Here is a 132,213-nt window from a genome sequence, read left to right as displayed (position 1 = left end):
CATCTGGGTATGCACCCCCCACCCCCGCACAGGTCCTGGGTACAGTCCACTGCCCTTGGGGAAGCCCCACCCCTCCCGAGACACGGGGACATTCTCTTCTCTCCATCCCTCCTCCTCCCAGCTGTGTAGAGGAAAGAGAGGGACTCGGTGGAACAGGAATGCATTCCGGCCAGGCTGAGAATCTCTAGAGTGTGCCAGGCTCAGAATCAATGCCAGGGACCAAAGGTGTGTGGGTGGCGAGTAACTGTGGCAGGGAGTGTTTGGGTGCTTGACTTGGGGTGGGGGGGAGCGGCACTTTTCTGGCCGAGTTTTGTGGGAACCCTCCCCCCAGCAGGTAGGGCAGCCCCTCCTGCAGTGCCAGACATGGACAGCTATAAATAATGGGGGACGGGGAGGGAGCCAGGCACCGGTAACGCCACAGTGTGGGAGAGTCCCACCCCTGGCATGTCACTGTGGCAGGAAGAGAAGGATTACATGGAGCTCGTTCAGTTTCTCCGCTGGGCACCCGCAGAGGGAGTTACCAAGTCATGGCAGCTCACGTTGCCTAGCTTTTCCCATCAGCAAAAGACGAGTGCAGAGCTAAGTGAGCTGTAGCGGCTGGCCCGGTGGGTCTCCCCGCAGAGGGTGGCAGGACACCCTAGCCTCCCTCACAGAGGTGTGCCTCACAGAGCAGGCGGGGAGAAGGGTAAATCCAGGTGTCCATTGGCGAAGGTTGGGCTCGTCCTGCAATGCCAGGCCAGGGTGCCCTCCTCGGAGCCCCATTGCAATCCTTATGCCTCTCATAGAAGATGTAAGGGGTAGACCCTACAGGTAACAAGCTGGTTTTGCACACAGCCTCCAGGTCTCACCGAACCAGACACTCCCCAAGGTTAGGGAACACACCCGGTTCCCCTTCACATGGCCACCCCACGCTCAGCCCAGCCCGACGCACTGGAGGTGCTCAGCAAACATTTTTTTTTTGAAGATTTTATTTATTTATTTGAGAGAGAGAATGAGAAAGAGAGAGCACATGAGAGGGGGGAGGGTCAGAAGGAGAAGCAGACTCCCTGCTGAGCAGGAAGCCCGATGCGGGACTCGATTCTGAGACTCCAGGATCATGACCTGAGCCGAAGGCAGTCGCTTAACCAACTGAGCCACCCAGGCGCCCCCAGCAAACATTTTTTTAATTGAACTGGCAGACATAAGGCATTTCCCTCCACTCCTTCCCCAGATCTTGGTGTGAGGCTCTCCCTAGCCCCATGCCAAGTGTCTGAGTCCCATCCACCTGCTTCTGTCCCTGGGTCCATGTTCAGAAGGCGGATCCCTTGTCCCCTGTAGCCTGGGCACCCTCTGAAGACAGAGCTTATGACTCTTCATCCTTTGCACTTTGCTCCATTCTTCTCCCACCAGTCCTAGCCCTGAGAGCACTCGGCACCTAGCAGCCCCTGTGCCCTGCCCCTGTCTCCCTGTACCCCTCCGGGAGAGAAAGAAAGTTATAATGTCCTCGCCTTTGCAGGTTTTCTATCCCATGCATGTTCAGCACAAAAAGTGGGGAGCAATAATTGGAGCATGAATCACCCTATTCACTGGGCAGAAGCTGGGAGCACAGAGCCAGATCGGCCAGGATGGGCAAGGGCAGATGGACCATGTGCCAGCCCCAGCGCCTCCGCACAAAGCCCTGCCTCAGGGAGGAACCAACGGAAGAGTTTTCCTGCCTCCACCCAAAGTCAGCAGAATCTTGCCCCCGCCTCAATTCTGGGTCCCAGCTTTGATCTCGGCTGGAATCTCAGGATTGCAGAGCCATAGAGGAGCCCGGCCCCTCTGCGGACTGGGGAGCTGGGTACAGCACCCCACCCTCCTGTGGCATGTGTGCCGGAGCTTCCTTATGCCTCTGGGAGGGCCACCCCACCTCTCCGGGACCGTCAAACCCCACAACTGAAAACAGACCTGGGTAGGAACGCAAATGTCCACAAGCAAAGCAACCACTGTGCCTTGGCTGGGGTGGTTTCTGGAGGTGGTATCCTATTGCTGTGACTTGGGTCATGGTGGTAAGTGGGGCCTTGGAGCTGATTTTTCTGGTGCAAGGGCTTCACACAAACTGGGCTGTAGCATAGGTAGAAAAGCTTGTGGGCCTACTCTGGGCTATGTCTTGGGCCTCAGGTAGCCCCTTGCACTGTTGGGACCCCGGACGCAGCCTAGCCTTGCCGTGCAGTTTTCCCCCATGGTGCTGGGAGGAAGCACGATCAGCAGACGCAGAAGGAAAGGGGCCGTGCGAGCTGGAGTTGTAATTTCCAGCTGGCTGGGGTTGGCAGGAAGGGTGGGGCAAATATGCAGGGGGCCCTGGGGAGCTGCCTTGCCCCCCCCGGCACACACACTGAGCAGGCGATTGGCGCTTGTGGGACAGCTCTGAGCTGCCCTCCGACAGGCCCCTGCAAGTCTGGGGAATGCTCTTCCCTCATTTGAAGGGTGTTTTGCCAATGGCATACCAAAGCCTTTGAAAATCCGCCGGGGTTGACTGAAACTACGGGCTGGAAATCAACAAATACTTGAATTAGTCAGAGGGACTTAAAAAAGGATACACAGCAAAACCCTCTGTGCTTGGCTTTCTCAGAGAGGGTGGTTTTATTTTTTTAACAAACACTTATAGAGCCCTCACCACATGCAAGGCACTGTCCTACAAACTTCGCACTGTGCACCTAAAATGGTGAAGAAGCAAAGAAGGGCTTTTACCGTTTTCTTGGCATTTGCTTTTGTCCTCACACGTGGGTATGAGTGTGCCTGGAACTCTGCGAACTTGCAGCACTTTCTCTACAAAGGAGAAGCAGGGACCCAACTCATTTATCCCAGGTTTCTATCCTGATGGGGTCAGAGGTTAGGGATGCAAGGAGCCCCTCTTGCATCCCTAACCTGCCGTGTTCTTTTTTTTTTTTTTTTAAGATTTTATTTATTTATTTGACAGAGAGAGACACAGCGAGAGAGGGAACACAAGCAGGGGGAGTGGGAGAGGGAGAAGCAGACTCCCTGCCAAGCAGGGAGCCCGATACGGGGCTCGATCCCAGGATCCTGGGATCATGACCAGAGCCGAAGGCAGACGCTTAACGACTGAGCCACTCAGGCGCCCCTGCCGTGTTCTTTTCCTCCCTGCTCCTTCCTCCTCCCTTCACCGCAGCCACAACTAGGGAAGGGAAGGAGAGGCAGAGGCCGGGGCTGTCCTCTCCGATGGAGCCTCTGCTTGGTGCACTGCTCCTCGTCCTGCCCTAGGGTAAGGCACAGGGACAGAGACTTGTTTCCATTTGCCCCCCGCCCAACAGCCCCCCGCCAGTACTGCGTGAGATGTAATCACGTGGGGTGAGCCGGTACAGACAATGGTGTGGGGGAGGTGGGGAGAAGAAGATCCAGGGCCATCTCAGGAAACACACTGGAAGCTGGGACAGTCCTGGAGGCACATGGACATCTTCCCAGCCCAGGCACACCCTCCGCGTGCTCCCCAATCCTGTCCTCACACCGCATAGGCACAGAAACTGCTGGCCTCGCTCATTGTCCACTGGGACCGACGGTCACTGTCGAGGGCCTGTGAAAACAGGTTAGGCTTTTCCAAGAGAGACACAATGTCCAAGGAAACATTTGAGAAAATACTTGTACCAATCATTTCATCATTTCTTCATTCAACATAAGTGTTTTGAGCAGTCAGGGGAGGTGCCATGCACTGGGCTGCCACCGTGGGAGTGCGGTAGTAAACAGGACAGGCCCGTGGGGGGAGACTCAGGGTCTGAGGACAGGGCTAGGTCTCTCCGATCTCCTTGCCAGGCCCTATCACCCACCTGGGGACAGCAGGTGGTCATGCAAGGGCTGGGTGGAGACTAGCCTCTGAGCCGAAGTCAGTACCAAGGCCCTTTCCCCCCAGGGTATCTGCCCCTGCCAGGCCTGGTCCCTTCAGGCTGTGGGTGTTGGTGCCAAATGGGAAGAGGAATGGGTGACGGAAACCCCTTTCCTCCTGCCCCTCTCCCATCCCTCCTCCTGCCGATGGAAGGAGTGAGAATCACACACTGTTCACCTATGTCTAGACCACATCGTGCTCTCAGCTGGCTGTCTACTCCAATCTATATCCACTGGAGCTGTTTTCAAGGGCTCGCATTGTCCCTCATCCCACCCAGTCCCTGGATTCCCATGGCCGTTCAGCCTCAACTCCCCTGTCCAGCCAGATGGATCCATTCACACCCCTACCCCCGGGCCCACCTCTCCCTGCCTTTCATGCTAAGAGGGGCAGTTGCACTGAGTGTTTCCTCTGTCTCTCCATCTGTCTCTGTCTCTGTGTGTGTGTCTCTCTCTCTCTGTCTTGGCTTCTCTGCCACAAAACATGAGGCAGAGACCCAGAGGCTTCTCAGGCAGTCTGTTCCAACTGGGGGTCTGACAATGGCTAGATGGGGTGCCTCCCTGACCCTGGACTGTCTGTGATCCCAAACCACTCGGTACATGGGATGGGTCATGCTCAGGATGTGTTCTGTGGTACGATAGAAGACAGTAACAATAGGCACACTTAGACAGCACTGGCTGAGTGCCAGGCACGGGTCTGGATATAGTAACTCATTTAATCCTTACAACGTCATGAGGTGGGCCGGTTATTATCCTTATTTTACAAATGAGGAAATCGAGGCCCAGAGAACAGAAGTAGCTGGTAAGTGATGGAGCTGCGATATGAACACAGACAAGTGTGACTCCAAAAGCCCTTGTCTTCACCATTGTTGATGCTCAGGTTGTTGGTCCGTGACCCTGATTTGACCTGACGAGGACCTCAGCAGCGGCCCTGGTCTCCGGCCAGCCTGTGAGGGCAGCAAACATGGAGGGCCTCAGATGCCACTCATCAGTCAGCATGTGTCAGCATCTTGCAGCAGCCCTAGTGGGGAGGAGGCTCCATCCGTGAGTGGGGATAGAGGGGTGGTCCTACGGGAGACCCTTTCCCCCTCGGGATTGCCAGGACCCGAGGTGGGGTAGCTGGGACTCTGGGGCAAGACTCCAGAGGATTGTGGTCATCCTATACAATGTCCCTGGGGCGGAAGTTTGGGGATCGCCTACTACCACTCCTCTCCCTACGTCCCTGACACCAGACAGAGGGCAAAGGCCCAAATGCCTCTTCAGTAGTCTATCCCAGATGGCCGAGATGTGTCTGACAACCACTTCTCCCAGCGCCACATGTGTGGCCCCGTGTCTTGGTTCGGCCTCCAGCCTTTCTTTCTATTGCTCATCTTTCCCACCCTTGAAACTCTCTACACCAAGACACCCAGATAGGGTCCCCCAGAACCTTGCTCTGGTTGAACAGAGGCCATGAAGTAGAATGGATAAGAAGGGGTGACTCAGCCTGAGGATTATTTGGCATTTTTTATTCTTTGGGAAGAATGGGTTACCAAGTGGTCTCATAGGGATTAGACCAACTCCTTGAGTGAGGCCACCCTACTCAGAAAAGAAATGAACCCCATCTCACTCAGATATGTGGCCTCATTTCTTTTGATGACCTTGGGCCTGATTTCCTCTCACTCTTTTTTGAAATAAATGGCTATTGGAGCCTCACTGTGTGCCTGAAATTGTGCTAAGATTGAACATGTGTTGTCTTATTTACTACTCACATTACCATAGGCAGTAACGCTATTATTATCCCTGTTTTCTGAACCTCAGAAAGGAATCGTGTCTTGTCTAAGGTCATCGGCTAGTAAGTGGCAAACCTGAGATTAGTCCCCAGGTCTGGCTGTTCCTAGTGCCTGTGTTCTCAACCAGCACCCAAGTGGTGACACCCAGGGGACCCCGAGGAGCCCAGCACCCCTGTGATGTCCATCAGCAGCCCACACACCAAAGCCTCCTCAAATTACCATACCACCTAAATGAGAAAGGTGTGCTACCCTACATACCAGCTCTGAGCCAGCCCTGCCGTGCCATTGCCTCTTCCCAAGCAAATCACAGTCCCTAAACCCCAAGCCCTGCTCATGCAGAAATTCTGGAGGCACCCCTAGGGCTATCAACCCCATGATGCCCCCGCAAGGTGGGACTTCCTGACTCTGGATCTATGAGGCCTGGTGTTCTCCACTCAACCATCAGCCTTCCCAGACAGGGTATGTGTCAAGGAGTGAACAAAAGCTTCATTCACAATGACCCCACCCCCACCCCGCCCCCACCATGCCCTACTTCCCTCCTCAGCGACCCAGGAGCCCCAACCGGTTTGAGTCTGCCTCAAGGGCCTGTCCCACCCATCGACCTCCTCACCCTCCAGACCTCCCCGGAAAGGGCAGTCTCACCATTCAGGGCCAGGGAGACACTCGGTGGCAATTGATACCTCCCAGCCTTCTAGAATGTCATGACCTATCCCACCTCTCAGGCAGTCCCTAGCTGCCAGCTGACCTGGGCATCCCGGAGGGCTGGGGCCCCTCACTCTGGCGCCAGCCGTGGCCTCCTACAGGTTGGCACACTGCCCTCAGCAGAGAACAATAACGTGTTATGGTCTGCAAGACCTCAGACATAACATGGCTCCATTGTTCTGAGTCTGGAAAATGATCTCACATTAACCCTGAGAATTGAAGTTATCCCCAATCACCTGGTAAAGCGTGGCCTTCCTTTGCTCAAGAACACACAGTAGCTTCCTATTGGCCTTATACTCACCTCCTCATTCCTCTGGATCCCCCTTCCTCACCATCCTTACTACCATCTGGGGTGGGCACAGGTCCATGCCCTAATCCCCACAACCTGGATAATGTTATGTTACCTGGCAAAGGGAAATTAAGGCTGTAGAAAAAATTAAGGTTGTTAATCAGCTACCCTCAAAATTGGGAAATTACCCTAGATTATCCAGGTGGGTCCAACATAATCCCAAGGTTCCTTAAATGTGGAGGAGGGAGGCAGAGGGGAGGTCAGAGTGACATCAAGCCAGAAGACCACGATGGCCATCTTTGAAGAAGGAGGATGGGACCTGCAAGCCAAGGCAGGTGGGTGGCCTCTAGAAGCTGCAAAAGACAAGGAAATGGATTCTCCTCTAGAGCCTCCAGAAGAAAGGAAGCCCTGCCCACATCTTGATTTTAGCCCAGTGATACCTCTTCCCGACTCTGACCTCCAGAGCTGTGAGATAATAACTTTGTGTTATTTCCACCACTAAGTTTCTGATCATTTGTTATAGCAACAACAGGAAACACACTGTCTCTATCTAGATTCCGCTTTGGCCAAGGAACCTACTCTTTATCCTCCACACCACACCCAGGTAACCCTCTCCCAACCTCAAGACCTCACCCCTGCCTCCTCCACCTAGTCCTGCCTACCCTTCCCTCCCAGTTCCTCTCCTCACAGCCCCCCTGTAAAAGCTGCCCATGGCAGAGGACCACCCTAGGTCTCATTTTCTTGCCCATTCCCCATGTTGTGCCACCAGGCACTGGACTAGGTCCATGGAACAGCAGTGAACAGGCTGTGTTCACCATCCATTATGGTTCCTCTGCTGGATGCATGTTTTTCTACCCTGGGGACTATATGCATTCTGGGTTTTTGTTCACTGCTCTCAGTTGGAGAGTTCACTCCAGATGGGTCCCTGAGTCCATCTTCCTCAGTACTGACCTTTCCCTCCTGACCCCTCCACATTGCCTTGCCCCAAGGTTCAGCAGGAGCGGTGCCTGGCACAAACTTGACAGTAGCAGGTGCTTACTCATTGGCAGAGGGTAGAAAGAACCTGGGCTGGAATTAGACCCATCCATTGGTTACTATTTGATGAGGGTGAACCATCAAGTTCATGTCTGCTCTTGGGCTGGGCCCAGCCTGCTTGGTAAAGACCATCCAAATTGCCAGGCTTCATCCTAGTTGTCTTGAGGGGATTGGTCTTGGCAGCTCAGTGGCCTCATTTCCTGGTCACCTGAATTTGCTCATTCCTGCTTTTATCCATCTCGGGTTCTCCCCCTATCATCTGCCACCAACTATAGGTCTTCACGCTGGTGTCGCCAAGAAAGGCAAGATGGCAATTCGTAGGAAAGAGTCTCTGACAGTTGGTGAAGAATGTGTTCTGGAATATGACACCACAGCTGGTGTCTCGCTGAGGACCTTGGCCTCATGGACAAATGCTGACATTTCCCAGGGGTCCAGTTCCTTATGAGGGAGGCAGTGGAAATGACCCCACCCTTGCCCAGACAGTCCCCAGAGGGCTTACTCCAAACAGAATGGGCTTTATTCATCTTCTCAAAGCCCCGTAGTCTTCTTGGTTGGCCGAAAACAGAGAGTACCCTTTCTTTGTATTGGGATCTTGACCGAGGTTCTACTCTTTGAAAAGAATGGGGCATGATATGAAAATAGCTCTGGGCTTCTCAGGAATTCTGCCCTCCCTGTCACCTTGCACCCTCACGAGGATTCCCACAGCCTGTGTCCTCTCCACATTGCTCCAGGGAAATAAGCATGGTTGGCTCATGGCTCTTCCACTGGTGAAGGACAGCCCCAGATGGAAGTGGAAGGATCTGAGTAAAGTGATGTTTGGCTTTACTCCCTGAGGAAACCTGTGCAGCATGGCTATCCTAACACCCAAACACAGGGTTCAGATTGCCAAACTGGGCCCCACCTCGTGAGTCAGTTGGGCCTCCAGCACCATCAATTACCTGCCTCAGTGTGGTATGGGGATTCAAGTTGGGCCTCAGGCTGAGCAACAGGTTGGCCATGTTCTTCATTCTGACAAGCTCAGCTCCAGGCTGTGGTTGTTTTCCGTGGACCAGAGTCTCGAGATGTCTGAGGCAGGGTCTCCATCCGAAAATCTCCTGAGGGAAGGAGCACCTTCTGTCAGGTTCCACAGAGTCTCACTCTCCCTGCTCTCATTCATTCCATTCCTAGCAACCAGAGTTGGCCTCAACTGGCCTGCTAAGCATGTCCCTTCAGGCTGGGCCCTGGGAACACTGGCATGAACCTCACCTCAGCTGCCTCTGAGAACATGGTGGTCATGTCCCTCCCACCTTGCCTCATTGGAGAGTCACACTGTACTTGCTAGGAGGAACCCGAAGGGTTACCCTTCCCTGGCTCTACTGGAGGCCAGTGAGGGGACCACTCTCCCCTGCCCCAGGGCCCATTTTCAGACAGTTCCCATTAGAAGAAAACCCTTCCTCACTGCGAGTTGAAGTCGCCTCCCCACAACATATGCTTCTTGGTCGTGGTTCTGCTCAACGGAGAGACACAGAATAGGCTCAAATTTCTCTTTCCTTCTGGCAAATGTTTCCACATTTGGGGACATTTCTGAGTTGCTACCCCCTCTCTGATTTGGAGGACACTGACTTCCAAGGAGAAAAATGTGGTTCTATCCCAAGCTGTTTACACTGTGGCAGCTTGCCCAGCCCTGCGCTTCTCATAGCCCTCGGGAGCTGGCTCCACCCTGGCAGCCAACCCAGAGCTGCGCTGGGATAGCTGGCCTCCCCAGCTGGTGCCTGTTTGCCCCTCTCTAACGTGTACACACCTCCTCCAATATTTCCCCATCTACAGCCATTCAGGTGCCATGCCAGGATTTTGCCCATATGTACAAACCACCTAGACTGTTATTTTCTTTAATATTTTTGCTTTAGATAAGCTTGCAAGTTTACCCAATATATTTATTTTATAAAGCAACTTTTTAACTATTGAATGACATCTTTTCTAATACACATCAAAATAACGTCAGGACTATAAAACAGGTGATGACAGAGCCTGGGATGGTTATGTGTGCCAGCAGGCCTGGCCTCTGTGCTTTGGGAAGCAGCCTCTCATGTGTCTGCAGGGAGGGAACCAGGTTCCAGGGTCCCTCCTGCTCATCTCAGCCCCATCTTCAAGCCTCTGCCCCAGACTCCTTGCTAACGTGCCTCCAGGTTCCTCCTTCTGGGGTTCTCTAAAATAGGACTAGACCGTTGCCTCTGTTTCCTGGCTCCCTGCATCCATTCTCCACTACAAGGCCAAGCCTTGCTCTCTGCTCTCAGGCCTCCTCTCCCACCAGGCAAGGAGGAGACCCCTCTGTGGCACTTAGGACAGGGCAGGGGCAGGAGGCAATACCTGGGCTGCATTATGTCCTCAGAATGTCCAGCTGCAAACCCTGGGCCAATAGGTACACCTGACCCAGAGTCAGGGAGGTGGCAAGTCCATTTCTGTAACTATACCATCGAGTGTCTGGAAACCACAAATGAGCACTTAGAAAGCCAAATTACAGTCCTTATAGGGCGAGAGGGTGAGTGTAGCAAGCAGCAGCTTCTGACAGGGCAGTCAAAACCACTGGGGCTGTGGCCGATTCAGCCCAGGTGTGTTTAGGGGAAGAGAGGGGTGGCTTTGGCACCTGACCCTGCCCCCCTGTGATAGGCAGTGCCTACCTAGAGGTGCCGAGAGCCACTGTCACTGACCTCAGGCAGGACTCAGGAGATATTCCTGAAGAGCTTCTCCTTTGGAGACATTTGCCCCCTCCCCAGCACACCAGGCTCATGACCATGGCCACACTGGCCACCCCCTAAGGACGACCTTGACCATGTGGCATTCAGGCCCTGCATGGCCTTGAGCATATCTGGCAGTCCTGCCCAGTTCACAGTATTGGCTCCAGGCTCACCGTTTGCTCTCCCACACCTTATCATTGGCTCCACACAGAGTCCCCAGCTTCATGGAACACCTCTTCCAATACTAGTGTCTCAGACCTGGCTCCTGAAGACAGAGCCAAGCCTTGCGGCAGAAACAAGAGGGAAACTGAAATTTCCTCTGCCCCATCTCCAGCACACATACACCGTCCAGGTAGGAGAGTGTGGGGGCCATTTCTGGTTCATGCCCTAAGTGCATTTCATAGTCTCTCTGGCCCTAAGTTTTCTTATTTCTATAAAGTGGGGGTACTAATAGAGTTGTTGATGAAGATTTAACAAGGAAATATCCTTAAAGAAGGTAGCCCATGCTCTGGCACCCAGTAACTTTCAATAGACAGTAGCTTTTTTCATTATTCCTACCTCTAATAGTTCCCGTCTCTCTGATGGGCTCAGCACCATCACTTTGCCTGCTTCATCATCCTGTCCTTTGACACCCACAGCTTGGCCTACGTGCCTAGGTCTGCCCCAGTTGGTGTCCCAAGTGTGGGTCCTTATACCGGGTCACCAGGGCCCCTGCACTGGACCCTTCTTTAGCGGGCCCTGCTTTGGTCCCTTCCAGCTGTCCTTTCCCCACAGAACTAGGAGTCTCTAGGGTCACTGGGACAAGCTCATCTGCAGCCACTCTCCTCTTCTAGGCAATCCAAACCCCAGAATTGCCCACCCACTACCCAGCCCACACCAGGCCTGTGCGGGTCTCTTCCCCAGGTCCATCTTCTGGAGCTCAGACTGCCTTGCTGGTGGCACTCCTCCAGTCTGTCTGCAGCTGTGGCTGGAGCTTGGAAGTGTAGGCCACGGTTCACATGAGGTCTTTGTGGTGAGGACAGAGCCAAGAGTAGAAAGAGAAGGGCAGGCTGTGAGCAGGGATCTGGGGGCCCTCTCCGTGCTGCCACATTCAGACCTGGAACTCTGAGGAGCCCAAGAAGACTCCATTTGAGCCTGGCCTGATGGTCTGTCTGTTGGGGACCCAAAGCCTGGATGTCTCAGCAGGAACAAGATCACCTCCTATACACTTCTGTACTACCAGCCTTTGGCTCAGTGTGTAGAGGGGATGGGGCTACCTGGGGTGCTTGGGGCTCTCAAGAGATCAGACGGTGAGTGTATTCTCCTTGGTACTTCAAGTCTATGAGCCGAGGATGGGGATGCAGAGAAGAAGCTACTGGGGTCTCCCCCCGCAACAGCAGATGCAAGGCTGAGGGTCCAAATATCCAGACCCTTTCTCAGAGAGGGTTGTTAATCAGTTGTTCTCATTGTTTTTTCTTAGGCATTTCATAGTATTCTTCCCATTTTCCCTGCCATTTTCTGAAGATGCCTTTCTGAGAGTATTGGACCCCCCCCCCCCCCCCCACACACACACATCTGGAAATAAGTTGCTAACTGGGATGTGTGAGTTTGGGCATGAATGCATAAATTAAAAACATGCTTATCTATATCAAGTCAAGTGGACCTGATTTTTCCACCTGCTAGCTGTGTGACCATGGGCAAGTTCCTTGACCTCTCTAATCCTCACGTTCCTCATCTATTAGATCTCTAAATAAACTCTAAGAACATTGCCAACTCTAAGACTCTGGTGCGTACCCTCTTTGCTCTTCCTTCCCCCTTATTCTGCAGTCACACCAGGACAATCATCTCCTGCTCAAAGTGTCCTTCGCATTCCTGCCCCTAAAGCCTGACTTCATCCAGGAAGCCACCACTGCTCTCGTCACGTGAGAAGAGATCTCAGCAGCTGTAAGAGAACCTTCTCATTCAACACACAAGGAAGCTGAGGGCAAAGTGAGGCAATGACTTGGAGACAGAGCCAGATGTCCTTTCACCTCTTCACTTCTGGGGTCCACAACACCCTGGGCCACCATTAGAGCTTGCACAAGTTATTATTTCTGTGAGCATCTGTGCCTCCCTTAGATCATAAGACCTCTGAGGGCCAGAACCATATTCCCACCCTCCCTGCCCTGCACCAGCCCTCCTGCACAATCCCTGTGCCAGAGGGGGCCTCAATGTTTTAGTCAGGGTTCCCTAAAGAGACAGAAGTAACAGGAGATAGGTAGATAGATGGATGGATGGATGGATAGATAGATAGGTGATAAATAGATAGATAGATACAGATATTCATTATAGGGAATTGGCTCACATGATTGGGAGGCTGAGAAGTTCCAAGAGCTGTAGTTAGTAAGCTAGAAACCTAGGTGAGCTAGTGGTGTTGTTCCAGTGGGTATTCGAAGGTCTGAGAACCAGGAGAGCTGATGTGCAAATTCTAGTCTGAGGGACAAGACCAATGTCCCAGCTCAAATTGTCAAGTCAGCAAAGTTTCTTCTAACTCAGCATTTTTGTTCTATTTGGGTACTTAATGGATTGGATGAGGCCCACGCACATTGGGGAGGACCATCTGCTTTACTCAGTCTACAGATTCAAATGTTCATCTCATCTAGAAACACGCTCACAGACACACCTGGAATAATGTTTGACCAAACATCTGGCACCCCATAGCCCCGTCAAGCTAACAGATAAAATTAACCATCACACTCAATAAATGCCTGTTTAGTTCAACAAAGAGAAACTCCATTTTCATCTCTGCCAAAACCCATTGTTCCATTGGAAGCCTCCTTTTATTCTTATCTCTGACCAGTGTTGTGCTGGGGCAATTTCAGCTGGCTGACAACAGCCAACTGTTAGATTTTTAAGAATTTTGTGAGCTGCTTATCACACACAGCCATAATTTGACTTAAATCATCTAAGCTTACAATTAGATAAATTATATTTTTAAAAAAAAGTAAGAAATGCTTAAAAGTCATAACTTCCTAGTTAGGTTACTATTATTAAGCTCTTGCGATGACTTACGTCTCTTGAATCGGTATGGTGGAAAAGCTATGCAATGATTGTACACTCTGTAATCAGCAGCATCATATTGGTGACTTGCAATCACCATTATGGGAATATTTTTTTTTAAAGATTTTATTTATTTGACAGAGAGAGACACAGTGAGAGAGGGAACACAAGCAGGGGGAGTGGGAGAGGGAGAAGCTGGCTTCCCGCTGAGCGGGGAGCCTGATGCGGGGCTTGATCCCAGGACCCTGGAACCATGACCTGAGCCGAAGGCAGATGCTTAACGACTGAGCCACTCAGGTGCCCCACCATTATGGGAATATTTACACCAAAGGAATCACCAAACACTACAAATCAGAGCTTCATTCATTGTGGTTTTCTTTGTAATTTTAAAACTTGAGAAATAATTGACATATAACATTATACTCGTTTCTCGTGTACAACATAATGACTCAATATGTGAACATAATTTGAAGTGATGTATTGTTCTGTTTATTGTCTAAAGCTATAATGTCTATCACAATTGCCACTAGCCCCATGTGGTCACCGAGCACTTGAAATGTGGCTAGTCCAATTTAGATACATCGTAAACATTAAACGCACACTGGATTGGAAAAGATTTAGCATGGGAAAAGAATGTAAAATATATCATTCACAATTCTGACATTGATTCCATGTCAAAACGATAATATTTTGTATATGTTGGGTTAAGTATAATGTATCATGAGAATAAATTTTAGCTGTTTTTTTAGTGGGGCTACTAGAAAATTTTAAATTATATATATATGGCTTGCATTGCCATATATATATAATTTGGACAGCCCAGGCCTTGATTTAATTAAGTATTGGAGAAGACGTTGCACATTAAACTTAAAAGCATGTCATTTCTATAGCCGTTACATGGCGAACAGCAAAAAAAAAAACCCTGACAGAATAACCTTCCAGTATTCAAGAACTATAATCTGATTCGCTAAAATCATCACTCACATCTCTGAGATTGAGTGAAGTTCCAACATCCATCTTCATTGCTTTACTTTCATCTTAATCGTTAGGATGAGAATACAGACCAGTGTCCCTGTGGGAGCTCCACTTTGTATTAGTTGCAACCACAGGCTACCATGGATCCAGAGCTTCACAAATCAACTGAAAGCATTTGGTGAGCTCAGCTGGCTTTCTAGAGTTTACCATAAAGAGTATTTTATTATTACTTGTAAAGTGTGTACTATTTATTTTATGTATCAGTAAAACTTGTAATAAACCTAGGTACAGGGGCACCTGGCTGGTTCAGTCAGTAGAACAGACAACTCTTGATCTTGGGATTGTGAGTTCGGGCCCCATGTTGAGTGTAGAGATTACTTAAAAAAAATAAAATCTAGGGGTGCCTGGGTGGCTCAGTCGGTTAAGGGGCTGCCTTCTGCTCAGGTCATGATCCCAGGGTCCTGGGATGGAGCCCCGCATCGGGCTCCCTGCTCAGCGGAGAGCCTGCTTCTCCCTCTCCCTGTGCCTGCCGCTCTGCCTACTTGTGCTTTCTCTCTACCTCTCTGTCAAATAAATAAATAAAATCTTTTTAAAAAATAAATTAAAAAAATAAAATCTAACCCCCCCCAAAAAACCTATGTATATACATATGTGTGTCATATATGTTTGTATGTATAACTATGTATACACGTTTTTTAGAGAGTTGGCAAAGCTTTTATCAGCACACGGCTGTCTCCAACCTTCTGGCCGCCCCCTGCCCACCGCCCCCCACCCCGGGCCCTGCCCTCTGCAGCTCGGCCTGACTGTCCCTCCCTGTGCTTCATTTCCAAATCTGCAAACCTCAGAGGTGTGGACTAGAGGGGCTGCCCCACTTTTTTCCATGCAGGATGCCTTTTTTTTCAATCTGTTCTCCTCTCACCCGTCCTGGTTGGCCTCCCAGTTCCAGGACACCAGCTCTGAATGGCCAGTCACAGTGCCACGGAGATGCTGTTGCCGGGCCGGACACTTAGGGGAGCCCTGCCTGCCCGCTCTTGCCCTGGGACTCTCGAGGTGGGAAGTCATCTTGAGCGGTGACTACTGGCGCTCCTGCTCCATGGGGATGTCAGGTGGCCATTCCCAGCCCCATCAGAGATGGGTCGGAAGTGAGGCAGAGGGGTAGCTGAGCCGGAGGGAGGGGCATGGTGCAGGGGCTTGGTGTTCAGAGTGCTGGGACATGGCTCTGTAAGTTTCTGGTACCACCATCATCAAAAAGAGTGAGTTCAGCTCGTGGCAGTTCTGTCCTAGACGCTCCCTGCACAAGAAAACATCACTCCTCCCTGGCTCTGCCCGCCCGGGAGCCCAGGGAGGAAACAGACACATCAGACGAGACTACTAAAAGGCAGTGGGCACTTGGGGGTAAGACTAGCAATCCTGTTTAGAGTAAATCACCAATAGTAACACATACATGTCAGGGGTGAGGCATGGCTTCAGGAGGAGATTCCGGGGGTTTGGTTCAAGGAGATGTACAGGAGCCAAAGCTCCATTATGGTGAGGAGACACTGAGCCGGAAGCCAGGGGCTCTGAATATCTGGGTTAGTTCCCTGAAGGAGGCAGAGTTCAGACACATGGGCTCAAATACCAGAGTCTGGGGTATGAGGAGAAGACAGGAGGAGACAGGCACTCTTGCTGCCGGGAAATCAAATTAGGATCAGAGTGCCCAGGGAAGCCCTAAACATTACCCTTGGTTTCCTAGGTTGTTACCATTGTCTCAATAGTAGTAGTGAGAATAATAACAATAATAGCAGCTAACATTCATTGTGGGGCTGGCATTTTATGTCTCAACTACAACGGTGCCCGGAGGTAATTCTTCTTCCCCTCTTTGCAGAAGAGGAGACAGACGGAGAGAGGCTAATGAACTTGCCGTAGGGTGCGGCGCTGCCTGATGGCACCTGGGACCAGAGCCCCATCCCTGCAACCACACACAGCCTCGCCTCTGCAGCGTCGGGCCGGCATCATCGCGAACGCTCATGCTGGGTTCCTATAGGCTTCCCCTCCGTTGCTCCTTCTGATGATTTTCTTTCTTTTTTTTTTTTTTTTTTTAAGATTTTACTTATTTATTTGACAGAGAGATAGAGAGACAGCACAAGTAGGCAGAGTGGCAGGCAGAGGGAGAGGGAGAAGCAGGCTTCCCGCTGAGCGGGGAGCCCGATGCGGGGCTCGATCCCAGGACCCTGGGATCATGACCTGAGCCGAAAGCAGCCGCTTAGCCGACTGAGCCACCCAGGCGCCCCCCTTCTGATGATTTTCTAACTGTTGTGTAGTTGACAGAGTGATCTCATCCTCCTTGTTGAGATGAGGACACAGAGATCACAGAGAGGTGGCAGCTTGAAACAGTTTTCCCTAGTCCTGCGCAAACAGAGAGTAAGAGCGGTGCAGTGCGGTTTTCACGGGGGGCTAACTTTACTTAAATCTAAAGGATTGAACTTCATTCTGAGAGGCATCCTTCCCGCTGTTAAATTGCCCTTTTCCTTTATGAAATGATGACGGTAGGGGATGGTAATTGTTCCTTCTTTTTCTTTTTTTTTATGTCCCATTTTGGCAAAATGAAAGGCTGGCAGCCGTAGCATCTGATTGGAAATCCTAACGGATTGTGGGCTCTCTGGGTCCCGCCCTCCGGGCCTGGAACGTGCAGGCATGCTCAGGGCTCTCTCACGGCACCCCTCTTCCAGGCCAGGCCATTTACGCAGGGGCCCCGTTGCTGCTGACAGAGTGTGAAGGATACCCAAAGGGTGGTGCCCAACCTGCCTCCCACCGAGCTTGGAAGCACCCTCCGTTATCCCAGACTGTGGAAGAAGGGGTCTAGAGAGAGCAATGCGCCAGGGCTGACCTGCCTGCTGAGGACCTACAGAGGGAACACTCTGGGCTTTCTGGCTTCAGAGAGCATGGTATCCCCACCAACCCTCTTTTTCAAATCTGTCTCAGCCTCAATGGGGCCCCTTTCCCTGCTGCTCCACCTGTTTGCTTGGGGAAGAAGATCCAGCAGGGATCTTCTCATCACCCACCCTTGTCCCATCCGTTCCTTGTCCTATCCGTCCTAAAGGCCATGATTCATTCACCTTGTCTTTCTTTTGAGGATTTTCTATGGCAGCCTGGAGGCCCCTCTCTCCTGATTTGGCTAGATTCCAAGACAGAGAGCCATTCAAACAAACAAACAAAAATCAGGACCACGTGAGGGGAGCTAGTTCCTAGAGGATAAATGTTTTCTGTTTCTTATAAATGGAAATAATCCTTGGGTCACTTGTGCTTCTGAATTACCTGTTTCATGGCTCGTTCTTCATTTCTGGATGGCTCTTTCCCCTCCTCCACTAGCACTGGCAAGAGAAGTGACGGTATTCCAGTCTAGTGTGGAGGGACAAGAAATAGCTAAGGCAGGGGAAGGGAGAAACTTCTATTACAAAGATAATTTTCTTCCCTCGAGCCATGCTGGGATAAGCCCCCAGCTGACGGAGGGAGCACTGGAGAACTGGGCCAGCAAGGATGGGCTGCAGGACCTGGGAATCTCCAGCCCTGAGAAGGGTAGCTGGGGAGGGAGCCAGACAAGAAACAGTGTTTATTGTTGGGCAGGACAGGGAGCCGAGGTCCAGCATAACTGCAGGAGGGTGGTCAGACGCGAAGCAGAACTTTTCTAAGGCCAAGTTGTGAGACACGAGGACTCCAGAGCCTCCTCAGAGTGCTCAAGAAAAGTGGAGATGCCTCTGCCAGGGGTGTTTGCAGAGGTGATGGCTGTCTTCAGCGGGCTGGACTGGCCACCGTACCATTGTCTGGAGAAAGGACAGTGCCCAGAAGAGCCCACTCGCATGACCGCAGCCACCTCCTTCATGCTTCTCCAGATTCTTCTTGCTGGTCTGGGACTTCATTTTGATACTTCTGCTCCCAGGGCCCAGCCAGCTTCTCAGGATAAACTGTCCACCCATCTGCTTCAGCCCCTTTCCTTCAAAGGCGCCCCTCCCCACACGCTGGGTCCATCCCAGGCCACCTCCACCACCTTCTTGAGGCTTCTTCCTTGTCCCCTCCTGCTCCTACTCCAGAGCCAACACCACCCAGCTTCCCTGGCCACCTCTGGCACAGGATACCAGGGCTTCAAGGGGTGGCTTGATCTATGTGCTGTTTTGAAACGCCCCCCCCCCCCGCCCACCATTGAGGGGATCTGCTTCTGTGACTGGCAGGTGACATTGGGGCCACAGCCTCTGTGGGCAGCCTACAGTGGGGAAATCTGAGACAGGTTACAGGGCTATTGTAGGCGTAAAAGGAACCCAGCTCAGCGCCCAGGACACAGAGCCATCAGGCTTCAGATGATGGAATATGATGGAAGTTCCAACAAATCATGGGCAGGGAGCCCGCAGGCCATCAGGGAAGGGCGGGAACACACAGCAGCTGGGTGGACAGAGGCAGATGGTTCCCACAATGGGAGGCAGGGCGGGGATACGGAAAGAGTGTGGGCTTTGGAGAGACAGACCTCATGGAATCCTGGCTCCACGTACTGGCTCTGTGGCCCCAGCTGTACCAGGTGTCTGTCTCAGGAATAATAACGCCCACCTCAGAGAGGTGACGCAGGTGGCATGCCCAGCTCAGGGAGATTCTGGCTCACAGCAGATGCTCCATTAGCATCAGTCTCCCAGCCCTCTCCTCGGACCCCCATCAAGTATAGGAAAGTGCCGAGGGGGTGAGGCATCACGGATGGAGAGAAGGAGTGAGTAGTGATCAAGGCCAGGAGGCCTCAGCCCCCTTGGCAGGCACCCCAGGTACCATGTGGGACCTTTTTTGTTCTCCTTGCCCTCCAGAGATGTCCTGAAGGTGCCAGCTTGACCCACGGCAGTCCCTGGCCGTCCCCCAGCTGGGCCGATGCTGTCTGGCTTGGCCTGCTGCAGGGTCCCCACCAGGGGGTGTCCCCAGGGCCTGCTCCCATCAGTGGCCACAGCGTGGCGTCAGAGTCCCATGGGGGATGCGGAGGGGTAGTTAGTCCACCAGCTTGTGCTCCTCCCCCTGTATCCTTCCTGAGTGGTCCGTAGAACCAGAAGTTTCCTGAGTGCACGGATGGTACCTTCGCTTTCTCCCTCTGCATCCACTCCGCAGCGCATTACTTGGCTGTGAGGGGAGGAAGGTGGCTTGGTGGCACAGACCCAGAGGCAGGACGTGGGGCCCGTCACAATGCTCTTATCCACCTGCCCCTCACCCTCTGTCGGTGCCCCCGTGCCCCCTGCCACCCTGTCCCTCAGCACGTGGTCCTTTCACCTGACTCAAGTTTAGGCTATTAGGCGTAAGTGTCCTCAGTGCCAACCCCCCACGTCCCTTTCAGAGCTTGTCCTGCCGTCTTAATGCCTTGGCCCCGTCCCTACTCCTTCATTCCAAGACCTTGCTACATTGACTGGAGTGTGGGTCTCTTTCTTCACTGATTACATTCTCAGTTCTGAATCCTCACTAGAATCCCTTCCCTGACTTTTGAAAGGATCCCCGTGAGTGCCTGGGCCCCACCCTGGTAGACCGCCTTAACTGGTTTGGAGTACTGGCTCAGACCTCAGTATTTTTTTAAAGTTCCCAGGTTATTTTTGAGCCTGTGTGAAGAACCAATGCTCTCGGCAACCATGATCAAATGACCACCTAGACTCATGTGACTTCATGGCCACCGTACCTGTGACTCATTGTCATCATTCTCTCTCCTCGGAGCCCTCTCTTATCCCCCAAGTCATCCATCAGCTCCTGCCCGGTCTGTAGTCCACAGCCAGCTGAGCCCCCTCACTCTGGCACCTGCCAAGCTCATAACTCAGGTCTCTACCGTGGACCTCAATGTGGGGCTCTATCTCCCACAGGAAGCGCCACTCAGCCTCCAGTACCTTGATGTACTGCTCTAGAAAACAGACTCCAAACCCAGGATAACCCTGCCCACCCGGGAAACCCCTCTGAGCCCTAGGACACAAAGGGGTGTGGGAGAGTTCTTCACTTCCTCCCCAAATCTGGGTGAGATACCAGCAGCATCTAGAGAAGCAGCCTCCATCCCTCCATTTGAGAACCTAGCATTCTTCTAAGCCTCTCAACTGGAATGTTCCTTCTGCTATCCCACCTCAGCTCTTACTGCTGCAAAGGTAGCAAAGGCAGCAGGTTTATGTGGATCCTTTGCTGAGGAAATGACAGTGTCTCTACCCAGTTCTGAGAACACACAACACACACACACACACACACACACACAACAGTCTTGGCATTGTTGACCAAGGAAGCAAACTTGCTGCTGAGTCTTGAACTGCTCGCCCTCCTCCACCCACATGGTGGTGTTGGCTTCCAGGTTGAGAGCAGTGGGAGGCTCTAGCTCATGGCCACCTCCTGGGTGGCAGAGGTTTGAGCCTGGCCCTGTGACCTTGGCCTAAGCCCCAGCCACTACTCTGAAGTTCTGTCTCCCAAACCAGCCCATTCATCCCTTTCTCCAATCCCTCTACCTCCAATTTTGTAAGCTCCTCAGGCCCCCAAGGACTTCCTGGCTGAGGTTTGCTGGCTCATGCTGGTCACTGGGTGATCTATCTGTCTGTCTTCCTTATATCCCTCCTCACTCCAGGGCAGACAGCTATCTGGGCCAGTGACTGAAACTCACAGCCTGCCTTGACCCTCAACTCACTTCACCCTACTCCAGCCTCAGGCTCCAAGAACTCGTTCCCTATCTTAGCATCCCAGCAGGCCCAGAGTGTGGGGTCCCCATCAACTCCACCCTTCCTGGGTGACTCCCCAAAAGCCCAGGCCTCTGAGCAGTGAGGAAAGGGTTGAATAAACACAGACACCTGCCTGCCACACCCCCAGCTTCCCTCCAGAAAGATCCAGTTCTTAGGTGGAGGCCAGGGTCCCTGTCAGGAGCAGGACCATTTCTGCCAACAGACACAGGCAATTCTTTCGCTGAAAGCCATAAGCCACACTCCACACACAGCCTTCCCGTGTTCCTCCTTTCTGCTCTCCCTCCTCTTCTCCCTCCCTCCTCGCAAACTCGGCCCCATGCTTCATGTGTGCTCTGGAAGCTGCTTTTCTGGCCCTACGGAGAAGATGCACCTAAAACATGGGCCGTACAGGCAGTCCGCAGCATGTCTGGTGTGTGTGCCTGGGTGGTGCTTCCGTGGGTGCTGAACGGGGTACGTGCACGCAGCTTGACTACTCAGAGACCAAGCCGTCAGATCGTGCTGTTTATTGAGGATGCGATGGGAGGGCCTCTAAGGGGAAAGGAGATGTAGAGGGGCCTCCTCTTCTCTGCTTCTGGGTACAGGAGAGTGAAGAGAGACCTGAGCGGTGAGATGGGGCCAGGGTGGGGTGGGGACTGGCCTCTCTGGGTCGTTGTCCTTCGGCCCTCGCGGCATAGGCAGTTGCTGGGACAGAGGCCCCAGGGTGAGGGGTGGGCCTCCGTCTGAGACCCAGGGAGCCGGACAGAGTAGTTAGTGACTGGGCTGAAGGCCGGGAGCCTGGAGCTGAGCGCATGGCCCGGCTGGGGGACCTCAGCCAAGGAGGTGAATGCCAGGCGCGTGCCAGGAGGAATTTCACCAAGTTGGGCCATCCACACCTGTCCAGGCTCGGGAAGACACGGGCTGGGAGAAGTGGGGTGGCGGGCGCGGGGAGGGGGCTGACCGCGGGCCGGGGGAGAGAGCGTGCAGGAGCCAGCTAGGGACGCAGGGGTGGCGGGAGGGCAGGGGGGTGGGCAGCCCTCTCTACCTGCTGGCTTTCTTGGCGGGGGCGCTCTGGCTGGAGCCCCTCGCCAGGGTATCCCTGTAGTCGCTGCTGCTGCCCCTGCCCCGGCCGTCCCCGCCGCGGACGCTGCACACGCCAGAGACGCAGCTGCTGCTGCTGGCCACGTAGCCGCCGCTCACGGAGCTGGGCCGGAGGCCGTAGCCGCCGCTGCCGCTGCTGCTGCTGATGATGGCTGCGGGGGACAGCGGGGCGGCACCCTCAGGGGCGGGGCCAGGCGGGGCGCCTCCCCCCGGGGCACAGGGTCTCTTGGGGCCGCCCGGCGGCCCCGCCCTTCCCCTGGGGAAAATAGCCCAAAGACCGCGTCCCCCATGTCCTCGCCCCTGCCCTGCCCAGCTTAGCCCCAGTCTGGCTGATTCTTCATTCTCAGAAGCCCGACACTTTGGTCCAGGTACCAAACACCCACCTGTCATTCTGGATACACAACCCCCCATTCTCTTAGCCTTTTTGCTAAACTTCCTTTTCAACCTCTCCCTCTCCCTAGCTGTCCTGCAAATGGCATCTTTTGGGGTTCTGGTTTAATTCTTAGTCCCGCTGAGAAATCCAGAGATCCAACACTGTCAGCTTAACCTCCGAGGTCCCCATTCACTGATTCCCTCCGCCGCCTCTAATTCCCCAGGCCAGGGCTGGTCACGACTTGCAGCCCTGGGGCCCCAGGCCTCATGCACACTCATCCTCTGTTTCCCCTTCCAGCTTTCCCAGTGGCCACCTCCGGGGAGCAGGGAGACAGAGTGATACAGAGGAAGCGGCTCTGCATTCGGAATCAGGAGACCTGATTGCTGGCCATGCCTCTGCTATCTGGCTGTGTGATCTCAAAGTCTTTTGCTCTCTGGCCCTTAGTTTGCTCAGCTACACACACAGGGTGCGAGCGTCTAAGGCCCTTTCCTGTCTGCAAATTCTACATTTTAGGTCCCAGCATACAAGTACTTACAGATGCTGACTGGGGAGGGAAATTCTCCTGACATCCTGTAAGGGAGAGAAACAAAATAAGAGCAAGCACTCATCTAACCCACAATCTATTAACCTCAAAGCTAGTGTCCCTACCGGCCTGATGTGGATTTCTGAACCCAACGGCACCTGTGGACATTTCCTGGGCTTTTTGGCACAAGCAGAGCTTGAGAAGCCGTGGTTGCTGCCCTTGAATCTTTGGGGGTAAGCAGGCAACAACCTAAATCAAACAGTAGTGGCACGAGGTACACGTGCAGGGTGGCATGCACACGTCCCAAGGTCAGCCCTGGGCACTGAGTCTTTCCCATCTGCTGAGAACACTGGGGAAGCTGGAATGGTTGCCCTGGGACATCTCTGACAAGCTCATCTTGTACCTGGACAGGTAAGGAAGATGGAACAAGAAGGCCTAACAGTAATGGGGTGGTGGTGTTTTTTTGTTTTGTTTTGTTTTGTTTTTGGTTGGGGTGGGGGTGGGATAGTATGCAGAGGAATACCCAGGAAAATTGTAAGGATGAAATGAGCTAATCCCCGAGGCACAGTACCTGGCATGAGTGAGGGCTCACGCCAGGGTAGGTATTATTACTTACTGTTATTATTCCCATCATCACCACCCCTTCACTTCCAAGGAGTCATCTGTTCTAAATGAGTGTGTGCTAAGCTTTCTCTTTTGTCCTTCTCAAACCCCTGGGGCTCTCGTGCCAGAGCACCCCCCACCTGCACTCCTCGCTCTCCAGCAGCTTGCGGTAGGTGGCAATCTCCATGTCCAGGGCCAGCTTCAGACTCATGAGCTCCTGGTACTCGCGCAGCATCCGGGCCAGCTCCTCCTTGGCCTGGTGCAGGGCTGCCTCCAGCTCATCCAGCTTGGCCCGGGCGTCCTTCAGGGCATTGTCACCCCGCTGCTCAGCATCGGCGATGGCCGTCTCCAGGTTGGAAGCCTAAACAGGGAATCAGAGAAGCTAGAAAACTGGAAGGGGTGAATAGAGTCATCCACATCCAAATCCCACTAGTGCTTGGAACTCCTGGATGGAGATGCCCACTTCTACCTTTCCCACCTCCCGCTCCTCTTCTAGGCCGGAGCCCCTTCTGGGGGCAGCAAGTCCTTCCTAGCTCTATCTCCACTTGCTTGTATTTAGGCATTGTGGTGATGAAAAATAGTGCACCCTGCCCTCCTGTCCTCATGCCTTCCTGTGATCATGGCCAGTTCAGTACCACGTCACTTCATTACAAAGACATTTACTTGGCCACCCATGTGCCAAGGATACAGAATGAGGAGGAGTAAGATTGGCTTTCTGCTCTTGAGCTGTTTAAAGTCTGGGAAGAGAGATCCTTGGAATGTGGTGTTGTGGGTACAATGAGAGCGGCCGCCCAGGGGCATAGGACCACAGACGAGGGGCGCAGGGAAGGACATTCCCCAGAACCAACTACTCTTTCCCAAGTGCTTACTGTATGCCTAGCACTACCCTCAGCCCTGCCATGCCTTTTGCATACCTTAGCTCATGCAGTCCCTACACCCCCTAGCGCAGAGAGGACAACTAACTTGCCCCATGTCACAGAGTCACTAAGTGCTAAAGCCCCTGGGAAGGTGGAGAGAGCACTGGACTTGGAGTCAGAGTGGGTTCGGCTCACAGCTCTGCCATTCGCCAGCTTGCAACCCATTTAACCTCTCGGAGCCTCCGTGTCCTCATCTGTAACGATGGGTAGCGCTTGCCTCAGAATCTTTGAGATGATTCAGTGTGATAAAATGACAGGAGCTGTTGCTGCTGTTATTCTATAACCTCATCCTGTCTCCCCACATACTCAAGCTGAGACTGCAACCTAGAGTCCCAGCAGGGGACTGAGCAAGGCCTTAATGAATAGTTAAATAGTTACAGGAGGCACTTTAATGGGTGCTCTTTGAGCCCACTTATCAGTCATTTCATCAACAAATGTTTATTAAGCTGCTACTATGTGCCAGGCACTGTACTACATGCTGGGAAAGCAATGGGGAACAGAGCAGCCAGCTCCCTGCCTTCCTCCAGTTCTGTAGAAGAAGGGACAGGCTGGTGTGGGGTAATCATCAAAGTGTGACAAGGACAAGAGAAGCACAGATGCCAGGAGGGCATGTGATTAGGGCCGAGGGCACAGGGGCGTGTGGTCCGAGCCCATCCTGGGGAATGAGAGAGATGGCTTCCTGCAGGAAGGACTTCAAAGCAGAGGTTCTTGGGGTGAGTGGGAGATGAGATGCCCCAAGGATGTCTGCTCTAAGTATTTGAGGCAGTGACCTCATTGGTCCCTTTCCTCTCATGGGCAGAGATTTGAGAGGCTGATATCCTTGGCCAACTCATTCCCCCTCCAATTATGCCCTCCTGCCCCAGGCCATGGGCAACCTCTCCCCTCACCTGCTTCTTCACATTCTCAATCTCTGAGCGGATTCTCTGGATGAGCCGGGTGAGCTCCGAGATCTCGTTCTTGGTGTTTTTGAGGTCATCCCCGTGCCGGCCCGCTGCCAGCTGCAGCTCCTGGAACTGGGGACCCCAAAGCACAGTGCCATGGTGAGCATGATGAGTGTGTCATAGGACTACATGATGTCTCGGGATTGCTGAAGTCATGGGGGAAGCTCATGGTGGACACTTAACTGGACATGGCCTCTGTTCTGGGAATGATCAGGCCCAGCCTTCATGCGTGGTGGGATTGCCCTCCCCGGTCCTGCTTCAGCCCAGCTCACCTTGGTCTGGTACAGTGCCTCGGCCTCTGCCTTGCTTTTCAGGGCGATCTCCTCATACTGGGCACGGACCTCATCAATGATGCTGTCCAAGTTCAGGTCCCGGTTGTTGTCCATGGACAGGATGACAGACATATCGCTGATGTGGGACTGGATCTGAGCGATCTCCTACATGGGAAACAGGGCTGGTCTCAGGACTTGACTATCAGAGGCTAACACCCTGCCCCCACCCAACCCCTAAGCAAGATTAGCAAATCCAGGTGATGCTAACTTAGAGGCTCTGGACCAAAGCTGTTGCTCCCTGGGCAAAATGAGTCCCCTCTAGGCCCCAGATAGATTCCTGCCACCATGAAGCCAGGACCTGGACCATTTCCTTTCCAACCAGAGGGTGGAGATTGGGAGCCTCTCAGGCTGAAATGGGAGATGAATGGCTAGCCAGGGGGTCTCCCTGAGAGCAAAGAGCTTCTCCCAGCCCCCAGAACAGAGTTTTACCCACTGGCTGCCCACAGAGCGGTGGGTGGAGACACAGACTTACAGCTTCATAGAGACACTTGAAGAACTTGATCTCCTGGTCCATGGAGTCCACTTTGGCCTGCAGCTCCACCTTATTGGCATAAGCCGCATCCACATCCTGAAAGATGCCCCCCCCCCCGCCAGCATCCTTTGGTCACTGCCAGTGCAGCCAAGAAGGAAACACCCACGCCAGCCTGGGTGCCTTGCACACCGAAATAGCTGCACTTTTCTCTCTGAGAGGCTCATGGGAAAGGAGAGGACGGAGCAAAAGGCCCAGCCCTGCCCCATCCTGAGACCCCACTCCCTCAGCAGGGATGGGGTACCCCATCTAAGGAAGGAAGCCCCATCCAGGCTGCTGTCAGTCATCCCTCCGATGTCTGAGTCAGGCCCTGTGGATGCAGGGGGGCCCCTGTGTGTCGTGCTCTGCTGTTCCTCACGGTGGACATGAAACACTCAGGAAGGCCATCATCTCTCTGCCTTTTCATTCCCTTTCTGGTTAGTCGATTGTGGTTTTCCTCAGCCTTTATGTCATTAGTTTGGAATCAGCTCTCTGACAGCAGAGCACACTGGTAGGCTCAGCTCTCCCTGGTCCCAGGCCAGCCCTGGACTCAAGGCCTGTCTTCCCCCTCACCTTCTTGAGCAGCACAAACTCGTTCTCTGCAGCTGTGCGTCTGTTGATTTCTTCCTCATACCTGCAAGAATGCCAGGGCTCGGTCGGTGAATACATCTCACGTAGAACCCTCTCACTGAGAACACTCTTTCACTCAAGGAAGACTCTAAGCAAGAGGCAGGGTTCCATTTGAGGGACAGATGCTTGTGGGCCACAGAGTACTGGGCTGGTGGGGCCACCAGGCAAGGAAGGCTTCCTAGGGGACATGGTAACTAAGTTTAAAAAAAAAGGTGATTATTGAAGATCCGGCTACAAAAATGAGGTAGGAGCATGTGGAGTGAATGTTCTATGGGAAATCTCAGAGGAAGCAAGAAGCAAGCTCCTCCTTGAGAATTTGAATAAAGCCTTACAAATGAATGGGAGTGTTTCCTTAGTTACTCCTCCTGGCCATTCTGGGAGGTGGATGGATTTAAGCCCCCTTTTACCAATGAGGACCCAGAAGCTCCAGGAGATTATGAATAGCTTACCCAAGGTTTCCTTCATCCAGCCAGAGATAGTCTTTGACCACTGGCCAGCTAACTGGACATTTGTCCTAAGTGCCAGACCAGAGGCTGGAGGAGCAGGAAGCAAGTTCCAGAGTTGTGTTGGAATAATTCTGCTTGGTACGACAAGGAACACTGCCCCTCATCTCCAAAAACTTTAAGCCGGGGTAGCTGCTGCTCCTGCAGAAGGATCTCAGAGGGAAAGGGGCAGTGGTCCAGCTGCAGGGGGATCCCTTCCCCACTCACCTCTTCTTGTAGTCTTCCACCACGTCCCGCACGCTCCTCAGCTCCGAGTCCAGCCGCACCCTGTCCCCGGACAGCGTCTCCAGCTGCTTCCGCAGGTTGCTGATGTAGCCCTCGAGGATGGGCTCCAGGTTGTTCTTGCAGTTGTTTAGGTCCAGCTGCTGCAGCAGCTCCCACTTGGTCTCCAGCACCTGGTTCTGCTGCTCTAGGAACCGCACCTGGGACCCGAAACACAGAAACTGTTGAGCCCCCACGGAAATAGTCCCACCTGTCATTCACAAGGCTCCGTGCCAAGCGCTCCACCTGCATTTTTCCCTTTATCCCCACACAACAGCTGCACGAGGCAGGCAAGTTGTTAACCCCATTTAATGGGAAGGAAACGGAGCCTCTTTCCAGGGTCCAACAGTTTGATAAGTGAGGGAGCCCAGGAATGAACCCAGACATGTGTCCCCATAACTCATGCATCCAGTCACTCAGAACCCATTATGACCAAACCAGCTCAGGGCAGGGGCGTTCCTAAAAAATACCAGGACAGAGTCAGGCTGGGTCCATCTTTGGAAAGGTTGAGCATTCTGAAGAAAGGAATCTGCTCTTCATTTTATAGCCTATCAAGCTCAGTGAGGCTCAATGGGCCAAGAGCTTCTGGGTATTCTAAATTTCTGCATCAGGCCCCAACTCCACCATTGCTCATGCCCTCCTTCCTCTGCGCTAGTTCTGCTCCTTAGAAGCATCTTCCACAGAGCAAGCATGGCACATGGGACAAGATGGATAGACAGTGCGCCCCATGCCACTGTCGCTTCACTGGGCCAGGAGACTGACCAGAGGGAGTAGGTCCACATACTCCTCTCTCATGTGGTTTGTGGGGGGCACGATTTTTAAAATATGACTTAATCCACATGAGCACAGCCACTGTCTAAATAAGGTTGTGTTCCCTATCGTCATAAGCACAGGACCTCAGAAAACTGGCTGGGATTCAGCAGTGAGATGGGATCAGCCACCAAACTGCTTGCCCCAGCAGATCATCCAGGGTTGGTTGGTTTAACCAATCCTGACTCTTTCATGTATATCCCTAAGACTGAGCCTTAGCCACGGAGCAAACCCTACACCTAGGACACCACAGTTGGCATCTGGACTACACACTGGACAATCGGGATCACTGATAGGATGTATCCACATTCTGGAGGAGTAAAGAGCCACAGGGACAGTGCTGGCCTCTGAGGCAAGCAGGAGATCCTCGGAGCAGGAGTCTAGAGCTGGGGTGTGGGGCAGGGGGACCGGTAGGCTCCGATGGCCACTGACCATTTCAACCATAAGCTTTGTCCTGGGCTGACCCACCCTTGGTGCCTAACTGTCATGTAGCCAACGTAGCCCCCCAAGTCCCCAGGACTGGATCTCACCTTCCTTCCCTCCCACCCTCGCCCCAGATGCCATACCCTGCAAGGCATGTCCCTGCATGCTTTTGCTGACTCATAGAATGGGAGTAATAATTTCTCATCTACCATAAGTCAGGGTCCTATCTGGCCTGGAAGATGCCTTGAGGCCTCCTCCAGACCTTTGGATCCTCCCCTTCTCAACACTCCTCCCCCACCGCTCTGAAGATGAAAACGATAGTAACGATAACCAGCACTTGGGAGCACTTCGTCTGTGTGAGGCACTGTGCCAAGATCTTCACATGCATTTTCTTTCATCAACCTGACACAATCCCTGAGACGTAGGCTATTATCTGCATTACGGAGATAAGGAAACAGAGGTGCAGACAGGATAAATAACCCTCCACACAGCTGCTCCATGACTGGCTTAGCCAAGACATGGCTGGTAAGTGATGGGGCCAGAACGGAAGCCAGGTCTGACTTCAGAGCACTGTGGAGACGTCCTCCCCACTGCACCCTTCTGCCTCTCTCGAGAGTCCTTAGCTGATTGAAAAAAGTGCCCATGGCCGAGCCATCCGGGAATGCACACACGGATGCTCCTGACCCATCCAGTCAAATGACTAGTGCATGAGACCTGCTCACGATGGACGGGAGGAAGACTCTGGGGCAGATTCCCTCTCACTGGCTTTTTCCACACACACAGCCTGCATGGACGCCAGGCTTAGCAATGGCACCAAGCTGACCCTCAAGTAAGAAGCAGGGGTCTTTCCTTCGGAGCTCCCGCCAGTAACCCCCATAAGCCTCTGCCCTTAGAGACAGACCTCCCTTGGTCTTCTCTTGGGAAAGACTGCAGGGAATCGCACATAAGTCACCCCGATGAAAGAAAACACCTGCTTCATCCACATTCAGTGCCTCCTCATATCTAACCTGAATCCCTTCTGCTGTAGCAGAAGCTCATGCTCTGAGAAGAGAAGGTAGACCTACCTTGTCGATGAAGGAGGCGAACTTGTTGTTCAGCGCCTTGATCTGCTCCCGCTCCTGGGCTCTCACTTTCTGGATCTCCGGGTCCAGCTCCACGTTGAGGGGGGCCAGGAGGCTCTCATTGACAGTGACCTGATGGATGCCTCCAGGTGGACACACAGACGGACACACGGGCCCCAGGGCCACACTGCCAAACATGCTGCCAGCAAAGCCACTGGCCCGGCCCCGACCAAACCCATAGCCTCCATTCTTCCCGCTGCTGCTGGCCACGTTGAGGGAGATATTCCGGGTTCCCCCCAGGCTGTAGAGGCTCCGGCTTCCGAAGCCACCGCTGAACCCTTTGCCCCCTGCCCGGTAGGAGGATGAGCTGCCCCCTGAGAACACTGCTGAGCAGCCACTGAAGCCCCCCTTGGTGGCAGCTCCCGACTTGCAGGTGAATTGGCGGCTCATGCTGGTGGTGGAGATAGAACCAGATGCAGGAGGGATGAAGACCAAATCCTACCCGGGCTCTGCAGCTTGCAGTGAGGACTGGCAGGCACCCTTCCTTATATGTGCTTGGCATTGGGGCTCGTGGATGGGCAGCCGAGAGCTTAATTCATGGGTTTGGCTTGCCTGGGAGCAAGAAGTCATTTTCTCCATGCTGAGCTAGAGATCAAGCCCTCCCCACCTCTGAAACAACATGAAACCTTCAAATTGCTGGGCTTGCAAGCTTTGCTCATGTAATTTGGGTTTTATCTAATTAACCTGCTGTTATAGGGTAATTTGCCCCAGGCCCCAGCCTCTCCAGGGGGATGTCACTGGCATCTCACCAACCCTATCCTGATTAATCTTCTCTGGGTTCCTCCTGGGGCCTCAGGGAGCTAGAAGGAGATGAACTTCCCCGGACAGGGCAGGCCACTGGGTAGAGTATCTGGGGGCTCCAACCAGAGGTGTGTCCTCTGGTGGCCTCTTCCCCTAACCCGCTGAGGACAGTGGCTGTGTCTGCTGGGGCATGAGAGGGGTGGAGTGACCCTCTTCCTGGCACGGGACGTGAGCCCATGGAGGGTCATATGCTTCCATCGGTTCTCCAAGAACTGGGATCTATCTCCACACTTCACCTCTCTCAAACTCCCACAGGGCAGGCTGGAGGCTGCGCAAGGCACAATCACTGTCTGGCCCAAGCGCTGGACAGAGTGAAGAAAAGGAGGATGGAATTGGGGCAGGTGGCTGAAAATTCAGGGGGTCAACTCAGAGGAGGCAGGGAGATGGCAGAGAGAGGCTCGCCAGGGCCTGGAGGCTCAAGGGAAGACTCCTGGGGGGGTCCATCTGCTCATTTCTGTCTTTCTTCCGATGTATATCTGTTAGTAAGAGCAGGAGGAGCAAGCTGAGGACAGGAACTGTTTGTTTGTTTGTTTGTTTGTAAACATCTGTTTAGAGTTCAAATGGAGGAGCTGCTGTCCGGATGAGACTGAACTTCTATGCCTCTCTCCAACGCATGCGAGCCAGGGCTGCAGGCTGGCTGGGGACCCCCCGGAGAGCAGGTGTTTCCACAGTGACTCTGTGGGCAGCTCCCAGGAGGTCCCTCTGAAGGCTGTGACATATGTCATCTCAGTGTTCCTTTGTAAGGAAAGTGCATGGTCCTCCAGCTCAGAGACCCCCTAGTTACTCCTCCCGCCCTCCCTCCATCCTTCCTTTTCTCCCTCCAGTAACCTCTACTGAGAGCTTCTGTTGCCAGGCATGTGCCCAGTGTAGGGGACATGGGGGCTTGTGGTCTAATGCTAAAGGCTTTTCCCAGCTCCTGGAACACATCCTAGCCCGATGTCCCCCTCGATGGCTTCACTGGCTGTATGTTTCTGGGACGTACATGGCAGCTCACCAGTCTAGCCTTCGACGTCCCCGCAGCTGCTGCCCCGCCCCGCCCTGTCCCACAGCTGCCGTCCTTGCTGTTCCCTGCCTTAGGCAGGGACATCTCACCCATAGGCCTCATCTCCAAATACCTCCACTAGTTTTGCCGCACTATCCCTACCCAGTCTGAAACACCTCTCCTCCCCAACCCTTCTGATCCAAATCCTCTGCTCTTTCAAAACCCCGCTTCAAACCCTGGTTTAACCTCATCTCCTCCTCTGTGTGCTGGACTCCTCTGTCCATTGAGACCTGTGCTGCCATGTTCCCTAGGACTTGGCACCTGGGTGAGCGCCCCATGTCCCCCAGTCGGCTCCTCCCTCTGTACCTTTCCTCAGGACCCCAAACCAGCCTCTGGACATCCCTCCCCAGGTGTCAGAGGACTGACAGTGCTGGGGGAGGGTGCATCTTCAGGGAGCGCCTGGGCCTGCGTCCACCTAGAATGCCACCAGGTAGGAGCCCAGACCAGGAGCTGGCTGCAGGGGTCTGAAACCCACTCCACCACCCAGCAGCACTTAGCCACTCTAAGCCTCTGTTTCCCCAATGTAAATGGGATAGTAAACTCCTCATGGGGCAGCTGTAACAATTACATGTGCTAACCCATGAGAAGTGCTCGGCATGTGCCTGCTGCTTAGTCAATGTTTAACCGATATTATCAATGACCAGAAGTAGGGAGTAAAGTAGAAGTTAGGAATCAACCTGTCCTCTCCTCTTCTGCTCTCTCTCCTTCTTCCTGTCCTCTGGGAGAGGACATCTGGATCAGCACAGCTCCAAACAGTGTCATCTGCTGTTGGAGGACAAGGAGGGACTGATGTTCCCAGAGATCCCAGGCTTAAGGAGTCTCTCCACTCAGACCATTTCTGATCATGGAAAATTCGCCATTACAAAGAATAATAATAGCCACTGTCTAACAAGTGCCTGCCAAGTGCAAAACTCAGTCAGAAACACTTTTCAAACGTTAGACCTGTTGCGATTGATCCATTTATCAGATATTTACTGAGCACCTACTAGGTGCTGAGGGGGGCAATACAAAGTATCGTGTCCTCAAAGAATTTAGCTTCTGGATCCATCCAAATGCAGGTGTCCCTGGGAAAAGCATCTCATCAAGCTATTAACAAGTCATTAACACCTTAGCGTGGATTAGTTAATCAGGTACTGGCCATCGGGAATGAAACACCCAATGTTGTTGATGAGGATGATGATAGGAGAGGAAGGAGGAGAATTTTGGGCCACCCACAGGAAGGGTGGGCCCAGGTAGGGCTCCCAGGGTGCCTGTGTTTTTGCTGGAGGAAAAAGGGAGGGACGGAAGGAAACCAGGACAGAGCCACAGTTCAGCCAGGTTACGAAGGCCCTGCCCTAGCCTTAAGTCTCTGGGGAGACTCGGGGGTATGAAGAGGCAGAGCCCCCTGCTTTGGGAGGCCCCCGACGCTGGTGGGGGAGACAGGAGACAATTTCCCACTTCCCATGTCCCAGCTTCATCGTCCCCTCACACCCTTCAAGGTACCAGGATCACTCGGTTTTCTAGCTGAGAATTAAATTCTGAGCCAGGCACGGACATCTCTGAGCCTCAGTTTTACTCATCTGTGAAATGATGGGGAAGTGTGTCAGATCAGAGAATCAAACGCTCAAGTTTCCAGGACCCTGTAGCTTTCCTTAGACGCTCAAGGAAAATTTAAATTGCTTGTTCAATAAATTACATTTGTATGGCTCTTGGTTTTATAGCCAAAATGTTTTATTTAATTTACGCAAATAACTTGCAGTTTTTTTGGTGTTTTTTATTTCTACATTTGTGATGATAAGTTGGCCACGCTTGTTGTGATCCCATGGCCCCAGTCAAGACCCATTGGCTCCTTACTCTCAGCCTTCTGGGGTCTGATAAACCTCCAGAGAAGGCCTCAGAGGGAGAGGGGCAAGAAATCTAGTACAATCCAAGAGGATAATTGCTGGATGAGAGAAAAAGAGAAGACACAGAGGAGAGGGGACACTGAATCCACAAGGACTGCCTGGAGGAGGGGTTTGGGTTCTGGTCTGTTAAGGGAAAAAGCCTTGGGTGGACCAGCAATGGGAAACAGGAAAAGCATCCCAGGAAGGGCATTTGTGAGGAAGGACCCTCCAGCTGGAGCAAGCGCTAGTGAAGGGCGACCACGGGTGATGACTCCTAGAGCCCAAGCTGTGTATGTGATAGGGTGAGTAATAGGGAGGCATTGAGGGCTCTTGAGCCAGGCAGAACCTGAGCAATACAGTTTGAGGAAGCAGAATGTAGCTGCTGGTGGGTAGGAGTATCGGGGGTGGGGAGAGGCTGAAGGCACTGAGAGAGGGGCAGGTGGTTCTCTGAGCAAATAATTGTCTCCAAAATTAGAGAGAATGAGCTGAGTTATGTGGATGACATCAGCTCAGATCCTGCCAGCCCTCCTCAGCAGACTGACTCAGGAAGGGAGCATGCTGCCTGTGAACCCCCCCCACAGGTCCCCCTCCTCGTACCCCTGTACCCCCTGCAGTTGCAGGCAGGTGGGGCACTGAGCCCCAAGCCAGCTGGATGGAGTGCAGTCCCTGGGGGACTTGGCCGCAATCAGAGCCACGCATCTGGGGGCAGGACAGCTGTTTAGCAGGTTTGCATCTGGCAAGACTGAAGGTGAGCTCATCCCAGAGGAGTTGGGATATAAAGGATGGAGAAGGGCTGTCCTGCCAGGTACTCAGCTCCACTCCCACCTGCAGTGTGGCTGCCAGAGAGGCTTCCTCCTCACTCAGCTCTGGGGCCAAGAGCATCTCTTTTGAGCTTTTCTGGCCATCTCCTTCCTCCGGTCCCACCCGAAGCTTCTGGTGAAGGGTGTGGATTCGGGAGTCTGAGGATCCCGGTCCAGGTCCTGCCAGGTAACCATGGGCAGGTCTCCCAACTTCCTAAGCCTCTGTTTCCACATCTCTAAAAAGGGGGATGCTCATACCTGCTGCACCTACTCCCAGAGGTGGATGGGAGACACCACGTAAATAATGATGAGGAGGATGATGTTAATTCTACTAATGACAGCTACCGCATGCTGGGAGCTCTGCTGGGCACTGCTCTGAGCACGTCCCATGTATTAACTCATTTAGTCCTCACAACAGCCATGTGACGCAGATACTATTATTACCCCATTTTACAGATGAAGATACTGAGGCACCAGGAAGTTAAGTAACTCACTGGAGGTCACACAGCTCACGAGCAGAGGAGCCAGGGCTCAATCCCAGCAGCCTGGTGGTAATATGCACTCTTAGCCTCTACGCTGTCCTGGCTTGCTCATGTACAGATGTCCGGCGCAGGTGCCTGTCCTTTTCCGGGTGCACAGGACCATCTCTAGCCTCCTCCAAGCTCGGGTTCTGAGTCCCCGCTGTCCCTCCACCATCTGAACCTCAGCATGATGAACGGCGCTCGCCAGGACTGACTTCCTCCCACTCCTCCTCCTGCCCCAGACCCTCCAGCCAGCAGGATCTGACCCCAGGCTCTCCTTCTCAGCCTTCTTTGCTCTTCTGAAGAAAATTAATATAGTGTCTGGACTTCGGTGAGCATGGATGGCGGGTGCCTGCCTATGAGGTGGTTATGGGTTTTTCACACACATCAGGTTTTTCCCTGATGTCGTGCTCTGGACTGTTCTCCCAGCCTCCTGCCCACTAGGGCAGCTTGTCCTATCCTTTAAGACAACCCAAGACACACCTCCTCTAAGAAGCTCCTTCCCGATTTCCATGCCCTCCCTGCCAGGGTGGGCTGCACCTCTCTGCACACGCCTGATTGCCCAGGTGCTGTGTGCATCCCTCCAGAATGATCGAAGAGGTCCCTCTAAGGTCAGGCAATGCCTTTTGCACCTGTGGCCCCAGGCTCCAGGGCTTGCGTCAGCTGACAGATGTGCTCTAGCGCCTGTCAGAGGGCACGTGTGGGTGCGCATCTGTGTGGGGCTTGTCGTGAACATGGACATGAGCACCGTGGGTGTCTGGCCCATGGGGAGGGGCAGGGCTGTCCCAGTGATCTGCGGCTGACATCTACCGTGGTGGGCCAGAGCCCGACTGTACCAGTTGTTACATATTTTGAGTATCTTCTGCAGACATGGGCCTGTGAGCCGGACAGCACGTGTCTGTGTACGTCTACACTGGCTTCTGACGACAATCCACCTAACAATGGGTCCCTATGGGATTAGCTCTCTGTTCCTCTCCATTAGTGACACACAGGTGACTGTCCCATTTTCATCATATTCTTTTTCCTTAAAAAAAATAATTTACTTATTTATTTGAGAGAGAGAGAGAGACCACATGAGTGGGGGGCAGGGGCAGAGGGAGAAGCAGGCTCCCTGCTGAGCAGAGAGCCCGACACCTGGCTTGATCCCAGGATGAATCAATCCCAGCACCCTGGGATCATGACCTGAGCCGAAGGCAGATGCTTAGCCAACTGAGCCACACTTCTTTTTCAATAACAGCCAAGGGGGGAAACATGGTGACTCCCAGCTGGTGACCAATTGAGGCAATCAAATTCATTCATTCATTCAACATCCCCGAAACCATGAAAATAGGAGAGGTTCTGGCTAGTTGGGCCTGAAAGAACATCCCTTCCTGGGGACAGCAGGATGGACAAGGTGACTTCTCAAGGTCACAGAGCATCCATTTCACTGAGAACTTCTCTACCAGGGAACACGGATGAATCAGTGAGAGCCTCACACAATACCAAGTTTGGAAGCTAGGGAGAACATTTGTGAAGGTGAGGAAATGGGAAGGTTCGAGGCCAAGGGAAAGGCACAGGGAGGAGAGGCCGGGAAGACCGGGGGCTCCAGGAGGCAGGGCACACACATTGTGACTGCCTTCTTTCACATTCTTGATTCATTCTTCAATTACGGAGCAAGCGCTCTGGGCCAGAGGAAGATAGAAGCTGACAAATCCCCAGGGCTTGCCCTTGGCCAATCGAACGGAGGGCTAGTTATCTCTGTCTCCCTACTGGGCCCCACTGCTCCCCCATCTTGATTCCAGGTTGCTATTTGCCACATAGTGGGAAAGTCCAGGGGCAAAGTCCAGGGACACGGTTTCTTTGGCCTTTTCCTTGTTACCCATTCCTGCCTGAAATTTTATTTTTTATTTGGGTGAGATTCACATAACATAAAATTAACCATTTTAAAGTGAACAATTCCGTAGCATTTAGTGTATTCACAGTGTGGTGTAATCACCACCTCTACGTCCGTACATTTCATCACCCCAAAAGGAAACGCGGTACCCCCTAGCAGGCACTCCCCCTTCCCCTTACCCCAGTCTCTGCCACTGCCAAGTTTCTATGGATTTACCTATTCTGCACATTTCATATGAATGGAGTCATACAATATGTGACCTTCCGTGTCTGCCTTCCTTCACTTAGCATCACGTTTTCAAGATTCATCCATATTATAGCATGTGTCTGTACTTCATTGCTTTTTATGCCTGAATAATATCCCGTTGCAAAGTATATACTACAATTTTTTTTATCTATTCATTCATTATGGGCATTTAGGCTATGTCTTAGTCCTGCCAGGCTGCTATAACAAATACCACAGACTGGTACCTTATAAACAACAGAAATTTACTTCTCACAATTCTGGAAGCCGGGAAGTCCAAGGTCAAGGCACCGGCATGGTTGCATTGCAGAGGGGGCCCTCTTCCTGGTGCATAGCCAGCAACTTGTCCCTATGTCCTCATATGGTAGAAGGGGTTAGGGAGCTCTGTGGGGTCTCTTTTATTAGAGCACCAGTCCCATTCATGACCTAATAACCTAAGTACTTCCCAAAGACCCCACCTCCAAAAACCACCATCTTTGGGGGTTAGGGTTTCAACATGTGAATCTGGGGGAGACACAAACACTCAGACCATAGCAATCTGTTTCCACCTTTGGTTATTGTGAACAGTGCCACTATGAACATGCATGTACCAGAATTTGTTTAAGCACCTGGTTTCAATTCTTTTGGATATATAGATAAAGGAGTGGAACTGCTCATATACCAGTCCTATGTTTAACTTTATGAGGGACTGCCCGACTGTTTTTCACAATGGCTGAACCATTTTACATTCCCACCAGTCACGTACAAAAGTTCCAATGTCTCCACATCCTTGCCAACACTTTTTACTTTCCATTATTTTTATTACTGCCGTCCTAGTGGGTGTGAAGTGGCACTTCATTATGGTTTGGATTTGCATTCTCCTGATGATGAGTCATGTTGAGCATCCTTGCATGTGCTTTTTTTTTTTTTTAAAGATTTTACCTATTTGCGAGAGAGAGAATGAGAGACAGAGAGCATGAGAGGGAGGAGGGTCAGAGGGAGAAGCAGACTCCCCGCCGAGCAGGGAGCCCGACGTGGGACTCGATCCCGGGACTCCAGGACCATGACCTGAGCCGAAGGCAGTCGCTCAACCAACTGAGCCACCCAAGCGCCCCCTTGCATGTGCTTTTTGACCATTTATATGTTTTCTTTGAAAAAAAGTCCATTAAAGTCCTTTGCTCACGTTTTAATTGGGTTGTTTGTCCTTTTGTTGTTGAATGCTAAGAGTTCTTTGTATGTTCTGGATACTAGACCCTCAGCAGATATATGATTTGCAAATGTTTTCTCTCATTCTACAGGCTTTCTTTTCATTTTCTTGGTAGTGTCCTTTGATGTACAGAAGTTTTTAAATTTTTATGAAGTCCAACTTTCTCTATTTTTTCTTTTGGTGCTTGTGCTTTGGTGTCATATCTAAGAATCCTTTGCCACATCCAGGGTCATGAAGATTTATCCCTTTATTTCTTCTAAGAGCTTTATGGTTTTAGCTCCTATATTTAGGTTTTTGATTGATTTGACATAACTTTTGTATATGATGACAAGTGGGAGTCCAACTTCACTCTTTTGCATGTGGATAGCCAATTGTCCCAGCATGTCCAGGAATGGTGTTGGCATCCTTGTCAAAATAGCCATAAATATATGGTTTTACTTCTCCAAATCTTTTAAACGTATTTGTGCTAGTTAGGAAGATCCTATGAGCACTCTTTCCTGCCTGTCTCTATTAGGTGAAGCTCCCTTAAGTGGAAAACCCAGCAAAGAATAAAGCCAGTCTTTGCCCTCGAGGCCCCCAAGTCTGGCACTGAAAGAATCAGTCACACAGAGAGATTATCTCAATTGCATGTGGAAATGTCATGTTGGACGTGAGTAGTGGACACTGCAAGGTTCTAGAAAACAGGCGCTCAGCCCAGCCTAAAGATTCATGAAGGTTTCCAGGAGGAGTGGGTACCCGGACGGAATGTCAAAGGAGCAATAAGAGTTGTCCAAGTAATGAAAGGTGTGAATGAAAGTCTCCATGCACAAAGACTGTGAGCATAAACATCACCCAGACAGATGACTCAGCCCATAAGTGGACCTTCATTGGAGGTCTACACAGAGCAAATGAACTGGATGCTTACCCTCCCAGACAGTGTGGACACTCCCCCACTCCCCTGGGCAGCTCTCCAATCAAAACTTCCATGCACACCTCTTCCTTCCAGTTTTTTTTTGCCCTGTGTGCTGAAGTCAGATCCACAGAATTGAAGTTGGTGACCACGGTCCTATCTCTATGATTTGCTCTCTTGGGCTTCAAAGGAAACTTCAAATTCAAGAGCACAGTCATCCTTGTGCACTTCTCAGGATCTTAATTAAGCCCCAGATGACAAAGAATCTCTCCATTTCTTAGGCAGATAAACCGCAACCAGAGAGGCTGCCCCTCTGCCCTCCTCAATACCCAGCACAGGACATGTTGCCTCAGTCTCCCCAAATCACATCTACCTAGCCTCTGAGTCCTTCACTGTGCACCCAGGACTGGGCACAGCACCCAAGCCTCATAACCCAATGGTCAGAGGCATACCAGCACTGTGGTCCTGGAGGAGGCAACCTCATGGATGGCTCATGGTTCCTCTAAAGGCTGTTTCAGGTTGTGGATCCCACCCACACCTCCCCTCCCCACAGCCCCTCTTACTGGATCACTGGGAATCTGGTCTTCGGGGAAAGGCAGAGCATCAATGCTGGGAAGGGCCTTAGGGTGGTCCTGGGGTTCATGACCCAGGGAATCAGTCCATGAATGGGCTTTGGGGGGTTTGCAAACCTCTGAAAAGGTAGACATAATTGTGTACCTTTTTCAGGGGGAAAAGGCCCATAGCTCACATCAGTTGGTCTGAGTGTAACAGGTGACAGGTTAGTGGCTGAGCCAGAACAGAATCCCCTTAACTCCCAGGGCACTATTCCCCGTACCCACAGTGACCACAGCAGTGACATCAGAGGGAGGCATTTGGGCAGAAAGCCCACCAGACTCTTGGACTCTTGTGTTTCCCAAGGTTTATTGCATCTTGGCACACCAGAAGAGGACCTCCATAATACATGAAAGGCACAATGAGGCCTATGGAGGAGGCAGCTTGGGGTGAGAGGCCCCGCCCTCGGAAGGCCTGCCCCTGTTACCCTGAAGGCTGGAGGGGCAAACTGCTTAGGACACCCATGCTACTAGATGGATCAGAAAGCCCATCAGAGGGCTGAATTCTGCAGGCCAAAGCTATCAGAACCCCACCCAGCTCCACTAGCCACTTCAGAAAATCTAAGATCTCCCAACCCTCACCAAAATAAGCACCCAAAACTTGTCCCCAAACCTACTGTGATGGTGTGATTTAAGTTCTCTCTCCAGGAATCTATGTGCTCATCTTTCTAGTTATTTGCTTAAACTTCCTCCTCCTCTAGGAGGCCTTCCTTGTTTAGCTTCTGCATTCTGGTCCCTTCTCAGTAATGCTACATGGGTCTTCCTTTCCCTGATTTGTACCAGGACATGGCTTTGCATGTATGTCCATCTCTCCCATCAGCCTTGAAATCACCTCCAGAGCAGCGTGCTCTGACCCGATTCCAGACTCCCTAAAATCTTGCGTACGTGTGTGGGGCGGGGCCCATTATCGTTAGGGGGTGGGCTATTTGGTAAGATTGACACACTGACAAGACACACACTGATATCACCCAAGGGCAATTTATTGAATATACAGCAGAAATCCAGAGTCTTTAACTAGAGCAAAGGAGGAATATTCTTAGGAATATTTACATCAAGAGCCATGACTTCCGGGCTGGGCAGTACCACCAGAGATAGATCAAGCTCCCCTCACTGAACACAGCTCATAGCAACAGGAATTGAGAATCACAAGCACTGCAGGGTACGATCCTAGTGAGAGGACTAAAGATAAATCACATACCCACAGTCCTTGACCAAAAGGCAACATAATCATGCTGCCCTCATCAAAAGAACCGAGTGTTTGAAAAAATTCCCTTTGTTACAGAGGCAGTGATATGCCATGAAAAGAATATAGACCGTGGAGTCAGCCAGACCCGGGCTCCACTCCCGGCCCGGGGAACTCAGTGGGTAACAGGGGGGCAGGTTCTACAGTCTCTCAGAGGCTGGGGCTTCTCCTCTGTCCCAAGGATGCCGATTGCACCCACCTTGCAGACTGGGCAAGCACGAGAGGCAACGCATGCAGGGAGCCTGGCACATGGCTGCCACAGATCATAGGGTAGTAGCTCTTACCAATAATAGAGGAGTGGGTGGGTGACACAAGGTGGCAGGAAACCCCCAGTTCTCTGTCACTTGGCTTTGCAAAGATGGGTACAGCTGGTAGTCTGAGCATATACACTTTTTCTCCTGAATAAAGGGGTCATTCCACAAAGAGCTTTTGGAGGGGACAGGCAAAGCCTGGCTGACCATTCGCCTCTTGGGCACACATCTCCATCCTCACCCCAAAGCTGGGGTTGGGGGCGGGACCTCCCAGACAGCTGCTGATTCAGCCTAAGTGCAGAACATGACTATTCCTCCCCCCCTCCCCGCCCCGGGGAGGACCACAGCTTCCCAGGGCCAAGAAGGTAATTATAGGCTGTGTCCCAAAGCCTCCTGTCAGCTGAAGGCAGTAGGGAAAACAAGAAGCCACAGAGTCCACGCAGGACCTGAGGAGACAGAGAGGCGATGGTGCCAGTCAGAGCTGGACAGTGAGGGGAACCACAGCACGGGTGGCTGAGCGCGCTGCAGACAGTCCCAGGACTCGGTGGGGGAATGGGAGGCAGTAGACATCTCTGGGCTGGGTGGAGGCGGCAAAGGTATCCCTTCTCCCGGGTGCTGAGGGGAGGGGGCCCCCGGGGCTTATCGGGCAGCTTTCCCGGCTGGGGCGCTGGCAGAGGAGCTCTTGCCCTTGAGGTCTTGGGAGTCCTTGAGGTCTCCCCCGCGTGCCCCCTTGGCCCTGGTCTGCCCGGCCCAAGCGCTGCCAGAGCTGCCCACCACGCTGCTGGCCCCGGCGTCGGCACGGGCCGAAGAGTTGGGGCGGTAGTAGCTGCTTCCCCTGCTGCTGCTGATGGCTGAGGAGGCGGGGCCAAGAGCAGAGAGGAAGGGCAGCGAGGGTCAGTCAGAAAAGGAACCATCCCCCCCTGTCCCCGGCAACCCTCAGCAGTCAGGGAATACCACCAAGATGAATGAGTGAATGAGCGCCGTGATGTGCCGGGCTCTGAGTAAGGTGGGGACCACATGACACAGACGTGATCTCTGCCCTCCTGGAGCTTCCTGGACCGTTTGGCCCCCAAATGCACATTTTCAACTCTCTCTCTCTCTCTCTCTCTCTCTCTCGATGACAATGCCCCCGGGAGAGACAGGGAGGAAATGGGGTGGGCATGACTTCAGCACTGTTGCCATGGGACAAAGGGAAGTAGGTTTTCTTTGAAGACAGAGAAGTTTCAAAAGACAGTAACAGAAAGTCCCAGATTGGGGGAGACCATGAGTGGAGGGGGCATCGCCCTACCCTGGGGTCCCCGACTTTCCCATCCAGCCAGAATCCCCACCCGACCCATCTCTCAGGAATACTTACAGATGCTCACGGAGGATGGGTTTTCACCAGACATCCTGTAAGACAGAAAGTTAGAGAGGGATAAAACCTCAGCGAGTGTCTACCCTCAGCTAAACCTTGATGGGCACCTGCTTTACCATGTATATTATTTTAATTCATCCTTAAAACACTGTGTGAGATGGAGATTATAATCCCATTTTACAGGTGAGGAAATAGAGATGCAGAGACGCTAAATGATCTGCCAGGACCACAGCTTATATGTGCTAAAGCCAGTGAGGAAATCTGATCTGTCTGATCTTACTTGTTCTTCTGCCTGTTTCGTGTTTGAGCTCCCCTTGCAGGGAGCAGCAGCTGAGCTCCCCAGTCAAACCACCACCCTGTGCTCATCTCTTTCATCTTCCACTTCCCAAATGTCCCAAGCCCAGCAGAGAGCCACCCACAGCCCCTTCTCCCCAGCATTCCCCTCCACCCCGCACCTGCACTCCTCGCCCTCCAGCAGCTTGCGGTAGGTGGCGATCTCCATGTCCAGGGCCAGCTTCGTGCTCATGAGCTCCTGGTACTCACGCAGCATCCGGGCCAGCTCATCCTTGGCCTGGTGCAGGGCAGCCTCCAGCTCGTCCAGCTTGGCCCAGGCGTCCTTCAGGGCACAGTCGCCCCGCTGCTCGGCATCAGTGATGGCTGTCTCCAGGTTGGCACACTAAAAGCCAAAGAACAGGGAGATCATCAGAACGCAAAATAGTTTTTAGATCTTCTGGGTTAGGTAGCACAACCCCCTCACTTCCCAGATGAAGCCCGAGGTGACAGCGAGTAAGGCTGCAGAGGCAGAGCTAGAGCCAGGCCTCCTCTATTTTCTGTTGCAGATGGATATTCTGTGAGAAGCTGCTGAAGCAGTTGCATTTCATGAATATAGGAAGAAACTCGTGATGTTTGCAAAGTTGTCTAGTCCCTGTGGTTGGAGGCCACCAATGGCTCCAGGTTGAAAGGACACCAGGTCCAGGAGAATCATGCTGAGACCCCAGCCAGGATGCCTCTAGGGATCGGACAGCATGCCAAGGCACCACTCTTGTCGGATTCCTGTCTGCAGGACAGCTCCCAGTGGGGACCCTTGCTACCTGTAAGCACCAAGAGTGAGTGTTTCTGGAACACTCCAGCACTCTGCAGGGAGGGTCTGGCTAAATGCACCCTTTCTCAGCTTGAATAGGGCATGGAGGTTGTAGGGACTCAGGGAGGAGAGTGGGCACTGCTCTTTCATGTTGGTGTTCTATCACTAGTAGAGTTGACTTGGTTCTTTGGGGAGGACACAGGAAGAATTCACCACCCCCTTAATATCATCTCCCCACTGACATGGTGTTTAAGCTCTGCTGCTTTCAGGGAAGACAGGATTCCCTAGCTGAAGTGGACATGGTATCGTGGTACAGGGCAGGGACACCCAGGAGGGCTTCATCTGCTGCTGTCCTCCCTTGGTCACCAGGACGATGCCCCCACCCTGAGGGCAAGAGCTTAATGTGGCCACGGAGGGGCCTGGGACGCATTTCCCCATGCACACCCCCCGCCACGTGTTTTGCGTGTCCAGTGGGAGGAGGAGGCATGGGACCTGCTGTCAGAGGGCACATCTGAAGGGGATGTAGAGCAGGTTTGTTGCACACAGAAAAGGTCTGAGAAAGAGGGGGAAAGAAGGAGGAAAACTGATTTCCATCCTGACTGTTGACAACCAGCTGGAGACCTTGGGCAAGTCACTTCCCTCTCCTTATCTGCCCATCTTCTTTATCTGCAAACTGGGAGTCGGATGAAGTAAGCTCAAGGCACTTCCCAGCTCTTAGCAGAGTGTCAGCTCCGACCACGGGTACAGAGGCAGGTGGGAAAGAGGGACAGTGGATGGCTGAGGGGCTCCCAAACCCAGACTGGGAGATATGCTTTTTACTAAAGGGTGGGCTCCAGTTTCTCCATCACAGAGGATGAAATTGAACTTCACAAAGAACTTGACATTCTTTGTGAGGTTGCTGCCCACCTGCTTTTTTACATTTGCAGTCTCACACCGGATCCTCTGGATAAGCCGGTTCAGCTCTGACATCTCGTTCTTGGTGTGTTTGAGGTCATCACCATGCCGGCCTGTTGTCAGCTGCAGCTCTTGGATCTGGTTTCCCAGAGATAGAAAGTTGGTTATGAGACAGGACTGCAACCCCTGGCCCCGATTCGAAGTAGAGGAAGGGTCCTGAGCAAACAATTCCATGGTTGGGGCCAGCCAGGGGAGATGGCTCCAGAACAGGGTGTGTTGGAGTCGGGGCCTGGGCATCCTTCCAGCTATGTGGTGGTGGTTCCGACCAAGAAGTCCACCCACATCTCTAAGCGGAAACTGTGTGTTGGACCCATCCTTTCTCATTGCCCTGCCTGTAATCTTTCCTGAGCTGGATGAAAGAAAGGTGCAGGTCACATTTATTAAGCACTTCTGAAATGTAAGAGGAGCTCTCCACTCATTAAGCACCTCTTTACAGAGGCCTCTGTTAAAGGCCAGATTCTGCTCCAGGTGCTAAGGATGCAGCAGTGAACAGGATCGGTGAGGTCCCTTCCCTCATGGGACATACATTCTCCCGCGGCCCTTTCTCAGTGACAAGTGGAGGGCCAGGAGGGGCACACTGAAGGCAATGTGTACCCTTGGGGTGGTGGGATTGTTGGCTCAGGGCTTGCAGCTCATATCTTCCCCTCTTCCCTTGCCCAGTCCTCCAGAGAAGAGGGGATGATGTATCCAAGGACAGGGGATGCGGAACCTGAGGTCTTTGCTGTTGATGGGATTTAACAACGTGAGGAGCGCCAGAGCAGGGCAGGTGTGAAGCCCTGGAGAGCACGCAGGTAAAGGGTCTTCTCTAAGCATAACTCCCATTACCCAGAATCCACCTAGACTTCCACTTCCTACTCTTGGAAGTCCAGAAAAGAGCTCATGGCTTCCCCTTCACTCCCTGTCCCACCCTGGGTCTGCCATAACTACTCTCCACCATATTTGTTATTCTCTCTCCTTCTGCCCCATGATGACATGACCTAATCCCTGGAAACACATTTGTTCTACAGCAGAAACACCTCTCTTCTTTATTCCGTCAGAAGATTGCCTGTCCCTCTCTGTTGAATATGCCCATTCGTTTATCTTTGACAATAGTCTCTACTGAGAATTCTTTTTGAATAGAATACCGTTAAAGCATTGGTTATAACCATTCTTTCATTCAGCACATCTACAAAGGTAGCTCTTTCATTCACTGGTGGAGGTGTCCCTTCCCAGGAAAGGAGAGGCTAGTGGAAGACAGAGATCCCCTTGGTGCCCACCTTGCTCTGGTATAGGGCCTCCGCTTCGGCCCTGCTCTTCAGGGCGATCTCATACTGAGCTCGGACCTTGGCAATGATGCTGTCCAGGTCCAGGTCCCGGTTGTTGTCCATGGACAGGATGACAGAGGTTCCACTGGCATGAGTCTGAATCTGGGCTATCTCCTGAGTTGAGAGGTGAGGACAGAGTCAGGGTCCCCTAGCCTCCCTTTGTTGCCTATTCATCTTCTGGGCTGAAGCAGTGGGAAGAAGTGCCTGCTCTAGGTCTGAATGTTGGAGCCTAGGGAGAAGGCTCACAGCAGCAGGATGCACCCCTCATGGGCAGTGGGCAGTGGAGACATTTCCTATAATTCAGAGAGTCAAGAACCTGTGCTTGAGTAGGACCTCATGGGGTCATTTTTTTCTGCCTGAGTGCAAGATCACTATCATAGCCCAGGTGGGATTGTCTCTTTTGTATATGGCTTCTGGGGACCAAGATCCTACACTTCCATGGCCTCCCAGTGCAGAGTTTTGCACCTTTCTATCAAAACATCTTTAATTCTGTTTGTCCTAAATCCCTCTTATTGACATCTCCCCAGAAGAGCCAAGTGAGGCCCTCACTTGGCTGGGGTGGGAGAAAGACAGGAGCATCCTCACCGCATCATACAAACACTTGAGGAACTTGATGTCTTTGTCCAGAGAATCTACTTTGGCCTGGAGCTCCACCTTCACTGTGTAGGCTGCATCTGCATCCTGCCAAAGGCACCCAGAACATTCAGTCAATACAACCTTCATCTCATGAGCTTTCCCTGTCCCTGCTCCCAGAGCCATCTGATTTCCTATTGTTTGCCTGCAAAGGGAAGCATACGGATGAATAAAACTTTTTCTCATACTCAATGACTCTTTGAAAATAGAGAAAGAGGAATATTGCTCTGTTACACTGGAGAAAACAAAGCCCAGGGAGGCAGAATGAGTTTCCCCAAGTCACATAGGAGGGCCAAGCTGCACCAGAGTTTCTCTTTTCCCAGACCAGAATTCCCTCCTGTCTGTCTCTGTCCTTTGCCTGGCTGTGTATCCCGCCTCTTCAGCTTGCTAGAGGCCAGAACAATGACTCCATCCCCACTCAGGCATCAGCCCCTCCCCAGAAGGCCTGGGCTGGAATCCTGAGCAGAGCTGGTTGGGATGGGGATGCAAAAGAGAGCAAAGGCTCTTCACTCCCTTACCGTCTTGAGCACCACAAAATCATTCTCAGCTGCTGTGCGCCGACTAATCTCCATCTCATACCTATGGGCGAAAAGAGAAGATAGCAGGGGCCTCAGTCCCCTGGGCCAAGAACCTCCTGTTCTCACTGGTGGGCAAGTGCTCAGGATGCAGAGTCCCTGCCGGATCTCCTAGAGGTGAGCGCTGCACAGGCTGGGAGTGGCAGGACTATGTCCCTGAGTTATCTCATTAATATTCCACTCGCTGGAGGCTAGGAAAATATCCCAGTGCCTATTAGGTTCCCCAAACTGGCCACTGAACAAGTCACTGGATCAATGAGCGTGGAACTCCTTCCTATCAACCAGGTAGGAAGTTCTCATCAAACAGGGCAGGCTGTTCCCCCACAACCAAGGGAGGGGTGTGAGCCCCTGGCCCTGGTGCTTGCTCTCTCCCCTCCTAAAAAGTGGCACAGAGATTGGGTTTGCCCAGGAGCCTCTGGGAACATGACCCATGACCTTGGTGGGACCTGCTCACCTCTTCTTGTAGTCCTCCACAACGTCCCGCACCATCCTCAGTTCCAAGTCCAGCTGTATACTGTCCCTGGACTGCCTGGCCACCCAGAGAGGGCCCTCATCTTGCCCGGCTAGGGGAACTCAGGATGGGCCATTCTTACCTGAGCTCAGTGTCCCATGGCCTGCTGGGAAAGCCCAGCTCTGGCAGGCCAGTCAGCCTATAGGTGTTGTGTCCTGCTCACCTTCTCTTGTAGTCCTCCACTGCGTCCCGCACGCTCCTCAGCTCCGAGTCCAGCTGCACCCTGTCCCCGGACAGCGTCTCCAGCTGCTTCCGCAGGTTGCTGATGTAGCCCTCGAGGATGGGCTCCAGGTTCTTCCTGCAGTTGTTCAGGTCCAGCTGCTGCAGCAGCTCCCACTTGGTCTCCAACACCTGGTTCTGCTGCTCCAGGAACCGTACCTGGGACCACAATGGAAGTGATCATGTCCATGGACATAGACTATTGACTCTCAGGTTATATAGATTTTTCTAAAGTCATTAGGCTCAGATGTTGACTCTCCACTCATGGAATTCCATGCAAACTAGACCCTTTGCAAGTGCTCATCCCATAGCTTTCTAGACAAAACCAATCCCTGAAAACTCACGGAAGAAGGAAATGCCATAACTTTCTTTCATTGCCTGACTCAGCACCCAGGAGATGTTCCTCCTGATGACTCAGCCAAGTGTTTCTTCTGTACCGTGAGCCCTCCCTTCCCAATGGTGTTGATTCTACCAGCTCTTCATCTTCTTTAAAGGGCTGGAGATTCGTCCAGCTGTCCTCCAGAAACCCAGAACTTCTTTCTCAAGGTGGGGCTACCCTTTACTCAATTTTCCACCCATCTCTGCAAAATCCCCCAAGGAAGCAACACATTCATTTATTCCTTTGTGCTACCCAGCTTACAGGACGTTATGATGGGGGAGTCCTTCCTGAGGCCCAGTTGCCACCGTTCCATCCACAGTGCCCTGTCCACTCCCCGGCAGCAAGGAATTGCTCACATCTCACTGAACTGTCTCATCCTCCTCCCATGAAACCCACCTTATCAATGAAGGAGGCAAACTTGTCATTCAGAGCCCTGATCTGCTCCCGCTCCTGGATGCACACTCTCTGGATCTCCGGGTCCAACTCCATGTTGAGGGGGGCCAGGAGACTCTTGTTGATGGTGACCCGGTAGATGCCCCCGGGTGGGCACATGGATGGGCACACAGGCCCTGAGGCCACACTGCCAAACATGCTGCCAGCAAAGCCAGTGGCCCTCCCCACTCCATACTCAGAGCCCACCCCAAAATTATAACCTCCAGTCCGAACACCACCAGCAGCCATGTTGAGGGAAATACACCGATTCCCTCTAAGACTGTAGAGGCTCCGACTGCCAAAGCCAGCCCCAGGTCCTTTGCCAACTGCACGGTAAGAAGCTGCACTGCCCAGAGCCTGCCTCAGCACCACTGCTGAGTGCCCACTGAAGCCACCCTTGTCACCACCAGGCTTGATGTTCAGTTGGCAATTCATGCTAGGAAAGATGGAGTTAACAGAGTTAGAGAAAGCAGTCAGCAACGGATAGAGAACACTCTGATGAGGCGCCCAGAGTGCTGCCTCCTTTTATCCTGTCGAGCCCAGGACACCGGAAAAGGGCGTCTCTCCACTATCTCCTTTCTTTGTGCTGAAGGGCCAGGAGCCATGGGTAATTTGTAGAACAGAGATCTCCAAGCTCTTTGCGGCAACAAAGCGTTTCTGATAGCCAGCAGAATATGCTGCCCTTGCAGACTGGATTGGTCTAATCGGGCATTTATCTGTGCTCTTAATTAGGGACCTGGAGATTTATCCCCTTCTGAGATCTCCTAGCTTTCTTTTTTTTCAGGGCTGCCTCCTTCTTGTTTATCTATGAGCAAGGAGCAGGGGCAACTGTCTGGCTTTATCCAGAAAGGGCTCATCCAAAAACTCAAGGTTTCCTCCCAAGAGAATCCATCTCCTAGTATCTGGTCTTGTTGAGGAGCCAAAGTGTTCATGCCAGAGAAGAGGAGATTCAGAAAGAACATGAGGGGTGTCTTCAAAGATCTAGATCCAAGCAGAATTTCCAGGCATCACTCTTTGGGTCGCTAAGAACCCCAGCTGTCCAGTGGTGGAAAACACCCCAGGAAATAGTGGAAATGACCCCACAGAGTCTGCATGGTCCTCAGCAGGGGTATTGTCTGGGGCTTTCCATGGGCGAGGACTGGGTAGTGGTGCCTTGAGGTTGCCTTTTCAACAGTGAGAACCTTTTCAGGCAGTGGGCAGTTCCTGCAGCCACGTTTTTGCTCCCAAAGTTGTCCGCCCCATCCTAGGAGCTCAGACATTAGTTCTTCTCTGGGAGAATGTTTCCCCAACCCTTGGGCTCCCTGTGGAAACATTCCATGCCCAGGGACCAAGAAACAGAAGTCCCTGAGTTCCACTCATTGGTTCGGGGTGAGCTGTTCTGCCAGTTTCCAGATCACTTCAGGAAGTCACTCAAGTTGGGGACAGAAGAGAGCAGCCTTTTATTAGCTCAGGTAGTCCTGGCAGGGTGAAATGTTACAAAATAACTTCAAAAACAGGCATCTGGTAGCTACCCTAATGCAGGACACTGACCACTTCCTTTAAGTAAACTGAGCAGCCTCAACCCATTTGGATCAGCTAGAGAGTGGTAGACCAGTGCTCCCACTGCAGGGGAGGAGGGTGGAGATGGTGAGCTGGCCAGCAGGATGGAGCCGGGAATGCTCCTCAGAGGGTCTTCCCTTCACATGGTGTTCTTCTCGCATCCCAGAAGGCAGCAGTGGGAGCTCCTTCTCTAGGAACCCGGTCTCCCCACCTTCCTGGCGGGCCCTAGCCTCAAAGCATGGGAGGGCATAATTTAAATGGTTTCTTGTGGTTTTCTAAGCCAGACTGCAAGTGCTGGGGTGTGCATGTCAACAAACGGTGTAAGTCCCTCGACCAACCTATGGCCCCAGCCCCCAAGGAGGCTGAGGACCAATGAGAGGAATCTACATAAAGAACTGAATCTGGGGCCCATGCTCCAGACTGACAGAAGAGCGTTGTGAAAGAAGGATTTGGAGGTATGATGGGGAAAGCAGGCTAATTTTGATTGGGGGCTTTTAGGAACGTCCGGAAGGCCGGGCTTGTACCCCCTCCCCACCCCAGCACTCGTAGCAAAGGCTGCTTCGGAGCAGCTGCTCCCAGGCAGTGGGGACACTCGTACTACTTGTAGTTAACAGCGACGGTGGCAGCGACAGTACCCACCATAGTGACCGTGAAAGTAATAACAAAAAGGGTTCACATCCGTTGTTCACATTGCATGTGCCAGGCATCATGCTGAGGACTACAAGGATTTCTATTCCAACCCTGATGCTACTAACTTCACTTGACAGGTGAAGAACTGGAGACTTAGGGATGTTAAAGAACTTGCCCGAGGTCACTCAGCCAGTTCATCAGAGCTGGGACTGGAATCTGAGGGTGTCTGGTCTCAAGGTCATGTTCCTAAACAGCATGTTGTGGGATAGGATGACAGCTAGAGTGAAAACACGGGGCTTTCCGTACTGGGGGCTGGGGATTAAGGGGGGCAGTGATGGTGATGGTGGTGTTGTGGTGGTAACTGTGACACAGGAAGAAGAGGATCAGGCAGAGGGGGATTTCCTGACAAGTGTCATCATGGTGGCCACACCCAGGTGCCCCTCCTAGCTGATGCTAGAGGACAGAACTGCAGGGCATTGTCTCTGCCTACCCCGTGGCATCTCCAGCAGTCCCAACCTTCGCTGTGTTGGCTACCTTCTAATCAGTCACCGCACTCCACACCCCAGTCTTTGGGTTCGTTGGACTAATGGGTGTCCCAAGGCCTGAAGAGATCAGTCATTCAACAGCTATAAAATTGAGCGCCTACTGTGTGTACTGCTCTATGCTGGACAGTGACAGAGAAACATCTAAGACACTCTCCTCCCTTAAGAAATTGAAATTGGAGTGGAGACAAAACATAAGCGTGTGAAAGTTGTTTTGTTGTTGTTCGTCTTATTGTAGGTTTCACTCCACATGCTTGCACTGGATCGAGTGACTCAGACAAGCAGTTATTGGAATTCAGATTTTAAAAAATCAGAATAAAATACATGGGAATTTCTGGGGTGGGGTGAGGAACTGGGAGGCGGGCTGGGCTGCACAGGGGCATGAGAGAAAGATGGTGGAGGAGGTTGAGACACCTCCTCCCTGCAGACAGTGCAGAATCATGTGAGGGTAAAGAGGAGAAGAAACTTCACATTTTAGGTTAATGAACAGGGTCTGTGTTGCATGAGATCAGGTCAAGGAGACAGGTATCCCAGGGAGCCCCCAGGGAGCTGAGCCTGTGAGCACCACAATCTCCTGCCCTCTTGGCTAAGGATGCTCCTGGAGGGTAAGAGTGTCACTCTGCAGGGCACACCACGCTGGCGGTAAATTTAGAGCAGGGTCTTGAATAATCCCAAATGGACATAACCAAAGTCATGGGTGCTTGGTTTGAGAATGGATACCGAAGGCCATTTTTCTCTAGTCTATTGGCCTTTTGACTACCCCTCAACACAGTCCAGGGAGGCAGCATTCTGTAGATAAAGATCATTAATAGAGAGACGAAGATACCTGAAGGATCCTTGAGCTAACTTTGGGGTGACAAGACTTGGGGACAAACTACAGCACCTTAGAAATGGGAAGGACTTGAAACTGAATTCTCTGATTTCCCTTTGAAAGTGAGCTCAGTGCAGAAACCTAATACTCTCAGCCTGTCTGAACCAGTTTGAAAGGAGGCTGTTCTTCCACCCTCATCCACATTCAGCTAGCTCAAACAATAGAGTTCATCTGCTTTTCTCCCATGCTCCCCACACCCCCTCCCGACATCCTTCCCCTCCCTGACATGAAATGCTCTGCATCCTAGAGCATCAAGTCCGACAGCAGATGGGACATGCACCTGTGAGGTGGGGCACAGCCCGCTGTGGCAATCTGGGGCTCTAGACGTAGGACTGGAGGCAGAGGGGCAGGTGCTGTGGAGGGAGTGAGGCAGAAAGTTCTGTGTTAGTGAGAAGGGGCCCAGAACATGAGGGAGAGCACCACAGACAGGATGATTGGGAGTAGCTCAAGACCATTTTGTAGGGGGATCAACTATCTTGTTTGCCTGGGACTGAGAGGTTTCCCTTTAAGTTCTACCACCTGGACAGCTCTGGAACACCTAGACAGTGGACCATGCTAACATCCTCCATATCACACTGTATAGAGTAGCAAGTTCTCCGGTAGTGTGTAGGGGTTACTGAACTGACATCTCCCCCAGTCTGTAAAACTTCAATACCCAAGCAATGCTCTGGTCTCTCTCTACCTCTGCTAGGCCCCCTCCCCAGCCCACCCCCACACACGTGTTAGTATGAATTCCCCCAGATTAGTAAGGGAACAGGGAGCTGGATGGCATCAGTTTAAATTCTATTCCACACTCACCTATTAAATGCTTGCTCTGTTACAAGGTGCTGTGCGGAGTGAAATCCCAGACAGACCACCACCATGGTCAAACTCCTATTTCCTGGTGCCACATTAGTATAGACGACATTGGGTAGTAAGCTTCTATTCACTGAAACTTAACAGAGGATGCTTAATGAGCTGAAACCTGGTGGTGGTTCGCTTACCACTGCTAGTCTCATAGAACTTTCTACGGGCACTCCTCGGTATCCCTCCACAAACACCCCTCTCTGAGTCAAGGGTCTTCCCTGCGTCCACTCCTCTAGCATCTAGCATCTCCAGCTCAGCAATGGCATGACTCAGCCTTCCTTCTTCAAGAGGAAAGCATCAGAGCGGTTTAACCTTCCAGGCACCCCTTCCTCTGGGCAGATGCAGCCCCTCACCTGGGTGCACAGCTGGATTCCAACCCCATTTGCCCCCTCACCAGGCCCTAGTGCTGGGCACAACCCTCACGGCCCTCAGGACAGCAAGGGGTGGCTTGCCTGAATCTCAAGGATGGGCTCATGTTTTATAGGTGAGTTGGAGCCTGTGGCCAGAAGTCCCCCTCCTTCCAAGGGGAGGGTCATCGGCATGTCCTGGCTCCCCTGTGAGCTCTCCCTTGCTCCTCCAGGGCTGGCTGAACTTTGTCTATCTTCCAGTGCCCTGGGTCTCTTCCTCTCTGAGCCCCTGGGAGAAGGGGGTGGTATCTCAGCTCCCACCTCTGTCCACTCTGGGCTCTGTTCCCTGGGAACTCTGTCCTGCCCTACTTACTTCCCTCTGACTTAGGGACCTGAAGACTGGTGTCCAATGTTCGCAGCCTGAGGATCCTTTTGCCTTCAGTACATCCCAGAGCCGTGTCTCACTGAACTCCTCCATTCTTGTCGCTTTCTTTCTCCCTGTGCTCTGGCCCCTAAGGCTTCGGTAGCTGGACAGACCCCTAGCCCTTTAGTGTAGATCAAGTACTCCGTAGCTTGTTTCCCCTCTTTTTAGAAAGGAAAGCTCTCTGAACTCTCGACAGCTCCACCCCACCACCTACCTAGTCATCCCAAGAACTTTCCTCTCAGCGCCAGTGCACAGAGGTATGTGCAGACAAGTGCAGTCTTGCTCTGGGAAGGACACACTTTCTTCCATCTGCTTGTTTCAAAATGCCACCAGGCCCCCATTCCTGTACTACTTCCATCTCCTTACCTCAGACCCCTCCACCCAGCCCCTTCTGGAAGAAGTTTGGAAAGTATTTCCTGGCCCCCCTTATTGCCTGATTCTTTTTTTTTTTTGAAAGACAATGGAGAGGCTAGGGGGAAGTGAAATGCCTTAATCTTTTGATCATGACTGTGAAGCTGGGTGCTTGATGCGCCTCTTCCTTTGCCCATTTCCAAAGCAAACAAGCTGGGCTGTGTGGTGGGCTGTAATTAAGCCAGTCATCACTAATGACATGCTCTCTATCTCCCATCGGAGCACGGTGCAGCCCTGTCCAAACGGGGAGGAGGGGGAGCCCATCCCCACCCCCATCAGGAGTGGTGGGCTGGGCCTGGGGGTAGCACCTGCCTCAGGTGTGGGGGGGATGGCCATTCCCCCTTCCCTGTGTCCACATCATAGCTGAGCCTGCAGAGTCCTGGGGAAGGGAGTTGGGAAAGGGACAGGAGAAGGGGAGAAGAATCCAGGCAGGACCGAAGCACTAAGGGGCCTGGGTGACCACAGGCAATGTAGGAGGTGGGAGGAAAAGTGTAAAAGTGGAATGTTTAGAAAGAAATACAAGAAATAAGAAGTGGGTGTTTTAAGAAAAGGAAGCTGGAAAAGATTGGGTCAGTAGAGAGGAATGGGTGGGTCCTGAGGGCAGGGGGCCAAGGCATAGACAGTGTGCAGGAAGAGGCTGCAGGCAGGGGCTTGAACTGAGCCCTCCAGCGTTCCAGAAAAGGCACTTGCATCCAGCCCCAGCCTGAGTGGAAGGGGCGAGTTACCTGCTGGCTACCGTGCCCTCGGGGGCCCTAAGCCCCGCCCTCCAGGACGCCAGCCTGCCCAGGACATAGAGGCTTAGGCAGGTGGGGCTTAGATGATGCTCAGCGTTAGCACCTGCGGTTGGGGTCAGGGCTCTAGTCACAGCTGACACCCAAGTGGAGCCCCTTTGTAAGATGCTGTCAACCCTCCCTTCTAGAGCAGGAGGTCCGGAGACCAAGTCCCCATCTCTCCGGGGTCACGGGCCCCCATGAGGCACGTGAGACTTTATGGCCAGGCTACTAGGTATGACACGCAGCTGTGGGTTCACAAGGCTGGTTGTGAAATGAGCCTGCAGATCAGAGAGTGGGGGACAGTGGCACACAATGTCTGGATGTGGACCCAAGCAGTCTGGATGTGGAAGCCAGTAAACACCGGAGATTGGGGCACACTGGCCCCCAATTCGGGAAAAGGAACAGCTGGGCAGTATGGATTGAGTCGGGGCTGCACATCGTAACCGAGGCCAAGGAGAGAGTTGAGCGGGACCAGCAGCCATGGGAGAGAGAACCTTCTAGAAATGGATGTGGGCTGGGAGGGCCAAGGGGAATGAGATGGGGAAGGACTGCTGGCCTGGGATTGGAATCCAGCGGGAAGCTAGCCTGGCAGCCGCGCCTCAGGTGTAAACATGAAGTGCTCACTTGTTGGGGGCTTGCTTGGTCCATTTTGACTCACTTCATCCTCACACCAATCCTGCGAGGTAAATACTCTTATTTTTCCCACTCTATGAATGAGAAAACAAAGGAGCAGGAAAACTGAGTTGCGCAGGTCACAGTGATAAGTGGCAAAAGAAACAAATTCTCAACTGGCCAACTGCAAATTTTGTCCTTACACACAGGGTGACTTCCTGCAGGAAAGTCCCCTCTAGCCCAGATCCACTGTGCTACGGTTTAGGTCATGAGTTGGGAACAGCTTTAATCTGGAACTTGATGCTGTGTCTGGAGTTTTATTTATTTATTTTTTAAAGATTTTATTTATTTATTTGAGAAAGAGAGTCACAGCGAGAGAGGGAACACAAGCAGGGGGAGTGGGAGAGGGAGAAGCAGGCTTCTCGCTGAGCAGGGAGCCCGATGCGGGGCTCGATCCCAGGACCCTGAGATCATGACCTGAGCCGAAGGCAGACGCTTAACGACTGAGCCACCCAGGCGCCCCTGTGTCTGGAGTTTTAGCAAGAAGGATTTAGAGCCCCTGAAGGCCCTCCTGGAGATGGATGGATGAGTTGGAAGCAAGAAGGAAGGATTCCAGCAATAAGCCCCTGAGAAGGACCACAGCTACACAGGGATGTGGTGTGAATGCACACCAGGGGGCGGGGAGGGGCAAGGCCATGGAAAGTGGTTTACAGGAGAGGAGAGGCTCTCATTGTCTCTGGTGGTTCTGACAGCATTTGCCAAATATGAATGTAAGAACTGAAGGAGGGCACATAAGGAAAGTGATTGTCCTACGAGCAGTTGTCATCCCGAAGGTGGCAGAAGTGGGGGAGGCACTGGAAGAAAGATGGCAGCCAGCCAGCAAAGGGCAGCTGAAATTTCAGAGCCACTGCCAAATGTGATGTAAAAGGTCTTTAAGATGCTCCCTGTCTCTAACAATTCATGCCTTTTCCACCTCCCCCTGGAAGCCTTCCCAAATTGTTTGTGCTTAGCTCAGATCCCTTCTTTCCTCTGTTACCCCTTGGCTGTGCCTTGCCAGTGCCTTCATGCCTGTATCATCTACCGAGACAGAGAGAGAGAGAGATCTCAGAGGGGGCCTTCTTGTAGTAGGCAGAGGTTTGCACACAGTGCAGGTGGGGTTTGGGAGGGTATTGCTGACGGATGGGGGTCTCAGTCCCAGGACCTCCGGATCAGCACCAAGGTTTCCAGTGCCCATTAAGGAAGAGCTGTCTGAAGGCCCCAAGTTCTCTGAGTAGAGGTGAGGAGGTTCAGGCAGTGGCAGCCCCCGTATCCCCCACCCCCTGTGAGAGGAGAGGTCCGAGAGGAGAGGGAGGGGACAGAAGCCAGGGCCTGGGCAACACAGCTGCTGAAGCCAGCCTGGGCATGCTAGGGAGAGAAACGGCATCTCCTCCAGCTGGCAGCCCCTGCGGTGGGCACAGAGCCTGTCCAAGATCATCCCAAACCCTCTGCACTGCAGGGAAGTCTTTCCTCCAGGGCCACGGGGAGGGGAGGTGCAGTACCTCGGGCTGATGGCAGAGGGCAGAGTGTGCACAAGCTACACAAGCGCGGAGTTCTTTCTCCCGCTTAGAAGTTAGCAATTGGTGACTGCATGGGAATGGGTTTCTGTGAGAAGACCCAGTGCCCTCCTTCCTGCACTCAGCCCCTCCCAGCCAGGTCCCTGGGCACAGTCCTGTTGTGGATCGATGGGTCCTGAACCAATGCACAGCCAGCAAAGAAGGCCCCTGAACGTAAGTCAGTAATAATTATTATAATAACAACTAATATCAGGCGCCTGGGTGGCTCAGTCGTTAAGCTTCTGCCTTTGGCTCAGATCATGATCCCAGGGTCCTGGGATCGAGTCCCACATCAGGCTCCCTGCTCGGCAGGAAGCCTGCTTCTCCCTCTCCCACTTCCCCTGCTTGTGCTCCTGCTCTCACTGTCTCTCTCTCTGTCAAATAAATAAATAAAATCTTAAAAAAATAAAAATAAAAATAAAAAAATAATAACAACTAATATCTATTGGCTATAAACTGTACTCCCATTCTCCCTTTCCATATTCTCAACACTCCTCTATGATGAGAACCTTGTCAGTAATGAGGTGTCCTGTCTGGAAGTATGGGCTCTGCAATTGGGCTGGGGTTCATCTCCCAACCCTGACATTTACTGGGTGACGTCAGGTGGTTTATTTTACCCCTCTGAGCCTCAATATTCTCATTAGTGAGATGTGCATTATTATAATTGCACCTATAACAATAATACCCATCAGATTGCTGGAAGAATTGAGTTGCCAGGCATAAAGTGCTCAGAAGAGTCAGTGGCCTAGAACAGTGCGTGAGCCAGCTTGTATCAATCCTATTTTCAAGGGCAGGATCTTGCACTAGGCCACAACTAGCCTTTAGAAGAGCCAGGATTGGAGGCCAAGCATATGACACTCAGCCAGTATGCTAGCAGGTGGGCCATTTGCCTGAGACAGTCCTGGCTTATGCCTGTCATCTGAGGGTCCAGTTTAGCATGTGTCCAGAACCAGTGTTCCAGTTTATATACACGGCATATACATGGATGTATATAAAACTCGAATTTATTGACACAAATGGGTTTCATCACTCACAAGCCAAGTCATCAGGACACATGTATATACCCCTCGCTCCTTCTTCCCAGCCAAGGTGGGCTAGACTAAGCCATGCATTCTTGCAGCAAATGTATATTGAGTGCTGTGAGCCAGACTGGGGATCCAGGACAAGGGGTTGGGAGGGAGACGAGGGGACAGACGTATGTGCTGCTATCTGGACACCAGGAAAATGAAGCACCAATTGTAATGCAGATTTGGGACCGCCGCCACGGGCGTGTGGGGCTGTGAACTTGAGCAGGGCGCTGAACTATCCAGGCTTCTGGATAGTTTTATCCAGAGCCCTATAAAGTGAGAACTATCCAGGCCCTATAAAGTGAGGGGACGGGGAGAACTGTCAGGCCACCAGCTCTAATGTTTCCTTTCATTTAATGCTCAGTGACTTTGCTGGGATCCCCCTGGAGGGACCAGAGAAAGCATGAGCAGGGGAGGTGGCCTTTCAGCCGGGCCACGAAGGATGAGCCGGCTTGCAGTAAATGGGGCCTGGGCACCTGCAAGTGAAAAATCCTATTGGCAAAGGTCCTTGGGCGTGAAAATTCCTGGCCTGCTGGAAGAAAGACTGGAGGATGAGGCTAGGGGTGCCACGGGAGGAGAAAGTGTCACGGGCACCTTGAATGCCCCCCTCGAATGAGGCTCACGCTTGGAAGGGTCTCGCCCTTGACGATTCTCCTCTTCAGCACCTTGCTCAAGCCGACTGTGGGAACGGATTCTGAGAGCACAAACACCCTTGCAAAAACCCATGCGCACCTCAGAGAGCACCCTTCTTCCCGTAATTTCTCTTCAGAGCAGGAATCGCCGCTTGACCACGGGTTATGGATTATCTTAGTTGCTTATTTTCCCTCTGCCCATGGACTGTACGTTCTCTGAGAACAACACCTTGCCTGTTCATTTACTCTGCTATTCCTAGTGCCTGGATTGGGTCGGGGCACGGCTATTACACACATGGCAGACTCGGACGCAGCCAGAAGCAGCTATGCATGCAAGCCTCGGACTTTGGGGTGGAAAAGAATTGGCTGGAAGAAGAAAGCAGGGCCTCTGTGGGGGAGCAGTTTTAAGTGGGTTGGCAGGAGAGCGAGGAGGGTAAGGAAAAAGAGGGACTGACCGCTCTGGAAATAAGAGGCACTTAGTGTGGGGCCATGGGCACTTCTGGGAAGCAAAGGGGGAAGACACCCCGAAGCTCCCATGCCTGCCCATCCCGGCGTGCCCAGGCTCCTTGCTCACTGCAATGTGATAATGCCCGCCTCGCACTGTGTGGACTGGAGGCCCAGTGCCCGGGAAGCCCCGAGCCTGCCCAGAAGCATGTCAGTAACAAATCTCAACTGTCCCTACCGGGCCAGAACCAGAGGGCAGAGACTCCTGCCCAGCCAGAGACCCAGAGGGAAGCAAGAATTAGATGGAGAAAAGTTAGAGGGGCACTGTGGATGTTGACATTCCGGGCAACACATTCGACACTGAGAATCCCATGGCACTGAGCGTTTATTGCAGGAGAAGCAGAGAACTGGACATGACCCAAAGCAGAGGACAAAGAGAGTCCCTGGGCCGCCAAGGCCCCAGAACGGCATGAGGACAGAGGGGTTCACACCTGGCCGCAGGGAGACATCCACGTAGGTGTGTAATCTCTGCACTGGTGGGGGGGGGGGTGAGCCAGTGAAAACCGGCCAAGGAGGAGGTCACCGGGAGCACCCCTGACTGGACTTCCCACCTCACAGCGGGCACCGCCTAGGACCACAGGGCGAGGGGATGGTGCGGGGATCGTGGCCACAGAGGAAGGGCTTCCTGGTCTGGACGGGGCGGGGCGGGGGAGGGTGCAGGGGGAGCAGCTGGGCCCTGCAGCTTTCTGCTCACAGAGCCAACCGCCCGCCCTGCCAGCCCTTCACCTCGAGGCCCTCCTGGCTGCACAGCTGCCCCCTGAGCTCCTGGGCAGGGGATCCTTGAACTCACTGCTGCAGCTCCCTTTGGTTTTGACGTCCACGGCCACAGGCTTGAAGCTGTAACTGCTCGAGGCGCCAAAGCCCATGCTGAAGCCAACCCCTGCTGCCGCCGTGCCCGTGCTGCTGATCATAGCTGCAGTGGGCGAGAGAAGACGCGGGGCTGCAGGCCTTCCTGGGGCATCCCGGCCACTCCCTCGAGGCCCTCCCCCGTGGGGACAGAGTCCCTCGCTGGGTACTTCCAGTGTCCTCGGACGTTTCCGGCAGCACGGATCGTTTCTCAAGGATTTGGCCCCATGTATTTGACATTTTCCCGTTAGTCTGTGTCCCTCCACCAGCATCAGACTTGGAGCCTTAGCAGGCTCTGTCCGTGAACTTCCCCCACAGGATGGGCCACATGACCAAAGGCCCTTCACGGAGGCCCCTGGCACTGGCCCCACGGAAGGGGCTGCAGGCCTAGCCCCCCCCTCTCCTGGAGCAGCATGTCGCCTGCACCTGCACCTGCACCGTCTCCAGCTTTTCAGTCTGCAGAAGGTCTGTTAAAGCCGCTTCCACCACCCCGCCCTCAGTCCCTCCGACCGCCCACCCCCCAGTCCCTCTTACTGCAAGCTGGAGCCTTGGTTTTGGTCTGGCCTCAAGAGAAATACAACATGGCCAGTAAGCCTCATTCTTACAAGAGGTTTTTGGATTATACACTGTTGGGTATCCTTTGCTCTTTCTATAGGCTGTACATTGGTATTTCATGGTGCTATTTTTCTCCCATCACTGCTTCTCATCGGTGACTAAAACCAGCCCCCTCTTGCTGCCCTTAAGTCTCTCCTGAACCCTCTCTAGTGTCATGGAATTGGAAGCTCAGACTTCTGGTAGGTGACCACGCACAGAACCCAGGCCTGCAGGTACTTACAGATGCTCACGGAACTGGGATGTTCACCAGACATCCTGGAAAGAAAGAGGAAAAGCAGGTAAACACTCTGTAATGCAGCACTGCATCTCTCCGGGGGCTCACAGAGGTGCCCCTCAGAACGCACACTGCACCCCATCCCAGCCTCCCTTCCTCCCACACACCCCAGCGGGACCTCTGCTGGGAAGGCTCACTTCTCCATCCCTCAGAGTGGCTCCGGGTGATCTGGTGGGTGGGGTCATCGTGGCCCTGCTCGCCTCAGTCACGCCAGTGGTCTCACACAATTAAGACGAACAAGTTCACCTGCTCGCCGGGTCCCAGGCTTTGCCAGAGTGACCTGGCACTTAGCTGACTCCTGGAAGCCATCTTGCCCCTCCCCGCCTCACACCCTTAAGCATGCAGCACAAAGGGCCAGGGAGGCTCTGTTTCTCAAAAGCTGCTGATGTCAAAATTTCCTCTCCCACCTCCTCTTTGGGATTTTTACAACTCAGTCCTTCCTGCAGTCTAACTTTGGTCTTTCCTATTGCACTATGTCAAACCCATTCCCTGTAAGGTTTTACCCAGTAGGACCTGAACAGAACCAAACTGTCTGCCTTCAGTCTTCCTACTAAAGCAGAGAGATAACTGCTTCAGATAAAAGATAATCTGGCCCCGAACCTGCACTCCTCGCCCTCCAGCAGCTTGCGGTAGGTGGCGATCTCCATGTCCAAGGCCAGCTTCGTGCTCATGAGCTCCTGGTACTCGCGCAGCATCCGGGCCAGCTCTTCCTTGGCCTGGTGCAGGGAGGCCTCCAGCTCGTCCAGCTTGGCCCGGGCGTCCTTCAGGGCACAGTTGCCCCGCTGCTCAGCATCGGCAATGGCTGTCTCCAGGTTGGAGCACTAAGGGGCAAATGCATTCAGTGCTTTGAGTCAGAACACAGTTCTGAGATCCTGCTCAGACTACCTCCTCTCATTTGGTCCTGACTGATGGTAAATGCTTTGAGGTCCTCCTAGTTTCTCCACCTCTGGGCATCACTAGCGATGAATCTGTCCTTCTTCTAACTCCAGCCACAGTTCACCTCCGCTCATGCATGGGCACATGAAGATGGCGTTTCCCTCCCTTGGGAGAGAGGAGGAAAGGCACCGAGAAGGGGAGCCTCCTGGGCATGTGGCCCCTGTCCTCTCCCTCCTGGTCTGTAACACTTGCTGCAAGATTCTAATGCCGAAAAGTCTTGGGGTGACTGGCTTAATTATGCCCCACAGTGTAGAGGTTGTCTTAAGAGATCCTGTAAATCGTACACAAAACAAAAACCAAAAAAGAGAGAGAGAGAGAAAGGAGGAGAGTACTAATAAAGTTCCTATTAAGAAAATTTCTGTCCAGGGGCAGCTGGGTGGCTCAGTCGTTAAGCGTCTGCCTTCGGCTCAGGTCATGATCTCGGGGTCCTGGGATCGAGCCCCGCATCAGGCTCCCTGCTCTGTGGGAAGCCTGCTTCTCCCTCTCCCACTCCCCCTGCCTGTGTTCCCTCTCTCGCTGTGTCTCTCTGTGTCAAATAAATAAATAAAAAATCTTTAAAAAAAAATTTCTGTCCAATAAACCTGCCACATGGAGTCTGGCCTCCAAAATTCCACAGAGAATCATGCTACGGGGCAACACCCTCAAAAGATACTTTTGTGAACAGCAGGTCCCACTCGCTTACAGACACCTGCTGTGAGGTGGGAAGGCAACTTGCAGTACAAAGCTGCAGATGGGGCTCTGTGCCGCATCCAGGAGAAGCTGCCAGGGGCTTCTTGAGTCTTTTAATCTTGGGCGTGTGTTCCCATCACTTGGCCAAGGTCTTGGTGGATCTTAATATCTGGCTTCTCTTTTCTGGTGTGTCCCCTTCCTCTGGAGTGAAATTTGCTTCACCCCAAGGAGAGCAGCTGATCCCGAGGCCAGACAGAATTCTAGACTGTTGTCCAGCCGGTGCCACGCCCTCTGCCAGGCAGACCCCTAGCCGTGCAAACACCCACAGTGTTTGGAGTGAGTGGCTCACAGTCTCCGTGGAGACACCTAGGACCCAGCTGTCTGGCCATGGAAGACCATGTCCCATCCTAGGGACTGTGGAGCTCTAATCATTCAGGGGGTGGCCAGACACTCTGTGACCTGAATTCTATCAAACTGTGCTCTGCTCCTTTTCAAATGACCGAGGTCGTGCAGGTGAGCCAGGGAGACTCCTGGGTCTTTTGAATGTGGCGTGAGGTGCAAAGGCATGAAATTGGGACGTCCTTGGAAACAATTATCACATGGATCCTGGGATCACTGAATGCCAAGAGAGTCTGCAGGTGAAACCATGAGCTTCTTTGGTGGAAAGGCCAGAGGGCAGGAAAGCACCTTGGCTTGGGCCCTCAAGAAGAGCTGTGATGGGCACCAAGCATCGAGAGTGACCCCCACTGGCTCCCCATGGAGGACATCTTCCCTGACCTCCCTGGTGGCATTCTGATCACAAAGTCACCTTCTGGTGATTAGCTCACCCAACCGTGAACACGTAGCATTTTATCAGATAAATATAATCAGATACTGAGGGCGGCCTCAAACACCTTGTGTTTTTCGTTCATTTATGCAAAACTTGATTAAATGAAAACACCATGAGTTCCTTTTTAAGTGGTCTTTTTTTCTTTCCACTACCATGAGCCGGGTGCACAGAGGAGAGGATGTGTGTGCGTGTGTATGCGTGCACGTGGTGTATGTGTGTGTGCAGGGCGGGGAGGGGCCCCTGAAGAAGAGGACGAGGGGACAGGGCCACTTGACTTGTCCGGGAAGCTCGGAGCCTTTGTGCCAGGCTCCACAGACTCTGGGAAACTCATGGGCTTGTACGCTTCAAGAACACCGGGGCGACCCATAGTGCACCCAGAGTCACGGGGTCGCTCAGTGCCAGGCCACCACGCACAGCACAGCCATGGGGATGGACAGACACAGAGCAGAGCCCTGGCCAAGCCGAGCGTAGGAGGCTCTCTCTCCTCCCCTCTTCTAAGTTCCACGGCTGGGCTCTCCTTCCTCCGCACGGATCCATCACGTGAAACCTCCAAACGGCTCCTTTTAACCTACTGCATCGGGTCTAAACTCCACTGCCCCGCTTCGAAGGTGACCCTAACCTGCCCGTCCTACACGGTGGTGTCCTGCCGTCTGCCACCCCAGTCATCACGAAACTTCTGCTTAGGGTAGGTGCGTCTCCTCCCTGTACACACGCCATGCAGTATCCACCTTGGACCCCCTGCTCCTGCTGGCTCCCTCACCAGGACCCGTCCCCCTCTTCTTCCCGCCTCACCTCCTACAGGAAGCCTTCGCTGAGATCTTCATTCTGCTCTGGCCACTCAGGACTCCTTAGGGAGGAGGCTGCACAGTGGGTGAAATGGTTCGTCCTTCTATGTGGGTTCAGGCTATTCTCTCCTCATGGATTATACATGCCCTAAAGAGGGGCTGTGTCTTGTTCTTGTTCCATATTTAGTCTCATACCTCTGATGCTCAAAAACCCTGCTAGCTGACTCATTTCATGGAACCCACCTGCTTCTTCACATTCCCTATCTCTGAGCGGATCCTCTGGATCAGGCGGTTGAGCTCTGAGATCTCAGCCTTGGTGAGTTTGAGGTCATCCCCATGCTGGCCTGCGGTGACCTGCAGCTCTTGGGTCTGAGGTTGGGGGATGAGAGAAGAAGAGCACAGGACATTTGGGAATTCACCTCTTAAGGGTGTTGAATGTGGGAGGGGGCAGGGGGTTGACACGCTGTTTTCATTGCCTGAGCAACAAAGGCACAGGGAGGAGAGAGGAAGGGGAAGGGGGGGGGGGGAGAGACCACCCTTCCCTTCTGGACTGGAAGGCCCTGACCCAGCTCAACAGGATCCTCAGGCCCACAAATGTGAAAGCCTCGGTGGAGTTGGAATTTCCTGTCCTCATTTTGACAAAGTGGGAAACGTGAAGAAAAGCCAAGGTGGATGGATGGATTACCCACAGAAACGGTATCAGAGTCTTCCCAGTGTTGTGGCTGGTGTGGCCTCTGCTGTCAGCAAGAGCTAGGGCTAAGGGCTAAGGGCTAAGCCCATATATGCCCCCAACACACGCCAAGACTGTGGATGACCTCCCAGCACCACAGGGAGGCATTTCCACAAGGCGCAACTCCAAGACAAAGGAGGTCTCAACCCAGCCTGATATCCCCATATCCACACGCATGCATGCACACACAGCACACACACATGCACACATGCACGAGGAGAGAGAGGCGGCTGAGGTCACCGGGCCTCCGCACACCTGGCACGCAGCCCACCTTGGTCTGGTACAGCGCCTCGGCCTCAGCCTTGCTCTTCAGGGCAGTCTCCTCGTACTGGGTGCGGACCTCATCAATGATGCTGTCCAGGTCCAGGTCCCGGTTGTTGTCCATGGACAGGATGACGGAGGTGTCGCTGATGTGGGACTGCATCTGAGCGATCTCCTGGAGAACAGTTAGGGAGGTGGAGTCAGTTAGAGGGTCTCCACAAGGGGAGCCCTGGCAAATCCCTCACTGCCCTTCCGCGGTGTTTGAACTCCACCTTCAGCAGAGCCCACAAGCGCCTGCTGGGAGTGAGGTGAATGCATCGGGCTTTCCGCCCCAGCGTGGGACTGTCCTCTCTGTCCTGCACTCAGGACTGTTCCCATCCCTCCCCCACGCTCGACAGCAACGGCCACCCTTCATCCGTAGAATTAAGTCTGAATTCCTCAGGTGGCCTGCAGAGCCTTTCCAGAGTCGCCGACCCCCTTCCCTTCTCCAGGCCCCTCATACGTGACCCAGCTCAGACTGCTCATCCTGCGCCTTCAGGCTGCACCTGGGCCCTTCTCAGCATCCCCCAAGATCTTCCTCATCCTTCCCCAGGAACCTTCCCCGGCAGCTCAGGCAGAATTCACTATACCTTCCTCTGTTCTCATCCACAGGTTGTTTTCCCTACCAGACTGTGACTCCCTGGAGGACGGGAATCAACCCTTCTCCATCATGGCCTCCTCAAAGCCCACACGGAGCTGCCAACCTTTGGTCTACACGTCCATGCAGGCTGAGGGCCAGAAGCCACTCATAGGAGGAGCAGACCACACAGGAGAGCTCAGTGAAATCCTTACCCCTTCATAGAGGCACTTGAAGAATTTGATCTCCTCTGTCAGGGAGTCCACCTTGGCCTGGAGCTCCACCTTGTTCATGTAGGCAGCGTCCACGTCCTGGGGGATCCGGAGAGGAGCTGGCTGCCTTCCCCTGCCCTCCCTCCCTGCCATAAGGAGCCTCGGGTGCCCTACTCTCACCACTCTCCTCACCCTGTGCTTCCCAGGGAGGTCCACTTGCTGAGAGCAAACCAACCAACGGGCAGGGCAAAGGCCATGCCAAAAGTGTGCCGAATGTCTGGATTCCAAGCTGGCCAATTCTGGGAGCAGCATGCATCCCAGGCAAGGGGACTTAGAGGAGCTGGGAAATTAGAACCCCAGTAACCCCTGCCCAAGGGACTGAGTGACCTACAGCCTACCAACATCGCGGTGTCAGGCACTCAGGGAGCCCTCGAGGCTTCTTCCAGCCCTTCCTGCTCCCCTCTTACCTTCTTGAGCACCACAAACTCATTCTCAGCAGCTGTGCGTCTGTTGATCTCCACCTCGTACCTGTGTGCGGCAAAAGAGAGGAGGTGGCGTTGCCATTGGGATAATTCAGTTCTGCAAAGGCTCACTGAGCAGTCAGTGAGCTCCTCCGTGCCAAGAGCTGCATGGCAGTGGCCTACACTCTGGGATTCCGGTACCCTTGGGGCATGCACAGCCTTCCACAGGGGACTTGACAAGAATAGGTTTAAAGGAATCAATGTGCAGCTCCTTAGTTCCCATGTAACCTACCCTACAATGCATCTGCCTGGGAATGCACCTGTGATGGGCTTCCACATCCCTCCTCCCTTTCACAACCACCCCTCCCTTGTGAAAGCAACATTAGTACCTACATTAGTACAGTGCATTAGCCCAGGGCGCAAAACCTCCCAGGCACCAAACAAGTACTATCCCCACCTTCAAGTTGTATGTTCTACTTGTTCTTTATATATATTTCTGTTCCAGGTGAAGTAAGGTCTTAGAAACAGGATGTCTGGATAAGGCTGGGATGTTCCTCACGAAGATACATTGTAGACTAAGGAGATGGAGTATTGATCACTTACAGACCTCACTGTCCCATCTCTTATTATTGTCAAGGAATGTATTACAGGACATTTGTGTAGGGAAATGAAAGAGAGCCCTGGAAAGAAATAATTAGTGCTAGCAAATGGCTTTCTTCTGCATCCTTTAACGTGAGCTATCCTTTTCAGCTTCTTACTGCTTCCTAAGGCATGCCACTGGCTGCCAAGGGGAGAAAAGCCTTGTCAGATGACGGTACAGGTTAGTGACGCGGGTTATTTTAAAAATGCGACTGGAACAGTTTCTGAGACTGCCGGATTGTGTTAGTTGCACTGGATAGAACACACAGAAAACAGTTGATATGATTTATCTCAGATTCCAGGTGTGTTATTTAAAAGATAATTGAATACTTCCTTGTATCAAATTATATTATGATAGAGTTGTTTCTATTATAATTATCATTATCTCTAATTATCTCAGAAAGGATTACATATTTCTTCCTCCTGTTAACAAATAAGAGCATATGCTAGTTGCAGACTAGTTTTTAGCCTACCTTTCTAGTTCATAAAACACACAGAAAAAGTTTGGTCATTATGGCTATCAAATTAATGACATTCATGTGTCATAATTTTTCATCATTTACTTCTAGAGACCAAACACCAGAGCATACACATACACATACACACACATTTATAAAGAAAAACAATGCCTTTTTAGTACTTTTGGCTTTATCAATAACTTGTGATTTACAAAATACATTACGATGCACAATGAAAAGTTAAACCATAACAAAGTGCATGTTAATTTTTATCTTAGAACATAGATGTATTAGTTATATCAAATCTATATCACTTTAATCTTAAATGCTTCCAATAACCTATTATACAAGATGTCACCTCTAGTTTGTTGCTAGGTGGATTTTATAACAGTTCCTAATTCATTTCCTTATTTCATTTCATCCCACAGCAGCCCTATCAAGTAGATTCTATCATTATCATCTCTCAAGTTTATAAGTGAGGCAAAGACTTTTCACAAGGTCACAAAGCTAGTAAAGCTAGGATCCCAATGACATCAGGGAAACAATGCCTTAGATTTGCCTAGCACTTTGGTTCTTTGAAGAGCTGTTAATACATTACTATCAGCATTACCCTCTCAACAGCTCTTTTAGGCGGCAAGGCAGGTGTCAGTCTCTGAATTTTATAAATATTAAAACTGAAGTCCACAGAGGATCAGGAGGCTCAGCCATCATCAACTCAACTGAGTGGTAATTCCAGAATACCTGGCCTTCCAGAGGCAGCACGGCCTTTGGAGGCCTGTGACCTGGACATCTGGGCTGTGCCTGGAAACCCCTCTTTTTTTCCTAGAATTCTGCTCAAAACTCCACTGGGCTGCAATTTCCATCTTAATGCCACTCAATCTCAATTCACACTGTATTCATTTCACTTCCTGGGGGCTCTCTGAAAGTGGTTTTCAAGCCTATCCCCACAATCTGGGTGCTTTCCGAGGTCAGAGACCATGCCACCTCCTCCCTCAGGACTTCATGCAGGACTCAGGGCAGAGTTCCACTTGGGGGTAGTTCAGAATAGGGATGGCCAGGCAGATTGAACGTGGAGCAAGAGAAATCGCTCAGCTCTGACCATCTCTCTACCCCCTTGAATTGTGGAAGAAGTTATCTTTCCCTAGAAATCCTGGCACCTGGAAGCAAACTTCCAAAATGTCAGATCACACTGAGCCAGGATGTGTCATATTCTCCTCACTGGCTCAAACTGGGGAGAAATTACTTCTGGTTCCAAGTACATTTTCAATCATTCTCTTTAATGGTGGGATTCAGCAGCACAGATATACCTCAACATGAAAAACATTGTTAAAACTCTTATTTGCTTAGCTTTAGGATTTGTTCTGGGATTGGTGTCATGGCTCATGTTCTAGGTACTCCCATGGAAGACCTCACGCAGGAGGAGCTACAAAGCCATCTGCGTTGTCCATCTGGTTTTGAAACAACTCTCCTGTCCCCATTTCTCCATTTCCAACGTTAAAAGTTGGGCACACCTTTTCCTAGACAATTCAGGGCACCACTCTGGATAGATCTTTTCTCTTCCGAAGTCTCAACCTGTCTGGATCTCCCTCCCTCCCCTATGGAAAAAGAAATTAACAAATGTTATCAGCAAAGGATGGAAAAAGGCAAAAATGCTGACTCTAAATCAAAACCTCATCCGTAATCAAGACCCTCCAGTGGCAGATTCTCTGCCTCTCCACTCACCTCTTCTTATAGTCCTCCACCAAATCCTGCATGTTCCTCAGCTCTGAGTCCAGCCTCACCCTGTCGCCTGTCTGTGTCTCCAGCTGCTTCTGCAGGTTGCTGATGTAGCCCTTGTAAATGGGCTCCAGGTTCTTCCTGCAATTGTTCAGGTCCAGCTGCTGTAGCAGGTTCCACTTGGTCTCCAGCACCTGGTTCTGCTGCTCCAGGAACCGCACCTGGGACCCGAAGGTGGTCATAGCCCAGAATCCCCATGCTGTTGCCTCTCAACAGTGGGGAGTGGGCCCCCAAAATCAGACACAGTCATCCTACGGTGGGAGGCAGGAAACAGCAAGCCTCATCCGAGAATGGATTCAGCCAGGGGGACATGCCTATCTGGGTCTCCAAGACAAGAAACAAGATTCAGTCTAAAAGAAATCAAAGAAGTAGGTTTAAGCAATGCTGTAAATGCCACCGTGAGTTATCACGTGATGGAGGTAGCTTCTTTTGTCATAAATGCAGGTGTTTTCAGAGTGAAGGAAGATGGGAAGCAAGGGAGAAACAGTGATGGGGGAATGGCATGGAAAGTCACTCTGGTGGTTAACCTGTCCTCTCTTATGTGCAACCTCAATTGCTCTTGGTTGGTTGGTTTGGTTTTCATTTCAAAGTGGGCTGGTTATCACATCTTTACAAGGTTCCTGCATACTTGACCAAAGGTCTCACACGTTTGGACTCAAAAACTTCAAGCCTCTGCTACACGCTAGCCTTCCTCTTCTTCCTTTTCTCTGGCTTGAGGGAGAGAAGGAAACATGAGGGGGAAGAACAGATTCTGAAGAGGAAAATGAGCCCTGTCTCCTGGGATAGCAATTCTGTTTCTTCCACTCCTGCCCCCTCGCCTCCAACTACCTCCCTTCCTCTTCCCGAGCACAGGGGTGAGGCACACAGTCTGCTGTTGCTGTTTATCAACTTGGGGGCATGTTTCTTAGCCTCCTTCTGTCTTGGTTTCCTCATCTGCAAGGCAGAATGATAACAGAATCATGGGTCATGTGTTGATATATGAGAACCCCTTAGGACAGCACCAGGCACTGAGTAATGTCAGCTATCATCCGGGTTATGTCCCCTGTGACTCATGGGTCCAGATCTTCTGCCCCGGCTTGGACACAGAAGCCTATTCCTTCTCTCCTCTCCACCCTTCTGGGTCACTGCCTCTGAGTCACCAGGGACATCTTCCCTTTTACCCCCTGCATGTCCCTCTCCCCACAGACACACACAAAACGCACACGCGTAACTCGACAGGCCCTCCTTCTCAATCTTCTCTCCTCAGCCCCACCCTTCAATTTTCTGGTCCTTTTCTCTCATCTCCTCTAGAAACCTTCCTGGCTTCTACCGCCAGCCCACTTCCTACCTTTTAAGTCCTTCCCCTTCACCAAGCATCATGTCTTGTGATACTCCCAGGTCAGTGTCCCTCTGGTGCTCCTGTCCTGGATATGTGTCCCCATCTCCTTGTCTGCTATTGAGAACTCTCAGAGGGCCATTCCACACGTCTCCTCCCTCTGGAGCACCCCCTTCCAGCCCAGGGCCTTGTCCCCAAAGGGAAAACTGAAGCACTGTTCCAGCCCTTTATAAACATCCAAATCATCCTCCCATCCTCATGTGGGGTAAAAGCCACTGTTGTGCCCATTTTACAGATGAGCAAAGGGAAGCTCAGAAAAGGTAACCAGCTCGCCCAAGTTTTCGCGTGGCTGTCAGTGGCAGATCGAGCACCCCTGGGCACCCTGGCCCATGCGGGGCCAAACGGATGCCTGAGGACCCACCTTGTCGATGAAGGCGGCGAATCTGTTGTTCAGCGCCTTGATCTGCTCCCGCTCCTGGGCGCGCACCTTCTGGATCTCGGGGTCCAGCTCCACATTGAGGGGGGCCAGGAGGCTCTTGTTGACGGTGACCTGAGCGATGCCGCCGGGCGGGCACACGGACGGACACGCGGGCCCCAGCCCGGCGCTGCCGAAGATGGTGCCCACGAAGCCGCCCAGCCGGCCGCCGCCCGACGAGCCCGAGCAGCGGCCCAGCGCGTAGGCGCCGCCCGGCCCGGCCGCCGCGCACAGGGCCAAGCGCCGGCCGCCCCCCAGGCTGAAGAGGCTCCTGCTGCCGAAGGCGGCCGTGCCCTTGACGCCGGCCCGGAACGAGGCGGAGCTGGCGCTGACCCGGCGCGAGATGACGGCCGAGCAGCCGCTGAGGCCCGGACGCTCGCCGGCGGGGCGGTGGTGCACCTGGCGGCTCATGCTGCGGGGACGGGCTGCGGGGCGCGACCGGAGGCGGGACGGGGGCGCAGAGGGCGGCTCTGCTGGCCTGCCTCGCTCGCCCCTAACCCCTTAAATAGCCGGCTGCGGGCAGCCTAATTTGTAGGTCGCGCACATCTATTAGCCACACGGGGCCTCTCGGGTTCTCCGTTTAGGAAATTACCACCCCTCCCTGAGATTTTTGTCTGTCCCACCCTGAACGCCCCATGAATCCCCTATAAAATGGCCCTGAAACCTGCATTTGCTTTGCTTACCTCCTGCATTATAATAATTTGGCTACCTTATCTCCACTTGCTGCCCTCCAATTACTGGGGTTATCAGGGCCAAGATCCGTGGTAAAGCTTCCAGTGGGTCTGGCTGGGGGTGGGGGAGACACCCCGATGAGGTGGAGGGGTGTGGTACAAGGGAGCAGACGTCCAGGTCAGTTCTGTTTCAGAAAGACAGGAATGGGATTAAAAATATTCCGACTTCTGGATGAGGACGGCTCTGTCCTGAGTACTGGAAGGAAGTCCCAGAGGGTAGAGACTTCTGGCCTATCTGCAAGGAATTCTCAATCTGTTGAGGAAGACCAGACACAGTGAGGGAGTTAAGGCCAGTGAGAGCCGGGTCGGGGGCGGGGGCGGTAGGGGTGGGCAGGGGTTCTTTGGGCCAGAGCTAATGGAGTTCTCCAGAAAAACATTTCTGGAATAAAAGTGAGGGAGATAGTAACTGGGAAGAAGGGAAGGGGGCAGGAGGAGATGGTATAGGAAGATGATCTTTCATGAGGTTTGAGTTTTTTTCTTGTTCTTTTTCTTTAATTGCAGAAGAGGATCGTTCATCCCATCCAAGGAACCCCTGATCAGGACATTTGCTACCCTGGCATTTCTGATTCTGGATCAAAATGTGACTGAGTATTAAGAACAAGTTGAGAAGGGCCAAGGAAGATGCCTCCAATCTGAAAAATCAAGAACTAGATTCTCGAACTTCATTCCAAATAAGCTCAGGAGTATCTTTTCTGATCTAACCCAATTTCCTTTTCCAACTTCAGTTGTTTTAATTCTCCTCTTCTGTCAGAAGAGCTCCATCCCATACTGCTCTTCTGGTACGCAGGCAGCATCCTATTTCATCACTCTTATTTCTCAGTCTGTCTGAGTCCTGGGTGTGTGTCCCATTTCCACCAACAGATTAATAGGTGCCTGGGTTAACCCTTCCCTCCCCTGCTCAGCCCCAGCCTCGGCACCAGGGACATTCAGGATGAGTGTGAAACAGACTGGTGCTTAGGACGAGGCTCATCGCTGTCCCTCAGTTATACCCTGGGGCCTGGGCTCCCCTTAGAGCCCTCCTGGGGTGGCCAGATGGCACCTGGGGGTAATTAAGTGACACGGTCTCCGCTGGAACCAATCACAGAGCGTAATACCAGCCAAGGTGTTTACCCCACAGGGAACGAGGCTGTAGGGGCATTGGTGAGTGATAGAGATGGCAGCAGCCACAGATGAACAGATAGAAGAGTCTGGAATGTCCCGGGTGGGAAAGAGGGTGGGCTCTCTATGCTGCTTCAGGGGAGACACTGTGGTCCATTCCCTCTGGAGAGGGGAGAGGCAACGTCAGTGAAGCTGGGTGACCAGCGGGCCCCTCAAGAAGCTCAAGGTTATGCTTCCCATTATTTCATGAGGTTGCTTCCTACGCCCCATAAATTTAGCCCGTTTTTTACCCACAAGCACGAGAGAGAGTTTATTAACTCTGGTCCTTGAGAAGAGAAAAGTGGGGAAGTATTTAAATTGAAACAGGAGAAACTTATATAGGATTGCCTTTCAAAGAGAGCCTTTGAAGTCTCCTTTTTTCTGGGAACTTCTTAAGAATCTGCCTCTGGAACCAAGCCACTTCTGCCCAGGGTCAGGGAACAGGGAGGATGACCTTTTCTTATCTTCCTGTGAGGGGTTGACTGGCTGGATGAATCAGGAATTCCTGAACCACCAGGCTCACCTTTCTTACAGATTATGGAGAGACCCAGTATGGAGGCACGTCCAGGTTTCAGAGGCATCGGATGTGTGGGGATGCGGGCAGATCAAAAGGGGGCTGAGGCCTGGGAGGAGGGCTTCTCCTGGCAACTGCCTCTGACAGCAGCTTACTGGGTCATCTTGGGCTCCGTGACTACCTCTGCCATTAGTTCTGGGTGAAAGCAACCCCTGGATTAGGAGACAAAGCTACAAACATCACCCTTTGAAACCAGAACTCAACAACAAAGGATGGACGGATGGCTCCTCTGAGCAAGGATTTGCGAACATGTTGTGCTGAATCTGGCTCTCAGTTGCCCTGGAACACTGCTTCTTAGGAGATTAATAGGTATCGTGTAGGAAAAAAGTGTGGGGATGGATTCCCTGTTGGGTTAAAAAAAAAAAAAGATGAAGCAGGCCTCGTACTGCAGGACTTTTTAAATCCATCACTTTTGGATCACTTAGGAAAGCTGCACCAAAGGATGCTACAAAACTCAGTGCTTTCCAAAGACAGTGACTGCGGAGTGAGATCATTAAAAAATAAGGGTGGGTTTTTTTTTCTACTTTTTAATATTTCTGAATTTTCTCATATGAGCATATAGTGTTTTTATAGGTGAGTTATTTTATCGCTTCTCGGCCTTTTGGCTAAGATCAAGTGTATAGGTGAGTTATTTAAAAAACAACTAGAGGGACACCTGGGTGGCTCAGTCGTTAAGCGTCTGCCTTCGGCTCAGGTCATGATCCCAGGGTCCTGGGATCGAGTCCCGCATCGGGCTCCCTGCTCAGCGGGAGGCCTGCTCTCCCTCTCCCACTCCCCCTGCTTGTGTTCCCTCTCTCACTGTCTCTCTCTCTCTCTGTTGAAAAATAAATAAAATCTTTAAAAAAAAAAAAAAAACGGGGCGCCTGGGTGGCTCAGATGGTTAAGCATCTGCCTTCAGCTCAGGTCATGATCCCAGGGTCCTGGAATCGAGTCCCGCATTGGGCTCCCTGCTCCTTGGGAGCCTGCTTCTTCCTCTGCCTCTCTCTCTCTCTCTCTCTCTGTCTCTCATGAATAAATAAATAAAAATCTTTAAAAATAAATAAATAAATAAAAAATAAAAAAAAAACAACTAGAGAAGAAAGGGGAGGTAGGCTGATTCTAGAATCAGAAATAAAGTGTTGTTCTTGTCACACACACAAAAAAAAATCCAGGGTTTCCCAAACCTTTGTTTGACCATAGAGCCCTCTTTTTGGCCAAATATCTTATAGGAACCAGGGTTTCAAGGAATGTGCTTTAAGAGCCACAGAACAAGTTCTTTCTATTTCACCATTAGATAGACTAACATTTCCCAAATCCAAACAGATTTACAATATCTCCTGAAAAACATGAAGGCGAACAAAATATAATTAGTATCGTGTACGGCCAGATCTGGCTTATGGCAATGTGCCAGCATTACATTGTCAAAGCCAAAGGCAGGTTGTTGGCTCGGCCTGGCCCACCTGTGCCAGCACCATCCATCCCAGCACTGCTCGGGGGAAAGAATTCTTGGGCTGGGGACCGATGCTGGGGATCTACACTGAGGAAGGTTGTGCCAGAGACTTCCAGTGCCTATCAAGTATCCTCACTCTCCTTCTTATTTCCCAACCTCCTCTGGGGATTGGTTGGGACTCGGGGCCATGTCGGCCAGTTAAATGTGAGTGGCATTGACATGTGTCCCTTCTGGGATGAGGCAGTTAGCAGCCCATGTGTCTCCTTCATCTCTCTTTTCCCCCGTCCCGGTAACCTTGGGGGCCATGTGTCCCGTGTGGCAGGGCTACGAGCCAGAAGCACGTAGGTCTGTGAGACATCCGCTGGGAGAGCCACGTGGGGGAGCTGCCCAGATCGGCCGTGGACTGTGAGTGAGAAGTGAACCTCTGTTGTGTTAAGTTAAGCCACTCAGACTTCAGGATTTGTCCTTTGAGGCCGTCAGTGTTAATATTCCGGATCCAAGCACAGAAGTCGGATGGTAGAAATATCTCTTAATAGCCAGTGCTTTTTCTCTTGAGTTCCTGTTCATCAAATAATATGATGGCTCTTAAACCTTCTCTATTTCATGTCTCACTTAGGCTTTTTGAAAGAATAGTCTATCCTAGTAATACTAAGAGAGTTAATAGTAACTATGGTATAATAGCAACTATCTTGAGCACATACTACACATCAGGTACTGAATTAAATAATTCGCATGCATTCTTTTGTTAAATTTAATTCTCATGACAACTTTATGCAGGAACTTCTATTATTAACTTTTTACAGATGAAGAATCTGAGGCTCATGGAGCAGAAGTATTTTGCTTAAGTCAAGAAGTTAGTGAGTGGCAGAGGAAGACTCCAGCCTGGGTCCATCTGACACCCAAGGTGTTGGCTTCTCCCGTGAACACTACAGCATAAAATCCCAGCTCCATAGCAGATTATTTTTTTAAATAGGCTCCACACCCAGCATGGAGCCCAACTCGGGGCTTGAACTTACGACCCTGAGATCAAGACCTGAGCTGAGATCAAGAGTCAGATGCATAACCAACTGGGCATGAACCAGGTTTGCATATCCCTGTATGCCAAACACTAACGCGTGCCAGACACATGCTAGATATTCAGTAAGTATTCAGCGACCTGACCACAATTTCTTTACTGGCCCTGAGAGTGTATTCCCTGAGACTAGTTATTCTGCCAGGCAATTCTCCTTTGGGCAATAAATAAACTGGCAAATAGTTTATGAGATGGTGTCCTTAAAGTTTGGAGCTTCTGAATTGCTTTACCAGCACTAAACACTCTTTTAAGTGAACAGATTTAGTCAAGTTTTTGAAGCAAAGAGATTTGAGGACAAGATTCTGTTTCCACTGACATTTATTAAGTGTGAACTTTGTGCCAGGAATTGTACAAGACGTGTTTGTGTCACCTCATTTTGGCCTAACAATAATCCACGGGTGATTTGTCTGCCTATTTTATAGCTAGAGAAATGAGACGTGAACGTCTTGAGAGCTTTGCTTTGCTCTTGACCCCCAGTTGGCTGCAGAGCCTGAACCTGACTCCAAAGCCATTGGCTTGAACTCTAAGACACCCTGGCTCCACAGTGACCCTGTTCAGAAGCACCTGTGAGTCCCAGCCTGAATGGGCGGTGGACTCCCCCGGCTCTCTGCGTCCCTGACAGCATCACTGCGGCCTTGGCACCTGGCAGACGTCTCTCAGCACAAGAGTGTTTTGGAGGCTGGGTGGTGTGTTTTGCAGAGACGTCCATGCTTCAACACAACTCACGCTCAGAGACTTTCACTTCACCAAAGACCAAGGGGCTATGGCTCGTTACTTTAAAGAGACGCTACTTTGGCCTTTTCCCAGAGAACAGGGACTAGCTGTAACTTGAGCCCCAGGCTTTCAGAGCTCGCTCTCTGCTGCCTCTGGACCAGTTTTAAATCCTGCCACAGACAAGTGTTGCCTCCCTCTCCCTGTCCATAATCTGCACACTGTTAAACCGCCCGCTCATTGGAGCGTTGGTCTGAGAAAAGCATGACTCAAAGGTGCATCTGCGGGGGATGGCGGTCAGAGATGAATTCCCAGTCTCACAAAACCCAGTAGGATCCTGCGGTCCATGTAAGGATCTCTTGCCCTCAGATTAAAAGACACTTTGGGGCGCTGTGGAACACGCCAGACCTCGATGCCCCAGGCTCCAGGACATTGACCTCCACATATGGAAGAGATGTGCCCTGAGATGAGGATCCCCTTGGGAGAGAGAAACAGCCTGGTCCTGCATGAGTTTTATTAAGTTTATCGGTGAGACGTGGGGAGCAGGGAGGGAAGGCCTGAACAAAGACAAGAACTCACAGATTGAGGGCACAAATCCCTTCACGGGTGGGACAAATCCCCAGGGCTACTCCCAATTCTCTATACATGCAGGGGCTGCACAAGATATAAGCTATAACCTGGTGTTTCGCCTGAGCCAGGCTTGCTGTAACAGGAGACAGTCCTTGCGTGTCTGTCGGTGGATCCTTAATCTCATGAGCTCATGGAGCGTGTGGCCAAATGACCTAAGCCAGGGCATGGAGGGGGTCACCTCTGAGAGAAACCTTCCCCTGGGGGAGGAGTGCAGGCCAGGGCAAGGTCTGGGCCATCATTGTTGGCAATGCTTCAGGAAGGGGGTGCTGAGTTAGGGGGTCTCTTAGTATGGAGGCAGAAGGATGGGCTAGAATCCTGATTCTAGATTCAGAAAGACTAAGGCAGGAGGGGAAGAGAGGAAATGTCAGTGGCAAAGGAAAGCAAGAAGGAGACCAGGAGAAATGTGAGACAGGAGTTTCCTGGAGAAGGAGTCCGGGGGAAGAGCCAGGTGAGGTGGACGGCTGGGAAATGGACTTTCCCTTTATCTTGTGGTTTTCTTGGCAGGGGAACTCAGAGCAGAGGCCTTCCCCTGGGGGTCCTTGAACTCACTTACACTCCCCAGCCTGGTTTTGGCCTCCCCGCGGGGGCTGCAGTTCCCACTGCCAGTGACACGACCCCCCGACAGCATGCCGTAGCCCCCCGAGACAGAGCTGGGCCGGTAACCGTAGGTGCCAGCACCGCTGAAACCAAAGCCGGCCCCGGCGCCCGTGGTCCCCGCCGTGGTGCTGCTGATGACCGCTGTGGGGGATGCAGGGAGGAGTGATAAGTGTATGTCCCCGGACAGGGGTGACCCCAAGTCCCCTCCAGTCTCCCAGCTGCAACTAGCCTAGATGTCTCCCTCTTAGGCAAACACTTCACATCAACTATGGACTCTAGTGATGTATGCTCAATGCCTGAGCGGCTCAAGCTCTGGAATAAATAGCCCAGACCCCACAGGATCCCCAATCAGGCACCTTCTCATTCTTTGGACCAAGAGCAATAGCAAGAGCTTCCCCCAAAGCATCACATAAGCCAACAGGTCTTGCATTTAACTTTAGAATACATTCTTAATTTTTTTCAAAGAATTTCCTGGCTGCTTGATTTAGAGAAGGTTGGGCTGGCCTGTCTCAGAAGAAGACTGGGCGGGACGCTACAGAGCCCACATTACTACGGGCACTGCGCCGCGGGTCTGGGCGCAGGTCTCCACTCTCGGTGCGGAGGTAGACTCAGGAAGCTCACAGCCTCCGTCATGCAGGAAAGCCGGGGTGGGGGAGGTAGAAGAGGGCGGACTGGGGATTTCATCCCAGCATAGGTGAGATTTCTGGGGAAGGGGCCCCTGTGAAATATCAGAATGTGATGGGAAGCTGGCAGCAGGAACTCTACAGAGGAAGAGGTCTCAGCAAGTAAGGCGATGGTGACCATAGTGATCTACCAGGCAGAGCCCAGGCTGTTCCATGGGGGCCTGGCGGTAGGCACCCGCTTACTTCGTATCCACTGATGGACTACAAATATACCCTCAGAGGTGTGAAATACTCACAGATGCTCACGGAGTTGGTGTATTCTCCAGACATCCTGTGCGGAAAGAAAAGCGTAGGTGAATCTCCAGTGCGTGGAATCCGAGTTCCCCACACCACAGCTTGAAGTCAGCAGCCAGCCTAGCCCCGCCTCCACGAGCCCCTCCAGCCTGCCAGCCGGCCTCTGTGTTCCTGCAGGCTCGGTACCACCGCCCCCCAAGGCTACTCTTCCCACTTCAGAGATGTGCCAACTTGCAAACCTGGGGCTCCCAACAACAACACCCCTCAGGGTCCCTCCTCTGGGTTTCTCTTTATCCCATTTCTTTATTCCTGCGAGGTTAATGCCAGAATAAATACACATGTGGAAATATTAGCATCTGTTGCCATTAAGGAACTGTCTGATTTTAAGACCAGTAACTTCTCCCCTGTGAGTCTCAGTGATACAGGGGTGCTCAGGTAGATCAAGGTTTTTCACATACCAATGCTTCATGTACACCTGTCTGATTGCTGCTATGAACATGCACAACTCACACTGTTATATATTTAGTACTTTTCATTGGCTGTGTGTTTTATAACAAAAAATGCATTTTTCCTAAAAAGAAGTCTTATATCACCAGGGCAAATAGCCAACACTACCTGACCAAAAAAGAAAAAAAAAAGTAGCAATAAAAATAAATATAATGAAAATAAAGTAATTTGAAAATTTTGGGCTAGATATTATTGTCTGCCAGAGGCTCTGAACCTGGGATCTACTGTCTCTTTAGTAATAGGGATATTTGCAAGGGTCCGGGTGGTGTTAAAGACACAGCACCACACTGAGACTTTCTCCCTGTCATAGTCTGGAAAGTCACAGGAGACCTGTAAAGGATATCGCTGCCTCATTAACTGACCAGATGCTGTTTAAAGCTATGTTTGTGCGTGACCTGAAAAGTATCTCCAGGCTGTCCAGCAACCTCTCCCACACTCTGAGAAACTGAGTCAGAAGATTCCAAAAGTTCTTCCAGCTCTAACATTCTAAGACCCTTCCCACCACTCACCTGCACTCCTCCCCCTCCAGCAGCTTGCGGTAGGTGGCGATCTCCACGTCCAGGGCCAGCTTCGTGCTCATGAGCTCCTGGTACTCGCGCAGCATCCGGGCCAGCTCCTCCTTGGCCTGGTGCAGGGCGGCCTCCAGCTCATCCAGCTTGGCCCGGGCGTCCTTCAGGGCACAGTCGCCCCGCTGCTCGGCATCGGCGATGGCCGTCTCCAGGTTGGAGCACTGAGGGTCAGAAGGTAGCATTTTCCCCTGAGCTCTAAGGCTCTCTGAACCTCCCTTCACCCCAGTGAGCTCCCTGTGGTTGGACCCTCCTCTGTCTGGCCCCACTTCCTACAGCAAAGCCACATCCATGGTGAAGGAGTCCTGTCAACATGGGTCAGGGAGGCTTGTTATTCTCAGCTACTTGGCTTTCTGAAAAGACCCTCCCAATTGCTCCAGACTTCAGATGGGAGGTAAGTGTGGGGGATGAGACCAGGGGGTCCATTTGAGAAAGTGGGCCCCCTGGTCCCAGAGGAGTTATGTGAGATAAGCAGTTCACTCCTCCCTTGGGAAATGAGCCAGGACCACCCAAAGCTCCCTTACCTGCTTTTTCACACTCTCAATCTCTGAGCGTAGCCTTTGGATAAGCCGAGTCAGTTCAGAGATCTCGTTCTTGGTGTGTTTGAGGTCATCCCCATGCCTGCCGGCCACCAGCTGGAGCTCCTGGAACTAGGGGGACAGGGAGCAAAGCAGAGACCTTGACTCAGGGCCTGGCTGAGTGCAAATTGGCAGACTGTGCCTTTGTCTTCAGAGTGTGACAGGTGGGTGGGGGTCCCCAACCTCACCAGGCCTACCAACAGCCTCCCACTCAACCATCTGCTCCCTGGATTTATTTGTTTGCCTTAAGCACAGTCATCTCACTGATGGTTAGATTTGGCCATAAGAACCGCTGAAAGCCTTCTACTCTCCTCGCTGCAACTTTATAACACTCAACTCCGACTGTGATGCTCCTTTACCCATAGCCCTTCAAAGTCAAGGTCAAAATCAAACTATGAGCATGGCATCGAGGTGCTTTGAGGTTTGGCATCCACCAGTCTCTCCAGACCCTTTTTCACTGCCCCACCTTCATCTACTTGTTTCTACACCTGTGCCAAACAGTTCCATGTTCCCTAAACATCCCTGTGCTCTCATCCCAAAGTCTCTGAGTCTTTGCACCAACTGCTACCTCCCCCTGGTAAGCCCTTCCCCCCCATTTCCCCTTTTTCCTTAGCAAGTTCCAACTCAGCCAGGGCCGAGTCACTTCCTCCAGGAGGCCTGCCTTGATCTGCCTGTTGGGTGTACTTCTATTTCCATAGCTCCTAGCACTCCAGTCCATAGATCTTACCACACTGTATTACAAGCACACCATTCTGAGTTTTCCCCATCAGACTTAGCATGACTGGATGGCAGGGACCTGTCTTCTCTGTGACTTCCTCTCCTTCGTAGCTCAGCTGGGCTCCAGGCTACTGGAAGTCTTTCCCAGCATGAGGAACACTGTGTGTGTGTGTGTGTGGGTGGGTGGGTGGGTGGGTGGGTGTGGTGTGGTGGCAGGTTCTGCTATTCCCCAACGCTGCTAGCCATGAATTTGAGATCATCTGCTAGTTTCAGGATCACTCCTGCCTTTGATGCCATCCAGTGAATAGTCAAAGAGAATATTTTAGTTCTACCCCAGAATCTGGCTTAAGAGGAACTTGGAAAAGTGTGACATTCAGAACTCTGGTGGTTGTGCACTGCCTTTCTCTGTTCCTGGTGCAAGCTGTCATAGCTGACCCTAACAAGGCCCTAGGTTCAAGATTCCTCTTAAAGGTGCCAGGTCCCCTGGAAGGCAGGGGGGATTCTCACTATGCTCCTGTGTTTTATCTTTGGTGCTAATCTTGGGACGATAAACATGGGGGCGGGATGGTGGTCTTCTGCTCCTCTGCAAGGCTGTGTGAGCAGGATGGCTCTCCCTACACACCGACAGAGAGGGAGGCACTAACTTCCCCAGTTCTGACACCAAGCAGCCTCCTTTTGAGGCAAACAGGCAAGCATCTTTCTCCGTTCCACTCCCAGGCCATCCCAAACCCTCACTATAAACACTTCTTACCAGAGTAATGTCCTGATCTTCTGTCTAAACACTGTGGAATTGGCAGTCAGTCATCTAGATTCAAATCCAGCTCCATCACTTACCAGCTAAGTAATCTTGGCAAGTTACTAACACTCCCTGAGCCCTGGTTTCTTCATCTTTGAAAGGGGAATGATAATAATAAGACCTCATAATTCTGTTGCTAGAACTATACTAATGAAACTCTAGTCAATAAGTGCTTACCTCCAGATGGAGAAGTGCAGGTGTGTACAACCCCAAACAGCAAATGATCCAAAAATCATGTCTGTGCAGACCTGCCTAATTCTTCTGGAAGGAACCTGGGGTTAAGCACTGGCCACTGACAATCCAGAGTGGCTGGGCCACATGGCCAACACTGACACTGGCTTGCAGCAATCACGTGTAGGGATGTGGGGACTAGAGACTTGGGTTTAAACTTTTATCAAGGAGCCCTGGCTTGTGTTGTTATCTGGGCCTTGAAAGCCTCCCTTCCTCTCACCCCTACTGGCCACATCTTTCTGTCCCTATGGTGGCAAGGAGGCAGAGGGAGGGACAAGATAAGTCCTCAAGCGTGTGAATCTCTGCTGAGAAGGAACCCGATAAACAGCATGAAACAATTAGGAAGTTGCCATCTTGATCTGAGAAACCAAATTATCTAAAGAATCGTTTCCCCACCCATGACCCATTAGAGGAGTTAAGATCTAAGGGACTCATAGTCCCCCTTTATCCTTGCAGTTGGACTTGAATGAAAGGTAGGAATTACCTGATCTTAGATCACACTCAAGAGACCCCCTAATTTATTGTAATTAATGAGGGAGTTGAGATGCTAACTACCCATGTTTCTCTCCCTCTCAGACTCAGTTCAAAACCCTCCGCCTCCAGGAAGTCAGCCCTGACCTGCCCCACCTGGTCCCCTAACCTTTGTCTCCTCAGCATCCAGGACTCTGTCTATGCCACATTCATTTGCACTTGGCTGTGAGTGTCCTTCCATGACTGCCCCAGTCTAAGTGGATCAGTCTAAGAGCCTCATCTTCTCCTCCTTTTGGGCTTTCCCCAACACCCGGGACAGTTCTGTGCTCCCAGAAAATGTGTGGGACATGGTGGGACATGGACTCTGGGGAGGTGTGCAGCCCACCTTGGTCTGGTACAGCGCCTCGGCCTCGGCCTTGCTCTTCAGAGCGGTATCTTCATACTGGGCACGGACCTCAGCAATGATGCTGTCCAGGTCTAGGTTCCGGTTGTTGTCCATGGATAGGATGACAGACGTGTCACTGATGTGAGACTGGATCTGAGCAATCTCCTACACGGGAAAAAAAGAAACATGAAATGCCTTTTGTGGGCAGAAGATGCCAAGGTGATGGCCCTTTCCTAGCAGGAGATCCCCTAGGCCCTCCTAAATAGATGCAAGCTTCATTCCCCAAAGCCACCCATTGATGTTTCAATACCACATCTGAAAACTGTTGAATGAGTCTGAAGCAGCTCAGGAAGAAAACAGCCCAGCTGTCTGTCACTTGAGACAGGTCAGGAGTAGAGAAAGTAGTAGTGGTAGTGAGAAAACAGCCTGGCCACCACACAAGAGACACTAAGGACACAGGAGCCCACATATGCTTGGCCAACAGGCTCAGGCTTGAAGCCAGATGGTCAGAGGCAGTAGAAAGGGTGTGAAGACTCCCTACTTCTGTCCCTGGAGATTCCTGCTCAAGACCCAGGGAGACACCCAAGTGGCAGGGAGAAGACAGGCAGAAATGAGAATATCCTTGGCTGAAGACCAGTGGGAACCCCATAAGGACCCATGGCTTCCTGGAGGAAGTGAGACCGGGACATCTGGAGGCCAGTCTGGGGCTGATGGCACACATCATTTGGGCACACCGGGATAAATGGCACACTTTCCTTTGATCAACATGGCCCCCAGCATCCAAATGCTGGAGATCCCCTGGGCTCTTAAAGTTACTAAAGGAATGAATAACCAACTACTCATTCACATGTCTGTCCTTCCAGAAGACACAGCTGGGGATAGGACTGGGGGGTGGAGCCTTACCCCTTCATACAGGCATTTGAAGAACTTGATTTCTCCATCCAGGGCATCCACCTTGGCCTGCAGTTCCACCTTGCTCATGTAAGCTGCATCCACATCCTAAAGGAATCCAGAGACCCCCTGACATCGCCATTCTTCAAGCTCAGACAAGGGCTCTCCCAGGAACTGGCATCCGAGCACCAACCCTCGCGAGCTGCCCCCAGGGAATGGAGTCAGGACCCAGAGAGCAGGAACATGACTTCCACCCAAGACTCACTGTGAGCCTTGGAACTCCTCTGCACCCCATCCAAAATGGAATCTTGTTACTGCCTCTATTTCTCAAAGAGAGGGCTTAGGAGGGAGTACTATCTCCCACACGGGGGTCATTCAGCAGTCAGAGCCCAGGACAGCCACAGCGCTTTGCCAGAGACAGGCAGAGTTGGAAGGTAAACCTGCAGCCCCTCTTAAAGCATGTCCTGTTTCCTAAGCCAAAGCGGACACAACCTGGGCTCCTGCCACTCATACCAAATATAAAAAGTGGACAAGGTGATATATTCTAGGTAAATATCAAGGTGTCCCAAGATGTCTCAAGCAGTACATCCCTCCATCTTCCTTGGGCACTTCAGCTCTGGGTCGTTCTACAAGAAGCACAGACCTCAGTCTCCTCTCTGTTCCCTCCCCTGCCCTCCACACTCCAGCGTCTGGGTGACTGAGGGATATTCACCCCTTCCTCACCTTCTTGAGCACCACAAATTCATTCTCGGCAGTTGTGCGCTTGTTAATTTCCTCCTCATACCTGCAGGGAAAGCATTGCAGTGAGCAAGGGGTGTGTGTGTGTGTGTGTGTGCATGCTCATCATGAAAGCAGAAAAAGAGGTGCCCACACTATGTCCCATATAGCAGGTATTATTCTATATTTTTGCAGATCTGTCCAACTCACTAGGACTACTTAGCCAGTGCTATAGACAGGGTTTGCAAGCAACTCCCTCCCAGGCCAGGGGACCAGATGATTTGGAGTCTGGATTTCCCCTGATACCTGGAGAGTAAGTAGGTTCTTCCTCCTCCCATTAAGTATGCAAATCACAGGAACATGCTGCTTCCCCTTTTAGCCCTGATCCTTGTGTCACTCCAGCTGCCTGACACCCCTGTTCATAACTTCACCCCATCTCGAAGTATGAGTCTTAAGGAAGCCAGAACTATCCCCTGGGACAGGAAGAGGGGGTGTGGCCCAAATGTCCACGACCTGAGGGACATGAGAGAAACTCCAACTCCCTGCCCTGCTGGGCTGAGGCAGGGGGACGGTGGTTCCTTGGAACTTGGGGACCCACTGAGCAAGCTTAGGAGCTGGGAGGCTCTCTCTCTCCAGTGGGGAGCAGGAGGGAGCACGCCAAGGAGGTGGCCACTTGCCAGGACAGCCCTCTCACTGCCTGAGAGGCTGACTCTCCACTGTCCGGACTGCCTGGCCATCCAGAGAGGGCCCTCATCTTGCCCGGCTAGGGGAACTCGGGATGGGCCACTCTTATCCGAGCTCAGTGCCCCTGAGGCCAGAGGCAAGTGTCCCAGAGCCTGCTGGGAAAGCCCAGCTCTGGCAGGCCAGTCACCCTGTAGGTGTGGGGTCCCGCTCACCTCCTCTTGTAGTCCTCCACCACATCCCGCATGCTCCTCAGCTCCGAGTCCAGCCGCACCCTGTCCCCGGACAGCGTCTCCAGCTGCTTCCGCAGGTTGCTGATGTAGCCCTCGAGGATGGGCTCCAGGTTGTTCTTGCAGTTGTTCAGGTCCAGCTGCTGCAGCAGCTCCCACTTGGTCTCCAGCACCTGGTTCTGCTGCTCCAGGAACCGCACCTGGGACCCAAATCAATAGAGAGGCTGTGTGGTTTCCTTTCCTGGACAGTGGCAGTGTGCTCCTATGCTACATTAGCTTAAAGGGTAAGCCTCAGCCCTTAGGAAATGTCCCTCACAGCCCTGCCCCACCCAGGGCCCTTTGTCTGACTGAGGTTCTCTTTCTGGAGGCAGCCCCTAAGATCGGGCAGGACCTCATCATCTTCATTTCCCGCTAGCCAGGCCTGTCTCCTCTGTACCTGTCTAAATCTGCCTGAACCAATATCCACCAGCAGCCCGGACCACCTCTTTAAGGCAAGTCCTTAGACACGTAAGCTGGCCTGTCCTGGCCTTCACACTCTTGGGCGCCCCTGCTTAGGGCCTGGTGGCCTGGCCTGTGCCCTGCCTCCTCTCTGTCTCCTCCATCATGTCAGCTCTCAGCCCAGCCAGAGGCAAGCACTCAGCTGACTGGGGTTCTTGGGCCTTCCTCTGTTGCTTTCATGTCCAACTCTCTGATCTCAGAGCATTTCTCCAGGGGAAGAACCAGCAGTCTCAAGCTGCAGCCTGCAATACCATACCATTCCCTTGCTCAAAGTGCTCTGGTGTTTCCCCATCACCAGCAGGATCGAATCCAAATGCCTCCTGTGCTCTTCGCAATGTGCCCACCCCTTCCTTCCCCTCCTCTACCACTCACCTGACTCTCTCGCAAAGCCAAGTTCTCCCCATTCTCTGGACAAGTCTACCATGCTACATGGGATGACCCTCTCCCTAGGCTTCCTTTCCCCACCTCCATCCAGTGAACTCCTATTCATGTGCTGCCACCCTACTCACTGTCACCCCGGTGAGCTTCCCCTGCTCCCCTGAGTTCAGGAAGTCTCTATTTCCCAAGACCCTGCTACCCTTTTTTTCCTCAGGGTTCTCAAACTCAAGTGGGCATCAGCATTACCTGGGGGCTCCTGGGTCTCACTGTCAGAGCTTACAATTCAGTATGAGGCGGCGCCTGAGAATGTGCATTTTTACAAGTGCCCAGGTGATCCTAATGCTGCTGGTTCAGGGAGCTCTTTTGAGGACCACAGCTCTAGTGCATCACTGATCCCCATCTGCCTCACCTTATACACTGGGTGTATTATAGGCTATGAATTTGTCTTTCAACCAGAACCTGAGCTGATCTGGGTCCTATGAGAGGAGAAACGGGGTCTCAATGGCTTTATAGATATCCCAGGCTGCCATGGAGCTCTCCTTTGTCTGGCTTCCTAGTTTCATAAACTGTTACTCTCCTACTTCTCAACTTTGAGGCCACTTCCCCGACCTCCTGGAAACCTTCCCAAACCAAACTCCCTGGCTCCTCCTGCCCCTCTGACCCCCCACACCCCCAACCCCTCAGCACTGATTTCAGGTTTGTCCAGTTCTTCCCTGCTCTGTCCTCACTGTGTCTGCATCCTGGGGAGTGAGTGTCCTGCCTTCCTCTGGTTCAGACAGGGAGTCCCCCGAGGACAGTGAAGGTAGAGGAAGGAAGGGGCTCTATGCTTGGCTTGCTCCAAAAAGTCCCACCTTGTCAATGAAGGAGGCGAACTTGTTGTTCAGCGCCTTGATCTGCTCCCGCTCCTGGGCTCTCACTTTCTGGATCTCCGGGTCCAGCTCCACGTTGAGGGGGGCCAGGAGGCTCTCATTGACAGTGACCTGATGGATGCCTCCAGGTGGACACACAGACGGACACACGGGCCCCAGGGCCACACTGCCAAACATGCTGCCAGCAAAGCCACTGGCCCGGCCTCGACCAAACCCATAGCCCCCTGCCCGCCCGCTGCCACTGGCCATGTTGGGGGAGATGCTCCGGGTGCCCCCCAGGCTGTAGAGGCTCCGGCTTCCGAAGCCCCCGCTGAATCCTTTGCCCCCTGCCCGGTAGGAGGATGAGCTGCCCCCTGAGAACACTGCTGAGCAGCCGCTGAAGCCCCCCTTGGTGGCAGCTCCCGACTTGCAGGTGAATTGGCGGCTCATGCTGGAAAGGCCAGAGAGATGGAATAAGATGCTAACCCTTGGCTGAGATGCAATTCACCAGCCTACAATCTCAGGCTCCCCCTTTATAGGGCTCAGGATGGAGTCACTGCTCTAATTTGTGGGTTTAGTTTGCCTAGGAGCAAGAAATCATTTTCTCCCAGCAAAATCAGAGACACCAGGAAAATAACTTGAAAACTCCCAAAGTGCTGGGCTTGCAAGGCTGGCTCATGTAATTTGAGTCTTATCTAATTAACATGGGATAATTAGCCTGACCAAATTATCCCTAGAAAGATCTTGGCGGAGAGGTTTGTCACAGCCTCAATTGCCCTTCCTCAGGGAGGCGGGAGGCTGGATTGCAGGGGTGCAGAGGAAGACCTTTAATTGACAGCCTCATCTGTGGGAGATCTCAGGACTCTATCAGCATCAGATCAGGGACCCTGGCTGAACTGCTTTTATGTGGTTAGGAAAAGACTCTGTGGCCTGGCTTCCCAGGGCTGCTAGAGACAGGAATCCAGGGCCTCTGTTGTGCCCTTCCAGGCAGGTCTTCTGCTCCCCTGTGCAGCCAGGCTGCCCTGCACACACCAACTTCTTTGTTTCTGTACTCTCACACCACCTCAACCTTGACCTTGAAATAATGGCATTGCCACCATTCATGGTAGCTGACTCTAGTACAGCACTTTACAGCATTAAAAGATCTCCTTGCACATTGAAGCTTGCTTCATCCACTCAGTCAGCCTGGGGAGGAGTATGCTAATCCACATTTCACAAATGAGAAAGCAGAGGCTCAGATAGCTGAGGATAGCAAACATTTCATGAGCCCTTTTTTGTATGAATCCCAGAGGATGCAAACCCCTAACAAAACGAAGGCCCCAGCTTTGAGGTTCTCTGGGCTGGTCTTCTGACCCCACATACATAGCTATGAAGGTCATATTTGTCCATCTGTCAGCCCATCTGTCCACTGACCTACCCATTCATTCATCCATCCTTCACTTAATAGTCTTCTGCTAAAGGCTGACTCTGTCCCAGGTACTGTGCTAGGCTCTGGGGTCATAAATTAATAAGATAGAAGCCTAGCTCACAATTCTAGGAGGGAGGACAGACACTTGAATTTCACTAGAGCCTTGGCAACACCAAAGTATGTGACCCAAGCACTTCACAGTTCCCAAACCCCAAATATAGACACAGTATATAGTATCCTTCACAAAAATGCAATTTTTTCACCAGAGTGCTTGAATGAAGTTTGCCAATCCCACTTTTCGATTTATGTCCAGAGATTATAGCCCTGTTCTGTATTAGGTATTATAATACACCAGTATTACGCCTCTACTGTAAAACCAAGCAATTGCCAAGTTCAACCTCCCCTGCTCTGTTTATACAAACAGCTATTTTCTAGTTAAGAATAATCATTTTCTTAGATGGTCTCAATTTCACTACCAGCAATAGCATTTGGCAATCTTTTTTTTTTTTTTAAGATTTTATTTATTTGCGAGAGAGAGAATGAGAGACAGAGAGCATGAGAGGGAGGAGAGTCAGAGGGAGAAGCAGACTCCCCGCTGAGCAGGGAGCCTGATGCGGGACTCGATCCCGGGACTCCAGGATCATGACCTGAGCCGAAGGCAGTCGCTTAACCAACTGAGCCACCCAGGCGCCCGCATTTGGCAATCTTTTCATTTTTTTTTTTCACTAGGCACAAAGGTCTTAGCCCTTTGCAATTCCTTCATAAGGCATGATGAGTGAAGATCCACAACGCTGTGTTGTGATGAGGGTGCAGAGTATTCCAGCCAGAATCACTCCCTAATGGACTCCTTCCAGCACACCAGCGTCAGGGTAAACATGATTCAGACCCATGTCTCAGCAAAACTACAGACTGCTGTCACAGGCCTTGAGATCACTCCCTAGGGGCTGAAAGCCAGTGGTCACACTGTGAATGCCAACTCTGCAGCACAGTTATATGAGTGCTAATGCACAGCCATCCCTCATTCTGCATGGCCTTCACTACCCTTCTCCCACCCTGGCCCTTCTTCCTTGTGAACTTGCCATATGGGCACCCCAGGGAAACGTCTCTGGTCACATCTCAATCCACCTCTCCTCTCTGGCCAGCCTCCTCAAAGTGTACCTAGTTTTTGCTCTATCTCAATGTTTCCACGTGTGTTCCAGGTGTGTGCCAATCTTTCCCAACAGCCAGAAAGGCTCCTAAGGACAAGACCCACACCCTATCCTCCCTCTTCACTGCCCAGAACCACAGGAGGGAGGGACTCTCGGGAAATCATGGAGGGACAAAAAGATTCTTCGATGTCCCTTGAAATCATTCCCCCTAAGGACAAGATCCTTAGTATCTGTCTTTAAAAACTCCCCTAAGTGGGCCACTTACATTTCACATCCTGCCACTGGTATTGCCGGGGGAAACTCAATACCAGCTGAAACCTTATCTGATCTTCACGCAGTTGCTAAGTCAGCCCCGTTTCCCACAGAGGGCCAGTGCTGCCATTAGCCTTTGCTCAGGCCTCTAGGCAAGCATCTCCGATGGGTTCAGCACACAGGAGGCAGGAAACCAACCTCCCATCACCCCCAAAGGCAATAAAATCATGTTGTAAAAGCATATTTAGTATTTGTCATCCAGGAAGATGGAGTAGACATACTTTCCCCTTCTTCTGACGCTGCTTTAGCAGAAGAAATAGCATGAACACTATTCTTCTACTTACTGCAACTAAGAACCCACATATTATATATAAAACAAACATAAGAAGACTCTGAAAGGTGGAGAGAAAAAGTCACACTGCCTAGGGATCTTCGAAGATAAGGAACAACATGGCGGTGAGTTCCTTGGGTTTCCTATTTGTTTCATAGATCCCAGACTTGGAACAGAAGAAAGCAGTAGCCTGGAAAGGTACAGATTTTTCAGAAGCCCTACAGAAGTCTAAACTTTCTAGCCAAATATCCAGGAATGGGGAAGCCTAGAAAGACAGAAAGCATATAGACAGTAACCACTCTACTCTAGACAAACATTACAAAAAACACTGAGGTCCCATCTCCACCTACTCCAGCAAAAGATGAGCAGGAGGCCTAGACTCACCAGACTATAATGAGGCACCCTGGATGATGCCAGGGAAGGCCAAGGCAGAAGCTGGGACTTTCATCCCCACCAGGCAATTGTCTCAGATCCATCAAACACCAGTGGACCACATGGGGAGCTCTGACTTCCACCCCCACCTGGCAGTAATAGGGTGTCACCCAATCCTTTGCCCTGTTGGGGCAATGTCAGAAGAAGACAGCTAAAACAGAAGACTTAATATGACCCAGGTCTTATAATACCAAAAATGTCCAGATTTTGATCAAAAATCACTTATCATACCAAGAACAAGGAATATCTCAAACTGAATAAAAAAAGACAATCAATAGACACCAACACTAAGGTGACAAAGATGTTAGAATTATCTGATGAATATTTTTTAAAGATTTTATGTATTTATTTGAGAGAGAGAGAGTGAGTGAGAGCAAGAAAGAGAGAGAGAGCACAAGCAGGGGAAGGGGGGAGGTAAGAGAGAGAGGAAGAAGGGAGAAGCTCCCAACTGAGCAGGGAGCCCGATGCAGGACTCGATCCCAGGACCCTGGGATCATGACCTGAGACAAAGGCAGATGCTTAACCGACTGAGGCACCCGGGGACCCCGTTATGAATATTTTGAAGCAGCCATGATAAAAATGCTTCAGTAGCAATTAAGAATATGCAAAGCAGGTGGAAAAATAGAAATCTCAACAAAGAAATAAAATATCAAGAACCAAGTGGAAGTTTTAGAGTTGATAAATACAATAACCAAAGTAAAAAAACTCGAAGGATGAGGTTGACAGCAGAATACAGGGGCCAGAGAAAAGACTCTGAATTATAAGATAGAACAACAGAAATTACCCAGCCTGAACAACAGAGAGAAAAACGAAAGAGAGAAAGAAAGAAAGAAAGAAAGAAAGAAAGAAAGAAAGAAAGAAAGGAAGGAAGGAAGGAAGGAAGGAAGGAAGGAAGGAAGGAAGGAAGGAAGGAAGGAAGGAAAAAAGAAAGAAAGAAAGAAAGAAAGAAAGAAAGAAAGAAAGAAAGAAAGAAAGAAAGAAAGAAAGAAAAGGAAAGGAAAGGAAAGGAAAGGAAAGGAAAGGAAAGGAAAGGAAAAAGAAAGAAAGGAAAGGAAAGGAAAGAAAAGGAAAGGAAAGGAAAGGAAAGGAAAGGACCTGAGCATCAGGGACCTGAGGAATTATAACAAAAAATCTTATATTCATATTATTGGAGTTTCATGAGAGAAGAAAGAGGACTGGCTGAAAAAGCACTCAAAGAAATAAGAACTGAAAATTCCCCAAAGGACATCAATCTAAAGATTCAAGAAGCTGACAGATCCAAACAGAATAAGCCCCAAAAAATCCACACCAAGATATAGCCCAGTCAGAATTCTGAAAACTAAGAATGAATTAAAATTGTGAAAACAGCAAAAGAGAAACAATACCCTACCTATAAAGGAAAGGATTTCAAAGGGCAGCCAAAGCCTCATCAGAAACCATGGAAGTTAGAAGGGACTGGCACAGTATTTTTCAAGTGTTTGAAAGCAAAAGACTGTCAACATGGTTTCCTATACCCAGCAAAAAATCCTTCAGCAATGAAGGGGAAACCCTAACACTCTTAGATGAATGAAAACTATTCGAAGGATTTGTTGCCAGCAGACCTACCTTAAAAGAATGGTGAGAAGTTCTCTAAACAGAAAGGACATGATAAAAGAAGAAATCTTGAAACATTGGGAAGAAGGAAAGAACATGGTAATAAAAAATATGGGTAAATATAATAGACATTCCCTCTCCTCCTGAATTTTCTAAATGATGTTTAATTGTTGAAGCAAAAATTATAACACTGGGGTGATTCTAAATGTATTCAGGGGAAATATTTAAGAAATTATATCATGAAGGGGGCGTAAAGGGATGTAGAGAGTTAGGGTTTCTTCACTTGCACTAGTCAAATGGTGACAACAGTAAACTGTTGTGAGTTGTATGCAGCGTACCCACAGCAACCACTAAAAATGGTATACAAAGATATTATACACATATCAAAATGGGTTCTTAAAAATGTTCAAGCGGGGCGCCTGGGTGGCTCAGTTGGTTGGGCGACTGCCTTCGGCTCAGGTCATGATCCTGGAGTCCCTGGATCGAGTCCCGCATCGGGCTCCCTGCTCGGCAGGGAGTCTGCTTCTCCCTCTGACCCTCCCCCCTCTCATGTGCTTGCTCTCTCTCATTCTCTCTCAAATAAATAAATAAATAAAATCTTTAAAAAAAATGTTCAAGCAACCACAGGAAGGCAGGAAAACAAAGAGAAATGAGAAACAGAGAGAACAAATGGAAACAAAAAAAATAAAATGACAGACTTAAGGCTTAACATATTAATAATTACATTAAATATAGTCTAAATACATCAGTTAGAAGAGATTGTCAGAGCTTATTAAAAAACATTAGCCAACTATATGCTATCTACAAAAAAAACCACCTCACCTCAAATATAATAATATATGCAAGTTAAAAGTAAAAGATTAGAGAAAGATAATATCATGCAAATATTAATCAAAAGAAAATAGGACTCGCTATATTAACATCAGATAAAGTAGCCTTCAGAGCAAAATATATGTATATATATGAAACAGAGAGAGACATTATATAATGTAAAAGGGCTGATCCACCAAGAAGACATAACAATGCTAATGTGTATATGCCACATTATCTCTCTCTTTCTGGCTCTCACTCACTCTCTGTCTCAAATAAATACATAAAATCTTTAAAAAAATACTCATCAGATAATTCTAACATCTTTGTCACCTTAGGAAGCACTGCAAAATATGTGAAGCAAACATTGATAGAATCAAAAGAAGAAATAGACAAATCCACAGTTAAAGTTAGAGACTCAATATTCCTCCCTCAATAATTGATAGAACCACTAGAGAAAAAAATCATCAAAGATGTAAAAGATCTCGCTGACACTCTCACCCAACAGGATCTAATTGGCATTTATAAAATACCCAACAAGGGCGCCTGGGTGGCTCAGATGGTTAAGCGTCTGCCTTCGGCTCAGGTCATGATCTCAGGGTCCTGGGATCGAGTCCCGCATCGGGTTCCCTGCTCAGTGCAGAGCCTGCTCCTCCCTCTCCCTCTGCCACTCCCTCTGCTTGTGCTCTTCTATCCTCTGTCAAATAAATAAATAAAAATCTTTAAAAAAAAAATACCCAAGAAAAGCTGAATATTCTTTTCATGTTAATGTGCTCAGAACAGTGCCTGGCACATATTAAGTGCTGGATAAATGTTGCAAGATCAACAGACACTTTTTACAGAAACTGAGACGCAGAGAAGTTAAGTTACATGGACAAGACCACACAGCGGGAAACTGGGAATGGAAGTCAGGCAGCCCACTGCAGAGCCCATGCTCTTAACTACTACTGCCTGAAATCTTTTTAAAACAACTCAACCCTGCAATTCTTATTCAAAAAGTTTGGGGTAGGGCCTGAGTTTATAGAGTTTCTTAAACTTCCTCACCATTTTTTCTTCAGAGACTGAACCTGCTCTCGGGGGCTCCGCCTTTTAAGGGCACAGTCGGGAGCATGATATGATTTCAACTCACATTCCATTGTCCAGAATTTTGTTTCAGCCACAGTTACTTGCAAAGGAGGCTTGAAAATGTTGCCCATAGGTGGGTGGCCGTGTGCTCATCTGTAATTTCTATTTCTGTAGGAGAAGAGGAGAAAAGATATTGGAGGACAACTGGCAGGCTCAGGCACACTCTGTTTGCTAGATAAACACTCCTGCCCTTGCATCACTTTATTGTTAAACACGTTGGAATGGAGTCCAAATCGCTTGAGGTAACAAAGCAGCAGGACCCAGTTTCCTGGGACCAAGTGTGTTCTCAGAACATGGGATGCTCAGTTTTAAAAAGCAGGAATGTCCTGGGAAAACAAAACAAATTAGTCACTCTACCCAGAGGTCCTCATCAACCTCTCCTGCCATGCCACTCTCTCAGCTGCACCAGACTGCACTTCTGGGAAAGAGCCTGAAGAGCCAAGCTCTTGTCAAGCTCTTTTTCAGTCCTTCAACAAATATTTATTGATGACGTACTGTGTGTCAAGCACTGCTCCCATCACCAGGAGATAGAACTTCTAACCCTTTCCCCTGGCTAACTCCTCCTCAACATTTAGGTTTTAGGGTTCAGTCTGAGGGCTCTTCATCAAGGAAATTTTCCCCCATCCTGCTAGTCCGGCCCCTTGCCCCAGTAGGTGCTTCCCCTAGACGGCACTTATATCCTGTCCTCTGCACATTCTCTTGCCTTGTAGACATAGGTCTTGGCCATCTTTTTGTATGAGTGGCAAGGACAGAATCTAGCACATAGTAGGTGCTCAGTAAATGACTGTCAAATGAATGAACGCCTCTCTAGAAACCCAGGGCTTGCTCAGATGAGAAGCTATGCCCATCCTCTCCCTGGCTGGCCATGGTCCCTCCTTTCAGCACTCCCAACAGTGGTCATGACAGGGAACTAATGAGACCGTACTCCCAATCTCACACGGCTGGACTCCATGGGGTGCTCCACTGGGAACTACTTTCTGAGGAAAGCAGGAGACAAAACAGTGGAGTTGCCCTTGTGACCCGAACCCCCAGGCTGCGGCTTCCCACTTTACACCTGCTGGCCATTACCTGATAATAATTCTTGTAATGAGAATGATAACAAGACTATTATCCCTTAATTAGGTAGTAATGACACCAGCTCGGCTGCCAAGCAAGGCTGGAGGACCTGAAGTTAATTATCTTAAAAACAGAAGCTTCTTCAATAAGGAGGGGAAAGAGGGGTCATTTTTGTCCACCCTCCAAAGGGAAGTAGAAATAACATGCCCTTTGGTCAGCACAGGTAAGTGGGCGTGGGGAGAAGAGAGAATGAGCATGCATGTGTGTATGTGTGTGTTGCAGGGTGGTGATGGGGAAGAGCAACACTCAGGGCCCATCTAAGTAGTGCATATTTTTGAAAGTTCCCAAATGAATGAGTTTTTGATGAAGTTTACTGGAAAGTATGGTGGGGGCGGGGGTGGTGGACAAGGAATAGGAAGGTAGAAGGAGGGAGCTCTTCAAAAGGAAAAATAGATTACAAGATCTTCTCCTTAAATAGTAGGACCCAGGGCTTGCACACCCTTCTAGCTTAGCAGGTCACACTGTGTATGTATTTTAAACTGGACTCTACCTGGAGTATGGTCCTAAGACATACTTGCTTCTGTTATATTTTTATACCCATCCCTGGGAAAGAGGAAACACATGAACTCAGCTGCTGTCACATTTATCTCCAGGTGATAATGCACACAGGCTTTCTCAGGGAAAGGGGTGGGTCTGGGCTGGCACTCCCCCACCCTCCAGGTCCCCATAGATCTTCCTCTCAACTCCTCCCTTTGGTAAGTATCCAGGGTCTGTGAATCTGTAGGAGGCAGAGTGTCCTGATGTCCCCGAATGGATCAAATGGGGCTTTAGAAAATCATCAAATCAAAGCAAATCCTTGTTAAACCTAGGTTGCAGATTATCAATATAATGACTGACACCCATTAAGGTGGATAACTGAGAATTGATAGTGATAGTAGAAGAGGGGGTATGTGTATGCCTGTACTTCAGGACTGAGATGGAAGAAGAGATTTCTGTACCACAGAAGGGGACAGTGTGTACTAAGAGCACTATGGAGATGCCAGGTAAGATAGGCAAGAAGGAGACTGATAGCCCCATAGATCCATTGAGACTGCATGTAAGGAGTTTACTATGGGCCCCCCACCTTTGGATGTATGGGAAAAAAAAGAATTTGTTTTGACCCAGAAGCCTGCCTCCAAATTGCAAAAAAATGAAAAAAATTAAAAGGTGGAGTACAGCCAGAGCAGGTATGTACACTGTGAAATACTCAGGTTGATGGACACCATGAGATCAGGGCCAGATTTTATTTTGCCTCTGGGAGGGAAATCTTCAGGTTTCTGTGCCCTCAACTGGAGCCCTGGTTAATCATTGAACTGGACTCATTTTCCACACCAAAACCTGTGTCTCCAGAATTCTCAACTTGAGGTCTGGACACTCCGGAGCTCCCACTGCCCCCTGCAGACCCTGAACCCCTGGGCACAGCCCCAGATGCTACACCAGATCCTGTGAAGATATTGCCTCCCCTTGCAGAGACTGCCCCATAAGCTGAAGCCAGATGCAACCACATCAGGAGCGGAGACTGCTTGACACCATGGCCGCGGGAGACAGAGAGGAAGGTTTCAGGATAGCTCTGGGCATCCCTATACAGCTTCTACATCCCTGAACACCCATCTCACACACAGCATTGAGGGGTTTCTTCCTGAAGTGTTCCATAAAGGAACAATGGCCACCAAAACCAGTGCTCCTGTCCCACCCATCCTTCTGGGCCTTCTCTCCACACCAGACTCAGGGGTTCCTAACAGCAGGATCTCTGCTTCCTCCACCTGGAGACAAGCATGAGATCCTTGATGCAAAGGAAAATTTGACCTCCTCTACTAAATCCCCTCCTGGTCTTGTGGCCCATGAGATAAGGAGCAACCAGTGCAAGACTACACAGCCAGTGCCCACAGAGTGAGGCCATGGCTGCAGGTCCCCAGCCTCCTAGCTGAGAGCTCCTCCCTCCTTATCTCAGGAAAGGTCAGGGGTGACTCCTGACTCACCAGCAAAGGAGAACTCCTCATTACTCACAGTAGCTCCCATTGTCAGTGACTTCTCCAGACAGCCTGTTGGCATGAAAACAATCAGAATAATCAGTAAATCCTCTGACAGGGGCTCAGAGGAGAACAATTTCCAGAGGAAGGATACCCTAGGTGTGATCCATAAAATGTGTAATTTAGTCTCACTCTGGAAAATACTTGGGTTCCTGAACTGCATCAGTTCCCACCTGGAGTCACAAGGGCAGCTGTCCTCAGTTTCCCCTGCCCACAATTTTGACTCTCGGTGGGCTCATTGCCATTATTCCTGGACTCCCACAACTAATACTCTCTCCTCATCCCCCTCCTCCCAAGACTCCTTCTCTACCCTTTCCCCAGCTACAGCTCAGGCCAGCCATACCTAGACTGAACAAAGCTAAGGAAAACTCTTTTTCCTCTGTCTTTCTCAATGACAGGGAGATCTCCCCACTTTGTCCTTTGGTCCAGAGGTTCAGAGGGAAATTTTGGAGGAGTTAGGGACTCCAGCATATGGGCCAGGACCTGCACTACTCATGTGCACTCTGGACAAAGGCCCTGACCAGACACCTCCTTCCCCACCACTGACAAAGCTCAGGTGATGTTTCAGGAATAAGTGAGTTAATTAACTGTCCATGATACAGATGGGAAGGTTGACACAGGGTCACTACTGATGGACACTCACACATTCTCTGCCCCCTGGGTCACCTACCTGTTCTCCTCACCCTCCAGAAGCTTGTGGTAAGTGGTGATCTCTATATCCAAGACCAGCTCGGCTCCCAGCAGTTCCCAGTAGTCACACAGCAGCCAGGCCATGTCCTCCTTGGCCTGCTGCAGGGTGGCCTCCACCTCAGCCAGCTTATCCTGGATGTCTTTGAGGCTCACCTCACCCTTCTGCTCTGCCTCCAGGATGGTGCCTTGCAGGGGGCAGTGCTCTGACAAAAGCCATCAGCAGACAGTAAGTGGGGCATGGAAGACCATATACCAACCCCCTTGCTGTGCTTCTCTTTTGCCCACCTTCATAATTTATTATGGAAGATGTGCAAATATAGAAAAATAAAGAAATAAAATAATCTTTCTTAACTCCGCCCCCTCAAAAGCTTCCACTGCCAAGTTGGTGCCGTACCTGCTTCTTGAGATTGGTGATTTCCGCTTAAAGTCTCTGGAAGCTCACTGACCTCCATCTTAATCACTTTGAGGTCATCACCCTTTCTTCATGCAGTGGCCTGGAGCTCCTGGCACTAGAACCAGGAAAAGGCAGGAGTGAAAAGCAGCACAGAGAGAGCCAAACAACTCACCCCAGACCTCTAAGCTTCACTTAACCAGGACTCATGTGCTCTGCACAGTCTAGTCATTGTGGCTGAAACCAACCCATAGAGGAGACACATTCCTATCTGCTGGGAAAGCAGGGTCTGGCTGAGAAAAGAAAACATCCTACCCAGCCTAGGTATGCAACTACCAAAGATCACAGAACCAAATCTTGGGCAGGAATACACCTTTGGTCTATCCTTCCCAGCCAGACCCTGACAGGAGAGATAGCCAACAGGCAACCCACAGTAGGAAGAAGGCAGCAACTATTTCATGTGTGGACCTGGAATCATTATTCCTGTTAAGGAACTGCCTTCAACCATATTCCACTCAGGTGGGTACTGGGAAGATCAGGCTCCCTGAAGATGTGCTCCCACAGATGTGCGGGAGGGAAGGCAGTGGGAACAGGTGCTGGTAGAAAGAAGCCAGCCTGGGTGAGACACTGGCTACCACGATGCATGGATTGAAGAGCTGGCTGTGCAGGGTTGTAAGTTACTGTGGTGTCTCTAAATGCATCTGGGTCTGCAGAGTTGGGTTAACTCCCCCAACATAGGAATGGCAAGACCCACTTCCAGTGGTGGCTGAGCCAGAGACTTTCACAGGTTCCTTCCCCACTAATCTCCGGGACAGGACATATGAGGTCAGATGGCCCTACCAACCATAAGCCAAAGGAGCAGATCAATCTCTATTGGCAGGAGTGGGGATCCTATATGCCCCCTGAGCACAACCCCAGCACAAGACGGTTCTCCAGGTGGGCACCTTAGTCTGGTAGGGCCTCAGCCTCAGCTTTGCTACTCTGGGCAATCTCCTCATACTGGGCCTTGACCTCAAAGAGGATGCTGTCCAGATGCCAGTTGTTGTCCATGGAAAGTACCATGTTGGTGTCATTGACTGGCTGCTGCACCTGGGCCAGCTCCTGCACAGCAGAACAGGGATCAGTCTTCTAGAAATGCTCAGCACCCACATTTAGGGGTTCCCAGAGCCACCTCACCAGCAGCCATGCAGAAGCTCAGGGGCAGCCCGGGGAAACTTCTCTCTTTCTCAGTTCTCCAACCATCCCAGGGACTGCCAGGGAGCTTAGACCCCAAATTTACAGCAGCAGAGAAGACCTGGAGGAACTCAGTTTCCTGCTGCAGAGTGTCCACTTGGGCATCGAGGTCCACCCTGACCAAGTAGGCACTGTCCACATCCTGAAAGAAAGGAGGCAGTGGGCCCAGTGGCCTCAAGATGCCGGGGGGAGGGGAGTGACATCGATAGGGCAGGCACTGGGGGAGACTAACAGAGTGGGGACAATACCAGGTGGGTTTGATATCTTCAAGAAGTTGAAAACAGGACTTTTGAGACAGAAATCAGAATAGCCTTCATTCGTACCACTTCTCACAGTCTTGCCCACAACCCAGTGCTAACTTGGCAGTTAGCTGTGGCTGGGGATGCTTCACAGTGGAGGAAACTGAGCCCAGTGCAGAGCAGCCTGGAGAGAGTACCAGAACTGAGCCCTGGGGGACAAAGCCAGCTGCCTCCCCGCTTCTTCAGCACCACAAAGTCACTCTCAGCCTTTGTCCTACTCTTGACCTCCACTTTGTATCTGGTGGCAGTTTGTGGATAAGGAGATTGTTACGACTCAAGACATTCCCTTTTCTCTGCTGTCCTACACTCTGAACGTACATCCACAAGCAGATTCACAAGAAGAAAACAAACAGAAAAAGACCCCACAAGTTCCTGGAGAGGCCAATTCTATGCCCTAGCACTACTCTCACACCAGACTTGGGAGCCACACATATTTTGGCCCAACACCAACTGTCCCACCTTCCCCCGCCACTCACTTCTTCTCATATTCCCTCATGGCATCCTGGGTGATCTCCAGCTCTGCTGCCTGCCTCATCTTCTCTGCTGTGAACTTGTCCATCTGCCTCCTGAGGTTGCCGACATAGCCCTCAAAGTTGGGCTCCAGGCTAGTGGTGCGGGATCTGACACCCAGCTGCAGCAGCTCCCACCTTGTTTCCAGCACCTGCTTCTGCTGCTCCAGGAACCACACCTGGAACTAGTAAGTCCAAGGGCTCAGGCCCAGGGGACAGCCACAGTGGGCTTGAGCCTGGAGAGAGTGACAAGTGACTCCAGTTTAGTGTTAATTCCCAACATGCTATGGATAGAGGTTAGTTAGCCCTATTATTTGAAGAGATTTTAAGCATGTTTATACAGAGGTCCAGGTTTCCTAATGTAGGATAGGGTCTGGGCCTTTGAATGTTTACCAAGTTCCCTCCTTGATTATTATTGGCATCAAAGTTTGAGAATTATTGGCCTGCATCATTTGGGAAGAGGTCAGAAAGAGACATATCAATGAGCCAGCAAAAAACTCACTCTCGGAAATATTCTTTTACCAAATAGCCACATAGTTACCTGATGTGGACAAAAATATTCCCTTTTCCCTACTTCTCTGTTTTCATGACATTGCAAGTGACAATGACAGTAAGTAGCAAAAGAGAAGAATTAATTAACAATCAGTACCTTGAATGTGTTGAGCACCTTTTTGGTAAAGCTCATGAGACACTGTCCTTCTACAGTGAGCCTCCTCCCCTACTCATCCCTCAACTCCTGTTCCCAACTTTTAGCCCAGCAACCCTTGTCAGGCCATGAAGGAAGAGAATAGTTTAGTTTAATTTTTTTCCCAAGCTGGAGCTTTTTTTTTTTTTTTTTGTAAATTTTTCCCCCCCAGGGGAGGTACAAGTTAATTCTTTTTTAATCTTTTTATTGTTATGTTAATCACCATACATTACATCATTAGTTTTAGATGTAGTGTTCCATGATTCATTATTTGTGCATAACACCCAGTGCTCCATGCAGAACGTGCCCTCTTTAATACCCATCACCAGGCTAACCCATCCTCCCACCCCGCTCCCCTCTAGAACCCTCAGTTTGTTTTTCAGAGTCCATCGTCTCTCATGGTTTGTCTCCAGCTCCGATTTCCCCCCCTTCATTCTTCCCCTCCTGCTATCTTCTTCTTTTCTTTTTTTCTTAACATACATTGCATTATTTGTTTCAGAGGTACAGATCTGTGATTCAACAGTCTTGCACAATTCACAGCGCTCACCATAGCACATACCCTCCCCAGTGTCTATCACCCAGCCACCCCATCCCTCACACCCCATCCCCCACTCCAGCAACCCTCAGTTTGTTTCCTGAGATTAAGAATTCCTCATATCAGTGAGGTCATGTGATACATGTCTTTCTCTGATTGACTTATTTCGCTCAGCATAACACCCTCCAGTTCCATCCACGTCATTGCAAATGGCAAGATCTCATTCCTTTTGATGGCTGCATAATATTCCATTGTATATATATACCACCTCTTCTTTATCCATTCATCTGTCAATGGACATCTTGGCTCTTTCCACAGTTTGGCTATTGTGGACATTGCTGCTATAAACATCGGGGTGCACGTACCCCTTCGGATCACTACATTTGTATCTTTGGGGTAAATACCCAGTAGTACAATTGCTGGATCGTATGGTGGCTCTATTTACAACTTTTTGAGGAAACACCATACTGTTTTCCAGAGTGGCTGCACCAACTTGCATTCCCACCAACAGTGTAGGAGGGTTCGCCTTTCTCCACATCCTCGCCAACATCTGTCGTTTCCTGACTTGTTAATTTTAGCCATTCTGACTGGTGTGAGGTGGTATCTCATTGAGGTTTTGATTTGGATTTCCCTGATGCCAAGTGATGTTGAGCACTTTTTCATGTGTCTGTTGGCCATTTGGATGTCTTCTTTGGAGAAATGTCTGTTCATGTCTTCTGCCCATTTCTTGATTGGATTATTTGTTCCTTGGGTGTTGAGTTTGATAAGTTCTTTTTTTTTTTTTTTGATAAGTTCTTTATAGATTTTGGATACTAGCCCTTTATCTGATACGTCATTTGCAAATATCTTCTCCCATTCTGTGGTTGTCTTTTGGTTTTGTGAACTGTTTCTTCCGCTGTGCAAAAGCTTTTTATCTTGATGAAGTCCCAATAGTTCATTTTTGCCCTTGCTTCCCTTGCCTTTGGCGATGTTTCTAGGAAGAAGCTGCTGCAGCTGAGGTCGAAGAGGTTGCTGCCTGTGTTCTCCTTTAGGATTTTGATGGACTCCTGTCTCACATTGAGGTCTTTCAACCATTTTGAGTCTATTTTTGTGTGTGGTGTAAGGAAATGGTCCAGTTTCATTCTTCTGCATGTGGCTGTCCAATCTTCCCAACACCATTTGTTGAAGAGACTGTCTTTTTTCCTTTGGACATTTTTCCTGCTTTGTCAAAGATGAGTTGACCATAGAGTTGAGGGTCCATTTCTGGGCTGTCTATTCTGTTCCATTGATCGATGTGTCTGTTTTTGTGCCAGTACCATACTGTCTTGATGATGACAGCTTTGTAATAGAGCTGGAAGTCCAAAATTGTGATGCCGTCAGCTTTGCTTTTCTTTTTCAACATTCTTCTGGCTATTCGGGTCTTTTCTGGTTCCATACAAATTTTAGGATTATTTGTTCCATGTCTATGAAAAAAGTGGATGTTATTTTGATGGGGATTGCACTGAATGTGTAGATTGCTCTAGGTAGCATTGACATCTTCACAATATTTGTTCTTCCAATCCATGAGCATGGAACGTTTTTCCATTTCTTTGTGTCTTCCTCAATTTCTTTCATGAGTATTTTATAGTTTTCTGAGTACAGAAACTTTGCCTCTTTGGTTAGATTTATTCCTAGGTATCTTATGGTTTTGGGTGCAATTGCAAATGGGATCGACTCCTTAATTTCTCTTTCTTCTGTCTTGTTGTTGGTGTATAGGAATGCCACTGATTTCTGTGCATTGATTTTATATCCTGCCACTTTACTGAATTCCTGTATGAGTTCTAGCAGTTTTGGGGTGGAGTCTTTTGGGTTTTCCACATAGAGTATCATATCATCTGCAAAGAGTGAGAATTTGACTTCTTCTTTGCCGATTCGGATGCCTTTTATTTCTTTTTGTTGTCTGATTGCTGCGGCTAGGACTTCTAATACTATGTTGAATAGCAGTGGTGATAGTGGACCTCCGTGCCATATTCTTGACCTTAGGGGGAAAGCTCTCAGTTTTTCCCCATTGAGAATGATATTCACTGTGGGTTTTTCATAGATGTCTTTTATGATATTGAGGTATGTACCCTCTATCCCTACACTCTGAAGAGTTTTGATCAAGAAAGGATGCTGTACTTTGTCAAATGCTTTTTCTGCATCTATTGAGAGGATCATATGATTCTTGTTCTTTCTTTTGTTAATGTATTGTATCATGTTGATTGATTTGCGGATGTTGACGCAAACTTGCAGCCCAGGGATAAATCCCACTTGGTCATGGTGAATAATCCTTTTAATGCACTGTTGGATCTTATTGGCTAGTATTTTGGTGAGAATTTTTGCATCCATGTTCATCAAGGATATTGGTTTGTAATTCTCCTTTTTGATGGGGTCTTTGTCTGGTTTGGGGATCAAGGTAATGGTGGCCTCATAAAACGAGTTTGGAAGTTTTCCTTCCATTTCTATTTTTTGGAACAGTTTCAGAAGAATAGGTATTAATTCTTCTTTAAATGTTTGGTACAGGGCGCCTGGGTGGCTCAGTTGGTTAAGCGACTGCCTTCGGCTCAGGTCATGATCCTGGAGTCCTGGGATCGAGTCCCGCATCAGGCTCCCTGCTCAGCAGGGAGTCTGCTTCTCCCTCTGACCCTCCTCCCTCTCATGCTCTCTGTCTCTCATTCTCTCTGTCTCAAATAAATAAAAAAAATAAATGTTTGGTACAATTCCCCTGGGAAGCCATCTGGCCCTGGGCTTTGGTTTTTTGGGAGATTTTTGATGACTGCTTCAATTTCCTTAGTGGTTATAGGTCTGTTCAGGTTTTCTATTTCTTTCTGGTTCAGTTTTGGTAGTTGATACATCTCTAGGAATGCATCCGTTTCTTCCAGGTTATCTAATTTGCTGGCATAGGGTTGCTCATGATATGTTCTTATAATTGTTTGTATTTCTTTGGTGTTGGTTGTGATCTCTCCTCTTTCATTCATGATTTTGTTGATTTGGGTCATTTTTCTTTTTGATAAGTCTGGCCAGGGGTTTATCAATCTTGTTAATTCTTTCAAAGAACCAGCTCCTAGGGGCACCTGGGTGGCTCAGTCATTAAGTGTCTGCCTTCAGCTCAGGTCTGGATCCCAGGGTGCTGGGATCGAGCCCCGCATCGGGCTTCCTGCTCTGCAGGAAGCCTGCTTCTCCCTCTCCCACTCCCCCTGCTGTGTTCCCTCTCTCACTGTGTCTCTCTCTGTCAAATAAATAAATAAATAAAATCTTAAAGAAAAAAAAAGAAGAACCAGCTCCTAGTTTCGTTGATCTGTTCTACTGTTCTTTTGGTTTCTATTTCATTGATTTCTGCTCTGATCTTTATTATTTCTCTTCTTCTGCTTGGTTTAGGCTTTATTTGCTGTTCTTTCTCCAGCTCCTTTAGGTGTAGGGTTAGGTTGTGTACTTGAGACCTTTCTTGTTTCTTGAGAAAGGCTTGTATTGCTATATACTTTCCTCTTAGGACTGCCTTTGCTGCATCCCAAAGATTTTGAACAGTTGTGTTTTCATTTTCATTGGTTTCCATGAACTTTTTAAATTCTTCTTTAATTTCCTGATTGACCCATTCACTCTTTAGTAGGATGCTCTTTAGCCTCCATGTATTTGAGTTCTTTCTGACTTTCCTCTTGTGATTGAGTTCTAGGTTCAAAGCACTGTGGTCTGAAAATAGGCAGGGAATGATCCCAATCTTTTGGTACCGATTGAAACCTGATCTATGACCTAGGATGTGATCGATTCTGGAGAATGTGCCATGGGCACTAGAGAAGAATGTGTATTCTGTTGCTTTGGGATGGAATGTTCTGAATATGTCTGTGAAGTCCATTTGGTCCAGTGTGTCATTTAAAGTCTTTATTTCCTTGTTGATCTTTTGCTTAGATGATCTGTCCATTTCAGTGAGGGGGGTGTTAAAGTCCCCCACTATTATTGTATTGTTGTCAATGTGTTTCTTTGCTTTTGTTATTAATTGTCTTATATAATTGGCTGCTCCCATGTTAGGGGCATAGATATTTACAATTGTTAGATCTTCTTGTTGGATAGACCCTTTAAGTAGGATATAGTGTCCTTCCTCATCTCTTATTACAGTCTCTGGTTTAAAATCTAATTTGTCTGATATAAGGATTGCCACCCCAGCTTTCTTTTGGTGTCCATTAGCATGGTAAATGGTTTTCCACCCCCTCACTTTCAATCTGGGGGTGTCTTTGGGTCTAAAATGAGTCTCTTGCAGACAGCATATCAATGGGTCTTGTTTTTTTATCCAATCTGATGGCCTGTGTCTTTTGATTGGGGCATTTAGCCCATTTACATTCAGGGCAACTATTGAAAGATATGAATTTAGTGCCATTGTATTGCCTGTAAGGTGACTGTTACTGTATATTGTCTGTGTTCCTTTCTGGTCTATGTTGCACTTAAGCTCTCTCTTTGCTTAGAGGACCCCGTTCAATATTTCTTGTAGGGCTTGTAGGGTTTCATGTTTGCAAATTCCTTTAGTTTTTGTTTGTCCTGGAAGCTTTTGATCTCTCCTTCTATTTTCAATGACAGCCTAGCTGGATATAGTATTCTTGGCTGCATATTTTTCTCATTTAGTGCTCTGAATATATGCCAGTCCTTTCTGGCCTGCCAGGTCTCTGTGGATAGGTCTGTTGCCAATCTAATGTTTCTACCATTGTAGGTTACATATCTCTTCTCCCGAGCTGCTTTCAGGATTTTCTCTTTGTCTCTGAGACTCGTAAGTTTTACTGTTAGATGTCGGAGTGTTGACCTATTTTTATTGATTTTGAGAGGGGTTCTCTGTGCTTCCTGGATTTTGATGCCTGTTTCCTTCCCCAAATTAAGGGGGGAAGGATTAATTTGCTTTAATTTGCTCTCTGCTATATTTTGCTCCAATATACCTTCTGCCCCTCTCTCTCTTTCTTCTTCTTCTGGGATCCCAATTATTCTAATGTTATTTTGCCTTATGGTATCGCTTATCTCTCGAATTCTGCCCTCATAATCCAGTAGTTGTTTATCTCTCTTTTTCTCAGCTTCTTTATTTTCCATCATTTGGTCTTCTATATCACTGATTCTCTCTTCTGCCTCATTTATCCTAGCAGTTAGTGCCCCCATTTTTTATTGCACCTCATTAATAGTCTTTTTGATTTCGACTTGGTTAGATTTTAGTTCTTTTATTTCTCCAGAAAGGGTTTCTTTAATAACTTCCATGCTTTTTTCAAGCCCAGCTTGTATCTTTAAAGTGATGATTCTGAACTCTAGATCCGACATCATACTAATGTCCATATTGAGTAGGTCCCTGGCAGTCGGTACTACCTCTTGTTCTTTTTGTTGAGGTGATTTTTTCCATCTTGTCATTTTGTCCAGAAGAGAATAGATTAATGAGAGAACAAAATGCTAACAGGGTAACAACGTCCCCAGAAAATATACTCTAAACAAATCAGAAAAGACCTGAAGCCAGGGGAAAAGAAAGGGAAAGAAAGAAAAAAGAAAAAAAGAAAAAAGAAAAAGATAAAAACAAACAAAAACAGAACAAAACAAAAAAGAAACAGAATATGATCAAATATGATCAGGCTGGTGCCACACACTAGATTTTGGGTGTATTTTGGTCTGTTAGAAGAAAGTGCCTCCCAAAATTTTGAAGAAAGAAAAACTTATATATGTACAAAAATGAGGGTTGATATAATGAAGGGATGGAATATGACTGTAAAGATGAAAATTATGAAAAATTTTATAAAAGGAATTGATAAGAAGTTGGTTGAAGAAAGAAGAGGATTAAAAAAAAAAGAAAAAAAGGGAGAGAATATGATCAGGCAGGAGAGTAGAACAAAACCATACACTAGAGATTTAGGGTATATTTTGATCTGTTAGAAGAAACTATCTCAAAATTTTAAAGAGAGAACAACTTATATATATATATATGCCAAAAATAAGGGTAACTACTATGAAGGGATAGAATATGACTCTAAAAATGAAAAATAAAAATGTTTTTTAAAAAAGGGATTGATAAGAGGTTGGTTGAAAAAGGGAAAAAGAAAAATTCAAAAAAAAAAGTTTAAAAAAATTAACTTTGAAAGACTAAAGAATCATGGTAAAAAAAAAGCCATGGATTCTATGTGCATTGTTCCCCTAGCGCTGGAGTTCTGCCATTCTCATTGATCGGTAAACTTGGTCTTGGCTGGCTGTTCTCGCTGATCTTCTGGGGGAGGGGCCTGTTGCCGTGGTTCCCAAACGTCTTTGCCGGAGGCAGAATTGCCCCACCCTTGCCCATCCGGGCTAAGTAATCTGCTTGGGTTTGCTCTCCAGAGCTTTTGTTCCCTGCAAGCTTTCCCTACAGCTTTGGAGGTGGAGAGTAAAAATGGCGGCCTCCCAGTCTCTGCCCCCGAGGAGCCGAGAACTTGAGACCCCACTCCTCAGTGCGCCCCCAGAGAAAAGCCATCAGTCACTCCCGTCTCCCTGGTCTCCAGCTGCACTCCGTGCTCACCCGGCCTGTGACCGCGTGTTTCTATCTCTGGCACCCGACCCCATGTGGAGTCTCCAAACCCAGCAGATCCCTGCGGTGCGCTACGCGCTGCTCCTCCCGGGGGAGGAAGGGGAGTCTCCCCGGATCTGCCGCTTGTTGGGTCCCTGCTGGAGGAGCAGTGGCCCGACTGTGCCGCGGATCACAGTTTATGGCAACCCCGAGCTGAGAGCCCACGCCCCGGCTCCGTCTCTGCAGCTGGCTTCCCCGCTCCAATACCTGGGAGCTCTGCCACACTCAGGCACCCCCAATCTTTCTGTGACCCCGAGGCTCCTGAGACCACACTGTCCCACGAGGGTTCCAGCCCCCGCTTAGCAACTGGAGTGATGTCCCTCAGTGGAGCCGACTTCTTAAAGTTCCGATTTTGTGCTCCGCAGCTCTATCACTTGCCAGAAGCGGCCAACGGAGTCCCCCTCCCCCGCCATCTATCTTCCCAAAGATTGCCTCCGATTCACTTCTCCGCACGTCCTACCTTCCAGAAAGTGGTCGCTTTTCTGTTCAGAGAGTTGTTGCTATTCTTTTCTTCGATCTCCTGTTGAGTTTGTAGGTGTTCAGGATGGTTTGATCCCTATCCAGCTGAATTCCTGAGACCAGATGAAATTTAGGTCTCCTACTCTTCTGCCATCTTGCTCCGCCCCTCCCAAGCTGGAGCTTTAATCAAGCAGGAGCCCCATACAATTTCCCACATTTTTTTCAGTCTTATAGAGGTATAATTGAGATATAATAAATGGTAATATATTGATAGTGTACAACATAATGATTTATGTATACATTGTGAAAAGGCTCCCACAGTTGAGTTAATGAACACATCCATCACATCACATAGTTATTGTGTGTGTGTGTGTATGTGTATGTGTGAGAGAGAGACAGAGAGCTAGAGACTTAAGTTCTACTCTCTTAGCACATTTCAATTACACAATACAGTGTTATCAACTACAGTCATCAGGAAAGAAAATACCTCCTTTTTTAAAAGATTTTATTTATCTATTTGAGAGAGAGAGCAAGCACGAGTGGGAGGAGGGGCAGAGGGAGAGGGAGAAGCAAGCTCCCTGCTGAGCAGGGAGCCCAATGTAGGGCTCAATCCAGGATTCGGGGATCATGACCTGAGCCAAAGGCAGATGCCTAAACCCCTGAGCCCACCCAGGCACCCCGAGAAAATAGCTCCTTAGTACACCATCTATAGTGGTAAGACGGCCCTAAATCCAGAGCTCTGGGCACATTCACCAATTCTACTTTACTTCTTACTGGCTTCTCCCTATTTTTTTCCCAGCTCCAAGTCTATGCAATAGTGCTGACCCATATTTGCCCCTCCCTAAGAAAGAGCACCCTGAGAAGGGTGGGGTTGGGCAGAACTACAGCATTCCCCCCAGACAATCCTGAGCGTCCCATTGGCACAAACTCAAGATGCAATCTTCCTGCACGCCTCATCTTCCCCAGGGCTACTCAGAGTAAACCTCAATCCAAGATTGCTGTTTGGTGTAGCTAGTATAAGAAGTCTGGCCTCCTTTTGGCGCTAAGACTGGATGAGATCTGAAGGTCAGGACTCCTCCAGGCTATGAATATAGTTCACCACTCTCAACCTCGCCAACAGAATTTAAAAATCACCTGGTCAAATCATTTGCATTGGCCCCATGCTCTTTTTCCAGAGCCCATCAACTAGACAACATCTGGTTTTTGTGGTCTCCACTCATTGGCTTTGAGAGTGGAAATGCTGGGCTGCTGGAGAGAAACTCCAAGACCCAGAATCACGTGGCAACTTATGGGGAAGAAACCATTTGCCAAAGTCAATGTGTCCACTTACAAGATACCTATTGGCCATTTTGACTTCGTTGAGAATGAACCTGCCAGCCTGTTTTGATTTACTATACATGCAGAATAGATTGCCTTTATTTAAGGGTGAGAACATAAGGCCATAGTTTGACGCAGTGGTGACAGGTAGCTGAGGGTCAGATCCAATCTCCTAGGGAGGCTTGGAGAACAGGAAGAATAGAGTGGGTACCTTCCACCAGGGCCAATTTTAAAAGACAGGGACTGGGCTAGTTGACCTCAGATAATCTAGACCTGTACTATCCAATATGGTAACCACTAGCCTATTTCCATCCTGGAAGAAAGACCTGGAAGAAGACTCACCTTGTCAGTGAAGAAAGTGTAATTGTCATTGAGTTCCTTGATCTGCTGTCGCTCCAGCTGCTTCACCTCCTGGACCTCAGGGTTGATCCTCACATCCAGTGGCTCCAGAAAGCTTTGATTCATTACAACTTCTTAGATGCCCCCAAGGCAGACTGCTGGACATACAAACCCCAGCACCCCCAAGACCACCACCAAGGCCAAAGCTCACCCTACTGAGGCTGCCCACCCCAAAACACCCACCCCCATGGCTCCCAGGCTGCTGCCTTGGCCCAGACCCACAGCTATCCTGATGGAGAAGCTCCTGCTCCCACCAAAACTAACAAGACTCCCGCTACTGTAATCTCCTGGCCTGGTGTGGCCTTGGCAGCAGCCATCACTCTTGCAGACCAACAGTTAGTTTTCTGCCCCTCTCTGCACCCCCCCCCCCGCCCCCAGCAGGATGGCCAAGCCACTCCAAAGCTCCTGTTCTGACACCTCAAGGCATAGATCTGCCTGCTCATGGTGACTCAAGGAGCATGAGTAATACTGAAGAGGTGGAAAGAGGCTGTCTCAATGTTCCTCTGCTGGGATGCAGAAGGATCCCCTCATATCTCCTGGAGTTGGCAGCTGACCAAGGATAAGTTCTTGGGTTTGGCTCTCTTGAAGCTGAAAGTGACAAGAAAAAAAACACTACCATCTACTTGGGAACAGTATGTCAAATAATCATCACTTAGTTAGCAGGATTTTCTTCTTATTATTTATCTATCAACTATCTGTTGACCTAGGCAATACAAAGTGTGTGTGATTATATCCCAAAAGCTCTCACATAAGGCATTTTCTGAAACCATTGGTATTTCAACATTATTAGTTTCTATCAGAGTGGTATTGAAACTCCAGGTACATCTTCTAGAGCCTTCAGACAGTGACACTGATGGATTAGAAAGTGATCTGGAAAGAATGGTGACTCAACGAGACCTATTCAATGGAGATTTCCATAGTTGATGGGAGTTGCTTCTGCTTCTCTAACCGCCCCCCCCCCCGCCAAATAGGTGTGTGAGTGTGTGTGTTCCCAAAATAGATGTGAAAAAAAGAATAGAAAATAGTTAAATAAACTGCATCCATAAAAGGAATATTATATAGATAATTTAAATGATGGTTACAAATTGTATGCAAACAAAATTTTTTTCTGTTTTCTTGTTAACTGAGAAAAGGAGAAATCAAAACTGAATAATCCATATGACCATGAAGTCCGAGGCACAGAAAAAGAAGACCTAGAATAAGATTGGAGATCGAGGCTGAATGTAGCTATGTATTTTTTAAAACTGACTAAAGCTAAATACCTTAGAAAAATATGTTCAAAGTATTATATATCTATATCAAAGTGTCAACAATAGTTATTTCATATAATGGTTGATTTAAAATTTTTTTACCTTTCTATATTTCCATTATTTCTTGAAATAATGAGCAGGTGTTATTTTTATAATACAGGCAATCAAGCCCTGTAATGCTGCAAACCCCTCTGCAGGGAAATGAAACAGCACTTCCTTTAGAAAATGCTCAGGCAGGCCAAGGACACTGGTCCCTTCTTTTGGTCACTCCATAATTATGAGGGCAGCTGCCCGAGGGAATATTCTAGACTCAGGCTCCTCTCACCACCTATCACCCAGGCCAGGAAAACGCAGGTTACCACACTGACCCGTGGCCCCATCTCGGGCCCTTCAACCTCCTCTGCCCCCTGACCCTGCAGGCCTGCCAGAAGTCACCTGGTACCCCTGAGCTCTCACACGTGCACTGGCAGGGCTCAGCGATCTTTCCCAGTTGGGCTCCTTCTCCAGACCCAGGCTGAGATGTTTCCCTCACCCTAGAATCCTGTACCTAAGTATCAGTCCCCACCCATTGTACAAACACCCCTAATCCGGTCCGGGCAAAGGAGGAAAACAGAGCCAGGGTGTAGTGGAAATGATGTAGGATGTAAGATGTATACCTTTCATTCTTCATTCCAGCTCCATTACTTCCCAGTTTCGTGACTGTGGGCTTTTCAGCCTCTGTTTTGTCACCTGTCAAATGGGGTGATAATGATATCTGTCCTTGCTACTTAACTATGGTGTTATATAAACCACTCAAAAGAATGGAAGAAACTACTCATTTTCACCCTTGGCATTTTATAAAGATGAATGTTAAGTCCATGTCCTTCTCCAGCAGCAATAATAGCACCCACAACCCTAACGTTTACTGCCTGATCACCGTGTTCCAGGGTGTGTGACGTGCTTCACAAAGATAATCTCATTTAATTCTCACGGCAGCACTATGAGGTAGATATCACCATTATCTTCAGTTTTTAGAAGGAGAAACTAAGGTTCAAAAGATTAAGGGCTTTGCCAAATACTGCAACTAGTGAAGGGGGAGAGGCAGACTTTGACCGAGGCAGACTGATTCCAGAACTCAATACGTAGGTGTTGAACTGAATCAGATATTGAACGCATAAAACCTGCGGTGACATGGATTGGGAGCCCTGCTGGGAGGTGGTGCACTTTGGCCACTAGACCAGCCTAGGCCCACTGGGAGAGAGGGGGTGTGAGGTGGAAGGAGAGGCAGAATGTGATTGTACAGTCCTTTCTGTATTGTCTTCTTCCTTTTTAAGCAAGGCTGGTATTCTAGTGAAAGTCATCACTATTTTGAAAATCATTTTCTTAAAATTTTTCTTGAGTGCCACACCCCAGGCACTCCATTCGACCCTGGACCAATCTCTGTGGAAGGTCATGAGCTAGAGAAAGTATTCTCCCAGCCCTCGAGGAGCTTCTAGTCAAAATAGGCAAAGAAAGAGCCAGCCACAGTGGGTTCCCAAACCTTCTTCTGCTCTAGCTTCTCCCTATGCACCTCGGGGCACCCTCCTCTGGACCTCCCTGACTGAAATCCTATCCCCGCTCCAGCCCTGGCCAACTCGACAGCACAGACAGGGCTCTTTCCACCTGAGCTGGAGAGATATGTAGAGATAATCTCATACTATCTCCTTGGGAAGAGAAATGACTGGTCTGATGTTGCACAGCAATTGCCCCCAAGGTGAAGGTCAGCATTTAAGTCTCCCAACTCCTGGTGAAAGGCCTCCCCCTTCTCACAGCAAAGAGGAGCTTGAGTGTCCCACTCAAGCAGGCTTTCTGGAGGGGGTAAGCTGTCCAAGGACTCTCATTTGAGTTGAGAGGCAAGAGTGTGGTAAAGGGGTAAAAGGGGGAAAGAAGCTCATTTGAATTCAGACCAGGACTCACAGGTAGAGAAAGGGAGGGAACCGCCGGAGGGAGGGTGTCCCAAATACTCTGCCACATCATCAGGATGTAAATAGTTAACCCAGTTCCCAATGGAAATGGAGCTCATAAAACCCTACTGCCTGTGCCCATCTCCCTTTTGAAGCCCAAGACCTGACAAGTCAGTTACCAGATTTGGTGGAAGACGAGCAGAGGTAGGAGAGGGCTGTCCCAGATTCTGGACTAGTCTCCTGTGACACTTAGGAGGAAAGGAGACTCCATCCCCCAAAGCTGGCCCCTCACTCCATTAGGTGCTTACAGCCAGATTTCTTTCAGGCCTCAGGCCTGTGTCCCTCTGAGCAGGCTTATTTTGCTATTGGAGCCCAACATGAAAGTAACACGTGTCTGAGTAAATCGGAAGAGAAGGGCTTCGTCCCAGATAGAGTAGAAGTGAGGAGTGTGAACCATAGATGGGGTGAGAGATTCACACCACCAATAGTCTCAGCAATTAAGGTAGTTGGGAATAAAAGCTGCCACCTTTCCTGCCTCACCTTCTTTCCCCTCAGAAAATTATCAGAACAGCTCACCGTTCCTGAAGCCTTTATACAGTACATGAATTGGGGAGCGGAGGTCCGTTTTCTATGCCCACCCTGGACCTTATCTGTTTCCTTACCTATATTGGGGGCTCAAAAACACTGATGTTAAGGATCCATTCCAGCCCTAAATGTCTGGGAGACTAGGCCCTGTTTAAGGCTATGTTCATGCCTGCATGGTAAATACACCCTAAAACAGCCAAGCCCCTTGCCCTTCCCCTTCCCGGCTGGTACCCTCACCTCCACAGACCTCTCCCACCTAGCCAAGGCTGCGTCGGCCACAGCACCCTTGACTGGTCAGCCTCAGCTACTGTCTGTCACCCTGTGGCCTGCAGCCTTCAGAGCACTCTCTTCCCACAGCCTCAGACCTGGGGCCAGCTGGTCTGGGATCAGGTGAAACCATCTATTCCTTATTAATGCCTCCCCTGCATTGCTCAAAGTCACCTCAATAGCCTCAACTAAGGCCTCACCAAGGCTTTGAAGCTAAAGTAAAATGAAAGAGAAAAGAATCTCCCAGGATTTTTTTTTCTGAGTTGTCTTAAGCCACGTCTGCTGTATCAAATACCACATACATATAGCTTGACCGGACCCAACCAAAACTACCAACTCCCATTTGGGCAACTCTGGCCAATCTAATCCCAACCCCAAGAGCCCAGCCCTTCCTCAGCTCCATGAAGCTCCAATGAGGTGACAGGCCTTTATGGGGAAGAGGCTGAAATCATCCCAACCATAGGGGAAGGCTGCCCTGATTAGGATGTCCGGGGCTAGGGCGTCTCAGAGGGCTGTTGGATGTGGGGCCCCAGTATCTGCTGAATGTGTTGGGGAATTTCTCTGATGGAAGTGGAGAAATGTTCTGTGAAAATAGTGGTTGTTTATTTTGGAGATCACTTTATAGTCCTCCAGAGACTTCCCCAGATCCTCTTCTTCAGCCTTCATTGAGAACTCCTGCTGGGGACTTAGGGCTTCGGGGATGTAGAGTGTCCATGACCTAGGTTGAGCTAAGGGAATTCGGCCTTGGAAGCTCAGAGCTGCAGACAGCCTGGATGGAACTCAAGGGGCTCAGCTGATTTGCCCTGAGGAGAAGGGACTTCAGATCAGAGCTCTTGTCAGAAGAGGGTTGGGGGGGTGGGGGTGAGTAGTTGTGGGAAAAGCTTGTTAAGAGTGGCTTTTTCTGGGAAAGAGAATTTTCCACAAATCCCGCTGTCACCTTCCTGGCAATATCACAGTCCCCAGATCTGGCAAATACTTTCTGAAAACATCACGCCCATACCCCGACTCCAGGGCTAGCCCCTCCTGTCTCTGTTCTTAAAGACTTCCAGAAAAATATATATATATATATCCTTGGCTTCTCCCAACCACACTGTCTCAGGGCAACATGTCCCTGCTCCAGGAAGCTTCTCTTTTATCATTTCCCAATCTCTCCATTTTCTGCTATCTTAAGTCAGACAGGCAATGAGTAATAGCTCCTGGCTACCCACTTCTGCCAAGGCTTGACATTAAACACACACCGCATGTTATAAATTGCAAATGAAGGTTTATTGTGCAGACACCAAGACCACAGCACTTTAGATGCAGAGCCAGCAAGGTGGGCTATATACATAGAAACATGTTTCCCTGGGGGCAGGGCCACGAGGAAGGTGCAGGCTTTGAGATGGGGCCCTCAACAGAACAGTCGTCAGGAGAAGGACCACCAAATGGGCAATGCAAGGAGGGGCCAGGAAAGGGGGCATGGCCAGATGTACAAGGCCAAGCAACGCAGAGTCTTCCCTAGGGCTCAGAGGGTGTCACTGGCTCCCACTAACTGGTTTGGAGAGAAGATATTTCAAACATGGTATGTGGGCATCCTTTTCCTCCAAGATGCCACCAGAGGTGGATGACAACAAGCTTTGACTTGCCGTCGATTGGATGTACAGAGACAGGCTTCTACATTCTAAGTGGAAGAGTCAAGACAGGAACTCCATCCTTATCTAAAAGAGAAGGTCACGCTGGGACTGTAACCTTCACCTGAGCCAGAACCACCCTTTTCAGAGCTGAAACCTCCTCTAGAGCCACCTCCAGAGCCGTGTCCCCCTCCAGAACCAGAGCCTCCCCCAGAGCCGGAGCCTCCTCTGGAGCCTCCTCCAGAGACATATCCCCCTCCAGAACCATATCCTCCTCCAGAGCCGGAGCCTCCTCTGGAGCTGCCTCCAGAAACGTACTCCCCTCCACCGCCACCTCTGGAGCTGGATCCTCTGCCTCCAGAGCTGTAACTGCCACTTCCAGAGCTGTAGCCAACTCCTCCAGAACTGGATCCTCTACCTCCAGAACCATAGCCCCCAAAGCCGGTCTTGGATGCCACGCTCGAAGATATGGTGCTGCTGGTCACGGCTGCAGAGAGAGAGAGTGTCCCCATGGAAATTCTGACTGCCTCGTCCTGCGTCCTCCCATTACACCACCCACGGCACAGGAACACCCCACTACTTACACATAGTCACGTTGCTAGTGAAGTCTCCAGACATCCTGTCAGGGAGAGAGAAAATAGCTTGTGGCGGGGCCCTTAGGCTCTGTGTCCATATTGTTCTAGAGCTTCCACCTGCGAGCATGCACCTCGACCATCAGCCACCAGGGCTTCCAGAGCCCGCTCTCTCCTGTGCTTCCAGATCACAGAGATGGGCAGGCCCCACGTTTGTCCACACGGCATAGCAGCCCAATGCATCCCAATTTTTTGCTCAGATGAAAATGATCAAAAAGCAAATTCACTTCTGATTTGCAACCCATTTTTGAGTTTAAATCCATGATATCGAGTCTGATATTCTGAACCCAAGCCACGCTAGAAATTTTGAAATGAGGCTGCACTATGAGCATCCAATTCAGAAAGAACTACAACTCTGTACAGCCTCCCCATTCTACCCTCCTGCCCTCGCCTCCTCGGCTGCATCAGAAATCTCTCCCACTTCTTCCTGCAGGCTGGGCATAGGAGGCATGGCCTCGAAGACAGGTGCAGAGCAATAGCCTAAGCAAAGCGGCTCCTTCCCTGTCATGCTGGCTTGCTGGTGGCCTGGGGTAACTTGTCCCCTTCCGGTTGCTTCAGCCAGATGAAATCACTGGGGATGCTACTACCACGGACAAAGGGCTCAGACAGGGCCCTCAAACAGAGGAAGGAAAGGTTCCCTTTGGGCGGTTAGCAAATGATTCAGTTTGTCACCCAGGAAATCTGCACAGAACTAGGTCTGGCACCTGCTGCTGGGGAACAGCCAGCCAGTCAGGCCTCAGCCAGTCAGCACCTTCCAACGTGGTCCCCGGGCTCTGGGTCACAAGGTGGAGGGAGAAGACACCATGCACCCTGCTTACCCATAAGCCAATGTTTCAGGCTGTCTAGGACTAACCTGTTCTCACAACATTTTATTTTCTCTTTCAGAAAAAAACAAGATTAACTTATTGCTTAATTTAATCTGCCTTGATAGTCATTCCGTATTGATAAATCTACAACTGCACACTAAATGCTTTGGGTGGTGAATGGCTGCTTGAGGAACATCGTGATGTCAGCTCTCAGCTGTCAGAAGGCCCTGCTCCACCCCCAGCTTTCCCTGCCTTGGCCTCTCGCCCTGGTCCTAGGAGGGAGTGGCTTCTGCCTTCCCAGTGCCCCGCACCTGCACTCCTCGCCCTCCAGCAGCTTGCGGTAGGTGGCAATCTCGATGTCCAGTGCCAGCTTGACGTTCATGAGCTCCTGGTAGTCACGCAGCAGCCGGGCCAGATCCTCCCGGGCCTGTTGCAGGGCAACTTCCAGGTCAGAGAGCTTGCTCTGAGCATCTTTGACGGCGTGCTCTCCCTTCTGCTCAGCATCTGCGATGGCTTCTTGCACACTCTTACACTGGGAGAGAGGAAGAAAAGGTTTCTGTTGGTCTGGAGAGTGGAGTCGGCCTGGCAGGGGGGAGGGGGAGCGGGTGTGTTCAGGGTGTGGGAAGCCAGACTCACTGGCCCTGGAAGGGTTGGGTCCCTCCGGAGTTAATGCGAGGCACAAACAATGATGCTAAGGCCTGCTGTCATTTCTGGGGCATTGTCTATCAGTCACCTCTGCCTGGACCCTTAAGCTGTCCCCGTAATGAGCTTTGTCCTCACAACACAGGGCATTATCCCAGCTTACAGCTGCAAATGAAAACATCCGACGTGGACCACTTCACAGAACTTCTCTGCCCCTGGAGTCAACTCTCTGCCCCACATTGTCTCTTCCAAGCTAACCCCCACCGGCTGGCCAGCTCCCTGCTACACCCACTGCCCCCCCCACCGCCACACCACCGCCCGTGCTTGGGGCCCGTGCCAAGCACGGAGGCCGAGCTCTGCCTCCAACCCCCCCACCTCCGCCCCAGCCAGAGGACCTTGTGCTTTATTTGTTATCACTCCCTTTCATTTATGGAGGCAATCCGAAAGGTAACACACTTCTTTCCCTGCCCTAATCCTCACTTTGGAATGTCTCTTAGACCACCATAAAAATTGTTACAAGCCTTAAATTATGTTATGCTCGAGATGTTTGGGATCAACATATGCTAGATTAGAATTTCTCAGTTTCTCCTCTCTCTCTCTCTCTCACACACACACACACACACTCACACACTCCCACCCCCCCCATACACACACACCCATACACGACCTCCCACCCCCGCAAGCCCCACTCGACCCCTGGAGCTACACAGCCCTCAGAGCTGCGCCCACCTGCTTCTTCACATGGGCGATCTCCCCTTGCAGCCTCTGGATCATGCGGTTCAGCTCACCGATCTCCATCTTGACCTCCCTCAGGCTGTCTCCATGTTTCCCCGCCATCACCTGGAGCTCTTCATACTGTACGGGAAGAGGAGGACAGTGGCAGCTTGGAGGAAGCCTGGCTTGAGCCAAGGAAAGTCTAATACACGGTGGGTCAACCAAGCCACCTTCGTGAGCAGTGGGGGACTGTCTCACATCCCCAAAAGGACTCAGTGCCATTCTCAGTTGAGGGCAGTTTTGGTCCTGTGAACACTCTTGCTTGGGAATGTTGCCCAACTTCTATTAGACAAAGACACCCGTCAGCTCACTGGACACTTTCCAGCCGAGGTGAAACCCAGCTTTTTAGACAAAGCTGTGGTTCTCTCTGCTCTCCGCGTACTTGCCTTGCTGTGGTACAGCGCCTCGGCCTCGGCCTTGCTCTTCTGGGCGATCTCCTCGTACTGGCTCCGGACCTCGGAGATGATGCTGTCCAGGTCCAGGCTGCGGTTGTTGTCCATGGACAGGATGACGTTGGTGTTGGTGATAGTCTCCTGCATCTGGCACAGCTCCTGCAACACGACGGGAGGTCTGGCCATGGCTTCCCTGACCATAGCCAAGGCGGTGAGCAGGCATTCCCCCTCCCCAGAGTTAGGGAAATACAGACTCTCAGACTAAGCTGAGTGGGATATGATGGGTGGGATGAAAGCGAGATAACCACCAATCCTCACCCTCTGCCAAGGGTGTCCAGAGAATTATGGGAGAGGAGTCTATTTCTGAGCCTCCTGCTGGATAGCCTTCACCAGGTAGACAGTGTTGATAAGTTTGATGCCCCCAGAAAGAAGCATGTGGATGACAAATGTTTTGGAAAATGTGTGTACACATGGGCACAGAGGGGAGGTCTGAAACACGTTAGACTTAGGGATGGGAAAAGGACAGCTCTTTGCCTAAGGGCAGCAGGACATGTGAGGAATGAAGTGAAGGGAATTTGTCCCGGGTTTCCTGAGCCTTCCTTCATCAGAGAAGATAGTTCTCTCCTCCAAGACCCACACCCCAGAAACCCCCAGTGGCCTGGAATGGTGGCAAGTGGGAGTCAGCCAGTCCATAAACCCCACTCATCCCACCTTTTCACCCATTGGGAAGGACTGCTTTGATGGGAAGAGTGAGAAGCAAGGGTCTCACCAGGAGCAGCCTCCTTACCGCCTCAAAAAGGAATTTAATGAACTCAAGCTCCTGGGTCAGCACATCTGCCTTGGTCTGCAGCTCCACCTTGGTCATGTAAGTATTGTCCACGTCCTGCAGAAAATGTGAAGGGTTTCTGGCAAAACTCACCCACGGCTCAAGGTATGGGCCCCACCCTCTCTCTGTCTCTCTCTTCCACCCAGTCCCTGTCAGTGGCTCTCCAACATCGCAGGCACCTCAGGTGAGCCATGTCTCCACGGGGCATCATTTGGCACAGAGTCCACAATGCACCTCGACTACTGGGCCGGGTGCCCTCGTTCACTGCTCATGTTCCTCAAGACCATCAGAGCTCAGGCGGGACGAGCTTTGTCAACCATTGTCTCCCTCCGGCTTGAGACACTGTGTGTTCCTACTATGGAACCTAATGGCCTCTGTGGCTTTTATCAGCCCTCAACTCTCCCTCCTGTCTGTCCATCCTACCTCACCTGAACTTCTCTGGATTTTACACCAAAGCTTCTGCAGCAACTGGGCTGAGAAGCTACATTTCTGCCTTCTAGCCCAAACTCGTCAGCATAACTGACAACATCTTTAGGCATCTAAGGGAGGTCCATCCCTTCCTCAGCTCTTTAGAAGACAACTGAAGTGCTTTCTGTGTTTGCATCTTGCAGGGCCCAGTATAAGCTTGAAGGAGGTTATTGGTGAGAATGCTCCAGCAAATCTGCAGAGCAGCTCCAGAAGCTTGAACTGCAGAGACACTTTTGTTTTCAAGAGAACCAGCGGTGGACCTGCTTCACCCTTTTCCCTTAGTTACTGCTGTTTCCACTCAGAGTTCTCCTGCTTGTCTGCCTGGACCCGGTGGGCTTCTGAAGCCTCCTCAGTCCCACCCAGCCATGACATTCCCTTGCTCACCTTTTTAAGGGTCACAAAATCATTCTCAGCAGATGTGCGCTTGTTGATTTCATCCTCATACCTGTGGGGACCCGGGGACACAGCTGTTAGATCAGTTCTACTTTGTTTACTTTTTTCTTTTCCTTTTCCTACTGGACTCACCCCCAAATCTTCCACTCTCTAAGAGTATAAAACACCTTCACTCTCCAAATGGTAATTATGGTGTCCCAAATAAGGATGCTTTTCTATAAATTAACTCCCAAACACGTGAAGAAAACATGATCTCTAAAGCCCTCAATGTCTTCCTCACAAATAGTCGGCACACACAAATTATCACCACAAATGCAATGGGGACATGAGTGGCCTCCTGGGGGAACAACCGGATGGCTACGATCAATATTTATTTGGCATTTACTCGGCCACCTACTTCTTCTTAAAATCCTCAACAAGATCCTGCATGTTGTTCAGCTCTGAATCTTGGGATGTTCGTTCTGCACAGAGCGTATCCACATATTTCGTCAGTTTGGCAATGTACGCTTGAAAGATGGGCTCCAGGTTGGTGGAGCGGGTGCTCACGTCCAGCTGCTGCAGCAGCTCCCACTTGGTCTGTAGCACCTGGTTCTGCTGCTCCAGGAACCGAACCTACGGGGACCAGAGGAAGAGCACAGGAGCTCTGGGTTGCCCTTCCCACCAGCGGGACTCATTTGCCAGAGACAGCTCTGACCCTGCTTCGGGACATAAAGAAGTCTACTCGGCTTTGTGCTCACAAGTTGGATGCCGGATCCAGCTCGAGCTCCCTGCCTCCACACTTGGAAAGTTCTACAGACCCCTAATGTTACGTCTGGTACTTTCCACACAGAGAGCTCTTTTTCCTACTTCACCACCCACTATCTTGTTTGCAGCTGCTCCCGAGACTCCAAGCTATCTCCTTCTCCCATCCTAGTTGAATTCCCAGCAAAAGTCCCATAAAGTCTTGGGCAAACCAAAAATAGGCGTCTGCTGGCACTGCTCCTAAAGGTGCTGAGTGTGAGAGCACCGCAGGGCAGGGCTCCTCGGTCTGGTTTTTAAGAGCCTCGTAAATTTCTTAGGCAAGTTCATCTGCCTTGAAATAGGACAAAACCCTGTAATGCTCAAAAGTGACACCAATAAAGACTTTACGGGTCACAAAACTGAGAATGCTTCTCTTGAAGGCAGGAATTTCATTCATCCCCAAGCAGGTTCAGCTTCCCAGAACCTAAGAGAGTAATAACTTCCAGGGAAGGAAAGACTATCTCAGAAGATGTCTTACCAACTTCTTCCAACACCTGCTGCCACTTGGCCTGAACTACTCAGTCCATTACTTGTCTATAACAGTTTTCCCATGATTTTCAGAATTTTCCATAAATCTTACTTATTTAGGCTGAAACAATAAAGCCAAAGGCATACATAATTCCTAACTGCAGACTGTCTCAGAAGACGCAGCCCAGGAAGCCAGCCTCTTTCCCATTTGGGAAATAAGCCAGGCTAGTTTGACGACACCAAGGGCTCCTAAAAGAAACAGGAGCTGTTTCCTATGTGCTGTTTCCTTTCCAGTGAGTAGTGGAAGTAGGGCATCCTGAGCATCAGATGGAGCCAACTTCTCATGACTCACCTTGTCAATGAAAGATGCAAATTTGTTGTTGAGTATTTTGATCTGCTCCCGTTCCTGAGACTTCACGTTCTGGATCTCTGGGTCAACTTTCACGTTGAGAGGCTGCAGGAGGCTCTGGTTGATGGAGACTTCATGGATGCATCCACTAGGGAATCCTCCAGGCCCAAATCCTCCAGGACCCCCAAAACCTCCAAAGCCACCACCACCTCCAAAGCGGCCTCCGCCAAAGCCGCCGCCTCCAAAGCTGCCTCCACCGAAGCCGCTGCCTCCTCCAAAGCCACCTCCTCTGCCACCAAATCCACCACTGGAACCAAAGCTTCCACCTCCTCCAGCCACACTAATGGAGATGCTCTTGGTGCCTCCAAGGCCAACAAGACTCTGACTGCCAAAGCCACCACCGCAGTAGCCCCCTCTGCCACCACCATGGCGGCTCAAGCAGGAGAAGCCAGTGGCCGATCTCCGGCTCCCACCGGAGACCACGGCTGAGCCACTGCTAAAGCCCCGGAATCTTCCTCCTCCTCCTCTTCGAGATCTGCACGAGATCTGACAACTCATGATGCCTCTGCCCAGCGAAGAAAATTGGGGTTTCCGAGACGAGTTAAGGCTGGAGAATATGCTCTGCTGTCGGGAGACAGTCAGGGTCCCCTTTTATACCTGCCAACTAGGTGTTGGTGTGCATGGGTGTGGGCACACTTATGCATGGGTTTGGTCTGCCTGGAAGCTATGCCTGGTTAGTGATTATCAAGCTAATAGCCATTAAAAGTCTCCTAATCAGCTCTATCCCAAAACTTGCTTTGATTGCAAACTTCCCCTGTTTATCTGGGCATCTGTCATGCAATTCAATTTTTGTGAAATCATCAAAAGAGGAGATCAGGACATGGGTTTCTCAATCTGAAAAAAAGACCTTCTGCAGAATGCCGTTCCCTGCTCTGGACCAATCCAAAGGAGGGCAGCTACCACCAGGCCTGTGCTGGCTTGCCACCCGGTGAGGCTGATGAAAGAGGCGATAGGTTTATTAACTACAGGGGCCCCTCAGTAGCAGCTTCAGAGGCCTTGCTTGTCCCTCTGCTCCAGGAAGAGTGTCAACAAGTGCTTTGGGGGAGTACAAATGCAACGTGGGCAAGTATGCATACTCTTACAGAAAGAGGTTGGCCTAGGATGCTTCAAAAGAGTTGTCATTTTTCGGGCGCCCGGGTGGCTCAGTTGGTTAAGCGACTGCCTTTGGCTCAGGTCATGATCCCAGGGTCCTGGGATCGAGTCCCGCATCGGGCTCCTGGCTCAGCGGGAAACCTGCTTCTCCCTCTCCCACTCCCCCTGCTTGTGTTCCTGCTCTCGCTGTCTCTGTCTCTGTCAAATAAATAAATAAAATCTTTAAAAAAAAAAAGAGTTGTCATTTTTCAAAATATCTTGACTCCTTCCCATATCACACCAGGAGAACACAAGAGCCAGTCACTGAGGAGAGGAGAATTCTCGTTCTTGTAACTAGAAGTCCTTACAGCTATCAACCCTGTCATTTTTCAACATGAAAACCCAGAGGCTGAGGGACTTAGGGAAAGCCTCTCTATTCCTGGGTCTGTCTGACTCTGGGCACCCAACAAAAGGTTGCCATCAAAGGCTTTCCATAACTCTGAGGTCCAAGTGTATATTGATGTAACCAGTCAGTAATCATGTATTATTGGGTGATTCTGCTAAGCAACCAGGAAGTCCGACTTTTCAAGATCACCAGGGAAGGATGAGTATCAGAAAACCCATCAAGTCACCAAATGCAGAGAGAGCATCCACTCCTAAACTCAGTCACAGTCCTTCCTTTGCCTGTGTGGCCAGACACGTGAGTATTGGAATGGAATTTAAGGTCACAGGGTCTCCGTGTGAGCCCCAGTTTGTGATTTCCTGGCTCTGTGACTTTGAATTCAACGTTGAGGCTCTGTACTCTTAGCTGTAAAATGAGAAATTCACACAAGGTGTTTTGAAAACCATGATATGATACAAATGTTAGGTATCACTACTATTTTGGGTGAAGCAAAGCTATCTCCTTCTCCTTCCTGGTGCTAAGGCCGTGCATTCCACGTAGGCCCGTGAGTTACAGAACCAGGATTTCTCAGGGCCCAGGACAGAGAGAGCATAAAATAACATAAAAAAACATAAGTTTTGAGTTTAAGTCTCAGTTTCACTGTATTTTAGTTAAATGACCCTGGGTCATTCAAAATGCTCTTTGAGCCTGAATTTCCTCATTTCTAAAAGCGAATAAGAAGAAGAGTATGGCTATTGCAAAAACAGAACAGAGCATGTACCCATGTGCCAAACACAGTTCCTAGTTAGTAGCAGAAACTCAAGAAGTGTCATTTCCCTTCTCCCATCCCCTCCCCGCAACCTCCAATCCTGTGTCTTAACTACATGGCCGGAGCAGGGATGAGGGTGAAGAACAGGGAGCTAGCTATTCATGCTACTTGGTTTGCAGTAAGGGAATGCTGAAGGAAGCAAACCCATGTGTCTCCTTGATTTTTTTTTTCCCAATCTGGCTTATATAATCATAATCATGCAAATAAATCTTGAGGCTTAAAGCTTTGAGAGAACCTCAATCCAAAGTCAAACATGTCCTTATCTGTGGATATCTGAACAACGCCCTAATTGTCCAACGTCCTAATCTGTGCCCAGGCCACGTCAGCTTCAGGAGCATCTTAGTCCCTCTGTGAAGGAAAGGAAGGGACATTTATTGAGCGTCTGCTATGCCCCAGGCTTGTGCTGGGCACGCAATCTGCATGTGTTCTTGCTCTGTGAGTCTGCTTTTACTCCAAATCTCCCTTGCCATTCTCTCCACTGGGCACCTTCCCATTCTAGACCCAGTTTTTGAAAGTCAAGTTGAAGGAGGAGAGTCCTCCTTTTCCCTTGAAACGTGGAGGGTAGAATTAAGTCAACTTCAATGTCATATACCATTTTATTTCCATACTTTTCACTTTACCTTTTACATAATCTCCATGTGCTTAAATATTAGATAACACTTTACTTCCGTATTTTTAAACTTTTACCTTTTATATCATTTCGGTGTGCTCAGCCAGATAACATGTCCCACATTCTCTAAGGGAGTGCAGTGGGAGTGAAGACTCAGTTCTGGCTGTGATTTGGCAGCTGACTTCCCCTGTGATCCTCAATGCCTTCACCTATAAAATGGGAACAATATCCCCCACAGGGAGTGTAATGGGTTTTAAGCTTTGCTGCCTCTGATAACAGAAAAGGGATCACCCTGTAGGACCAAATCCTTCTTTCAATAAGCTGCCGACAAGCACAGACCCCTAAATGCTTTTCCTCATAAGTTTTCAAAAGCCTCTAACCTGGCCAGTGGAGCAGAAAGGCAAGCCCCCAGTGTGAAGGGAACTGTTCAGCTAGTGAGAAATACACATGGATGCTGAGGGCAGACTCTCCCGGTAAGACTGAATCCCCTCTGCCCACACTCCCTTGTACCTCTCTCACAGCCCGTCATGTCCTCCTTATGCTGCAAGGAGCCACATCCCTGGACGTGAGCCAGGGTCGCATTCAACTTTACCCCAAACCTATAACCCCTCAGCACAGAGCAGTCATTCAGAGAATGAGCCTAAGGATCCAAAAATCATGCTTAGGGTTTGGGATTGGGAATTGGCAGCCTTCCCTAACGTGGAAATATGATGCGAGCAGTGCTTGAGTCTTCACAGCCTGCCCTGCACCTGTCCCCCAAAGATCCCACCTGGACCTTGTCTTAGGCTTCTGACTCAGCCCCGTCAGGGAGGGGCTCCCCTCCACAGGCCAGCAAGGTGAGTGTCTCCTTCCAAGGACTCAAAGCATCACTGAACCGAGCTGCCGAGACCACGTGCTTGGATTTCAAAAACAAAACCAACAACAAACCCTCCTCTTCCAGCCCCGGCTGCTGAGTTCTCGGTGCTCTAGGGGCTAACAGCCATACAGAGCCCAGTAACATCGAAAAGTTCAGAAAGCCCTCAGGCTGGAAACAAGCCATCCACAGGCCAGCCTGCAGCAGAGACCTGGAAAGGCAGCAGATGTTCCGTCCCCGTCCCCGCACGGGTTGCTAAGCAGGGCATATTCCATCAGAGTGTCTAGATGGGGGCTCAGGGGCCAAAGGAAAGTGGGACAGGGGGCTTACAGGCTCCTAGCAGGAGCCACTTGGTCAATATCTCCCCTGGGATACTTCATTATCAATGAATATCTTAACTCTGCTCACTCAGTCACTAGTCCCAGGGTCATCCATTGCAGCCCGAACCCCTCCTTTCCTACCTTTTTCGTTGTTTTGGTTTTTGTTGTTGTTGTTGTTTTTGCCATGAACCCCATGGCTATTGATTTGAAGGCATCCTGGCCAACCTGGTTGGAACTGAGAAGCCAAGCTGGTGGACAGCCAGGCACCCACAGCATGAAGTGCCTAACAGTCCACTGTGTGGACTCCGTTTTGGAATGCAGAGTCCTTGGAACATACCACGTAACAGGCTTATCAGGAAATCAGAGTGTGCCCACTGCTCGGAAGCGGCGTAGACCCCAGAAACAGTAGGGTAAGGGCAGGGACACTGCCCAGGACATGGCAGGGCCTCGTCGCATACTGCTGGGACTCCAGCACGCCAACCATCACGAAATGAAGCCTCCAGCATAGCGCCTGACCCACATAGAGGTCATGTGTAGTTCTCATTTTTCTACTTGGGAATTTTCTAATTCCCAGGAGACCTGCGCCAGCCAGTGGGAGGTTACCCCTCCCTGCTTCGTTCTCCACCGGGTCAGTGCACGGCCGCGTGAGCTCAGTTCTGTCATGGCTACCTGCACCTCGCGGGGACAGGTGTCCGGGGGCATCCGTGCCATCTGGTTAGTGATACCACTCCGACACGTCTGCCTGTGTGTCCTCACCTGCAACACGTCCTCACTCACAACACAGAGAGCTGGAAAATGGGTCTTCATGGAAAGTGCTTGCTGTCCCCAGCCCCAACCCTCATTCCGGCCTGTTTCCCAGACCACGTTTTCCTCCCATGCTGGCACCAATGTTCTTATTCTTGCCCTTTAACCATATAGCCACGCCAGCATGGAAGGACAGACAGCCATCAGATAGTCTCCCCACCTTGGCTGTGATTTCAGGAAAGCGGGGGCATCATCGATACACCACTCAGGCCTTCCTCACAGTTCAGAGATTCCTCCAGGCTTCCCCAGATTTAATGCTGCCTCCTTCTCCCCCTACCCCTCACTGTCAGGGTGCCTTCCTGCTAATTCGGTATTACACTGCTGTCATTCGCCCTCAGCACCTCTACCTGGATGCCTGCCCTTTCTTCAGCAGTGCCCCATCGAGCTGTCAGCCCACATATGTCCTCCCCCCCCCCGCCCCCCCCCCCCCCCCCCCCATCATTAAATCTGACCCCCCCCCCCATGTGATCTCTTTTATTTCTTTCAAGGCTTCCTGTGTTGAGCTGGCTGGGGATAATGGTAGGAGGAGGCAGGTGAAGAAACCTCTCCCCTCTCAAAAAACGAGAGAGAGAGAAAAGCATGAAAACAGATAGAATTGTGGACCACCAAACAAATCACCTCTTATTTCAGGAGATTCCTGCTCCTCAGTGTGGCAACAAAGCTCGTCAAGATGCCTTCAGACCTGCGGCTCTGGGATGCCTCGTTTGGAAGGAATGGCCAAAGGGCTTGCTTCTGGATGAACTGCTTGCCACAGGAATTTTTATTAGGAAAAAAAAAGATAACTGTTCAAAATTCTCAGGCCACCTTTTTTTTTTTTCTTTCCACGTCGGAAACCATGGGTCTTCCAAACTCTTCTTTAAGAACCTTTTAAACCTTAAGAAAAACAAGTGAAGTCATTGCTAATTAAACAGCAAATGTCTAAAGGACTATTCTTTCTGGATGTGTTACATTCGTGACACGAACTATATTTGTATGAGCCATGGGCACTCTTCTTAGCCTGTCAGGTAGTCAAAGCAGTATATTTGTTTCTATTTAGCAGTACTTTTATGAGGGAAGTTTTGTGACAAACTGGACAAGCCTGTTTGGTTGTAAAGGTTGAGTCCCTCTGCCTGAAAGTGACTACATGACCATGGTATGTCACCCCTCCTACCGGTCTTCCCCTTCCTCACCTGTGGACTGAGGGGTTTGGAAACCAAGAGGACTAGGAAGAACGTTGAAAGTGGAGTCAGGGAACCTATATCCTCTTGGCAGCCCTGTGACCAACTGACCCTAGAACCTAGGAGCAGCCCTCAGCCTTTCTGAGCCTTGGTTTTCTCATCTGCAAAATGGAGGCATTGAAAATCAGACCCAGAAGGATCCCTTCAGTTCAGGAGTCAATCCATGCTTCAAATGGACATGAAGGGGCAAAGCCCTGCAAGCTGAGGCAAACTCTGGGAGAACCTGGAGAACAAAACGTACAGACCTAGACCTTTCGCTGATTTTCTCACTGAAAATAAAGAAATGGCAGGGGGGAAGGGGGAGAAATGGCAATAGCAAGGCAGACAGAGGGAAGCCGGAGAGGAAGGAGAAGGTCAAACAGGTATGGCTTCAGCCGGAGAAGGAGAGCGTGGCCAACAGGCAGGAACCGAGACGCCCCTGCAGGCTTGGGCAGTTCGGATCTGAGAGGCGGGATTTCGTTCCGTCTTGAGCACCACCCCCAACCCCCCGCCCAGAAGCTCCTCCGGAGTTTATATCCCTGTTTTTCAAAGATGCCTAGAAATAGAGTTGATAATAAATAGCCGTGTCTTTGAAATAGCATTTCACCCCCTCCGAACGCCAACCTCAGCAGCTGAAACCCAGGTCTGCTACTTCTCCTTCCATTCCCTGTCCCGGGACCCAGAGCTCACCTGCAGCCCTGAGAGCAGCAGAGAACTTTGCCTCTTCTTCTGGGACCCCACATTAGCCAGTCAGAAAAATTTTAAGAAAAGTCCGTCTGTCTGAGATCTGGAGCCCTTGGGATGTGAAATCTCCAGGCTCTCTCTCTTCCCTTGGGTGGAAATACCTTTGCCGTTTCTGGCATTTATCTGCCTACCGACTGGTCTGGGTTTGCAGGCTTCAGTGCTGTATCTCTCCCACGCAGGGCAAGAGCCAGAGACCGGACTGTCACAGGACCTCTCAACCAAGATCCTTGGGGGGCGAAGGTGGCGGTGGAGAGTCTTTATGGACCCCATCTTCCCCACCAGGCCTCCAAGTCAGTATTTCCGCTGGCCCTTAGACACCAGAGGGTAATACGCTGACCGTTTCACGGGCCCCATCTTCCAGGGACGCTCCCAGGCAGCCACGCCCTCTAGTCAAGGCCTGTCCTCTGGCGACCCTCGACTCTATCCATGGAGTTGGCTCACTGTCCATACGATGAAGTCCCCAGAGGGTCGGGATGATGTCCATACTTCTCTCTGTAGGTTTAGCTCCATGCTGTCACTATTAAGCAGAAACAATGCTTCTCTGGTAGGAAAGAGAGATGAAACTGACAGAATTTTATGATGGGGATGTTGTGGTGGAGTTGTCTCAGCAAGCCCATGACATTTTCCCTTGCCCCGTGCCATGCTGATGCTCACCAAGGGCACGTCCTCCCCTCCACAGGCAGCAGAAAGGAGGGCAGGAACCACCAAGCGGGGCTTCCTCGGGAGCAGGAACACAACAGCTGGAGGCACTGACCCATGGAGGGGACAGGGGTGGTGTGTCTGCCTGCTTTGGCCTCCTTGGCAGGACCTCGATGTCTCCTATCTGCACAGCACTTTGTTTGTCCTTTGTTAGGGGGTTGCTTTCCCATCCCTCATTCTATTCCCCAGGGCATGGTATGAGACAAGGAAACTGAGGCATGGAAGGGTTTGCTGTAAGGACACAGGCCTTGTGCCCAGGACACATGCCGTTGTTCATCACAGGGATTCCCAGTGTCTCTCCAGACACCAGAGGGCCAATAGTTTGGACCGGCCACCCTCCTGGCTCCTCCCCACACATCCCACTTCCCCAAAGAGAGCCTGCTCCGAATCCCCCTTTGCTGGAAAGCTTTTCTGATGGACCCCAGGGGTGCCTGCCCCTCCAGCACCGCTCCCACTCTGCAGCACCTGTGTCTTGGTCCCCTCCCTTGTCTATGGCACCCCGTCTCAAGTGGTCAAGCCATGTTTGCCTGTCTCAGCGCACAGACTCCCAAGCCGGGTTCTTGAGCGTGAGTCTTTGGAGTTGAACATAGAGAGACCACGGCGAGGCTCTGGGCAGTTCTTGCAAAGCTGTGTTCTTACAAAATGCTTGTGTGGGGCTGTGCAGTGTCACTGAGGAGACGGGGTAGAGCTCTTCCCGGGTCTCTCCGGGGCCCGTGACCCAAATATGTTGACACACCCCTGTCCTGAACTGATCTCACGTCCTTGTGTCTCTTGTCGCCTGCGCCAGGCCCTGACTCCCAGAATTGGATTCGGCGCACGATGATGCCTCAAATGTGCTGACTGACTCGTCTCTCTCAGGCCACTGCTTCGCAGCGGCCCACGGGGGCCGAGGGAAGAGGCCTTTGCTGGGTCAGGATGGTCAGGGATTCTGTTCACACTCGAGGAGGTGGAGGCAGTGGGCAGGGAGCGAGGAGGAGGGGCTGTGCATGTGGGCCGGGGGGTGTGGGGCGAGGAGTATGATAGATCATCAGATAGAGTGCGAGAAAGAGGGGTGGTCTCCTCCCTCTTCCCGCCTCCCAGAAAATGGAGGTGTCACAACTAGAAGGGACAGGACAAATCTCAGCCTCCTCCTCCCTTCACCGAGGGTGAATTCAGCTCACAGCCCCTGTGGCGTGTTACTGCAGGAGACAGCAGGGAAGGACCAAGGGTCTCGCTGAGAACAAGTCTCAGAGGCCCTTGAGCTGCTGTCTTTGGGCACAGAGGTGCTGGCACCGCAGTGCTCCACGGACAGTGCTCCGGGACCAGCGGGAAATGAGGAGTAAATCAAGCACGAGAGTGGGGAAGTTGCCACCTGCGCTGTATCGGGGCCACCAAACCCCCAGGGGAATGGGTCTCAGCACTTG

General features: G+C 50.7%; 5 protein-coding genes and 1 pseudogene across 6 annotated transcripts; all 6 read right to left on the bottom strand.

Moving 5' to 3' along the window:
* Positions 1–22,066: 22,066 nt before the first annotated feature.
* On the bottom strand, positions 22,067–30,461 carry LOC118008818 (keratin, type II cytoskeletal 71). The gene is made up of 9 exons (XM_035002600.1): positions 30,015–30,461; positions 27,664–27,878; positions 26,897–26,957; positions 26,288–26,383; positions 25,756–25,920; positions 25,430–25,555; positions 23,766–23,986; positions 23,035–23,069; positions 22,067–22,278 (listed from the first exon to the last, which is right to left on the bottom strand). Exons 1-9 carry the CDS (start codon positions 30,459–30,461, stop codon positions 22,067–22,069), a joined length of 1,578 nt encoding a protein of 525 aa, XP_034858491.1.
* An 11,571-nt stretch (positions 30,462–42,032) lies between these two features.
* KRT74 (keratin 74) lies at positions 42,033–49,270 on the bottom strand. The gene is made up of 9 exons (XM_035002019.1): positions 48,800–49,270; positions 47,969–48,183; positions 47,238–47,298; positions 46,672–46,767; positions 46,039–46,200; positions 44,735–44,860; positions 43,203–43,423; positions 42,748–42,782; positions 42,033–42,244 (listed from the first exon to the last, which is right to left on the bottom strand). Exons 1-9 carry the CDS (start codon positions 49,268–49,270, stop codon positions 42,033–42,035), a joined length of 1,599 nt encoding a protein of 532 aa, XP_034857910.1.
* Positions 49,271–60,347: 11,077 nt separating this feature from the next.
* KRT72 (keratin 72) lies at positions 60,348–71,933 on the bottom strand. Of its 2 annotated transcripts, XM_035002017.1 has the most exons (9): positions 71,469–71,933; positions 69,679–69,893; positions 66,866–66,926; positions 66,402–66,497; positions 65,581–65,745; positions 64,823–64,948; positions 61,961–62,181; positions 61,307–61,341; positions 60,348–60,538 (listed from the first exon to the last, which is right to left on the bottom strand). In XM_035002017.1, exons 1-9 carry the CDS (start codon positions 71,931–71,933, stop codon positions 60,348–60,350), a joined length of 1,575 nt encoding a protein of 524 aa, XP_034857908.1. The 2 variants fall into 2 exon arrangements, with proteins under 2 accessions (XP_034857908.1, XP_034857909.1); XM_035002018.1 differs by lacking the exon at positions 64,823–64,948.
* A 5,967-nt stretch (positions 71,934–77,900) lies between these two features.
* LOC118008475 (keratin, type II cytoskeletal 73) lies at positions 77,901–88,264 on the bottom strand. Its single transcript, XM_035002016.1, has 9 exons — positions 87,818–88,264; positions 86,076–86,290; positions 85,186–85,246; positions 84,475–84,570; positions 83,572–83,736; positions 80,918–81,043; positions 80,337–80,557; positions 79,323–79,357; positions 77,901–78,544 (listed from the first exon to the last, which is right to left on the bottom strand). Exons 1-9 carry the CDS (start codon positions 88,262–88,264, stop codon positions 78,288–78,290), a joined length of 1,623 nt encoding a protein of 540 aa, XP_034857907.1. The 3' UTR covers positions 77,901–78,287.
* A 10,030-nt stretch (positions 88,265–98,294) lies between these two features.
* Positions 98,295–112,708, bottom strand: LOC118009010 (annotated as a pseudogene).
* Positions 112,709–116,795: 4,087 nt separating this feature from the next.
* On the bottom strand, positions 116,796–123,800 carry KRT2 (keratin 2). The gene is made up of 9 exons (XM_035002015.1): positions 123,246–123,800; positions 122,043–122,257; positions 121,637–121,697; positions 120,746–120,841; positions 119,953–120,117; positions 119,522–119,647; positions 118,462–118,682; positions 117,297–117,331; positions 116,796–117,199 (listed from the first exon to the last, which is right to left on the bottom strand). The coding sequence occupies exons 1-9, from the start codon at positions 123,798–123,800 to the stop codon at positions 116,796–116,798; spliced, it is 1,878 nt and encodes a 625-aa protein (XP_034857906.1).
* Positions 123,801–132,213: the final 8,413 nt, after the last annotated feature.

The sequence above is a fragment of the Mirounga leonina genome, unplaced genomic scaffold (genome assembly GCF_011800145.1).
Source record: "Mirounga leonina isolate KUSES-001 unplaced genomic scaffold, KU_Mleo_1.0 Mir_126, whole genome shotgun sequence".
Classification (NCBI taxonomy): Eukaryota; Metazoa; Chordata; class Mammalia; order Carnivora; family Phocidae; genus Mirounga; species Mirounga leonina.
Note: the sequence above shows the minus strand (reverse complement) of the source record. Positions and strands in the feature narration are given on the sequence as shown.

Excerpts from the sequence above, each read along its gene's own strand:
- LOC118008818 (XM_035002600.1), bottom strand. The coding sequence starts at position 30,461 with ATGAGCCGCCAATTCACCTGCAAGTCGGGAGCTGCCACCAAGGGGGGC. Across the intron at positions 25,921-26,287 it reads TCAAGTGTCTCTATGAAGCT|GAGATCGCTCAGATCCAGTC; the intron begins GTAAGTCTGTGT and ends TTTCCCATGTAG. Across the intron at positions 22,279-23,034 it reads TCCCTCCCCAGTCAGCATCT|CCATCATCAGCAGCAGCAGC; the intron begins GTAAGTACTTGT and ends TGTCCCCCGCAG.
- KRT74 (XM_035002019.1), bottom strand. The coding sequence starts at position 49,270 with ATGAATTGCCAACTGAACATCAAGCCTGGTGGTGACAAGGGTGGCTTC. Across the intron at positions 46,201-46,671 it reads TCAAGTGTTTGTATGATGCG|GAGATAGCCCAGATTCAGAC; the intron begins GTGAGGATGCTC and ends CTCTCAACTCAG. Across the intron at positions 42,783-43,202 it reads CTGGAGGGCGAGGAGTGCAG|GATGTCTGGTGAAAACCCAT; the intron begins GTGCGGGGTGGA and ends TCTGTCTTACAG.
- KRT72 (XM_035002017.1), bottom strand. The coding sequence starts at position 71,933 with ATGAGCCGCCAGGTGCACCACCGCCCCGCCGGCGAGCGTCCGGGCCTC. Across the intron at positions 69,894-71,468 it reads TCGCCGCCTTCATCGACAAG|GTGCGGTTCCTGGAGCAGCA; the intron begins GTGGGTCCTCAG and ends TTCGGGTCCCAG. Across the intron at positions 61,342-61,960 it reads CTGGAGGGCGAGGAGTGCAG|GATGTCTGGTGAACATCCCA; the intron begins GTTCGGGGCCAG and ends CTTTCTTTCCAG.
- LOC118008475 (XM_035002016.1), bottom strand. The coding sequence starts at position 88,264 with ATGAGCCGCCAATTCACCTGCAAGTCGGGAGCTGCCACCAAGGGGGGC. Across the intron at positions 86,291-87,817 it reads TCGCCTCCTTCATTGACAAG|GTGCGGTTCCTGGAGCAGCA; the intron begins GTGGGACTTTTT and ends TTTGGGTCCCAG. Across the intron at positions 80,558-80,917 it reads TTGAGAGTGTGAAAAAGCAG|TGCTCCAACCTGGAGACGGC; the intron begins GTAAGGGAGCTT and ends TCTGACCCTCAG.
- KRT2 (XM_035002015.1), bottom strand. The coding sequence starts at position 123,800 with ATGAGTTGTCAGATCTCGTGCAGATCTCGAAGAGGAGGAGGAGGAAGA. Across the intron at positions 121,698-122,042 it reads GTTGAGGATTTTAAGAAGAA|GTATGAGGATGAAATCAACA; the intron begins GTAGGTGGCCGA and ends GGGTCCCCACAG. Across the intron at positions 117,332-118,461 it reads CTGGAGGGCGAGGAGTGCAG|GATGTCTGGAGACTTCACTA; the intron begins GTGCGGGGCACT and ends TCTCCCTGACAG.